The following is a 144179-nucleotide window of genomic DNA, read 5'->3' on the forward strand; positions in this document are numbered from 1 at the left end:
TGATCCTTTCGTAATATTTTGAGCTTTTGCATCTACAACCAGGTATGCAAAACACAGCAGGGTAAAAATCTATTCCTGTCAGGACAAATTTATAGCCCCCAGAACTATTGTCATTGGTCCAATGTAATCCACTTGCCAGCTATGTGCTTCTCCCTGGGTGACCTTCCCCATAGCTATCTTTGGTGTCTGTTTCTCTTGGTGGCACACAGAATAGTTCTTGCTGTCATTTTGTGCCTCAGCATGTATAAGAGTAACATGTCTAGATTCAGCCATCTCTGCATTGCTGCAGCATCCTCCACCCCCATGTTCACTCATTTCATGGACCTCAGGGGAGCACGTCAAAAGGTCCACTTGGTGGTTCCAATCACTCACCAAACCTGGAAAGGAGTTCTCTTAATGGGCATTAACAAGTCTTACTGTAATGCCCCCTTAAATTCACAGATAGACTTTAACAGGGCCGTGGCCCATACAGGCATCCCTTTAATAGTCCAATTCTCCACCACCCAGCTACCTGACCGTATCATCAGGATTTGGGCTCTGCCCACGAGTCTGTAAAAACCCAAACATAGGAACTTGTACCATTGTTAACGTCTTCCATCACTCCTAGGAAAACAGCATGCAATTCAGCCCATTGAGCTGATTTAGTCTCATCTGCAATCAGAGCCTTTCCACCCACTGGTCTTTAGGCTGCAACTTTCCAAACAGGATGTTGTCTCTTCATCATGTAACCGCCATTTTTAAACCAAGCAACAGTTTGTTAGTCAATCAAAAGCTGTTCTTCAGGTTCTGTTGATGCGGCAAGAAGTTCCAGCAGCTACTCTGAGGGTTCCGAAGTTGGTCCTGGGGGAAATGGCGTCATCTTCTTGGGAATACAGTGGTTTTCTCTTTTCATTCTGCAGTAGTATGCTTCTATTTGAGCCATTTCCTTTTTATCATGGAAATCTTCTGGACGCTGCCTTCCTTACTAGAGTGTTTCTCTGATATCACCCAAAATATGGATTTCTCAGGTTTCATGATTATTTTGTGTCCTTCAGTCATCGAGGCAGTCTCAACTAATGCCCAATAGCAAGCGAGTAATTATTTTTCAAAATAGTGTGTGCTAGGTAGCAGCATGTGGAAACTTTCTGGCCCAAAATCCCCTCATTTCTTACAGGAGGAGATCACAGGCTTTTGACATAAGCTCCAGTCTGCATGAGTGTCAGTGACAGATACTTCCAAAATCATTTCTGAGTGGATACCAAGAGCCAGTCCACCCCATAAGGACTGCACGGTTGGCCACAGTAATCCACTGTCAGTCACAACATGACTTCCTGCTCTAAACCCACCAGTTGGGACTCCCCACAGGAAACCTGCTGGGCAATGCCATGGATCCCAAGAAAGACTTTGGCTCACAGGTCATTTGCTCTTTCTGTCTCTTGCTCTCCCCACACTGGCTGAGTTCCCTGCAGCCCTGTGGTCACCCCTTACCTCTCTGGGATCTATAAGTAATAAATTACTCTATTTCATGGCTTTTGGTTTCCCTTCCTCATTATGTCTCATCTGACCCACACACCCAAACTGAACTCCACCTCTGCGCCTCGTCAGGACTTCCCTAGAGGTAACCATCTTGGCTTATTACTACTCTCAACAAAGAAACTTCAAGGTCAAGTTGGAAAGAAACCATAACAATAAAAATCGTAACAATGGGTGCAGTGGACAGGGGACGTGGTCAGGACCAGGACCACGAGAAAGGAAACAGAATGCTGGTCAGCTGCACGTGGTTCCCCAGCTGGCTCTCCTGTCTGTGTAACACCATCCAGATGGTTCTGCTGCTTGCTGACTTGCATCCGTGCTGCTGTGCACCACCCCTTGTTGCATCTGTCCAGCATGACCAAGGCTACCCACTCTAAACTGTGGCTCTTAAAAAACGGAGTCCTTTCCAAGATCTACAAACTGCCAGCCGTAGCACTGCAAGAGGGGCAACCATAGTTGCTGTCATTCCCCTAAATGTGAACTACTGGTCAGAATCAAGGTGGCTAAACTATTCAAAGGTCGCAATTTGTGTCACAAAGTTCTAGGAGAAGAAATAGGCAACCCCTACCTTGGTGCTGAGGATACTAGGCATGGACAACCAGTGCTTAGCAAAACCTAGACACGGAAACTGGGAGACTCCCATGTATTAGAGCCCAGGGTTGGCAGATGGTGTACTCACACCATCCAATAAGTGGGCCCCCCTGCACAGGAATCCAAGGACTTCCATAGGCGGTGGTGCTGCTGGGCTCTGCGAGCCTTATGTCACTGTTTTTCCTTGCTTCTGTAGCTCCTTGCAGCCTATGCCATGCAATGCAGACACCCTAGAGAGGGAGATGGCTGCCTACAAATGGGGCTGATGGAAACCACAAATGGAGACCACTCATCACAACAGGGACCACCTGGGACCCACCAGCTTGTCAGATAAACATCCAAAGAGAAAGGAAAAAAATAGCCACTTACAAATATAAGCCATTATAAGGATTTTATTTAAAAGGGGGGAAAAAAAGAAGAAAAGGGGCTGATAGCTGGGGAAAGAAGGTTGCTAAGAGACGCTGGGTCATTTTCTCTTCCCTCTTTTATCAGCCAGAGACAGAAACTAGGAATCATGGTTTCAAGTGGCTAAAAACCTAAAACAGAAAACAAAACAAACAAACAAAAAATGACTGCCACTTTATGTGATTACAAGTCAGAAAAAAAAAAATAAGAAGATGAACTTTAAGCATGGAACAAATACCAGTATGGCAAATATAATGATAGTGCTAGATCGTATCCCTGGACACAGAGGGGAAAATAAAAGATCAATGCATAAATTGTGTATATGTATATTTTAATACGACCTCCCAAAGTGCTGGGATTACAGGCTTGAGCCACCGCGCCCGGCCTATATATGTATATTTTAATACAAATATATAATAAATTAATAACTCGTATATATAAAAATATAAATTTAAACAAATTTTTATAATTTTATCCAATTGGAAATAGAATTTTCTATAAGTAATTCACATAACAAAAAGATAAAATGGGGCACCGACAGGCTTTTGTGCCTCTATGACATAGATTCTAACTCACCTTTAACAACTGCTAAAATGCACCAACTGACAAACAAAATTCACGGACTCAATACTGTGGCATAAATTAAAATCAACAGACACTTCTGTTCGTGCCTTCAAAAGAAAAAAAAACCTTTTATGGCAAAGGCTTTGACAACCTCTTCCCAGGCCTCCGGGAGTCTCGGAACCATTTATAATGGCCATTAATTGCCCCAGGCTTCTAATGGAAGAAATTGCCTCTCTCAGCCTCATGCTACACACCATTAAAACAACAAATGACTGGCTGGAAATAGAGGCTCTCACAGAACAGATCCTGAGCCTGTGACCTTCCACACCCAGCTACCCATTATCCTTTGGCTCACGGAAACAGCCCTGCACAAGCTCAGCATGGCTACAGAGGCCTCCCAAAGAGAGGGTGGAGCGAAACCTAAGCCCTCTGATATATGCAACTGCGGACAGAGACTCTTCCCTGTCCTCTATCCCTTGTCAAATGCCAGAGTGTTAGATATGGCCATCCTTTCCCCACACTTCTTGACCACCTGGGAAGCCCCTTGGGATTCACTGAGTGAATAGCAGTGGGAGTTTGTAGACTAAGCAGATGGCAATGATGAACATCCTATGCGGTGGGGCTGAGGGGACAGCTGCTGCTTCCCATCCCTTAGCCAGGATGTCTCTGATAAATGATGGGACAAAAACCAACAGACTCGGACCTTCTTCAGGCAGTCATCTTAGCACTGGATGCCCTGACAAAGCAATGACCCCATCATCATGTTTATTATAAACTATTAGGCCATTACTTAAAAACTGTTCTCTTCAAGGTAAAAAAACAAAAACAAAAACAAAAACAAAAAACTTTGGGCATCTCTGGCCTAATGGACAGCCAAAATATAAATAAAAATCACATCTCCACCTATAACAAGGCCACAATACAAAACTTTGCCAGGAAACTCCTTTTTCCCTTCCGAGTTACAGGCTTTATTGGTACTAACCAAGACACACATAACACTTCTTAGAACACGCCATGCTGGGCTCTTGAGGAAAGCACTTAATAGACCTTCCATGTCCCTGATAGGAACCAGTAACTGCTTTCATGGAGAGACAGAATGGTCTCCTCGAACAACTTCTTTTCAAATTCCAATACAACAAATAAACCTCTAAACTTCTCTATCTTATCCCTGACCTTAACCTATCATTATACATTTTTGATCTTGTCCCTATCACAGAAGGATTGGAGAAGAGATCAAGGGCACATTCTCTCCCAAGACCCATTAACCATAGACTCACAACTAGGCAGCTGTTCATCTGATATGGGATCCATTTGAACCTAAACTTCCATCAGAAACAAAAATCCTGTTGGGTGCAGCTATACACCATTCTACTAACTCCTGGCGTTATTACTGCTGATTTGAATACTTTCACTGGTTTGCAATCTGGTGACCCGACTGTGAACCAAGTAAGATTGTAAACTACTGTAAGAGAGGGGACACATTTTAAGAGGATACCCTAGTCCCACATCCCAGATGACATCTCCCTGGCCCCAAATCCCACTCCTGATGATGACATCAACCTCAGACAACATTGCTCCAACCAAAGACCCTGTCATTGCAGATGACTTCTCCCCCTGCATGGAAATAATTTCACCCTGACACGAAAAACTCTGCCCCACCAACACCTTTGGGCTGTCTCTCCCAAGGAACAAATGGACACAGGACTTACTTTTGCTTTTCTTCCTGAACTCACTGTCTGCTTAACCAATGATCCCAGTATACTCCTTTGCTGTCTGCTCACATGTCCACCCATACACTCCCATACCTAAAGGAAAATCTGTTACTAAAATCAGTGAGATTATTTCTTCCCCCTGGGTGGCACCTGCCTCATCTAAGCCAATCTCCTGGGAGAGAGAACCATCCACTCCATGACGGGTTTCCTACCACACCCTCCAGTTTCTGCCACAATCTCTCAATTTGTATATCCAAACAAATCTCTCAATTTGTATATCCAAACAAATCTCTCAATTTGCATTTCCAAACAGCTCTGCCCCTTGGTTTCAATGTAATGCCACTAATCTTTACATATACTTTTTCAGTTCAACATAGGACAAAACAACATAACTTTCCTACTAAAATGCATACATCGTTTATTAAATGATCCTGTTCCCCTTATCGTCTGTATCTCCACCACTCAAACTGTAACTGTCTTACATTCAAAAGCTGATTCCAGGGACTAAAAGAGGGATTTTCATACATTTGTTTAATATCAGTGCTGAATATTATTGAATCTGACTTCCCTTTTCAGGCCTGCCAGAAGCTGTTTGACACCCAGGCCTACTGTGTCACCTTTGGCGGAATTAAAATCTCATCCTCTTTCTGCGGCTGCTTAACCCACTTGTTCCTCACGCCACTGACCCAGCCCAAGGAATCCACAGCCGCTGACCATCAGCGAACCTACCGGCCAACACTGGAGTCATGTAAATAAGCTCCCCCCTCACACATGTTTATTTCAAACGCCCCAATCCACAACCCCAGCGGGAAAGCCTAAGGGATAACGCCCACGGAGCTTACGCCTGGCCCCACAGCCCTCCTCTCTCCCAACTCTCCACACACTGGGAGAGCTCACTGCCGCCCCGGACATTCTATCAGCGCCCCCAGAAGCACTCCTGACCTCTCAGGAACCGTGAGTAACACGTTTCTCCTGTTTCACTGTGCCTCAGCTGACCAACACATCGAAGCCTAACGTTCCCCTGGTGAGGGCTCCCCAGAGACAGTGGCTATCTTGACTTATACCCACTTCAAGACAGAGACCTCAAATTAGAAAGAAACCATAAATTATCCGGGCATGGTGGCCGGTGCCTGTAATCCCAGCTACTTGGGGGGCTGAGGCAGGAGAATCGCTTGATTGCATCTTGGCTGCAATGACCCAAGATGGCGCCACTGCACTCCAGCCTGGGCTGGAGTTATTTATCTCAAAAATAAATAAATAAATAAATAAATAATACATAGAAACAGTAACAATAAAAATCAAAACATTTGTACTTTTGGAATTTTTTTTTTTTTTTTTTTTTTTTTTTTGAGACTGAGTCTGGCTCTGTCGCCCAGGCTGGAGTGCAGTGGCCGGATCTCAGCTCACTGCAAGCTCTGCCTCCCGGGTTCACGCCATTCTCCTGCCTCAGCCTCCCGAGTAGTTGGGACTACAGGCGCCCGCCACTTCGCCCGGCTAGTTTTTTGTATTTTTTAGTAGAGACGGGGTTTCACCGTGTTAGCCAGGATGGTCTCGATCTCCTGACCTTGTGATCCGCCCGTCTCGGCCTCCCAAAGTGCTGGGATTACAGGCTTGAGCCACCGCGCCCGGCCGGAATTTTTTCAATGTAGGTTTATCATATAGGCACAATGGATTATGAACTCCCTTTCTAGCCCTCTTGCCTCCCTGGAGAATGGAGTAGAGCATGGTGCCGGGGGGTGGGTGGAACTGAAAATTCTAAGCTTCAAAGCTTCAAATGGTGGCTTGGTCTTTCTGGTGACCAGCCCCATCTAGGATCCCACCAAGGATCACCTTATTAAAACAAAAGATGCTCCTATAACCCAGAAAATTCCAAGGAATTCAGGAGCTCTGTGCCAGATACTCTAACCACTCAGGAAATTACAGAGGTTTTAGGAACACTGTGTTAGAAACTGGGGTCAAAGACCAAATATTAAACAGAAGCTTTTCGTAGCACCCTTATCACTCATCAAATTACAAGATTCTAGGGGTTCTGTGTCAGGAACTGAAAACAAACACACACACGTACACACACACATACACACACATACACACACACATACACACACACATACACACACATACACACACACATACACACACACATACACACACACATACACACACATACACACACATACACACACACATACACACACACATACACACACATACACACACACATACACACACACATACATATTATATATATACAATTTCTTATTTCACAGTACATACATTATAGATATGAAACATCAGCTGGTACAAAATTACTGAGAAATGTGCTATGTGGTTTATACTATATAAGTTAAACTGTTAACTGCAGTGGTCCTGTGAAGAATTTATATTAGAAGGAAATACTTTGGTTTAGAATTACAAATAATAATTTAAATAGTATAGTGACTAAGTAGTCATGTTGAGATATAATTCACATGCCATACAATTCACCCATTTAAAGTGTACACATCCAATGTGTTTTTTCTTTTCTTTTCTTTTTTTTTGAGACGGAGTCTCCCTCCATCGCCCAGGCTGGAGTGCAATGGCGCGATCTTCGCTCACTGCAAGCTCCGCCTCCCGGGTTCACACCATTCTCCTGCCTCAGCCTCCGGAGTAGCTGGGACTACAGGCGCCTGCCACCTCGCCCGGCTCATTTTTTTTTTTTTTTTTTTTTTTTTTTTTTTGTATTTTTAGTAGAGACGGCGTTTCACTGTGTTAGCCAGGATGGTCTCCATCTGCTGACCTCGTGATCCGCCCGTCTCGGCCTCCCAAAGTGCTGGGATTACAGGCTTGAGCCACCGCGCCCGGCCACACATCCAGTGTTTTTCAGCATATTATCATGTATGTGTCACCATTCCCATGGTCAGTTTTATAATGTTTTTATCAACTCTAAAAGAAACTCTGTATTCTTTACCTGTCATCCTCTTGTTCCCCACACCCTTCCGAGCCCTAAGCAATCACTAATCTACTTTTTGTCTTTATAGATTTCCCTACTCCGGGCATTTCTCATGACCACAATCATATAATATGTGGCTGTTTGCAATTGGCTTATTTTTTCATAATGCTTTCAAGGTTCATAGTTCATCATATATCCATCCTTCCATCCTTTTTATGGCTGAGTAATATTCTACGGTGTAGATATACCAGATTATTTGTATCCATTCATCAGTTGAGGCATGTGGGTTGTTTCTACCCTGTGGCTGTTGTGAATAATGCTGCTGTAAACATTCTTCTTTCGTTTCACTACTCCTAGGAGTAGAATTGCTGAGTAGTGAAGTAACTTTGTCATTATTTGAGGAACTGTCAGACTTTTTTCCAAGGTGGCAGTGGTATTTTACATTTCTGCCAGCAGTATATGAGGATTCTGATTTCCCCACATTCTTCTCACACTTACTATCTGGATTTTTTATTGTGGTCATTCAACTGAGTATGAAGTGATAGCTCATTGAGGTTTCCATTTGCATTTTCCTGATGATTGATGATTTCAAACATCTTTTCCAGTGCTTATTGGCCATTTGTGCATTTTACTTAGATGCCTATTCAAATCCTTTGTCCATTTTTTACGGGGTTCTTCTTCCTTTTATTGCATTATAAAAGTTACTTATATACTCTCAGTACATTCTGTTATCAATTGTATGATTTGCAAATGTTTCTGATGATCTAGATCTTGCCTTTTCACTCCTAATGGTGTCATTTAAAGAACAAATATTTTTAATTTTGATGATGCCGCACTTACTACCTTTTATTTTGTTTCTCCTGCCTTTGTTGTCAGAGTCTAAAAATCCTTTGCCAAATTCGAGGTTATAAGATATACCCTGTGTTTTCTTCTAGGAGATTTAGTTCTTTCAGGTAGGAATATTTCTGATCCATTTTAATTTTTGTATATGGCATAAGATAATAGTGCAACTTTATTTGCCCCAGCACCATTTATTGAAAGACTATTTCCCCCTTGAGTGGTTTTGGCTCTCTTGTCAAACACCAATTGACCATAGATGTTACACGGGTTTTTCTGGACTCCCAATTCTGTTACATTGCTCTATATGTCTATTTGTTGCCAGTATTATACTATCTTGATGTACCATTACTTAGTACTAAGTTTTGAAATCAGAAAGCGCAAGACCCTCGAGTCTGCTTATTTTCAAGATTGTTTTGGCTCTTTTAGGGTCCTTTGCAGTTTCATAAGACTTTTAGAATCAACTTGTACATTTCTACAAAGAAGTTGTCTGGGATTCTGATAGGGACTGTGTGGAATTAGTCCATCAGTTTGGGAAGTGTTGCCATCTTCATGTTAAGTCTTCTGATCAATTATGGAATGTATTCTTTTTTATTAATATACTATTTAATGTATTTCCACAGTGTTTTATAATTTTCAGAGTAAATGTTTTGAACATTTTTGTTAAATTTATTCCTGAGTATTTAATATAATTTTGGTCTCATTCTGTCACCCAGGCTGGAGTGCAGTGGTGCAATCTCAGCTCACCGCAGCCTCCATCTCCTGGGTTCAAGCGATTCTCCTGCCTCAGCCTCCTGAGTAGCTGGAATTACAGGCTCACACCAACATACCTGGCTACTTTTTGTATTTTTAGGAGAGATGGGTTTTCGCCATGTTGGCCAGGCTGGTCTCGAACTCCTGACCTCAAGTGATCTGCCTGCCTCAGCTTCCCAAAGTGCTGGCATTACAGGCGTGAGCCACCGTGCCCAGCTGAATTGTTTTCTTAATTTTATTTTTGGCTTGTTCATTGCAAGTGTATAGAAGTTCAATTGATTTTGCACCTGTATGTTGTATCCTGCAAACTTGCTGAGTTAGTTTATTAGTCCTACTAGTTTTTTTTGGTGGACGCCTTAGGAATTTCTATATACAAGACCAAGTTATCTGTGAAATGGGTTAATCTTACTTTTTCAAACTAGAAGCCTTTTATTTCTTTTTATTGCTTAATTGTCCTGACTAAAACATACAGTACAATGTTGAATAGAAGTAGCAAAAGCAAACATCCTCCTCTTATTGCTGATATTATGGGGAAAGCATCCATATTTTCATCACTAAATATGATGTCTTACTGTGTACTTTTCACAGATTATTTTTATCAGGTTGAGGATGTTACCTTCTATTCCTAGTAGGTTAAGTTCCTTTAACATGAAAGGATGTTGGATTTTGTCAAATGTTTTTTCTGCATCTATTGAGATGATGGTACAGGGCAGGCCAGCAGGCTAGAGACCCAAATAAGACTGGATGTTGCAGATGGAGCCTGAGGACAGTCAGAATGCAGGATTCCTGCTTCCCCAGTGTGCCTCAGTCTTTTCTCTTAAGGTCTTCAAATAATTGGATGAGGCCAACCCAATTTATGGAGAGTAATATGCTTTCTTCAAAGCCAACTGTTTTAAATGTTAATCACATGTTAAAAAATGCCTTCAGGCTGGGTGCGTTGGCTCATGCCTGTAATCCCAGCACTTTCACCATCTTGGTCAACATGGTGAAACCCTGTCTCTATTAAAACTACAAAAAAATTAGCTGGGCGTGGTGGCGGGTGCCTGTAATCCCAGCTACTTGTGAGGCTGAGGTAGGAGAATCACTTGAAACTGGGAGGTGGAGGTTGCAGTGAACTGAGATCATGCCACTGCACTCCAAGCCTGGTGAAAAAGTGAGACTCCAACTCAAAAAACAAAACAAAACAAAACCTCTATAATCTTACTTCTTCCCCCACACATTTTGTTATTGATGTCACCATCTACATGTTTTGTATCATATATCCATTAACATATTTTTGTAGTTATAGTTATTCTTTATGCTTTTGTCTTTTAACTTTTATACTAAAATTAAGCAATTTATACACTGTCAATAGAGTATATAGTATCTGTGCATTTGTATGTATATTTACCTTAACCAGTGTGTTTTATACGTTTGTGTTGCTGTTTAGCATCCTTTTGTTTCAACTCAAAGTACGCCCTTTGGCATTTTTTGTTAGGTATGTCTAGTGGTGATGAACTCCTTCAGCCTTTGTCTGGGAAAGTCTTTATCTCTCTTTTGGTTTGCAAGGACAATTTTTTCTAGGACTAGTATTCTTGGTGCTTCTTGTGGAGAGGGGAATCTCAGGGTTATGCCCTTCACCCAGTCTTTCAGAGCTACCATTCTTTTTCCTAGCATTGCACTGGGAGGTCTGCATGCTGGATGCCTGGTCCACCCCCCTCCTTTTCCCTTAGAAGGCCCTTGAATCAACCCATGCTAGTGACTGAATATTTGTGTCCCCCACCCCAAATTCATATGTGTAGTGTAGTAGCCCAATGTGATGGTATATAGAGGTGGCGCCTTTGCAGGGTAATTAGGTCAGGCAGGTAGCGCTCTCATAAATTGTATTAGTGCCCTTATAAGACAAAATGAGAGACGTGATTTATCTCTCTGCCACGTGAGGATATAGAGAGAAGATGGCCATTTGCAAACCAGGAATCAAGCCCTCACCACACACTAGATTTGCCACTTCCTTGATCATGGACTTCCTAGGTTCAGAACTGTGAGAAACAAATGGCTTTTGTTTATTTGTTGTTTATTTGTTTAAGCCACCAGTCTATGGAATTCTGTTATGGCAGACACATGAGCTATATGTAATTATTACTTTTTGGACAGGGCTGGCCTGCAGTTTTACATCTAGGTTAAGTTATCTACAGATATATTTACCTATTTTCTCTCTCTGTCTGTCTCTCTGTCTCTCTGTGTGTGATAGATATTTGTGTAAATATTCACTTTGAAAATTCTGTTCTGCTGTCAGTGTTGCTTTGAATATACAGAAATACTGAAAACATTATTTGTGCCAAATAAAATGTGCATCATATTAGTCCATTTTCATGCTGCTGATAAAGACATACCCATGACTGGGCAATTTACAAAAGAAAGAGGTTTAATAGACTAACAGTTCCACGTGGCTGGGGAAGCCTCATAATCATGGCAGTAGGCAAGGAGGAGCAAGTCATGTCTTACATGGATGGCAGCAGGCAAAGAGAGAGAGAGCTTGTGCAGGGAAACTCTGCCTTATAAAGCCATCATGTCTCATAAGACTTACTCATTATCACAAGAACAGCATGGGAAAGACCTGCCCCCATGATTCAGTTACCTCCCACCTGGTGTCTGCCACAACATGTGGGAATTCAAGATGAGATTTGGGTGAAGACACAGCCCAAACCATATCATGTACTTATAAAGGGGATGCTTTGGTTCATGGATATCAGTACTGTTTACAAAGATTTGCTATTTCTGCTTTTCAGATTTTACCTGGTGTCAAAATGAGAAATCTTTTTTTTTAATATCACCCAGCAATATGAATGTGCTTCCTGAATAATATAAAGCAGTTTCAAAGGACAATATGTAAACATGCTTAGTTATTTTAGAGCCTAAATAGCCAGAGCTATGCTAAGCAAAAAGAACAAAGCCAGAGGTATCACATTACCTGACATCAAACTATATTATAAGGCTACAGTAACCAAAACAGCATGGTACTGGTACAAAAACAGATGCATAGAGCAATGGAATAGAGCAGAGAATCCAGAAATAAAGCTGCACACCTATACTCACTTGACCTTTGAACAGAATTGACAAAAATAAGCAATGGAGGCAGGGTGCATTGGCTCATGCCTGTAATCCCAGCACCTTGGGAGGCCGAGGCAGGTGGATTACCTGAGGTCAGGAGTTTGAGACTAGCCTGACCAACGTGGAGAAACCCCATCTCTAATAAATATATAAAATTAGCTGGGCATGATGGTGCATGCCTGTAATTCCAGCTACTTGGGAGGTTGAGGCAGAAGAATCATTTGAACCCAGGAGGTGGAGGTTGTGGTGAGCTGAGATTGCACCATTTCACTCCAACCTGGGCAACAAGAGTGAAACTCCATCGCAAATAATAATAATAATAAATAAATAAAATAAGCAATGGAGAAGGGACTCCTTATTCGGTAAATAGTGCTGGGATAACTGGGTAGTCATATGCAGAAGAATGAAACTGGACTCCTACCTCTCACCATATGCAAAACTTAACTCAAGATAGATTACAGATTTAAATGTAAAACCCCATACTATAAAAATCCTAGAAGAAAACCTAAGCAATACCATTCTGGCCATTAGCCTTGGAAAAGAATGCATGACCAAGTCCTCAAAATCAATTGTAACAAAAACAAAAATTGCCAAGTGGGAACCAGTTAAACTAAAGAGCTTCCACACAGCAAAAGAAACGATTGACAGAGTAAATACACAACCTACAGAATGGGAAAAAACCATTTGCAAACTATGCATACAACAAAGGTCTAACATCCAGCATCTTAGAAGGAACTTAATAAGAAAAAAACAACCCAACTAAAAAATTAGCATGTTAGATGGGCAAAAGACATGAGCAGACACTTTTTTTTCCCTCACTCTGTCTCTCAGGCAGGAGTGCAGTGTTGTGATCTCGGCTCACTGCAACCTTTGCTTCCTGGTTCAAGTTATTCTCCTACCTCAGCTTCCCAGGTAGCTGGAGTTACAGGCATGCAGCACTATGCCCAGATAATTTTTGTATTTTTAGTAGAAATGGGGTTTCACTATGTTGGCCAGGCTGGTCTCAGACCTCTGACCTCAAGTGATCACCTTCCTCACCTCCCAAAGTGCTGGGATTACAGGTGTGAGCCACTGCACCCAGCCATGAACAGACACTTCTGAAAAGAAGACATACAATTGGCCAAAAACTGTGAATGCTCGACATTACTAATTGATATGGTTTGGCTGTATCCCCACCCAAATTCCATCTTGAATTGTAACTCCCACAATTCCCACGTGTTGTGGGAGGAACGCAGTGGAAGATGATTGAATTATGGGGACAGGTCTTTCCTGTGCTGTTCTCATGATCATGAATGTGTCTTATGAGATCTGATGGTTTTAAAAAGGGGTGTTTCCCTGCAGAAGCTCACGCTCTTGCTGCCGCCATGTGAGACGGGCCTTTCACCTCCCACCATGAATGTAAGGCCTCCCCAGCCACGTGGAACTGTAAGTCCAATAAACCTCTTTCTTTTGTAAACTGCCCAGTCTTACGTATATCTTTATCAGCAGTGTGAAAATGGACTAATGCACTAATCTTCAGAGAAATGCAAGTCAGTGCCATGAGATACCACCTCATGCCAATCAGAATGGCAATTATTAAAAAGTAACAAACAAACAAAACAACAGATACTGGTGAGGCTACAGAGCAAAGAGAATATACACTCTTAGTGGGAATATAAATTATTTCAGCCACTGTGGAAAGCAGTTTGGAGACTTCTCAAGGAACTTAGAACTACCATTTGACCAAGCAATCCCATTCCTGGTTATATATCCAAAAGAAAATAAATCATTCTATCAAAAGGACACATGTACTTGTATGTTCATCACAGCACTATTCACAATAGCAAAGATAGAGAATAATCCCAGGTGCCTTACAATGGAGGGCTGGATAAATAAAATGCGGTACATACATACCATGGGGTATTATACAGCCATGATAAAGAACAAAATTATGTCCTTCACAGCAGCATGGATGCAACTAGAGGCCATTATTTTAAGCGAATTAATGTAGGAACAGAAAACCAAATACTACATGCTCTCACTTACAACTGGGAATTAAATATTGGTTATTCATGGACATAAAGATCACAGACACTGGGGACTACTAGAGCGGGGAGGGAAGGATGGGGAAAGGATTGAAAAACTACTGGGTTCTATGCTTACTAGCTGGGTGACATAATCGATCATATCCCAAACCTCAGCATCACACAATATACCCATGTAACAAACTGGCACATGTATCCCCTGAATCTAAAATAAAAGTTGAAGTAATAATAATAATTATTATTATTATATTAATTATATTATATTATAATATTATATATATTATAATATTATATTATATATATTATATATTATATAATTTATATTATATTATAATAATAATTATATTATATTAATAATAATAATAATAATTATTATTATTATTATTTGAGACAGAGTTTCACACTTGTTGCCCAGGCTGGAGTGCAATGGTATGATCTCAGCTCACTGCAACCTCCACCTCCCGGGTTCAAGCGATTCTCCTGCCTCAGCCTTCCAAGTAGCTGAGATTACAGGCACCCACCACTATGCCCAGCTAATTTTATATTTGTAATAGAGACGGGATTTCTCCATGTTGGTCAGGCTGGTCTCGAGCTCTAGACCTCAAGTGATCTGCCTGCCTCAGCCTCCCAAAGCACTGGGATTACAGGTGTTAGCCACCGCGCCTGGCCAAAATTATTATTATTATTATTATTACTACTATTTTTTTTTTTTTTGAGACAGAGTCTCGTTCTGTTGCCCAGGCTGGAGTGCAGTGGCACGATCTCGGCTCACTGCAACCTCCACCTCCCGGGTTCAAGCGATTCTCCTGCCTCAGCCTTCCAAGTAGCTGAGATTACAGGCACCCACCACTATGCCCAGCTAATTTTGTATTTGTAATAGAGACGGGATTTCTCCATGTTGGTCAGGCTGGTCTCGAGCTCTAGACCTCAAGTGATCCGCCTGCTTCAGTCTCCCAAAGCACTGGGATTACAGGTGTTAGCCACTGTGCCTGGCCAAAATTATTATTATTATTATTATTATTATTATTATTATTACTCCTTTTTTTTTTTTTTTTTTTTGAGACAGAGTCTCACTCTGTCGCCCAGGCTGGAGTGCAGTGGCACGATCTCGGCTCACTGCAACCTCCACCTCCCGGGTTCAAGTGATTCTCCTGCCTCAGCCTTCCAAGTAGCTGAGATTACAGGCACCCACCACTATGCCCAGCTAATTTTATATTTGTAATAGAGACGGGATTTCTCCATGTTGGTCAGGCTGGTCTCGAGCTCTAGACCTCAAGTGATCTGCCTGCCTCAGCCTCCCAAAGCACTGGGATTACAGGTGTTAGCCACCGCGCCTGGCCAAAATTATTATTATTATTATTATTACTACTATTTTTTTTTTTGAGACAGAGTCTCGTTCTGTTGCCCAGGCTGGAGTGCAGTGGCACGATCTCGGCTCACTGCAACCTCCACCTCCCGGGCTCAAGCGATTCTCCTGCCTCAGCCTTCCAAGTAGCTGAGATTACAGGCACCCACCACTATGCCCAGCTAATTTTGTATTTGTAATAGAGACGGGATTTCTCCATGTTGGTCGGGCTGGTCTCGAGCTCTAGACCTCAAGTGATCCGCCTGCTTCAGTCTCCCAAAGCACTGGGATTACAGGTGTTAGCCACTGTGCCTGGCCAAAATTATTATTATTATTATTATTATTATTACTCCTTTTTTTTTTTTTTTTTTTTTTTGAGACAGAGTCTCACTCTGTCGCCCAGGCTGGAGTGCAGTGGCACGATCTCGGCTCACTGCAACCTCCACCTCCCGGGTTCAAGCGATTCTCCTGCCTCAGCCTTCCAAGTAGCTGAGATTACAGGCACCCACCACTATGCCCAGCTAATTTTGTATTTGTAATAGAGACGGGATTTCTCCATGTTGGTCGGGCTGGTCTCGAGCTCTAGACCTCAAGTGATCTGCCTGCCTCAGCCTCCCAAAGCACTGGGATTACAAGTGTTAGCCACCGCGCCTGGCCAAAATTATTATTATTATTATTATTATTATTACTACTACTTTTTTTTTTTTGAGACAGAGTCTCGTTCTGTCACCCAGGCTGGAGTGCAGTGGCACGATCTCAGCTCACTGCAAACTCTGCCTCCCGGGTTCAAGCGATTCTCCTGCCTCAGCCTTCCAAGTAGCTGAGATTACAGGCACCCACCACTATGCCCAGCTAATTTTGTATTTGTAATAGGGACAGGATTTCTCCATGTTGGTCGGGCTGGTCTCGAGCTCTAGACCTCAAGTGATCCGCCTGCCTCAGCCTCCCAAAGCACTGGGATTACAGGTGTTAGCCACCGCGCCTGGCCAAAATTATTATTATTATTATTATTATTATTACTACTATTTTTTTTTTGAGACAGAGTCTCACTCTGTCGCCCAGGCTGGAGTGCAGTGGCACAATCTCGGCTCACTGCAACCTCCACCTCCCGGGTTCAAGTGATTCTCCTGCCTCAGCCTTCCAAGTAGCTGAGATTACAGGCACCCACCACTATGCCCAGCTAATTTTGTATTTGTAATAGAGACGGGATTTCTCCATGTTGGTCAGGCTGGTCTCGAGCTCTAGACCTCAAGTGATCTGCCTGCCTCAGCCTCCCAAAGCACTGGGATTACAGGTGTTAGCCACCGTGCCTGGCCAAAATTATTATTATTATTGTTATTATTACTACTTTTTTTTTTTTTTGAGACAGAGTCTCGCTCTGTTGCCCAGGCTGGAGTGCAGTGGCACGATCTCGGCTCACTGCAAGCTCTGCCTCCCAGGTTCATGCCATTCTCCTGCCTCAGCCTCCCGAGTAGCTGGGACTACAGGTGCCTGCCACCATGCCCGGCTAATTTTTTTGTCTTTTTAGTAGAGACGGGGTTTCACCGTGTTAGCCAGGATGGTCTGATGTCCTGACCTCATGATCCGCCTGTCCTGGCCTCCCAAAGTGCTGGGATTACAGGCATGAGCCACCGTGCGCGGCCCAAAATTAGTTTTTTAAAGATGACAAGTAATAGCAAGACTGTGGATGACATGGAGCTCTTAGGTATTGCTAATTTAACTATGGAATACAGCGACCACATTAAGAAACTACTTAGTAGTTTCTCAGAATGCTATACATGTAATTCCTTGCAATTCCACTCCTGGGTATGTACCCAAAAAAGGAAAACACATGGCCACATAAAAGCTCATGTGAATGTCCACAGCAGTGCTATTCATAATAGCCAAAATGTGAGAAAAAGAACCAAATATCTAATAACTCCTGAAAGGAGAAACAATATGTAGTATATTCATACAATGAAATATTCTAAAATCAAAATAAATGATATGTACAGAATGAACCTCAAAATGTAAAGTGAAAGAATTCAGACACAAGAGATCACATATCACATGATTCTCTTTAAGTATCCATAAATGGCAGATTCATGAAGATGGAAAAAGATTAAAGTTTGGCTAAGGCTGAGGGTGAGAATATTCCAAAATTATATTGTGAATAGGGTTGCAAAAATCTATAAATCTATTAAAGTCATTGAATTATGCATCTAAAACATTTTATGATGGTATGCCAATTATATATCAAGACATTGTTTAAAAAATATTTAATGAATTTTAAAAATCATATATTGTACACCAATGATGTCTAAGGTTAAATTCATTATAATTATTTTAATTCCTAATGCTAAGGACAATTTTTTCTTAATAGTATTGATTCATATCTTAAGGTCTGTTGTGTCCTATCCTTGTGTCATTAAGAAAAAGATTGAAAAACCATAGTTTCATGTTGCTAATATCAACAAGCACTTGTTGACAAAAGGAATCACAGATCTCCTATTTTTTTCAAAATTATCCTTGATATTTTGTTCCATTTAGTTGAAAACAATCTTGAAGTTCCCAAAACTTCACTGATTATTAGAGAAAAATATTCCTTTTTTAAGAACAAGGAAATTCTATTCCTAGTATCCTAAGAGTTTTCTTATAAATAGCTATTATTTTAACAGAAAAATATGGAATTTTGAGACCTTATTACTTGACTTTTCTCATTTAATATCTTTTTTTTTTTTTTGAGACAGGGCCTAGCTCTGTCACCAAGACTGGAGTGCCGTGGTGCAATCTTGGCTCACTGCAACCTCCACCTCCTGGGTTCATGCAATTCTCCTGCCTCAGCCACCCAAGTAGCTGGAATTACAGGCACCCGGCAGCTAATTTTTGTATTTTTAGTAGAGACAGGGTTTCGCCATGTTGGCCAGGCTTGTCTTCAACTCCTGACCTCAAGTGATCCACCCGTCTTTGTATCCCAAACTGCTGGGATTACAAGCTTGAGCCACCTCTATTGACATAATATCTTAATGTGATTATTGACACTACTGATTTTCAAACATTTAAATTACCTTTAATAACTAGAATGAATCCTTCTTTGCGTTTTATATTCTTTTATAGATTTGCATCAAAGATTATGAGCAACATAGATCTGTAATGTTCTTTCTTAAAAATGTAATAGAATTTATTGTGAAACTATCTGGTCCTAGAGTTTTCATTTTAATAAAATTAATAATTGTAATTAATTTCCTTTAACAGCTAGAGGGCTATTCATTTTTACCATTTACTTTTGTCTTACTTTTGATAATTCGTGGGTTTTCTAGAAAGCTGACCATTTCAAATACATTTCCGTATTAATGATCTAAGTTGTATATATCTTTCTAGGATCTCATTAAAGTCTGTATGAATATTAAGGATGTCATCACTGTTTATTCTTCATATTGTTTAGTTGAGTAATCATCATTTTTCTTCAGTGAACCTCACCAGAGGTTTATCAGTTTTACTGTTTTCAAAAATTGATATATAATAAAAATTGATATATAATAGTTGTAAATATTTTGGGAGTACATGTGGTATTTTAATACCTGTATATGAATCCTTTTAAAGAACCAAACTCTGACTATTCTTCTTGCTATACATTTGGGCTTTAAAAACTAAATTTTGTTCTTTTTCTTATTTGCTTCATATATTTTATTTTGTTTAAATGTGTTATGTTTTTTGTAATTTCTGAATTGAATAATTAGATCAGAAGAAATCAGAATTTATCATTTTCTAATGTCTTACATATTAGAAATATGTATTATATATGCTAAGCTATAAAATTTCCCCTAAAAAGCATTGCTTTTTAACTAGCACACAACTGTTTATATATAGCACCTTAATTATTAGTCAAATTAGAATATTTTCTGAATTATTTTGTATTTTTTCTTAGACATGTGGGTCATTTAGAAATATAGTTATTAATATCCAAATATATAATCTATTTTCTATTTATATTTTGTGATTTCTGGTTCCATTTCAATCAAGAGTCAGAATATATTCTGAATTATTTCAGTCTCTGGAACATGTGGGGCCATGCTTTAAGTTCAATATGTTCAATTTTTATATATTGCACACTCTAAAAAGAGGTGTAAATACTCCTACAACCACTTTGTTTTAAGATCATAAAAGATACTGCTTATAAACATTATACTGATTTATCTATATTGTCATCAAACACTGAAATTTTCAACCAATCTTCTGGATACTTTTCTACAGATGTCAAGAATTCAACTACATTTATACTTTAATGTGGTTAACAGAATTTTGTCATATTGCTATGACAAAGTAGAGTGTTTTTACACACATCAATTATGTCAGTAGTAGTAATAGGTGAATAAATATCTTTACATTATTGTGCTCTTTTCCCTCTGCTATTCAATCAGTTCAATTGAATTGCCTATCAATTCAATTACAAATCAATTCAATTACCTATCAATTACAAATCAATTCAATTACCTATCAATTTAATTACAAATCAATTACCTATCCACCCTCTCATGGTCGTATATATTAATGCTCTTTCTAATCTTTTATGTAGGACATGAACTTCATTGGCTGGCCATGCAGGTATGATTGTTCAATTGTACGATGGTACAATTTTCTTTACGGACTGCCTGAACATTTTGGAGGAGGAAAGGAACATGTAAAATTACGAGTATTTGTTTTTTTAAAAAAAATGAAAATCGCTCATTCTCCAAGCACCAAATTCCAGTTAATTTTGTCCTTTTTCCCTGTGGCCTCAGCATGCAGATCTAAGTGTAAAAATGGCACATCGCCTATGGGGATGCACCTCACTGGACCCCTTCCTGAAGAGAAAGGAGAAAATAGGACAACATCATTTTCATTTGACATTCTGCCCATGCCCTATCTTCTTTTTGTCATTTTCTTCCCCCTTCTGGAAATGGAGCTTCTTCCTTTCTTGCGAATGCATTTAAGGCTGTTAATTTTGCCTCTAAGCATGACTTTAAGTGCAACCTAAGTGTTTTAACATGTTATACACTTATTACCGTTCTGTTGAAAATATTTTCCAGTTTTCTTTGTGATTGCTTCTACCACCCACAGGTTATTTAGGTTACTTAAGGCCATCTTTTTTTTTCCCCTGAGCACTCACCACATTAACTATTTCCTGTCTTTTAAGCATCTACTTCATGTACGTAACCAGTTTCTATCCTTGTCCCGGATAAAAATACTAGCTTAAGATAAGTTATTTCCTCTGGCTATAAATTGGACATTAAGCACGTTTTATATGTTTAAAATACAGCAATATGACAAAATTCTGTTAACCACATTAAAGTATAAATGTGGTTGAATTTTTGACATCTGTAGACAGATCTGTTGAAAATTTCAGTGTTTGATTACAATATAGATAAATCAGTATAATGTTTATAAGCAGTATCTTTTATGATCTTTAAGTGGTTGTAGGAGTACTTACAACTCTTTTTTTATATTCATATTGAAATTTAAAGGTATTTTAAAGTAACTTTCTTGTTATCCAGTTATTCACTCAGGGTAATCAGATGTCTATTCAAAACAGCCAACAATGAGCTAAAGGAGTGCTGTTCCAGCCAGAATCCTACGGCTACCACAAGTGATGAAAGCACAAGAAATCCTCCACAAAGGTATTCTACAACTTTAAGTGCAACCTAAGTCTATTCTAAACTTCTGAACTAAGGGTTGGAGAAAACTGGCTCTTTAAATTTCAAAATAAAAATCAGTTTGCCTATCAATACAAGGCAATAAATACTCATGCATCCACCTCTGGTGTGCCAGTAATTCCCAGGGACCCTATAGAAATCTTACTGCTGTGCAAATAGAGGGACTGACACAAAAACTCCAGTCACAGGATTCTCTGGGTGGTTCTAAAATAGAAGAGGCACGTATAGGTATCTTAAAGATCAGGCATCATTCCAATCACTTTATAAGAATTAATGAATTATTATAAATTATTAATACAGCAAACCTGCAAACTAGTCGCTATAATTCTTGCTGTTATTATTCCCGCTGTCAGATGGGATAAAAGAAGGTAACTAATTTGTGACAGGGGAAAGTCTCAGATAGTGAGTGGTGGATTCAGGATTTAAACCCACGATGCCTGATTCTGGACACTTGCATTTAACTTCCGCAGCCCTCGCAGCTGCCGGCGCCGGCGCTGCACACACAGCCCCGCTCCGCGCGCCCAGCCCCGCCGGGTCCGGGACCCTGCCGGCAGCCGGCAGTGCCTAAACGTTAGATCTGAAGGATAGGAGCGTGCTGAGAAGGATAATGCTTTTAGGCAATTAATTGTGTGTTCTTTAAATACGGGCATGTTAACCATACGGGGCTGGGCAGCGCATGCCTGAGCTGTTTGGAATAAAAGACTGCAGGATTTTGCAGTTTCTTTCTCTCCATCCTGCAGTCCACTTCTGAACTTGTCTCCCTCCTCTTGGGATATTCTTAGGCTGCCTGGACTTCACTTCAGCTCTGCTATCGCCCAGCCTTCCACTCATTCCACTCAGACCCCCAAATGCTGACCGGCCAGGGGATCCCATGCTACCCTGCAGACTGTTGTATGCACAAGAAATCCAGGTCCCAGCCTCTGAGGCTGTCAGTGCTTTGTTAGTAAAGAAGGCACAGCTGAGCCAAATAACCAGCCAAATGACCAGATGTGTATTTTCTGAGAATTGTAAAAACAATATTGATGCTCAAAAAAAAAATATGTATATCAGGGCAGGAATATGGACAAAGGCAGTCAGAGAAAATTATCTCTGAAGACATTTGGATAGGATGGGAACTAGTTTATTTTTCTCAAGATGCACTGCCCAATTATTTCCAGTTATTCAATTATTATTCATTTTTTATGGTATTTAAAATCATGGGATACATATTGGTTTATAACAGTTTATATGAAATATTGTTATGATAAAACTAAAAGATAAAGTCACTATCAGACTATAAGACATGAACACGAATGGCGGTTACACAGGTGGGCATTTGCAAGCACACACTGCCTGGCACCAGCTGCACAGCCTTGGGCAGGTAAGGAAACATTCTGCTTCTCAGTTCCCTTGTGTTAGATGAGATGGCCAAATACTATGTACAACTTCACTCCAATACAGTAACTACTAGCCCCATGTGGCTATTTAAATTAAATTTATAATTTTAAAAATGGACATTCATTTCCTCACTCTAGCCTCATTTCAAGTGCCCAAGAACCCCATGGAGCTAGTAGCTTTCATACTGTACAGCATGCATACATATATATATATAAATTGTTCACAGAAAGTTCTTCTGGACAATGCTGGTGTATCAAGAGAGGGTCAACTATGATTTAGATACACTGCTGGGAAAATATCACAATTAAGCAAATAATAGATGCAGTGCTAGGAAAATATCACAATTAAGCAAATAATAGTTTTATATTCAGGATTCTTTTGTTTGTGAATTTGTAGAGAGCTTGGCGTAGAAGCCTGAGAGCTGTGCTGCAAGTCTTTTTCTTGTAAAAATCACTGGGGCTGTCAAATCCTGATAAAGAGAAAGTTTATTTCAAAAAGTTCAAGTGAGGCAGACTTTGGGACAGCTTGCATGCAAAATATAAAACTCGGTAACTATCAAAAGGAGAAAAAGACAAATCCAACATTTCCTACATTCACGACGAATAATCAGCACCATTTTCAAATAATTATCAAATTAGAAAAAGACAACCTTTTAAAAACATTGAGCCTTTTATTTAGGTCTTCTGAAGCTAAAATGCTTTTCATTTTATTGTACAGCCTGAATTAGTTTAATTCCTAGGTTAGTTAACTTTTAATGTTGTTATGAATGTTATTAATTTTAAATGTTTACTTCAAATGTTATTGATAAATAAAAATGATTTTCGTATATTGCACTCCTGTCCAGTGTCTTTGCTAAATGCACCTATTAAAGCTAATAGCTTATCTGTAAATTATTCTTAATTTTCTGTTGCATTCCATCAATAATTTATTTCTAGTTATAATATCTTTTATTTCTTTGCTATTACACTAGCTAGGACTTGCAATAATAAATACAGATTTTTTTGCCTTTAGATTTATTTCAGAGGGAAAGTTTTAGAAACCTTTTAGATAATTATCTAAATTACAGATGTAACAGATCCATATTCACATTTATTTCTGCTCCTGTCATTTTTACTAATAGATGTTTCCAGCAATATGACTATTTCATGTAAATTTTCAAGTTTAATGTCCTAATTTTGTTCCTGATATTCTCTAATGATTTTTAATGCCTGTTATTAATGTAGTGATAACATATTTGAAATTACTGATGTTGGTTATTACAGCCTTCTTCATTTTTCCTTGATAAGTTTCACCAGAAATTATCTGGCTTCAATAAGCTGTTTAAAGGATTTTACTTAATTTATTTCCCTTATTTAATATTTGTTTTTCTTCATTGCTTTTCTTGGCCTTATTATTTGCTTCATTCTGCTTTCTTTGCTTTTACCTACCTAATTATAATTTAATTTGTTGACTTGGGTGATTATAAATATTCAGATATGTTTCCACTTTACAGATTTAGGCAACAAAATTTCCTCAAAGAAACTTACAGAAAAAAAAAAATCCAATAATATATAAAACGATATATCATGACACAGAAGGGCTTCTTATTAGAAACAAATTGGTCAGTTAAATATTTGAAACTCATAGCTGCAAATAATCACATTAAGAGAATAAAGGGAAAAACAAGATTATCTCAAAAAATATATAAAACTACATGACAGAATTCAGTATGCAGTCATGATACGTACTCTCAGCAAAGTAGGAATACAAAAAAATGATTAATCCACTACACGTATCTGCAAAAATGACAAAACGCTTATATATGGAAATTAAAGACCATTCCTTTGTGGATAGTATGCCACAACACAGCACAGATGGGGTTGAAAGAAAGCAAGAGAAACAAAGGGCTGCCATGAATTAAACCAGTAGAGAAAATAAAAGCCTGGGTCATGCAGGGGACAGTGCCTTATTCAGCCAGCATCAGGAATGATTGAAGTCTGGGGCTTCTACACAGTGGGAAAACGAGCATAGTAATCACAATAAAGAAAGACATCTGAAAGGTGCTAACTTAGCCTCGGATCAGAAGCGCTGTCTGCTAATGCCTTGCTGGTGAAAAGCGTATCCTGCGTAAGCCCTCAGAAATCCCAGAAAACAAAGACCAAAAGAAACGACGCTTTGTCAACAGAGCAAATCGAAAAAATCTTCCAGCAGTGACAGGGCATTAAAAAAAAAAAAACGCAGACATAAGATGGAGTGAATCAAAAAAGGATTTATCTAATTCATGTATGAAATGTTTCAGAATCTATTGGATTCTAATTTTTTTAAAGCAGACAGATACGAAAATACAACGAAGACGTGCATGACTGAAACCAAAAGAGATTAAAGTAAAACCTCATTCTCCTGAGGAAACGGTGTGAGGAGGGAATTAGGGGCTGCCGGAACACAGCGAAGCAGAGGCAGAAGGCAGACAAAAGGGGCTGGGTTGGTCCCTGCCTGTGTGAACAAAAAATATGTCAGATTGGAAAATTGCGGTAAAATCCAAGCGCGGCACGTACGTTGCCCCCACAGGAAGTGTCCGCCGCGCTGCCTGTGCCCGGAAGTAGGTAGGAACACACAGTCACAGGCAGCCAAGAACCGGGGGGGAAGAAAAAGAGATGCACACTTCCCCTAGAGAAGCCTCCGAGCGCGGCCGCGACTCCGGGCCTCAAGCCCATAAAGAAAAAATACCGGAGACGTTCTGGCACCATTTCGGGGTAAAGAATCTGCCATGGAAGAGCCTGCAGCTCCCTCAGAAGCCCAGGAGGCAGCCAGGGCCCAGGCAGGTGCTGAGGCAGCAGGGGAGGGTGTGTCCGGGCCGGACCTTCCCGTCTGTGAGCCCTCCAGGGAATCTGCTGCTCCAGATTCGGCCCTGCCACATGCGCCTGTGGGCTGGGCCCCCTTCCCTGTAGCTCCAGTCCCTGCCCACCTCCGCACAGGAGGCCTGAGGCCTGCACCAGCCTCAGGAGGAGGAGCATGGCGCAATCCGTTTCCAAGCCGAAGCAGCGGCATTTGGACAAAGCAGATCATCTGCAGGTATTATATACATGGGCAGTGCAAGGAGGGGGAGAACTGTCGCTATTCCCACGACCTTTCTGGTCGGAAGATGGCCACTGAGGGCAGCGTTTCGCCGCCTGGGGCCTCTGCAGGTGCAGGCCCTAGCACGGCTGCGCACATCGAGCCCCCGACTCAGGAAGTGGCGGAAGCCCCCCCGGCTGCATCCTCCCTTTCCTTGCCTGTGATTGGCTCGGCGGCTGAAAGGGGTTTCTTTGAAGCCGAGAGAGACAATGCAGACCGTGGAGCTGCTGGAGGAGCAGGTGTAGAAAGCTGGGCGGATGCCATTGAGTTTGTTCCAGGGCAGCCCTACCGGGGCCGCTGGGTTGCATCTGCCCCCGAGGCTCCTCCACAGAGCTCAGAGACTGAGAGGAAGCAGATGGCTGTGGGCAGGGGGTTGCGGTTTTGCTATTATGCTTCCAGGGGAGTTTGCTTTCGTGGGGAGAGCTGTATGTTCCTCCATGGAGACATATGCGACATGTGTGGGCTGCAGGCCTTGCACCCCATGGATGCTGCCCAGAGGGAAGACCATATAAGGGCCTGCATTGAAGCACACGAGAAAGATATGGAACTCTCGTTTGCTGTGCAGCGTGGTATGGACAAGGTGTGTGGCATCTGCATGGAGGTTGTCTATGAGAAAGCCAACCCCAATGACCGCCGCTTTGGCATTCTTTCCAATTGCAACCATACCTTCTGTATTAGGTGTATCCGCAGGTGGAGAAGTGCCAGACAGTTTGATAACAGGATCATCAAGTCTTGCCCGCAGTGCAGGGTCACCTCCGACTTGGTCGTTCCCAGTGAGTTCTGGGTGGAGGAGGAGGAAGAGAAGCAGAAACTTATTCAGCAATACAAGGAGGCAATGAGCAACAAGGCCTGCAGGTATTTTGCGGAAGGCAGGGGTAACTGCCCATTTGGAGACACATGCTTTTACAAGCATGAATACCCTGAGGGCTGGGGAGATGAGCCTCCTGGGCCAGGTGGTGGGTCATTCGGCGCATACTGGCATCAACTTGTGGAGCCTGTGCGAATGGGAGAGGGCGACATGCTCTATAAAAGCCGTAAGAAGGAGCTTGTCGTGCTTCGACTGGCCAGTCTGTTGTTTAAGCGGTTTCTTTTACTGAGAGATGAGTTACCCTTCTCTGAGGACCAGTGGGACTTGCTTCATTATGAGCTGGAAGAATATTTCAATTTGAATCTGTAGCATTGTGCTGTGGCATGTGGTCTAGTCTGCTGAGGTTCTGTCGTCTGCTATTGCCTGTTTTCCCTGTGTTGACACTCTTATTGCTTTCAGGGGCTGTTGAGGCAGTGCTTCTGTTTTCTTGTCTATTCTGCATATCTTTCCTCCTAGGATTATGGTGATTATCTGTGTTTAAAAAAATAAGTCCTTAAAGTTACTGTTTTGGTGAAATTAATATTAATGTCAGCTTATGGCTTTTTTTGTCATCTCTGTTTTCAACAGGATTAACTCAGTTCTAGTGTAGTGTTTACTGAATTTCCACACTTATTTTGAAGACCCTCAAGAGTAAATGTGGCAGAGTGAAAGGAGAAGTTTTAATTGAACTAGTAGCTTTGTGCTATAATAGCCTTAACAAATGGACCCTCGCAGGGTCTTGCAGCTGCTCATCTGTTTACAGTTTGTTCTTTCCCTCCTTCCCCTTCAAGTGCACTTGTTAAACTGTGATGAACTTGTGATTTTGTGTTTTACTTGACCAAAACCAAGTGTATATGTTTACATGTTTTTATCCTGTTTAGCTTGACATGAAATAATTTATATTTGGAAATATATATTTAAGAATGATATATATATAATATATATGTATAAGAGCTATGTATTTGAAAATATATATAAAAGAATATACATCACAATATTTATGTTTATGTAATAAAGTAAATACAGAGCCGAAAGCTGAAGGTCAAAGCCTAACAGGATTGGCTGTTGTGTGGATGTGAGTTGTGTGAATAATCATTCTGTCCCTTGCACAGAAGCCAGTAATTAGCATCTAATGAAAAGGACTGTTCAAGTGGGTCTGGCCAAATGTAACAGATGCAGATCTTAGAGGACTTACAAAGCACTATATTGGTAATTCTTACAATGGCATTAATAGCTCACTCTATAAAAACAGAAATTGTGTTCCTACGCAGTTTTGCCACCTTCTCAATAATTCTTTGTAACAGCAAATCCTAGGCTCAGAGGCACAGTGCTTTGTATTTGATATACAAAGTCTCTAGACTTTCCCAACAAGGGGCTTTAGACAAAAGATTTCAACATAAAAGTAACAAGATTATAAAAGGGAAAATAGAACAAAAATACTAAAACCAGTGAGAATAAAATAATGGAAAGATAATAAAATATAGAAAGCACTAAAAACTAAGTGTAAGAGTAATATAGAAAATTTACATACAACTTAGATTAAATGAAAGCAGTTTAAAGACTGAAAGTCAAAGGCTATAAGACTTCATTACAATCAAAATGAAACATCCTATTTAAAATACACACAACATAAAAATACAGAAGCATTCAAAGTAGTAAGATGGGAAAAAAAACCAAACAGGTGCTGTGACTGTCTTGATTGTAGACAATGTTTATGGTAAGGATAAACACTTTGCTGGAGATAAAAAGGAATGATACATAAACATTAAATTGTAATTCACAGGAATATATAACTGTTCAAATTTTGTATACATTTAATAACGTTGTATCAGATACACAGCTGATAAAAATAGAAAATCCTAACTCCAGACTCTTAGTGGACAATTTTAATACACCTTTTTAGTAACCAAACAAGCAAAGAAAAAATGAATGTGAAAGATAATTATGCCATTTTAATGACTTACCTGCATAACTTATGATCTGCATCAACTGCAAATGCACTTACCTTGGCTGAAGTAGCTGAAAAATATGCTAGGAGTGTGAATCTTGAGTCCCAGGTTATTCACACTTTCCTGACTGTCCAACAAATATGGCACATTTAAGAGTTTTTATACCATGTAATTTGCATGCAAAAGGATGAATTTGTCAGAACTACCTAATGTGGTACTTGCTATAATTTTTCTCATTATCCTGATGAGGTAAATAATAGAGAATTTAAAGGTTTTTCCCATAGAGTTTATGACCCATAGCTGTGAATTAGTGGAACAAAGACTGGAACTCAAACAGTGTATGTCCAGAGCAGTTGCACTTACCATGTTCACTAGGAGCAGGTGGACTAGCTGAGTGTAGCTGCTGGAGACGCAAGTACAGCCTTTAAGTATGGATGCTTCAGCCAAGTGGAGCAAAGATGGACATGAATAAGCTCCCGCAGAATATAGGAGCCATGGGGCTTTTATCTATAGGCTGCCAGCTCAGTGATTTTAGTCCACTGCTTCAGAGTGTGCCTCAGCCTCCTATAATTTTACATTGCCTCTCCCTTCTTACATGACTCCTGGTGCTAGTAAGTACCTCAGCCTATTTGCCTGGACCTTTTGCCATATTCCTTTCCTCTTGATTCCTCTTAGCGAAAGAATTCACCAATTAGGACACCCTTGATGCCTGACTATCACTGGCATGCAAGGTGAGTGACAGATTCCAAATAAATTCCAAACATCTGAGGTTCCTGCCCTGCAGTTGTGCAGGAGAAAGAGAGATTAGATGAACTAAACAACCAAAGAATGAGACCAGATGGTGTATTCTCAAAGACTGTGCCAACACCAAAGTCTCAAAAAATGAGTCCCAGTAGTGGCAAAGCTTTCAGAGAGGTGTTTTTAAGCTGAGCCCAGAAAGCTGTGGAAAGTTTCTCCAAATGTACACTTCCCTGCGTTGTGAAATACCATGTTTTTATTCAAATAGTATCTTGAGCCAGATAATCTTTAAGTTCAGGATTTATAGTAGGACAATGGTTAGTAGAAAATAAAGTGGCTTGGGAGACAAAGGATAGTTAGAATGCTGACTCTGCTTCTTACTAACCATTCAGTTTCACAGTCTAAGGAAGTTACTTAAATTTTCTGTACTTCAGTTTCTTCATATGAGAAATGGGTACAGTTCCACCTACTTTTGCAGGATTGTTGTGAGGATCAAATACAGTCTGGACAAAAAGCTCAAAACATAGTTTGTTGGTTTGTGTTTTTTTTTTAGTGATCTATATAGATGTGAGATTTGTGCATATTTTTGGACATGAAAAGGTGATTGCACAGAAATTAATCACCAAGATTTTCTTTTTGAGAATCTTTGGAACTTGTATTAATGTAACATTATCATTTAATGATTATTTTGGTAAGCAAGGGGTATATTACCCTCACATTCATAATTTCAAAAAGATGAAGTATTTTTTCAGCAAAAAATACTCAGTTGACACTAAATATGTGCTATTATCAGTTACTTAAAGTGTAACAAAAGAAATACATATTTTTGGCAGATTTCTAAGTGAGGAAAATAACAAAGGGACATTTTTAGACTATATGGGATTCCTTGTTCCGTCATCAGTTCATTCAGAAAAATGTCAAATAACAGAAGTATTACTGCCACCAAGTCTGGGTGAAGTGTTACCAAGGGCTTTCCCACGATCTGACCACTCCCCTGCTGCAGTCAGGAACAAAGAAGCCCTTGCCACACAAAGGTCTGCTCTGTGAGTGGCGCAGTGTGTGTGCAGGCCCTCGCCCCAGGAGGACTCGGATTCAGCCCTGGGGTCTACAAAAATGGTATCATTTCAGCTACAACTAAAAAAGCCTAAAACAAGTCAGGTTTGCTTAGGTTTCATGTGTCTCGATTTGATGGATATCCACACATGCAAATATGCTAAGAGAAATTTACCTAGTAATTCTTCCCCTTCGAAGATACGGAAATCACTTTGTCTCATGGCTCACATGTCACTAAATCAATTCACTGAATTTCACTGACAGGGAAACATTTTCAGTCCGTAGTCTATGTCCGTATGCTCTTCCATTTTACAGTTTTTCAAACGTCGTGGAGGCGTGGTTTCTGTTGCCACAGCTAATGCTAAACTACAACTTCAGTGTGGGATAGAGTTAGGGTAGGGCTGGGAACAGGGATGTATGGGAAGTAACCCAGTACTAGTGCATAGAAGTAAATTAATTCATGTCAGTTTTTGCCATGAAAATATATATCACATTTTCCAATATTAAGGGAACAATAACAAAAATAATTATGAAATAGAGTACAGTGAAACTGTCAATTAGATCTAGATATTAAAAGTAGTACAGGCAACATTCTCTGAGGTCAATATAAGAAAATAAGCTACTACTGTCTGGGCACAGTGGTTCACACTTGTAATCCCAGCACTCTGGGAGGCTGAGGCGGGTGGATCACGAGGTCAGGAGATCAAGACCGTCCTGGCTAACACAGTGAAACCCTGTCTCTACTAAAAATACAAAAAAAAAAAAAATTAGCTTGGCGTGGTGGCGGGCGCCTGTAGTCCCAGCTACTCTGGAGGCTGAGGCAGGAGAATGCCGTGAACCCAGGAGGAGGAGCTTGCAGTGAGCGGAGATGGCGCCACTGCACTCCAGCCTGGGCAACAGAGCAAGACTCTGTTTCAAAATAAAAAGTAAAAGAAAATAAGCTACTACCACTTTTAATTGTCTCTCATAAATAATTTGATGTAGGAGTGAATTCAAAATCATTTAGAATATAATATGACAATGGCAAATTATACATACCATAATATACAGGATACTTCTAGATCTGTACTCAGAGTATAACTCCTAATTTTAAATACTAATGTATATTGTCTTAAAAACATAAAGAGCCTAATTAACTAGGTATTCAAACCTAAATTTTAAAAAGACCACAGCATGAACACATGCACATATATACACAAACACATACAAACACAACTAAGGTAAGCAGGAGGAATTAATAAATATTAAACTAAAAATCTGTTGAACAGAGAATGAAAATGTAAAGGCCGATTTTTTTTTTTGTAAAAATAATTAGTAAACAGATAAACCACTAACTTAAAAGATAAAGGATAAAGTACAATTAACATAGGAAATGTTAATCAGAGGTAATTAGAGCTAAAAAGGCACTAAAGAAATGGGAAATAAATCCTTGTTATACCCAAGGGAAAGGTACTTGAAAATATGAAACAAAATTTAACAGTTTCAACATAAACATAAATTTCCAAACATCAATCCAGAAAGACAAATCTAAACGAAACTATTGCTAACAAAAAAATGAAGTTGTCTAAATTGCACTTACTCCCTACTCCACACAAAAAGAAACAGAAGACATTATCCCCTGAAATTTACTTACACATTTAAGTAAAATATATTGCAATGCTGTATAAACCATTTCTTAGTCCATTTGAGCAAATATCATAAACTAGGTGGCTTACCAGCAACATAAATTTATTTCTCACAGTTCTGGAGGCTGAGAGGTTTAAGAGCATGGCACCGGCAGCTTGGTGCCTGGTGAGGGTCGGTTCCTGGTTCATAGATGACCATCTTCGTAAGAAGACACTGTCAAGTGTCCTCACATAGTGGAAGGCACTACCAACGCCACTGGGACCCCTTTAATTGTGCTGTTTTAATGTACAATAAAATGTATTAAAATTAAAAACTATAAATAATTACATAAATATATTTGTTTTCTTTTTTATGGGTAGTTTGTTTTTCAGTGGAGAAGTGCTTGAAGCAATGCCATATGATAACATGTTCTAGTGAAAGTTTTATGCAAGTTAATCAAGAATACAATACATGAGGGAATCACAGTTGTGGGGGCTTAGACACAAAGCTGTGTATACCATTTGAGCTGGTAAATTGGAGCCTCTTTTATTAAGGGCATTAATCCCATGTATGAGGCCTCCACCAGCATGACTCCAACACCTTCCAAAGGTCCCATCTCCTAATACCATTACCTTAGAGATTAGATTTCACTGTAGAAATTTTGGAGATACACAAACATTCAGTATACAGAACTGCTATGGTTTGGATATGGTTTGTTGAGCCCACCAAGTCTCGTGTTGAAATTTGATCCACAGTGTTGGAGGTGGGGCCTGGCAGGAGGTGTGTGAGTAATGGGAGCAGATCCTTCATGAATGGCTTTTGCTGCTGTTCTCTCAGAAGTGAGTGAATTCTCTGAACTCCCGTTAGAACTGGTTGTTAAGAAGAACCTAGGCTGGGCACAGTGGCTCATGCCTGTAATCCTAACACTCTGGGAGACAGAGGCATAAGGATTGCTTGAGACTAGGAGTTTGGACCAGCCTGGACCAACACAGTGAGACCCAATCTCTACAAAAAAATAGAAACAATGAACCAGACATGGTGGTGTATGCTTGTAGTGCCAGTTAATCAGGATGTTGAGGAGGGGAGGATTGATTGAGCCCAGGAGGTTGCAGCTGCAGTGAGCTATGATTGTACCACTGCACTCCAGCCTGGGCTGCAGAGTGAGACCCTGTCTCTAAAAAAATAGGAAAACAGCCTGGCAACTCCTTTGCCTCCTCTTTCATGATGTGATGTCTTCTCCTATTCCTCTTTCATCATGAGTGGAAGCTTCCTGAGGGCCCTCACCAGAAGCAGATATTGGTGCCATGCTTGTGTGTGTGTGTGTGTGATGGATTTTTGCTCTTGTTTGTGGTGCCATGCTTTTGTGTGTGTGTGTGTGTGTGTGTGAGATGGATTTTTGCTCTTGTTTGTGGTGCCATGCTTTTGTGTGTGTGTGTGTGTGTGTGTGTGTGTGTGTGTGAGAGAGAGAGATGGATTTTTGCTCTTGTTTCCCAGGCTAGAGTACAAAGCCACACTCTTGGCTCACGGGAACCTCTGCCTCGGGTTCATGCGATTCTCCTGCCTCAGCCTTCCAAGTAGCTGGGATTACAGGCGCCCACCACCACGCCCAGATAATTTTTGTATTTTTAGTAGAGACAGGGTTTCACCATGTTGGTCAGGCTGGTCTCGAACTCCTGACCTCAGGTGATCCACCCGACTGGGCCTCCAAAAGTGCTGAGATTACAGGCATGAGCCACTACACCCGGCTGGAGCCATTATTCTTTTACAGACTCCAGAACCATAAGCCAAATAAGCTGCTTTTGAAAACTATATTATTCAGTTTCATATATTCCTTTATAGAAACAAAAATGGACTAAGACCAGAAAATTGGTGCTGAGGAGTGGAACGTTGCTATAAAAATACCTAAAAGTTTGGAAGCAGCTTTGGAACTGGGTAATGAGCATAGGCTGGAAGAGTCTAGAGGGCTCAGAAGAAGATAGGAAGGGAACTCCTGGAACTTCCTAGAGACTGGTTGTGACCAAAAATGCTGATAGAAATACCGACAGTAAAGGACATGCTGAGGAGGTCTCCGATGGAAACGAGGAACTTACTGGGAACTGAAGCAAAGTTATACCCTAGCAAATACTTTGGCTGCATTGTGTATACACTCTAGCACTTTGTGGAAACCTGAACTTAAGAGTGATGGCCTAAAGTATCTGGCAGAAGAAATTTCTAAGCAGCAGAGCATTCAACAAGTGGTATGGCTGCATCCAACAGTCGACAGATATGGGAGCAAAGGAAGGACTTAAAGTTGGAACTTATGGTTAAAAGGGATACAGAGCATTAAAATTTGGAAAACTCAAGCCTGGCCATGAGAAAGAAAAGGAAAGAGCATTTTTCAGGAGAAGAAATCTGAGGAGGACAGCTGAACAACCACTTGCTAGAAAGATTAGCACAGATAAAAAAAAAAAAAAGAGAGAGCCACTTGGTAATAGAACAGTGTGAAAAAAGTCCAAAGGCATTTCAGAATCTTTGAGTTTACTCCTCCCATTACAGGTCCACAGGCCTAGAAGGACAGATGGCTTCTGGGCCAGGCCCAGGGTGCTGCTGCCCTGTGCAGTCTTGGGAAGCTGCTTCCCACATCCTGGCTGCTCGGACCACAGCTAAAGCTCAAAGGGCTCAAGCTACTGCTTAGACCACTGCTTCAGAGGGTGCAAGCTGTAATGTTTGGGGCTTCCATGCGGTGCTAAGACTGCAGGCACACAGTATGAGACTGACTGAGGCTCTTTGTGGGTTGGCGCCCCCACGAAGTGTCTCCACCACGCACCACCTAGTGGAGCTGTGGGAGTAGGGTTGCCATCCGCCAGACCCCAGAATTCTAGAGTCACCAGCGCATGCACTCTCAGCATGGAAAAGCCGCAAGCACTGGACTCCAACACATGATAAGAGCCACATGGGCTTCACACAGCAACGCCATGGGGACAGGGCTGCCCAAGGCCTTGAGAGCCCACACCCCATACCGTTGTGCCCAGGATGTGGGACATGGAGTCAAAGGAGAATATTTTGGGGCTTTGAGTTTTTGTATCTGCCCTTCTGAGTTCTAGACTTAATATGGGGAGTATTACCTCTTTCTTTAGGCTGATTTCTCCCTTTTGGAATGGGAATGTCTAACCAATGCCTGTATCACATTTGTATCTTGGAAGTAAATATCTTGTTTTTTATTTTACAGGTTCACAGCTGTAAAGAACTTGCCTGGAGTCTCAGATGAGACTTTGGACTTTGGACTTTTGAGTTGATGCTGGACCAAGTTAAGACTTTGTTGATAGGATGATTTTATCTGGCAATGTGAGAAGAACATGAGTTTTAGGGGGTCAGGGGCAGAATGCCGTGGTTTGGATATGGTGTCTTTGGCCCCACCGAGTCTCATATTGAAATTTGATAACCAGTGTTGGAGGTGGGGCCTGGTGGGAGGTGTTGGGAATATTGGGGTGGATCCCTCATGAATGGCTTGGTGCCATTCTTGCAGGGATGAGTGAGTTCTTATTCTGAGTTCTCTAGAGAACTGGTTGTTGAAAAGACCTTGTCATTTCATCCTCTTCTATCTCGGTTTCTCTCTTGCCATGTGATGCCTACTCCCCTTCCCTTTCTGGCATGGGTGGAAGTTGCCCCAAGTTCTCACCAGAAGCAGGTGTTGGGGCCATGCTTCTTGTACAGTCTCCAGAACCATGAGCCAAAGAAACCTCTATTTTAAATAAATTACTCATCCTCATGCATTTCTTCATAGCAACACAAACAGACTGAGAAGCACTATTTCATAAAACAAAATAAAGGTGTACCTACATTACTTATGAATGGTATATAACATGGTATCAAAATACTGCCAGTTCTAGTTCATTTTGTGCTGCTATAACATAATACACATGCCCCTTGACTTATGGTGGGGCTCTGTCCCAAGAAACCCGCCATAAATAGAAAATATCATAGTTGAAAATGCATTTAATGTCCCTATAAACCCATTATAAAGACAAAAAATCATAAGTCAAACCATTGTTAAGTCCAGATGCTCACTGAATTACACTGGGGTTACGTCCTGATACACCTGTCGTGAAGTTGAGTAATCATATGTCGAACCATCATAAATTGGGGCCCCTCTGTGCCTGAGACTGGGTAGTTTACGATGAACAGAAGTTTATTGGCTCATTGTTATGGAGGCTGGGAAATCTAAGATTGAGGGGCCAATGTCTGGAGAAGGCCTTCTTGTTGCACTGTCCCATGGCAAAAGGGCAATGAGCGTGAGAGGGAGAGGGAGCAAGAGCCTGAACTCAAAACTTCCAGCCCTTTAATAATTGGTATTAATCCATTCATGAGGGTAGAGCTCTCATTTCCTCAGCATTTCCCATTAGGGCTTACCTTCCAACACTGTTATATTGGGGATTAAGTTTCCAACACATGCTCTTGGGAGAACACATTCAAGCCATAGTACCAACATAGTGTAATACAAAAATAACTAGAGATATGTCTCATTTATGAATATTGATGCAAAAAATAGGAAATGAAATATTAGTGAAAGAATAGCACAGTTGAAAAATAAGACATTGGCCGGGCGCAGTGGCTCAAGTTTGTAATCCCAGCACTTTGGGAGGTCGAGACGGGCGGATCACGAGGTCAGGAGATCGAGACCATCCTGGCTAACCCGATGAAACGCTGTCTCTACTAAAAAATACAAAAAACTAGCCGGGCGAGGTGGTGGGCGCCTGTAGTCCCAGCTACTCGGGAGGCTGAGGCAGGAGAATGGCGTGAACCCAGGAGGCGGAGCTTGCAGTGAGCCGAGATCCGGCCACTGCACTCCAGCCTGGGCGACAGAGCGAGACTCCGTCTCAAAAAAAAAAAAGACATCAGGAAGTAGTGGATTATATTCCAGGAAAACAAAGATGGTACAATATGAAAAAATATTTTTTCTTAATATATCAAAGGAAATAATCATATAAGCAACTTCACATCTCTCCCAATAAAAATAAATTTGTGATCCGAGGTCAGGAGATCAAGACCATCCTGGCTAACACGGTGACACCCCGTCTCTACTAAAAAGTACAAAAACAAAAAATTAGCCGGGCGTGGTGGCGGGCACCTGTAGTCCCAGTTACTCAGGAGGCTGAGGCAGGAGAATGGTGTGAACCCGAGAGGTGGAGCTTGCAGTGAGCCGAGATTGTGCCACTGCACTCCAGCCTGGGTGACAGAGTGAGACTCTGTCTCAAATAAAAAATAAAAATAAATAAATCTGTGATCAATTTGCTTTAGTGTATATAATACAGCAATTTAAGGCATATATTTATATATGTATATTACCAAATTAAATTTTTGAGAAATGAACACACAAAAACATATAACTAATGAAATCAAAAATTAACATAGGAAAATTAAAATATTAAATATAAAGGCTGAGACTTTGAAAACAATTCATAAAATCACTAAACTGATGAGGAAAATGAGAAAAAATAAAAACAAAGTCACATACACACTTACATTCAGTAGGAGGATTTCACAACAGATATTCTATTAAACAAACATAAGAAATCACTCAACCAGATGTAGATTAATTGCAAAACTGAAATTGATAATTTTCTAGGCATTTATCATTTATCAAACATTGGCTATAAAACATGACAATGTAACCTAGTTAACATAAAATTAAAATGATTATCACAATTTAAATAGGGATTCTCATAAAACCTTTAAAGAACAAATCATTAAAGTGCTATGTAACACAATCCAGAAGTTTAAAATGGAAGGAAGGGTCACTGACATGTTTAATTATGAATGACACAGAATTTTATATCAGAATATAATGAAGATAGTGAACACACACAAACACCCATTCACAAATACATGCAAACTAATGATCAAATTTATGAATAATGATGCAAAATTTAAAGAAAATATTAGAATAAAAATATTTCAGCATTGTATTTCTTTAATCAGTCAAAAAGATAATCCTATAATCATCTCTTTTGATCAAGCAAAAACAATTAGATTTTTCTCTCCTTTCTTCACTGTTAGTCATTATTTTGATGTATCAATCAATGCAATTGTATACAAGGCCAAATAATGAGACATATAAATGATACATCCTTCAAAGAAGGATTTAAATTCATCTGAGATGTTGTATGTTGAAAATCTGAAAATTTCTGTAAAACTTCAAAAAATAAAAATCAGTAAAATTCTAGGAGAATAATGTGGATAAGTTTCATATTATAGAAAATGTAATAAAACACCTATTTTTGTTATCACAACAATAAACTACACAGGAACAATGTACTTTAAATTTAGGTATAAATAAAAATGGAATAAATTTAACAGTGTGTTAAGTGTCTTCAGGAAACCATAAATACTTAAGCAAATGAAAATAATATACTATATAATTTGATAGGGAACTTTAACATTACCAAATGTGCCAATTTTTTAATGAATTTACCAAATTTCTAATAAAGTACTGCTTAGGGAAAAGTCTTATTATAACTGTGTCCTTCCTCTCTTCTCAACCACAACAATCACGAACGCAGAAAACCTCGGTAACTAAACATGGGGGCATTTCACACACACCAAGCAGCAGACACCAGCTGGGAATCCTCCAATTTAATTCCACGGCTGTCTACCTGAAGATAGTGTCAGATCCCACGGGGAGGGGGGCCAGCTGGCCCCAAGACTCCTCCCACTCCCTAGACACCGGTCACAAGTCCAGGCCTCTGGAACTTCTGACCAGTGGGCTTCAAGTTGGCGTTCCCACAACCCACTCTTTGGATTTGATTAATTTGCTGGAGCAGCTCACAGAACTCAGTGAAACATGTTTACTGATTTATTACAAAGGATGCAGATGAAGAGATGCATTTGAGGAGGCTATGGGAGAATGGGGCGGAGCTCCCGGGCCCTCCTGGAGTGCCACCCTCCAGGAACATCCAGGTGTTCAGCTATCCAGAAGCCTTTTGAGCCCAGTGCTCTGGGGTTTTTGTGGCAGCTTCATAACATCAGCATTCCTTCCCCCAGGGTATGGGGGGTATGGCCCTTTATGGAATGAGGATCTTCTGATCCACCTCAGAAAGGCTGGGTGAGATTAGAGTCCTCCTGCCTTGAGGTGGCTGAAAGGAGGTCAGGAGAAGGTAGAGAGATCCTGTTTCCTAAGTCCTGCTCCTGAAGCCTAACACCCAGTATTATTTTTTTTTAAAAGACTGTAACAAGGGCTATGGGAGTTATGAGCCAATAACTGTAAATGAAAATGTGTGTGTGTGTGTGTGTGTGTGTGTGTGTGTATCTCATAACAACACAAGTACAAACTAGTTCTTTAAACAAAAAACTATTATGAAAGTTGATAACGTGGGGGAAAAGCCAGTAGGACCAGAACATTTTAGAATTGAAAACCATCCGGTCAATGAACTTTACCAGGTCTTCAAACAGTGTCATATTGCCAGCAATATGAAGAGCAGGTAGTGGGACTTGAATTGATAAAAAATATATACTAAAAAGGTTCATAAACAGACACATGTATTGGGTTTATGATAAAGATAAAAGGATTATTCAATAAAAGTTGTTGGGTGAATTCAGGAGTCATTTAGAAAACTAATATATGGGCTCCAAATAGCATACTTTAACAGCAGTATAAATTCCACTTACATCAAAATTTCAAACAAATACAAAACCAGAAAAGGATTTCCTTTATATTTTAAAGTCTTGGAGTCAAGAATGTCTTACAATGACATATTCTATAAAACTCTTAAAAGTTTGACCATAATTGTAGCAATAACTGCATAGGGTCTCCTGTGTGCCAGGCTCTGTTCTAAGATGGTTTATCCCAATCCTTCCAACCATCCCAAGAGGTAGGCACTATTAACCCCTTGTAGTAGCTGAGAGCACTGAAGCTGAGGGAGGCTCATAGACATGTCCGTGGCACACAGTTAATAGACTTGCCCATCTGACTGCAGAGCGGGACCTCTCGTCAACTGCTCTGCCTTACAGATGTAACCAGTTTAAAATGAGCTAATGAATTCGGTATGAGCAGCTTCCCCACCCCTAAAAAAGTATCAAACTATAAGAATTTGTTTCCATAATATATAAAGGCTTCTAATAAAATACTAGTAACTTAAATCAACAAAGTAGAAATCTTGCACAGAAAGCAAAATGCATATAGTTTGAAGGTGGGGAAAAGTTGTCAAGCATCACTAATAATAATAATTATTAAAACTGATGAAATTTCCGTTTCCTCCCAATTTGTCAAAAACCTAGATGTTTAAAAATACTCTGTCGGGGGAATAGGCATACATTGCTTGCAGGAGTATAATTGGTACAATTTCCATAGAGGAACATTCGATGATAACCAAATCATGAGTTCTCATATGCATACACCTTGACCAAGCCATTCTATTTTTTTTAAATGTGACTGCAGGTTTATTCTATACATACAAAATCTTTCAAGTACAAGGATGTTAATCTCAGCCTTCATTATAAGGGGTGCAGTGGCTCACATCTGTAATTGCAACACGTTGGGAGGCCGAGACAAGGGTCTCACTTGAGGTCAGGAGTTCCAGACTAGCCTGGCCAACATGGCCAAAACATGTTGGTATTTTGTATTGTGAAAATACAATACAAAAATTAACCAGGGGTGGTGGCACATCCCTGTGTTCCCAACTGGGGAGGCTGAGGCACAAAAATTACCTTAACCTGGGCCGGGCGCGGTGGCTCAAGCCTGTAATCCCAGCACTTTGGGAGGCCGAGACGGGCAGATCACGAGGTCAGGAGATCGAGACCATCCTGGCTAACACGGTGAAACCCCGTCTCTACTAAAAAATACAAAAACCTAGCCGGGCAAGGTGGTGGGCGCCTGTAGTCCCAGCTACTCGGGAGGCTGAGGCAGGAGAATGGGTAAACCCGGGAGGTGGAGCTTGCAGTGAGCTGAGATCCGGCCACTGCACGCCAGCCTGGGCAACAGAGCAAGACTGTCTCAAAAAAAAAAAAAAAAAAAATTACCTTAACCTGGAAGGCTTAGGTTGCAGTGAGCCGAGATCATGCCATTGCATTCCAACCTGGATGACAGGGCCAGACTTTGTCTCAAAAAAAAAAAAAGAAAAAAAGACACTGGAGACAGAGACCTATACTCATAATTTTGTTTTTAAACTTTTTGATGTACATTGTTTTAGGTTTATCTTGGATCTGCATTTATATTTTTAATACATGTAAAAATATATGAGTGGAGGAGGCTGGGTGCAGTGGCTCACACCTGTAATCCCAGCACTTCAGGAGGCAGAGGCGGGCAGATCACGAGGACAGGAGATCGAGACCACGGTGAAACCCCGTCTCTACTAAAACTACAAAAAATTAGCCGGGCGAGGTGGCGGCGCCTGTAGTCCCAGCTACTCGGGAGGCTGAGGCGGGAGAATGGTGTGAACTTGGGAGGCGGAGCTTGCAGTGAGCTGAGATCGTGCCACTGCACTCCAGCCTGGGCGACAGAGCGAGACTCCGTCTCAAAAAATATATATATATACACACACACACACATATATATATTATATATAGACATATATAATACATACATATATACACATATATATATGAGCGGAAATGGTGCCACTGCACTCTAGCCAGTGTGACAGAGCCAGACTGTCAAAAAAAAAAAAAAAAAAAAAATTAGAAAAGACAAATTCAACAATAGGCAACTGGTTAAAAAATGGCATAGACATACAATGGAATATTATAAAACAAGATTTTAAACGTAAACATAAAAAGAGGAAATTTGCTTGGGCTGACTTGGAAATATTGTAAGTAGGAAATATACATGTGCTAAAGTTTATAATATTATATCATTTGTATATAAAACCAGTGATAGGCCGGGTGTGGTGGCTCACACCTGTAATCCCAGCACTTTGGGAGGTTGAGGAGGGCAGATCACCTGAGGTCAGGAGTTCGAGACCAGCCTGGCCAACATGGTGAAACCCCATTTCTACTAAAAATACAAAAATTAGCTGGGTGTGTTGGTAGGCGTGTGGAATCTCAGCTACTTGGAAGACTGAGGCAGGAGCATTGCTTGAGCCCTGGAGGCAGAGGTTGAAGTGAGCCAAGATTGAGCCACCACACTCCAGCCTGGGTGACAGAGCAAGACCCCATCTCGGGGGGGGGGGGGAAGCAGTGATAATCAGATATATCAGATATGGTGTCTATGCTTGTGTGTGCATAAGTCTCCTGAAAAATCATACGTAGGTGAAATGATATCTGTATCTATATATATCTAAATATGTACACACCCAATGTGTAGGAAATACATACTTCAATATGTACGTGTGTGTATATATCTACCTATATATAAATACAGGAGAATGTGTGTATATATATAATAGATATATGTGTGTGTGCACGTAAAATAAAGCAGAGCTTAAAACTGAATGTCAGTTGTTAAAACAGTTCCTTTGTGAGTGTGAGTTTTTGTGAAGAGGGAAAATGTGTTTGATTAGACTGCAGTGAGAAAAATTAAGTGGTTTAAGGTAAATATTGTGAGGACACAGCAATGATTTGCTGCTGCTAAATCACTATGACGCCAGAGCTGGCTCTCAGTGCTCCTACAGATGCAGACATAGGTTTACTGATCAGGCTTGGGACTGTCTGATATTGCCAAGTGATAAAATCTGTGCATCAGATACAAAGGTCTTTATACTCAATATTCTGTATTCTCCTGAGCCTCTCTAAACTAGATGTTTTTCTGAAAAATTATTGAAATAGTGACTAAAAATCTGTGAAAAAGAATAAAAATAAATTTGTAAGAAGTGAAAATTAACCTAGAGCAAGCAAGATAAATAGAAATAAAAAAGCAATATTGAAAATTAAACAAAATCCAAAAGAAAGATTTTCTAAGTTTACTTATATTTGACAAAGTGAATTTTAAGGCACAGGTATTAATAGAGAAAATGAAAAAAAATCCATGACTCAGAAATGTAAAGGAATTTTAAATTTTTATCCACATAATTACATAGCCTCAGAATATACAAAGAAAAATATGACAAAACAGCCAGGCATGGTAGCTCACGCCTGTAATCCCAGCACTTTGGGAAGCCGAGGTGGGTGGATCATCTGAGGTCAGGAGTTCAAGACCAGCCTGACCAACATGGTGAAACCCTGTCTCTACTAAATACAAAAATTAGCTGGGTGTGGTGGCACATGCCTGTAATTCCAGCTACTTGGGAGGCTGAGGCAGGAGACTCACTTGAACCCTGGAGGCAGAGATTGCAGTGAGCCAAGATTGTGCCATTGCATTCCAGCTTGGGCAACAAGAACAAAACTCCTTCCCCCCGCCCCCAAAAAAAAGGAAAAAAAGAAAAGAAAAAAAAAAAAAGAAAAAACAAATAGGGGAAATCCATGAGCCTACAAACTTAGTAGACATTTTTAACATACACAGTAGTCACTTATTTTAAAATACTGTTATATTTGGATGACACAATGAATACAGTGACCCTAATTGTCATGTTTAGACCCCTACACTCATCAAATGTAGAAAAGTCACTTCTCATGGTATGACAGCAGACAAAAAAAGGCAAGATGACCTGGCCAAAAGCTCTGAATTCCAGATGACTTCTCTGATAAAAATAGATCACATAAGTTTACTGTGTAGTAGGCAATGTGCAGATGAGTTGATAAGGATAATCTAATTCTCATAACATCACCCAGAACAATATGCTAGTTAAGAAACTGTTTTTCCTTTTTCTTTTTTTTGAGACAGAGTCTCACTATGTTGCCCAGGCTGCAGTGCAGTGGCACGATCTCAGCTCACTGCAATGTCCGCCTCCTGGGTTCAAGCGATTGTCCTGGCTCAGCCTCTTGAGTAGCTGGGATTACAGGCATGCACCATCATGCCTGGCTAATTTTTTGTATTTTTAGTAGAGATGGGGTTTCGCCACATTGGCCAGGCTGGTCTCGAACTCCTGACCTCAGGTGATCCACCCACCTTGGCCTCCCAAAGTGCTGGGATTATAGGCATGAGCCACCACACCCAGCCAAGAAACTCTTAACTTCTCAATGCTCAATGTCAAGTCCATACTGAGAAAGTTGTGGAGTCGGGATTTGAACTTGGGTTATCTATTTTCAGAATACCTAAGTTGACTTCCTCCTTCTTTCCTGCTACCCTTTTGATCTGGAGGGTGTTGGGAAGAATCTGCCTACAAAAAGCTGCTTGGAGAAAAGCGTATTTTCTTCATTGTAGGTGGGCCAGACACAAGAGAAGTGCTGAGTTGCTGGGAATAGAAGACTGCTAGATCCACCTGGTTTTGTCTATCCATCTTATCTTCCTCTAAACAACAGGTTACTTGTTCTACTGCCTGCACTATGCCTAGTTCCTCAAATTCATACAACAGCACTCTCCTTGCTCTGCTTCCTTGTTTCCAGGGCCAGTGGTTTAGTCTCTTTAACTGTGGCTTTGCTTATTTCTTTGAATATTGTCTCTTTCAACATATTGCCCAAATTCTTAACTAGGGATAATAATTTGGGTATTTTGAGAAGCAGACACCAATACAGGAGTAAATGAGCAAGGATTTTACTTGAGGGCATTCCCATGAGAGAAAATGGGGAGCACGCCAGAAAGGCTTTGATATACTTTGGACCACACTGCATGTCTGTTTCTGTGTGAAGGAGAGACAGAAGGCAGGCAGAATGGAAGCACTGCTATGTAATCTAGTAGAGGCTCAGCAAGGCCATCCCGAAGCCATAGTCTGCCATCACTGGAGTTTTATAACTCTCAGAAATAGGCCTGGTCACGTTTAGTTATTAGCTGGGAGCAGGCCATGGAAGTATGGCTTTGACAAAAATGTGGTAATGGATTTCAGAGAATACTAACTGGGCCTGCTGGGTTAATTAAAACTCCCTGTAGTTGAATGATCCGGAAGGTATTGAATGTTCATGCTGCTAGGCATAGTGATTGTATTAGGATTCTCCAGAGAACCAGAATCAGAACCTATATTCTCAGGATTCTTCAGAGAAACAGAACTTTTATCAAAATACCATGGTTCAGTCTAGGTCCCGCTGCTCACCACACAGAATGGCAATTGCTGGGACAACAAGTATTGCCACGGAAGAAGTATTTAATCAAGCGCCGTACCTGAGGAAAATGGGAGATAAAGTCAAATCCATCTCCCCAACCAAGTAAAACTGAGTTTATAGAGTGGGAAAGGTGGAAAAACAGGAATTAGAGAGGGGTAAGGAAACAATCATGATGGATGAGGGGTCTGGTGTCTCACTGGATGTGGTGGTCTGATGAGTTTCAATTCCTTGCCAGAGGGTTTGTTTCCTAAGGAAGGAAGTCAGTAAGACAAATTAAGTTTCAAATTTTAAGACTAGAGAGGGTCAATTTCTATGTTTATTCAAAAAAAAAAAAACCCATAAATATCAGTTCTATGGGATAATAGGGCCGGTTATAGTCCCCCCACCTTTCTATTTATCCGTCCCTCAACATGGGGAACCCTGTGGTCAATCCTTCTGTCTGCCTCATGCTGAGGAGGGGCATCATGGGAGAGTGACGAGGAATGAAAAGGTAGTACCTGGTTAGCATCCAGCTTGCTGGAGAACCATAATTAAACACACATACACACACACTTGGGGAACCCAAGAGAACAAACCTAAGCCTCCCAAAAAGTATTCCTGATTCATTACATCCACTTTCAAAAAAGTATGGTTTATCCTTTAGGGGAGAACAATAACGAACTGAAAGGTGTGTGGTCCCTTAATGATTTCTTATTTTAGGTCTTTGGGCTTTGAATGCTAACTTAAAGCTGTCTTTGAGGGTTCCAAAGACCATGACTGTTTCCCTTGGAGGGACCCCAGAGGGACTGGTTTTACCTGAGTATGTTGAATTTATGGCTTAACACCAGCTAACTTGAACTAGAACCTGTTGGAAGCAAACTCAGACTAGTTAATTATTTCCGAAACAAGGTTAATACCCTATCATTATAAAGCCAGTCCCAAGGACGTGCCTATGAAGCATGTCAGCTGCTTCATCTGGGCTGCTCCACTTGGCTTTCATAGGTTCCCTCCTCTCAAAGTAAACAGATTTTTCAGTGACTTTTATCCAATTCCCCAGGCTGGCTGTTCTCTCAGGAACAACCTCCTGTGTGTCTGGATTGTACATACCCATCTGCAGTTGTTCAACAGTGAGCCGTGGGTCCTGGATGAACCAAAAAAAAAAAAAAAAAAATGCTTTGCAATTCTGCAGCATTTGAAAACAAAGACATTGCTCCTAAATTAGTTACTTTCACAATCCTCTTTAGCAAAGGGTGTTCAGGAAGCTGTTGATACCAATCTATAAAATGGAACACTTCCTTCACATTATATCCTCTGGTTTCAACAGTTAATTGGTTCTGCCCTTTCCCCACACTGGAAACCATAGGTCTCAGAGATACTGATTGGAAACCACAGGTCTTAGAGATACTTTTTGGTTGCCTAGGCTAATTTTCCCTTTTTGTGGGTAGCCTTAAAGCTGGTGATCTGAGCTCAGACAGACCCATGTCTGAGTCTGGTCTAGCTTTCAGATCCAACTCAGCACTCTCTTACCTTTATTTTAGCTATTATAGATAACAATAACAAAGGGATTAAATATTTCACTTTTCCCTTTTAAGTTTGCATTTCATTATGCATCCAGTGAACCAACTCCCCAGGACTTGAATCTATCTCAGAATTCCATTCATAACTTTTACCTTTAATAACTGAATGCAGCACAGCTGCAGCTCCACACCATGGGTGACCACATTGCCACCCAGGAGTCAAAGGTTAATCCAGTAACAGGTGTACTATAGCTTTCTTCTGAAACATGATTTTTCTTTTCTTAGTCCCCCATTTTTAACAATGACAAATCATAGTGGGACCAATTTATTTACAAAAAAAGTTTTCTTATATTTGACCTGATTATTTGCACAAAGTCCCGCAAGAATTATTGTAGGCTCTTATAAATTGGCTTTGCTGGAAATTTTCCTAAGGTATCTCTAATTTGGATTTTAAAGGCTTTTTAAGCACAGCCAAGGATTTGTAAAAAGTAGAGGTTCCTCTTCAAAGACTTTCCTCCCCATCTAATTAGGAATAAACAGTAACTTCTGTTAGAAACAAAATGTATTCACAGACCTGTGCCAACATTCTTAAATATCTGCTAGCCGTAATAAAGAAATCAATGTACTTTATGTTCTTAGTGCCCACAATTTAGCCTAAATATTTGCCTTGGCTTGCTTATACTGTTCCAAGCATTAGGTCATAGCCTGTTCCTCTTCCTTATTTGAAGGTGTTTTTACCTTTCTCAGCATTCCATAAGTGGCTTCCTCCTTCCTTTGTTCTCTGCCTTTGCCTCTTTTAAAAAGTTCTAAGTTGCTAGCCAGTCAGGACAAATACAGAATGTGAGGTCCCGTTCCAGCCAATGGCAACCAGACACAGCAGTAGGGTGGACGCATCTGGTTATAAATGACGCTGTCTCCTTTATTCAGTGTACTCTCGTGGCAAAACTGCTGGCGAGTGTACCCTTTCTGCAGAAAGTAAAAATGGCCTTGCTGAGGAAATTAAATGTATGTCCAAGTGCTATTTCTTTATGGCACCAGGGAACAAGCATTTCTAACAGATTTACCTGTGCCTGCAGATACCTATATAAATTGGGTGAATTCCTCTCTTCTTGAGGTCTCAAAATAACATGAGGTCCCTGAGACAGTCAGAAGGTGGCATTCTTTGTTTACCACAGGTCAGAAGGCCTGCGAAGGAACTGTGCAGTTAAGGTACAAGGCCAGGCTTTCCAAGGAGCTGTTACCGGCTCCATAAGGCAACTTCAGTTTCTCAAGGCGTTCTGCTGGTATCTGAAAATACATTATTCCAGTCCAAGCCTTAGTGTCTCCAATTGTGACCTGTTATAAGTCAACTTCAGTTTCTCAAGACATTCTGCTCATATCTGAAAATATGTTATTCCAGTCCAAGCCTTAGTAAAACAATCAGTGCCTCCAATTGTGACCTGTTATAAAAGAAAACAGATTCTTATTCAACTTATGCAAATAACTATATTGCCATAAATTGAGAACACTTGTAAATAATTTCCAAAATCTGGAGAAATCAGCTGGAGTGAAAAAAAAATACTTCCAATTTTGTTTACAAGAGTATACTCTGTCAGTTGTTAAACACTATAAATAGCTCAAAAGAAAAAATTTTCTTTAAAAAACAGAATGAAAATAATCGGCAATCTTTCAAACAAGAAAAGCCATAAAAATTATTTCAGTCCTCTAGTAGTTCAGTCCATGCAATTAACTCTTGTTCTGCTTCGTACTGGGTTAGCAGTCTTTAAGTACACACCAGCCTTTTAATTACAGTCCTGCATGCTTTCTCTCTAGTCCAATGGCACAATCTCCAAAGTAATCGGAAACCTATATTCAAAAGTCCTTTCCATGAAGCCCCCTAAGCAGTAAGTTTTAGACTGTGGCTGATTGCAAGCTGCTTTTTGAGAAGAATCAAAGTAAAACAGTAATTGTGGATGACAGATGTCTTAAGACAGTCATAAAGACAACTTGTCACTGGTAACTTGGGATCTTTCCTTACTTTGTACCAGTTGCAAAGAAAGAACACCCAGCTGGAAGCAAAGTGGAGCATGTTTTATTCCTGGCCAGGAAGGGAGAAAGCGAACTCTTGCTCTGAAAGCACCTTCTCCCCCGAACAACAGAAGGCATGGGGTTTTAAAGGACTGCTTATGGCAAGAAAGAGAAATGTTAGCATGTGCAAGGTGGACTCCAGACCCACAGGCTCAGTTCATAAACATACATCTTCATATAACCCATGTACATAAAATAGTGGAGATTTTCTTTTTTTGTGGGGGGGGGGATTTTGGTATTATAATTAATAATTAATGATCTGAAGGCAACTAAGATCATCTGTTCCAGCTTGGGTGCTTTTGGGGGTCTTACCTTCCTCTCGTATCTGGTCAGTGGTCATGACCTTCTGGCACCATCCCGGGCCCACTGGGTTCTTAAGCTGTTGTGCTTATAAGTAAGGGACTAAAGAAAATCAATAAGAAGAAGAACTTTCCCAGTTATTTCATCAGGGTTGCCTTAGAAACAAAATCCCTCCTCTGTCTGTTTGCTCCTCATTCTTGTTGGCTGCTGAGGGGTGGGGTCCATCTTCTAGAACTGCTTTCTGCTGTGTATGGGCATTGTCATTTCATAAATTAGAGGAGAAAAATTTTTCCCTTGCTATGCTAAGGTAGGCCTGATTGTCACCAGGCTGCAGCCCTAATTGCCAAGATCCTTTCTTGATTACCATTTGTAGTTTGATTGCTTCCAGTTCCTTACTGACAAAGCTTGCTGAAAGGCTAAGAATACAGGGTCAAAAAGCAGTAAAAGTATGATCATCACCAGTGGGCAAAGGAAGGGGAGGCACAAAATCTGGTTGGGCAGGACACCTTTTACTGCATTCCAGATGTCGTTAGAGCTAATCTTGGTTACCCCAAAGGAGCAGAGCCATTCTGCTTGCTTTAACATTTCCTTTATATTAACTTCTATCTCCCCAGAGGTGTTTGCTGAGGTGCAACAGGAGGTATTGGTGATCGCACCTACTTCTTGTTTTGCTAGTAGATAGTCTAAGGCCAACTGATTGTCCGGTACTACATTGGCTAGTGAATTGAAAGAAGGCTGTATGTTTTGAAGAGCGTTCCTGGTATTACATATGAGATTTTTGACTGTCCGGGTTATATTTCTCAGGGTAGCCTCACGATAGGCAAAGCCCTTCAAGGGGCAGCCAACCATACAGCAAGTACTATACCTACCAGGATCAGCCCAAGAGCCTTCTTAGACTTATTGTAATGGCAGGTTTTGGTATGAATGGTTATTCCATTGGGTCCCATAACACCTACTATATATTGTCCTGTGTGTATTACATTATCTACACAAGGGTCAACTACCACCAGCAATGGAAAAGAAAAGGTAGCAGCAGAGGAGCCGTTAGGGAAGTGGTGGTGGGGAGAGCCACAGATGAACATATACCCTGGGGATGCACACACCCTGTGGCAATGGGGAAGTTTAGCCAATGAAGTAATTAAGAGCCCTGAAGGGGAGGGTGAGTCTTCTGACAATGAGGGGACAGGGGGCCTTTCTGAGTCCAGGTGAAATCTATCTTTATTACTGAAGCTATTGCTGGAGGTGGGTAGTAGAGTCCCCAGTATCCCTCGTTGCTTGAGGTAGGTGCTGGACTATATGAGTCATTGACTCTTGGAGTAAGATCCATGCAACCCACAGACAGGGGAATCGCTCATGTGTACAGGAACAGGTGTGGGTTGGACTTTAGATTTTCATGGCACCTGTGTAAGGTTGAAGTCACCTCCCCAAGGACACACAGTGTGCAATGTTCCTCAAGTCTGGAGGTGCCTGTGATATGTCCGGCAGATTGTTCTGGCTGGCTATAATATGGGAGAAGTTGACTATTGCCTTTGTGCCCCAGAGACCTTTGGCTGCTGATATCAAAATCACCAAACAGCATAAGAAAAAAAGAAAGAATATATTTGTATTTATCTAGGCTAAGCACTCAGAGGTGGCTAAGAGATAAGGATAGTATTAGGCAAAGGGTCACTCATTTAAGGAAACACTATGGGGCTTTCAGGGAGTGCTTGAGGGAGTGTGGTTGAGGTATATGCAGTATTTTATCAAGATGCCAGAGGGATATCAATCAGGACTAGCATGGTCAAGATGTTCCTATAGGGGCCGGGCGCAGTGGCTCACGCCTGTAATCCCAGCACTTTGGGAGGCTGAGGCAGGCGGATCACAAAGTCAGCAGATCGAGACCATCCTGGCTAACATGGTGACTAAAAAAATACAAAAAATTAGCCAGGCGTGGTGGCGGGCACCTGTAGTCCCAGCTACTTGGGAGGCTGAGGCAGGAGAATGGCGTGAACCGGGGAGGCGGAGCTTGCAGTGAGCCGAGATCGCGCCACTGCACTGGGTGACAGAGCGAGACTCCGTCTCGAACAAACAAACAAACAAAACAAAGATGTTCCAATATAAAAGGAAACAGAGCCCTAAGCCAGGGACCACCTGTGAGGACTACAGAACAAGTCCTAATGCAATCAGAAGCAGACAGCACAAGAGTGACACCAAGAACTCTCCTGGAAGGTAGAGACAAGTTTTATAGCACTGACCTCTTTAGATGGGTCTGAGTATTCTTATCTTTTGGGAGTCAGGTTGGGTTTTCAGAAGAGCAATTTTAAATCCGAGATGGGTTCAGCCTGGGACGAGGGAGTTTCCTGCACTGGTGCACCCACCTGTTTCACTCGTGTGTGATGAAGCTGCGGGGTGACGCCCTGAAGTTTTAAGGCAGAATGTGTGGTCAGTCACTAAGTATGGTCCCATCCGTTTTAGACCTAATTGCCTCTCTGGGCTTTGGACCTTCCAGGTTTTCAGATATGCCCAATCTCCATGGACGTAAGGATGCAGAACCAGATCTGTCAATGACAGAGAAGCCTGTTTTCTGTAAGCTTCAAAAACATAGGCCACCTCCCTGATATGTAATACATATTTTAGTTGTTCCTTTTCCTGTAGACTCAGCGCCTTCCCCGTGGCTGCCTCTGGGATTGGTGGCCCACACATCAGTTCGAATGCACTCAGTTTCTAAGTGCTTTACAGACAGGGTGATGATAGGCCAAAGCAAGGGAAGAGAGGCAAGTGGGCAAGGTAGAGAGCACGGCCATGTGACAGGAAGGCAGGCATGGCCGTAGTTGAAGCAGTGGGACACAGGCACCAGAAGGCAGAAGCTGCAGCAGCAGAGAGAGAAAAAGAGACGAAAGACAATTTAAGCCATGCAATTTAAGCCAAGAACGAATACCATTGAGCTCAGGCATGCCTGGCACTTTCTTCAGGACCAATCAGGCATCCCCAGTCTCCCAGTCTGGTCCATTTGTTTCCGATGGTCTCCCCGAGGTGCCTCAATTAAACCATGGGTATTTCCTTCCATTCCCAGAATGCGATCCATAAACCTCACAATGGAGATACCTTCCAATGCCCCAAAAGTGAGATACGCCCTTTCTTGATGCCTTTCTCCAATTTGATAAGTGCCCGCATTACCAGCTGTCACAGTCCTCTCAGGGTTGTGGCCACTGGCCTGATGAGGAGAGGGCTGACAGGGTGATGGGCTTGGATACAGAGTAGGATGGTCATGGGCTCAAGCTCCACCTGCAGACACGCCCAGCAGACACTCCAAGCCGTGACAATTTGACCTGGGTGTTGGCCCAAGATAAACTGCTACTGCCCACTGCTCCAGCTGCTGGGAGTCACTGGTTAGGAGGTGCCACTCTGTCCCCAGCTGAGGGAGGCCATGGCCATCCTGGACAAGCGTCCAGAAATTGTCACTGTTAACTTGAGTTCTTTCTCTACTTTGTGCCAGTCACAAAGAAAGAACACCCAATTCGAAACAAAGGCAAGCAAGTTTTATTTCTGGCCAGGAAGAGCTCAGGCTCTCACTCTACATGCCCCTTCTCCAGAATAATAGAAGACATGGGTTTTTAAAGGTCTGGGTACAGAGAAGGAGAGAAACATAAGCACGTTTTGGGGTGGGAGTCCACCCACAGGCTCCATTCATAAGTATACGTCTTCACACATCTTTTTTTTTTTTTTTTAAAGTCAGAGTCTTGCTCTGTCACCCAGACTGGAGTGCAGTGGCACAATCTCGGCTCACTGCAACTTCCGCCTTCTGGGTTCAAGTGATTCTCCTGCCTCAGCCTCCTGAGTAGCTGGGATTACAGGTACCTGCTACCACACCCTGACTAATTTTTGTACTTTTAGTAGAGATGGGGTTTCACTATGTTGGCCAGGGTGATCTCGAACTCCTGACCTCAGGTGATCCGCCTGCCTTGTCCTCCCAAAGTGCTGGGATTACAAGCGTGAGCCACTGTGCCCAGCCCATACAACTTATATATACAGTGGAGGGTTTTTTTTGCAGGAGAGAGAACTTTACCATTATAATAATATGTTAATGCTCTAAAGGCAACTAGGGGTCTTCTGTTCCAGCTTGGGCAGGTTTGGGGTCTTATCTCCCTCTGGTATCTCCCTCTGGTCAGTGGTTATGAAGCTCTGGCACCATCTCAGTTCTTGAAATAGCTGTGCCTATAAATAAGGCACTAAAGAAAAACAGTAAGAAAAAGAACTTTTCCAGCTACTTCATCAGGGTTGCACTGGTAACAACTTGACAAGGAAATGTGGTTATTTCTGCAGTATACAATAATTTATTATAGTAATCATAATTATTACTGATAACATAAACTAAGACATATCAGAATTTTAGGAATCTCATATAATTTTGAAACACATTTCTAACACATTTATATAAATATACCCCAAGGCAAGTTAAACACCATTTCCTACATGACAATGCTTGCTATATAATTTTAACATACTGAATAAACCTAATATATCACTCTTGGACTTCAGGAGGCCGTAATATCTAAAAAGTTAGTTTGAGGTCAGAAAGACTGAAGTTATAACTTGAAATTTTGCTTTTGAAAAGTTTGTCAAATATCAAATGTTTAAAACAGTTGATATCACAAAATAAGATTATAAGTCACTATCAAGTAATCATTCATTTAGCCAAAATGACAAAATATTTAAAAACACACTTTTACTCTTTGATACAGTTTCCCAAACAGTAAGCCCTAATAAAGACAGCATGAAGCCAACTCAGTCTCTCTCTCTCTCCTTTTTTACCTGATGTTTACTCAAAAGCTAAACAAAAATCTTCCATTATTTCTTAATATTACGTGAAAAATTTGTTCAAAAGAAAAAACAATTTTGTTGTTTTTTCTATACATTCTTTGTACCATGTATTATTAATGTTAAAGCTAATTTTAATACAAATTTATAAATGTATCTAATTTTAATCAGTTTGACCATAAGGTAAATTTGCCATAAACCTTTTATAGCATTTTACAGTTTTATATTAAATAGATCAGGGTCTGCTGTGGTGGCTCATGCCTTTCATCCTGATATTCTGGGAAGCCAAGGCAGGAGGATTACTTGAGCCCAGGAGTTTGAGACCAGCTTGAACAAAATTAGTTGGGCCTGGTGGTGTATGCCTGTAATCCCAGCCACCAAGAGGCTGAGGTGGGAGGATCACCTGAGCCTGGCATGTCAAGGCTGCAGTGAGCCATGATTGTGCCACTGCACTCCAGCCCGGGCAGACAGAATGTATCTCAAACTACATAAATAAATAAATAAATAAATAGCGCAGATCAATGCTCCAAGAAAACCCTATTCTTCCAATATAGGGGCCCAGATGCTGGTTTTGCATTATTGTACTTTCAACATTAATAATTTATAGAAAAACTCTGAATTATCCCTCAAAATTGGCCTTCAAAATCTCATGCACCCACATCTTCCATGACAGTCTGTGGGCCTAGAGAGACTGAATAATAATTAATTTCTGAACCTGTGTGTCACAAAAGCAGTTCATTTTGATGGTTGCTTTCTCCCTGGTCTGAAGGCAAAGCTTTGAGTTGTGTCAATGTTCAAGATTGAGAAGAAGGTGGTGCCTTTTTCAGACCCAGGAATCAAAGCCCTGTAATTTAATAGCACAAAGATTATAAAATGATAAAGAAAGTTATCTGGATGTAAAAGCCTTCTTTTATTCTCAGTTTTTGTAAGTGATTAAAAACAACTAATAGCAATGACATAGTCATTATCTTGATAAAATGTCAAACCTGTTTCTTAGGCCAGTGACCAGAAGGCAAAGAAAGACCTTCTGCAGTGTGATTGCCTCTCCTTATGGGAAGCCACTTAGACAACCTGAAAGGCAAACCTGATGAACAATTTAAACATAAAGAAAAAGGCTTTTTCAATTCTCGTGAGTACAGAATCAAGTTATACCGGAGGAAAGCACTGCTTTTCTAGACCCTCAAGATAAACATGTCAGCATCAGGCCACAACAGCCCTTAGAACCTGACAGAAAAAATTAATTACAGGAGTTGATGAAAAAGTTGAAGGAGAGAATGATCATCTCAGTCCTTTTCAAGTGGAGCATAAAAGCTGAAAGCAGCAAGACACAACACAGTTACAGTTCTGAGATATGAATCTGAGAAGTTTAAAAAAGAAGTCGATTGTAGAATCAAAATCAAAACCTCTTGCACAAAACTGTTTCCCATACAAAATTATTCTCTTTTCCTTATCACCTTTCCTACCTGGATGACCTGGGCTCAAGTGATCCTCCCATCTCAGTCTCCTGAGTAGCTGGGACTACAGGTGTGTGTCACTACACCCAGCTAATACATATTAATGTCCACAATTTTTATTTTCACATCTCTCTCCTATACTTACTGGTTCCTTTCTTCCTTGTTTCATAAATAACTTTCCAAGTACATAACTTCAGTCAACCTTTGGATAACTTCTGAATTATACAAAATTATTTTTCTCAATGAGAACACATCTTCAGCACATTTTATATGCAAAATTATATAATAACTAGAATTCTCATTCTTAGTAACCTTAAATTTTAGTGAAAACCTAGGAAGCAAGAAATCTTGAACTGTCTCTCAGATTCACTCTGTTGCTCAGGCTGGGTGCAGTAACAGAGTCATGACTCACTGCAGCCTTGAACTCCTGGGCTCAAGTGATCCTCCCATCTCAGTCTCCCGAGTAGCTGGGACTACAGGTGTGTGCCACCACGGCCAGCTAATTTTTATTTTTATTTTTTGTAGAAACAAGTTTCCTCTGTGTTGCAGGCTGGTCTCAAACTCCTAGGGGTCAAGCAATCCTTCTGCCTTAATCTCCCAAAGAGCTGGGATCACAGGTGTGAGCTACCATTCCTAGTCCATAATCCTTTTGAATGGAAAATAACACAGACATTCAACAAGCATCTAAGATAATTTCAATATTTAAAATTACACAAGGAGATCACCTACAGCATTTATCCTATTTATATTTTGTTCATTTTTAGCAGTTTATTCAGATTACTTATGAGAATATAGATATTAGAGCTAGCCATTATTTCCTTGTTAACCATTTTTATAATGTGTGAATATCAGGTGTTCACCTAAGAAAGAAACTTAAAGTGAAATATATGGATCTTTTCACCAATAACTCAGCAGATTCAGCTGTTTTCATTAAACCAACAACATTAAATTAGTCTTACTTAAAAGTCACACAGGCCAGGCACGGTGGCTCACGCCTGTAATCCCAACACTTTGGGAGGCCGAGGTGGGCGGATCACGAGGTCAGGAGATCGAGACCATCCCAGCTCACACAGTGAAACCCCGTCTCTACTAAAAATACAAAAAAACTAGCCGGGCGAGGTGGCGGGCGCCTGTAGTCCCAGCTACTCGGGAGGCTGAGGCAGGAGAATGGCGTGAACCCGGGAGGCAGAGCTTGCAGTGAGCTGAGATCGCACCACTGCACTCCAGCCTGGGCGACAGAAAAAACAAAAAATCAGACAAAAATTATTTTGTTCTTGCCTTGCCTGGGTTTACAGTCTCACACATTTTTGTGCCATACCCTGACCCATTAAAATAGCTAGCACAGACCAATATAAAATCCGGACAAAAATGTGTGCTGACAGTTTCAAAGACATTTGTATTTTTATTTTATCAATAATCTTAAAGCCAGCTTATTGATCAAATATTTACTTAAGTCACATGAATTTGAAAAATACTTGGACTTATTTAATTTATGAGCAGTCTTTTATTTATAAGCCAATTTGGTACCCAGTTAAAACAACACACAACAAAATAAACGTTCGTACACATAAACTCATCATACACACACCCATAAACAAAGGTCCAATAGCTTTTACCTCCGAACTCCAGCTATTAGATAGGAATACAAACTCACCGGTTTACATACATATTCAGGTTGCAGAACGTTCTCCTTAGTTCAGCTAAAGCCAGGTTCTTGTCACATAACCAGAAAAGATTAGCCTCACGGATACAGAGAAGGGTTAGGAGTGGAATTGACTGGGTGAAAAGGAAAAAGAAAAACAACTCAGGGTAGTGACATGGAGCCCTGCTAACTGGCCCTCCACCTCACAGACGGAATCCCAGGGCGCCCCAGGGGAAGTGAGAGGCCAGGCTCCTCCCTGCTGCAAACAGCAGGAACTTCTCCAGGCTCCACCGCGTCCTCCTAGTGCTCAGGTGGGCGTTATTCAGAGAGAATCAGTGGGGAAAGGGTGGGCTTCATCTGGGACCAGCAGTCCGGTTTTTCAGCCTTCAGGCTGTTTTCGGCTCGAAGGGAGGGTTTCGCCAGGGACCCTTGGCCACCACCTGTCTCTATTATTCACATGGATAAACTTTGCCCTGATAGGTAATTTAATGAAAGCTGTGAAACAACATTTTGGGTAAAGCAGTGGTAGCTTAATTTTAAAGGCCAAACCTTCCCCGACCCCAGGGAACACGGGAGCTAAACATACCACAGAAGAGCATCACATACTAAGCACGTCTAACTCTGCTTAGAACAGCAGTATAAAATCCAGGATACATGGGACTCTACCCTGCTTTCCTGTTCAACAGCAAAGTGAAGACAGCCCTACAATTCAAAGACTTTCTGAGATCAGACAAGGTCGCGCATGTCCAGAGTTCCCGGAAGGCCTTAGCCTTCAGCCCACAACTACATTCAGATCAACCCCAGTGAGTGCAACTACAGGGGGCTGCATCCTGGGATTGAACCTCAACCTCCCCGCAGCTACATCAACCACCACACGAACAATCAAGAAAACGCAATTCCCTGGAACCCGGGAGGCGGAGCTTGCAGTGAGCCGACCGAGATCGCACCACTGCACTCCAGCCTGGGTGACAGAGCGAGGCTCTGTGTAAAAAAAAAAAAAAAAAAAAAAAAACAGCCGGGCGCGGTAGCTCACGTCTGTAATCCCAGCACTTTGGGAGGCCGAGGCGGGCGGATCACAAGGTCAGGAGATCTAAACCACCCTGGCTAACACGGTGAAACCACGTCTCTACTAAAAATACAAAAAATTAGCCGGGCGTGGTAGTGGCGCCTGTAGTCCCAGCTACTCGGGAGGCTGAGGCAGGAGAATGGCGGGAACCCGGGAGGCGGAGCTTGCAGTGAGCTGAGATCCGGCCACTGCACTCTAACCTGGGCGACAGAGCGAGACTCTGTCTCAAAAAAAAAAAAAGAAAAAAAAGAAAAAGAAAAAACGACAAACAAAAACAAACAACAACAAAAACAAAATACAATCCAACTGCTGCAGCAATGAACAAGCCCCAAAAGTGTCCAAACTGAAACAGTATTTCCTCTCTCCATCAGATGGACTTATTCAACCTGCAAACAGAAATTATTTTGCCATTTCCCAAATTGAGAGAAGCACATCCTGCTCTCTGGTACCCACAAACGATACTTGCCCCGACACACAGTTACTAACAAGCCCCCAGGAGTGTCCAAACTGAAACAATCAGGTGCTTTCTCTCTCTGTCTGTTGGGCTTGTTAAACCTGCAAAATGCCTTTGGAATTTCCCAACTTGAGCGGAGCAGACCCCACTGTCCCGGCCCACAAAAGGCACTCACCTGTCCAGATGCGGATGTCAAATTTCAAAGGCTGTTCTTCCTAGGCAATCAGGAATGTGGTTGAGGCTGGCAGTGGCGGTGCCAAAGACAGAGAGACTGAAACTCACCTCCAGCCATAAAATGGCAGGCAGCTTCTTAGGAGGGCTTCTGAGACTCCCAGCCCTTGGCAGCAGCTGAGCCACGAGCAACAGCAATGCATTCCAGATCAGGGAACCAAAATCTGTTACCAAAATGCTAGGGGTTTGGTCTAGGTTCCACCGCTCGCCACCCAGAAACCCAATCACGGAGACAAGTATTGCCAGGGAAGAAGGCTTTAATCAGATGGTACAGTCAAGGAGAGCTAGAGATGAAATCTCAAATCCATCTCCTTGACCAACTAAAATTGAGTTTATGTAGTGAAGAAGGTGGGAAAACAGGGATTAGAGAGGGGGAAGGAAGCAATCATAATGGATGAGTAGTCTGGCATCTCATTGTCTGGATGCAGTGATCTGGTGTTTCAATTCTTTGCCTGAGGGTTGGTTTCCTGAGGAAGAAACTCAGATGAGACAGAGGTAAGTTTCAAGTTTGAAGACGAGGGAGGGTCACTTTCGATATTTATTCAAAAATCCTATAAATATCAGTTCTGTGGGACAATTGGGCTGGTTACAGAACCAGAACCTATAATAAATGATTTCTTACAATAAATTGGCTCACACAATTATAAAATCTGAGAAGTCTCATGATTTTCCTTCTGCAAACTGGAAATCCAGGAAAGCTGGTGGTGTAGTTCCATCCAAGTATGAAGGCCTAAAGCTGGGAGAGCCAGTGGTATAAATTCCAGTCTGAGTACAGGAGAAGACTGAAATCCAGGCTCGAAAATGAACTGAGCAAAGTCTCCCCTACCCTGCCTTTTGTTCTATTCAGAACTCCAGCAGACTGGATAAGACCCAGCCACAATGGAGAGTGTGCTCTGCTTTATTTTGTCGACAGACAAAATGTTAATTTCATCTAGAAACAGCCCATAAAATATTTAACCAAATACCTGGGCACTCCATGGCTGAGTCAAGTTGACACATAAAACTTAACCATCCACCTCTTGCCAACTTGCCACTCATACACATCTCCTTAAACCATATTTAATCTCCAAATGAAGGCAATAACAGGTCATACCTCCAACAAATGTGATACAACTACACTGCATACCCTGAAAATGCATTAATCCCTTCTCAGAAGTTGAGATACAATCCTTGAGTGATGTTTATTCTTCTCCATGTCATGTAACTTAAATGCTGTGATGTAAAGTTAACAATACTTAAATACTATGATAATTGGTCAATGCATCTTATGTTGCATGATAAGGGGTTAAGAAATTGAGTGCCATAGCTCGTTCATGTCAATACTGACTCAGTATCCAGCTTGTCCTGTCTCTGACTTGTCGCCCTTGAGCTACATTTTCTGTGGCAGTCTCCACACATTTCCCATTTTTGTTTTCTAGATAGATAAGGCTCCATCCCATAAAGTGTTTGAACACCTTACTTCTGCTTTGAGCCTGGTGACCCTGATAATATATCCCCCTGAGTTTCTGTACCGAGCCTGTCCACTCCCTTCAATTTAATCAGTCAACCCTTGTTGCAGGAAACCCACCTAGGTAATACCCTGGACCCCAATAAAGTCTTCCGCTTACAGGTTCCTCTTTATCTCTCTTGCTTCCCACCCGCTAGTTGAGCATGCGGGTCCAAGACAGCCCCACTTTTCCCATTGGCCCTGTGAGGCATGCTGCTCTCTTTGCTGAACTGTGAGTGATTAACTTATTCTTTTGGCCATTTCACTCTGAGTGTTCCTCACTGTGCCACACTTGACTACACCAAGGCGAGAAACACCAGATCACTGCATCCAGACAATGAGATGCCAGACCCCTCATCCATTATGATTGCTTCCTTACCCCTCTCAAACTCCTGTTTTCCCGCCTTCCTCGCTACATAATTTATTTATATATCTAACTTAAATACTTTTAAAAGTCATAACAGCTGGCCTCACTGTTGGTGAGGGACACCCTGGAAGTCCTTTTGACTGCTCTTGGCTGACAAACTGGCTGACCAGAGTGGCTATGACCATCTAAGAAGGCTCAATAACTTGCTGGCCTAGGACCACACTGCAGTGTGCTGCTGGTGCTGCTTATGTAGAGTGCTAGCAAGACTCCTATCTTAAATTGTGGAGTTTGAAAATCAGAGTCCTCACCTCCCCAGAGTATATTTGGCCAGCTATGACCCAGAAAACTGGGAGGACCTCCTCCATCACTCCTGGGAGTAAATGGTTCTGAGTCACACTGGTTGCAGAGTCAGGAAAGGTCCTTGCAAGCTAGCATGATATCTTGCCTCAGTTCTCCTGCCTCAGCCTCCTGAGTAGCTGGGACTACAGGCACCCACCCCACCACCACACCTGGCTAACTTCTGTATTTTTAGTAGAGACAGGGTTTCACCATGTTGGCCAGGCTGGTCTCGAACTACTGGCCTCAGGTAATCCACCTGCCTTGGCCTCCCAATGTGCTGAGATTACAGGCATGAGTGAGCTGAGATCACGCCACTGGACTCCAACCTGGATGACAGAGCGAGACTTTGTCTCAAAAAAAAAAAAAAAAAGAAAAAAAAAAGAAATATATGGAGAGGACAACTCCTTTACCCCCCATTCTGCTGTATCTGTGGATGGTATTGGGAACAATTTACAAAGGCCCTACTTAGAAAGAGGGGTGTCCCCACTAACTAGGGAGTCATGTTGCCTCATACAGGGTAGTGCTGTCGGGATCTGCCATCCCACTGCTACTGCCTTTTTTGTTGCTATTGTTCTTTGCTCCCTAACTCTATAGGTTACTGAGGGTCTAACTCCTGATGCTCAGTGGCAAATGACTTAATGACTCAGATTAAAGGGCTGGAACATCTCATTCCCATCCATTGCAAGATCCCTGAGGAAATCAGCAAACTATTAAAGAAATTTAAGGCCAGGCGCAGTGGCTCATGCCTGTAATCCCAGCACTTTGGGAGGCTGAGGCTGGCAGATCACGAGGTCAGGAGATCGAGACCCTCCTGGCTAACATGGTGAAACCCCGTCTCTGTTAAAAATACAAAAAATTAGCCGGGCGTGGTGGCGGGCGCCTGTAGTCCCAGCTACTCTGGAGGCTGAGGCAGGAGAATGGCGTGAACCCGGGAGGCAGAGCTTGCAGTGAGCCAAGATTGCACCACTGCACTCCAGCCTGGGCGAGAGTGAGACTCCGTCTCAAAAAAAAAAAAAAAAAAAAAAAAAAAAAGAAATTTAAAAGTGCCCATCCAATGGCACCTGGGCTCTGCTGGGGGCTACAGCCCATCAACATGCTAAAGCCTTGGTTTCAGCCTCACAGAGGTTGGGGCCTTGCCAGACGATCCTGCCACTGTTGCACTAGTGGGAACCAGTCCAAACCCAGATGAAGTCAATTAGAACATCCAAAAGAGGCAGGCAGCTACCTACAAACAGAACCAGTGAAAATCACAAATTTTCCCAGAGGCCACTGGCAAGGTCAAACTTGAGGGTGAACAATAGGACCTAGAAACCAAGACCAGAAACTTTATCCAATTAGACGTTCAAATTATTCCTTTTTTTTTTTTTTTTTTTTTTTTTTTTTTTTGAGACGGAGTCTCGCTCTGTCGTCCAGGCTGGAGTGTAGTGGCTGGATCTCGGCTCACTGCAAGCTCCGCCTCAGCCTCCCGAGTAGCTGGGACTACAGGCGCCCGCCACATCGCCCGGCTAGTTTTTTTGTATTTCTTTAGTAGAGACGGGGTTTCACTGTGTTAGCCAGGATGGTCTCGATCTCCTGATCTCGTGATCTGCCTGTCTTAAAGATTTTGTACAAAGGGATGATGAGAATGTTATAGGTGGCAAATATCAAACTCTCAAAGCACCAAATATGTTACTGGCAGAAGGTATCCAAGTTACCAGTCGGGAATCCCTACAGGTCTGCAGCAACCTCAATTCTTGCCTCCTCAGAAGAAAGAATTCGACTGAGGGGCGTAAGACAGAAAAAGAGACCGAGGCAAGTTTTAGAGCAGGAGTGGAAGTTCTTTTAAAAAGTCTCTAGAACAGGAAAGAAAGGAAAGTATGCTTGGAAGAAACCCAGGCAGGCATGTGAAAGTCAAGTGCAGTGTTTAACCTTGATCCTAGGACTTTCTAGGCTGGCCGGTTTCCCATGCTTCTTCCCTTAGGGTGCGCTGCCCATGTGTGCAGTGCCCTCCTTACGCTTGGGAGGTGAGAACACGGTGTGTTTAGGAAGTTGTATGAATGCCCATCTGAGACTTTCTTCCCTTTTCCGGTGAAGTGCCCCCAGAAGGTCATACGCCTGCCATTTTCTCTCTTAGTGCGCATGCCCAGGCTCACTCGCCCAATACCTGAGATTTTATTGGAAGCCTCTTTTGCCTCTCCCTGGCACCTGCATTCAATTAACACTTTAAAGCAACAGGTGTGGACCATCAGGATATGACCTTGCCCTGGTGCCCGCTGCCAATTTATCACTTTTCGAGAGGCAATGTGATAACTGCCTTACCATCGCCTGACATTCCTAGTGGGTGGGGGAGAGCCCTATCCTGCCCCACTCATGCCCGTCTGCCTACTGTAACAAGAATGTAGTGCTATTCATATAATTTTATATTGACCTCAACACAGTTTCCAGTGCCCTGTGTCTTCCCCATTTCCTCAGTGCGGTCAATCCAGATATCTGGATTGTACAGCCTCCCTATGGGATAGCTAGATACAACCTACTTGATTGGTCCCACTGACCTTCACAGCTCATATGGAATGCTTAGATGTGTCACAGCGACTGCCTCTCAGTCATGGCATGACTTCCTGGAACTCAAACCTACTTGCTCTACAAGTACCGGTTAAAACTTCCCACAGGAAACCTGCCTGGGTAACGCCTTGGCTCTCAATAAGCACTTTTACTTTCAGGCCTTTTGATCATTACCTCTTGTTTCACACACAAGTGTGCGTGTCCCAGATGCCCCCACCCTTCCCGTCGGCACTCAGACACGAGCTGCCCTCTTCTCAATGGGACCTGTAAGGAATTTGCTGCTTCTGGTATTTCATGTGTTTTGCTGTACTGCCTCCTCTGTGTCTTACCTGACTCACACACCCAAACCTGACTCTCCTTCTGGTCAGGAATCTCCCAGAGAGCGGCTATCTTGGTAGGAATAGAGTGGACAGTCAGGAACCTCCATGGCATTTGCCAGGACAAACAAGTTTCAGGTGAGAGGGACAGCTGGCCACTTGTCAGAGTTTCAGGGATTCGGCTGTTCACCAACATAAAGAGGTATTCCATAAAGGAATATCGTCAACATCTGCGACCACCTGCCCTGGAGCCCCAGCAGGATATGGCTAAAGTTTATACCCACTCTCCAGAGAGAGAGAGACCTCAAGACCAAATCAGAGAAAAATCACAATACAAGAGGGAGCAGGTTTGTTGTTACATATGTTTAATATAGGGTCAAGTTACTACTAAGGGACACTGGGGTGAGGGATATCCTCACAATTAGGTATAAGCAAAGACTTCCAAACCTGTCACTTATTAAAGGGTCCTGTATATTATGAGCCAGATTCTGACATGATTATCAGGGCCCTCCGAGGGGTCAAACTAAATCTAGAGAAGCTGAACTCCCAAAATAGAAGGGAGGGTTATAGAATACTCAGATGATGAGTACTGACTGACCTTCAATCCAAAGAGGAGAAGAGGAGGAATGAGCATGGCCCTTGCTTACTTGGGCTTTTAAGCCTGGCAGAGGCTCATCCCCTAATAGCAGACATTGCTGCTGAGGCACAGGGACAATGGGAAACCACCAAGGACACTTGGTCCCTTTGAGGTAAAATTGGCGTATGGTTTAGTGTGTATGTCATTTCTCTGAACACCCAAATAAAAATGATAATGAACATATTTCTTACTCAGAGGAGGCCCCTTTTGACCCCGAGTCAATAAAATACTTTTTTTCCCAAGGGGTATTGTCCAGCTACCATAAACAGTTCTCAGTTTGGTGAGGGCAGCTAACACTATCTATGAGGCTTAGATGGAATTGATTTACTGGCTGGCCATGAGGAAAGCATAAGTAGCGATTCTCAAATGTTAGTGTATTCTCAGCCAGGTGCGGTGTAATCCCAGCACTTTGGGAGGCCAAGGCTGGCAGATCACCTGAGGTCAGGAGTTCAAGGCCAGCCTGGCCAACATGGCAAAGCCCCCTCTCTACTATAGGAAAAAAAAAAAAAAGCCAAGTTTGGTGGCGTGTGCCTGTAATCCCAGCTACTCAGGAGACTGAGGCAAGAGAATTGTTTGAACCCGGGAGGCAGAGGTTGCAGGGAGCTGAGATAGCGCAACTGTACTCCAGCCTGGGCAACAGAGTGGGAACTCTGTCTCAAAAATAAATTAATTAATTAATTAATAATAATAAAATGTTAGTATATCCTCAAATAATAGTATAATAACAAGGGGGACTTGCCTTTTACAGGAGGCTTGGACAAACCACACCAGTGCCACCACCACAGTCACCTCAACTACCACACAGCCCATGAGCACCCCCGAGCTCCTAATCACCCCTTACATTGGCAGTTAAGGGAGACAGAGTGCTAAGCTAGGTAATTTCAGGACAGCTGGCATCCAAACTTCAACTAAAGATGCTCTAATACAATTACAGGCACAATTTCAACCTAGTCAGTTTGAAAATATCTGCACAAAAGCCCTCTGCTGTTCAAGACAATAGCCAATAGCCTCACTCATGCGGTGCCATTCCTGACCCGCACAAGAAGAGATGCCTCTCAACCTCTACCATAGGGGTCTGTTGGCTCTGCAGGTCTTGCCCCACCACCCGGAGACAATTGCCCTCTGGTGGTTCACTGGAATACGAAAAACTCACAGACCTTTCTGACATTATTAGATACGGGTGCCCAATTCGCAGTACTTCTGAAAAATCCTAATAATTATAATGAAGGAACACTTTGTGACTCACAGGGGATTGCCAGTAAAGCAATCTCTGGTAAACAGGTGACCTTTGATGTAAGCATTGGCTCTATTTTTATTAAGTAACTCCCAGTGCCTGTGGCCCCACTGGCTGTCACTTTCTCTATTGTAGGAATGGATACATGTTAGAATCAAGTCAAATCCTTAGTGCTACTGGTGGGAGAAATGGGAACCAGTGCACTGTCCCATACCAATAGAGATGGTACATAACCCCAATATCAAATAAAACAGGGTACTGAGGGCTACATAGTTACTGTCATTACTGACCTTCTCAAGGGGGGTGTCATTGTTTCTGCAAATTTCACCATTTAGTGGCCCCCTCAAGGCCTCTATAAGCGAATGGAGATTAGCCCCAGGCTGCCACAATTTAATCACTCAGGTCCGTCCAATAAAGGCTTTAACCACAAACATTGCAACTGATAATACCGGTGCGTTTTTCACAGCCAATGACTTGGCCAACATGTTTTACTCAATCCTATTGTAAAGAATCCTCAGAGCCAGGTTGCTTTCACTTTCTGGTTTTTTGTTTTTTGTTTTGTTTTCTTTTTTTCTTTTTTCTTTTTTTTTTTTTTGAGACGGAGTCTTGCTCTATCGCCCAGGCTGGGGTGCAGTGGCATGATCTCGGCTCACTGCAAGCTCCACCTCCCAGGTTCACGCCACTCTCCTGCCTCAGCCTCCTGAGTAGCTGGGACTACAGGCGCCCACCACCACACCCAGCTAATTTTTTTGTATTTTTAGTAGAGACAGGGTTTCACCATGTTAGCCAGGATGGTCTCGATCTCCTGACCTCGTGATCTGCCCGCCTCAGCCTCCCAAAGTGCTGGGATTACAGGCGTGAGCCACCACGCCCAGCCGCTTTCACTTTCAAAGATGCCCAATATACGTAAGTTCACATGGTTACCTCTGGGATACTTAAATAGTCCTGCCTTTGCATGTAATCTATGCCAACAGGATTTACAGAGATACTTTTTTTCATCGCCATTGCATTGATGTTAGAGCATTGATGTTATATTACTAATGGGAGCCTCCCAGGAGACAGTATGAACAGACCTTACTACTCTCAGAAGGTAGGGGGATGGGTCATAGCTCCCCATAAAAGACGAGGGCTTTTGACCACTGTTAAATTCTTGAGGATCATGTGGTCTCCAATGGTCAAGGTGTTCTCATGACAGTGAAGCACCTCATTCTCACAGGATACATCCCCAGGGCACTCAAACATGCTCAACATCTCTTGGGGCTTTTCCTGCCCTGAAGGAGATGCCCTCACCTGTCACTTGTACTAAAGCCTACATCTTCTATTTAAGTCTCTTCTACTTACGCCTATCTATGCCTCTACACGAAAGCCCACTTCCGTCCACTGGGAGGGACCCCAACAAGCAGCTTTACAATGAGCACAACAGGTTTTACCATCTGTTCTCCAGGATCAGCCTCTGGATCTAGTCCTTGGCCACCTTAGAGTATATATCATGGAGTCTCTACACTAAAAATGATTATAACTCGCTGCTCATGAACTTTTGAACCAATAAGCTACCATCAGTCACTAACCTCTGTGCAGCCTTAGAACACCGGATCCTGTGGAGACTGAGGTGCTCACACAGCCTGTGGTGCTGCAAACACAAATTCCCTTTCTGCCTTTGGTGCAGATGTTTCCCAACAGTGGCTTGGCACAGCCATTGACACCTCCTTGTTACAATAAAAATGGTCCCTGCAAGAGAGGACAAAACCTGACATTCAAGGGATTTCCAAATTACAGGAGAATGTAGCTTCCCCCACACTCAGCCCGGTGCCTACTGCAGTTGGGGAATGGGGGAGGGCACCTCCACTGCTTCCTCCTTTTGCCAAGTAGGGTGCCCCTTGGTCTGACACGGAAAGAGAGTCAGGGTACCATCATGCACTGCATGACATTTAGGCCAACAACAGACTGCATATATAACGGGGGTCCCATAAGACTAATGGAGCATATATAGAAAGCCATCTAGGTTTCTGTAAGTACACTCTAAGATGTTCAAATAATGATGAAATCACCTAACGACCCATTTCTGAGAACATACCCCATGGTTCAGTAATACATGCCTACACGTCAATGGCACTGCCACCATTGTACACAACACAGCCTCTTAAAGGGCAGCAGCAAACCACCCAGTCGTAAACACCCACTACTAGAGGACAGCATTGGCATCCTTGGATCCAACCAATCAAAAGAGCTTGTTGCAGTTCCCTTGGCTACAAGAGATGCCCAAAAGTGGGGACTACTAGAGTTTTACATTTTTACTGACTCACAAACTGTGGCCAACTGCTTGGCTATCTAGATGGGACAGTGGACATTAAATAACCTTATTATACACAATAAAACCCATTGGAGCACCTGCAATGTGGAAGGAAATGGCCACCATCACACATCTCCATTTCGTCTCACATGTGTGGGCCCAAACCAATGCCACTAACCCATAGCTCATTTCAAAAATATTGCAGACATGCTTACAAAACAGGAAGTCTGTACCATCTTTCCAGACATTCTCTATCTTCCAGCAGGATGGGCACAGGCTAAGTAGGGACACTGAGGCACCTCTACACTGGTGGACTGGACCTATCACTGGGGCATTCCATTAACTCCCTCTTCAGCCAAAATGGTCACTTACGACTGCACCATGTATGCCAACACTAAGCTTTGGATGTTTTCCTGCTGGGACTGCATTCCTGGAGTGGATTGACCTTGTTCACACTGGCACATTCACTACGTTGGTTCACTTCCTCCCAGCAGGGTAGCCACAAAGAATGCTCTCACTGTGATTGACTGGTTCACAGAGTTACTTTTAGCCTATCCCGGCAGACGCACTGCTGCTTCCACAACTGTGGCCAGACTCACCAATTCCATCTTATTGCAATTGGGTGCCTACAGGTCCTTGACTCAAACCAGGGCATTCATCTCTTAGCACCTGCTGTTCAACAATGGGCCAAAGACCAAGGCATACAGTAGAACTTTCACTTAGCCTTCAGACCTCAGGCACCAGGCCTAACTGAAAGACATCATGGCTTTTTCAAAGACCTATTACTCAAATCACAGTGAGTTCTTGAACCCTCAATGGGTGGCCACATTTATACAAGCTCTCATGCTCCTTAACTCTGGCACTACAGGTTTCCACATATCATGCACCAAGTACGTCAAACCCTTTCCCATGGCTCTGATATCATCAGGAGACTCCCCTCGCTCACTTCATTGTGGGAGAGGACTGCATCCACATTCATTCCTCAATAAAACTCACCACACACTTTTAATTTTTCAATCATCTGCCAAATTTCCTACATTGGTGGACCAATGTGGGTTGATAACAAAGTCTGACTCCCAACAAGTGAAAGAAAAACTGTGTGTCCCTCATGCTTGCTGCTTGACCATTCATACCCAGAACCAGCTAGAGCTAAGCCCAAGACTTTACTCAAGTTTTAAGGATCTGAAAACTAGTTAATAAATCTACGTTCTATGCCTCACAGAGATCATTGTTCCTGGTCCCAGCAGCAGCATGGTCTGGTCACAACTTTGGAGGCAAAAAAATTACAGCTAGTGCATGCCAGTCATTTTAGAAAATGACTACCATTTGACTTACCATGTTGGCCTGTGATCAATACAAGGCCCAACACTCCATATGGGAAGCACCTATGATCAAACAGGCCCTGGACATATGTCTAAAGAAATCCACTGGGAGAACGTGCAGATGCTTGCAGTCATAATTCAAGTTTCTCCTCCCAAACAAAAGCCAGGGAGACTTCTCCATTGCCTGTGTTCAGCTCTGTTTTGTGTCTTAGTCTTGTTTGCTTCATGGGTGCTGGGGTTACTCACCTACCCTCAGGGCTTGCTCCTGAGTACACTGGAACATGCCAACAACACACTTTTTGCAAACAGTTGAACCACTGGGTGACAAAACAAAATGTTGGAGGCCCCTCCTCATTTTATTTTATTTTTATTATTTATTTATTTATTTATTTATTTATTTATTTATTTATTTATTTTTGAGAATGAGTCTCGCTCTGTCTCCCAGGCTGGAGTGCAGTGGCGCCATCTTGGCTCACTGCAAGCTTTGCTTCCCAGGGTCATGCCATTCTCCTGCCTCCCGAGTAGCTGGGACTACAGGCACAGGCCACCATGCTTGGCTAATTTTTTTTTTTTTTTGTATTTTTAGTAGAGACAGAGTTTCACTGTGTTAACCAGGACGGTCTTGATCTCCTGACCTCGTGATCCTCCCACCTCGGCCTCCCAAAGTGCTGGGATTACAGGTGTGAGCCACCGTGCCAGGCCGGCCCCTGCTCATTTTTTTCCAGCCAGCTTGCCACCACAACTGGCTAAGTTATCTGCCTTCTATATCACATGGGACAGATGTCAACAGTGCATGATTCCATTCCATCACATAATCTACAAGCCATTTTTCTAAAATGAGAATGGCCTTCCAAATATAATCAAATTAAACTTTCTTGGCTAAACACTGTTCAAACATCCCAGCCCGGAACAAACATCCCAGCTCATTCAAACGGCAGCCATAGGACAAAACCTTTGACTGCTGAGAGGGACACCAGAAGATAGTCCTCAATTGGCATACAATTGTGGCCAAAGTGTTTATCTACTGTAGATGGACGCTACAGGCTCATCTAGGCTGAAGGCAGTAAAGAACTTTGTGCTCTCACAATGAGCTTCTGGAGGTGACAGAGATCTGTAGTCCTAGCAGCCACTATGACGCCCACACAGCTATTCTTACCCAAGCCTCCAAATTATATAAGACCTCTGGACCACCATAGCAGACACTTACCTTTCATGGATTTCCACCTGGGAGAGATTTTCTTCTCCAGGGTGACATGCATCTGCAAAGATGACATTGGCTGAGATTACAGTGCCCTAGCCAGAGAGGTCATCAAAATTGGGCACTCTGGGCAAGTCAAGTTGACACATTAACTTAGCTATCACAGTGATGGATGGATAATGAGATCTCAACCATGACCCTGCCTTTGAGATGCTCAAACTCCTAATAGAGTGTCTATCTTAGGGACTGAATTTGCTAAACAAGTAGAGAATAGGCCAGGCGTTATGTTCTCTGAGACTCTGTAATAATAAAAAAGCAGAATAAAAATGCTTCAGAAAAGTCAGGGCAATATAGCAGGCTTGGGAAGTTGGGGAAAATCTCTTAAATAAGGGGCATATTGGCTGAGCCTGGACAGTTTTCAGGTTCCCCCAGATACGTGTCATAATTTCTTTTACAAATATGTGTATGTTTATATATGTGTGTGTGTGCGAGCGTGTGTGCGTGTGTCAATGGTACATAAAATATGTATAATATAAAATATAACAGTATCATTTACACACACATATGTACATGTACTATATTTACATGCATACATACATACATTAGTCTAGGTACCTGGTAGAATTATATTTTATGTTATTCTAATATATTTAATATTACACATTCTACATAAATCCATATGAATACTAATATGCTATTTATATTGTATGTATGTATGTGTAAATCATACCAGAAAAGTGGGATAAATTATAAAAGTCTTTATTTTTGGTGTCAACAGAGAGTTTTGGAAGCAACAAAAACTGTAGGAGTTAAAATTCTGAAGACAAAAACAACTTGCAAAGACGTATTAATGACCTACTGTTGCTCTTTTTTCAGAAGTATTTGTTGAGTGATATTTCAGGCTGGAAGTGGTGAGCCACTGACAGGGATCAGAGAATTCCCCACAGAATTTGGCAGTCACGTGAATGGATTTAGAAAGATAAAGTTGGAAATGAATTGTTGCAGCTAATTTCTCCCTGAAGACATTGTCTACATTCTGAAGCTAGATCTGGTGGCAGAGGAGACGAAGGAGCTCAGTATTTCCACATAGTAACAACAAACATTCTAAAAACAAACAAGAGAACAATCTTATTTACAACAGCTTCAAAAAATAAAATATTTAGAAATAAATTTAACCAAGAAGGTGAAAGCCCCATGCACTGAAAAATGCGAATAATAGAAATTATGGAAGACACAAATAAATTGGAAGATATTCTGTGTTCATGGATTGGAAGAATAATATTGTTAAAATGTCCATACTACCCAAAATGACCTATAGACTCAATGCAATTTCTAACAAAATTGTAATGTAATTATTCATAGTAACAGAAAAAACATAGAATTAATGTGGAACCACAACAAACTCTGAATAGCCAAAGGAATCATGAGTAAGAAGATCAAAGATGTAGGCACCACGTATGTGATTTAAAACTACACTACAAAGCAATAGTAATTAAAACAGTGTGATACTGGCATGAAAATAGACTCATCAGCTGGGTGCAGTGGCTCACACCTGTAATCCCAGCACTTTGGGAGGCTGAGGCAGGAAGATCGTGAGGTTAGGAATTCAAGACCAGCCTGACCAACATGGTGAAACCCCCGTCTCTACAAAAAATACAAAAATTAGCTGGGCGTGGTGGCATGTGCCTGTAATCCCCAGCTACTCAGGCTACTGAGGCAGGAGAATTGCTTGACCCCAGGAGGTAGAGGCTGCAGTGAGTCGAGATTATACCACTGCACTCCAGCCTGGGTGACAGAGCAAGACACCATCTCAAAAAAAGAAAGAAAGAAAAGAAAAAGAAAACAGACTCACCAACCAATAGAACAGAAAATAAAACCCAGAAAAGAATACATGCATATATAGTCAATAAATTTTTAACAAAAGTGCCAAGTATACATATTGGAAAAGGAACAGTCTCTTCAATAATCAGTGTTGGGAAAAGTGTATATTCACATGCAGAAGAATGAAATTGGATCCTTATCTCATACCATGTACAAAAATATACTCAAACTGGATTAAATACTTAAGTATAAGACCTGAAACTCTAAAACTAGTAAGAGAAAACATAAGGGAAAACCTATACAACATTGGTCTGGGCAGTGAGTTTTTGGATTTGACCCCAAAATCACAGGCCACAAAAGCAAAAATAGACAAATGTCATTATATCAAAATAAAAAGATTTTGCAAAACAAAGGAAACAATTAATAGAGTGAAAAAACAACCTACTGTTTGGAAGAAAATACTTAAAAGCCATACATCTGATAAGGGGTTAATATCCAAAATATATAAGGAACTCAACTCTGCAGAGAAACAAACAAACAAATAACCCTATTAAACATAGAGAAATTACTTAAATAGACATTTCTCAAGAGAAGACATAAAAATGGTCAACAGATATATGAAAAAGTGTTTGACATCACTAATCATCAGAGAAATGCAAATACAATCTCCAACGAAGTATCACCTCACACCTGTTAAAATGGTTATTGTCAAAAACATGAACAATTCGTGTTGGGGAGGGTGTTGAGGAAAGGGAACCTGTGTGCACTACTGGTGGGAATGCAAGTTAGTGCAGCCATTATGGAAAAATGTATGGAGGTCCTCAACAAACTAAAAATAGAATTATCATAGGATCCAGCAATCTCACTTCTGGATATTTACCCCCAAAATTTAAAATCAGTGTGTTAAAGAGGTATGTGGCCGGGCGAGGTGACTCATGCCTGTAAACCCAGCACTTTGGGAGGCCGAGACAGGTGGATCAGGAGGTCAGGAGATCAAGACCATTCTGGCTAACACGGTGAAACCCCGTCTCTACTAAAAATATAAAAAATTAGCCAGGCGTGTTGGCAGGTGCCTGCAGTCCCAGCTACTCCAGAGGCTGAGACAGGAGAATGGTGTGAACCTGGGAGGCGGAGCTTGCAGTGAGCCGAGATCGCACCACTACACTCCAGTCTGGGCGACAGAGCGAGACTCCGTCTCAAGAAAAAAAAAAAAAAAAAAAGAGGTATGTGCACTTCCATGTTTGTTGCAGCACTATTTCCCAAAGCCAAGTTATGAAATCAACCTAAGGGGCCATCACCAGATGAATGAAGAAAGAAAATGTGGGAAAAAATAAAACGTGGTATATATACCCAATAGAACACTATTAAACCTTAAGAAAGAAGTTCTGTCATTTGTGACAACATAGTTGGAATTGGAGAACGTTATACTAGATGAAGTAAGCCAAGAAGAAAGACAAATACTGTGTGACCTCACTCATATGTGGAATATAAAACAATCCAACTCAAAGAAGTAGAGAGAAGAATGGTGGTAACCAGAGGATGGAGGGATAGAGTTAGTGGGGAGATAATGGTCAAAGGGTATCAAACCTCATTTAGACAGGACAAGTACATTTTATTTTCTTTGGAATGTATTGCACAGCATGGTGAATACAGCAAATGAAAATGTATTGTACATTTCAAAATCATTGAGAGTAAATTTCAAATGCTCTCCCCACAAAAAAAAAAATGGGTATGTGGGCTGATATACATGTTATTAAGTTCGATTTCACATTGTATTTAAGCATCATGGCATTGCTTTGTATTCCATGAATATATAACTATAATGTATCAATTTACAGTTAAACAATAAAAATAAATCTTTACAACAACAAGAACAATAAATAGTCAACACAGGGTGACTTATTTTCACCAGACAGATGAGGAAAGCTTCCCTGAGCAGATCACTTCAGATCTCAAGGCTATGAAGGTATTAGCCAGGATAAGAGCAGCATGTGAAAAGTGTCTGTGACTGAAGGACACATGGTGTTTTGGGGGAACCACCGTAAGGTGAGAGAGCTGGTGCACAGAGAGAGGGTGAAAGGTGATCATGGTGGAAATGATGCCACCACAGTGACGAGCGAGGATGTTTATTATAACGACATCTCATAATGGAATGGAAACTTTACAGGAAACAGATGGAGGCTGGAAGTAAATATATGCACACACACAAATAGGCCAAACAAGAGAACTGCTATGGTCAGAATCTTTGTGTTTTCCCAAAATTGATTTGTTGAAACCTAACCCCAAGGTGATGGTACTAGAAGGTGGGGGGCTTTTTGCTGGTGATTAGGTCATGAGGGTGAAGCCCCATGAATGGGATTAGTGCCCTTATAAAAGGAACCTTGGAGAGCTCTTTCACCCTTTCCTCCATGTGAGGACACGGCGTAAAAACAGCCATCGGTGAACCAGGAAGCAGGTCCTCGACAGACACCAAGTCTGTCAGCACCTTGACCTTGGATTTCCCAGAATACGAATCTATGAGAACTAAATGTCTGTTGCTTATAAACCACCCAGTCTATAGTATTCTGTTATAGCAACCTGAATGGACTAAGACAAGAACTAAAGGAGATCCCATAGAGCAAAATAAATAACTTTCAGGAACTTTATAAAGCATTACTTACACCTAAATATCAGCAGATTGATTAGAGGGAAGGGTTCACAGACTGCAGTGATACCCACACCACAGGTTGAGGACACAGATACACTGTAAAAATTTTTATTTAATGCCATTTCCTGCACTGGTCTATTCATTCCCAACCCTTCTCGCGTATCCAGTGGTATCCTTCAGTAATTCTCCCCTCTTTCTATATATTATTAATGTATCACAATTAAAATATTCTCATGAACATAAAACTCTGCTGGAATTTCTTTTTTTCTTAACTTTACTTTAGGTTCCGGGATACATGCGCAGAGCGTGCAGGTTTGTTACGTAGGTATACATGTGCCGTGGTGGTTTGCTGCACCTGTCAACCCGTCATCTAGGTTTTAAGCCCTGCATGCATTAGGTATTTGTCCTAATGCTCTCCCTCCCCTTGTCCTCCACTCCGCAACAGGCCCTGGTGTGTGATGTTCCGCTCCCTGTGTCCATGTGTTCTCATTGTTCAACTCCCGCTTATGAGTGAGAACATGCAGTGTTTGGTTTTCTGTTCCTGTGTTAATCTGCTGAGAATGATGGTTTCCAGCTTCATCCATGTCCCTGCAAAGGACATAAACTTATACTTTACTTTTCTTTTCTTTTCTTTTTTTTTGAGACAGTCTTGCTCTGCCGCCCAGGCTGGCATATAGTGGCATGATCTCTGCTCACTGCAACGTCTTCCTCATGGCTTCAAGTGATTCTTTTGCCCCAGCCTCCTGAGTAGCTGGGACTACAGGCACCCACCACGACACTCGGCTAATTTTTGTATTTTTAGTAAAGACGGGGTTTCACCATACTGACCAGGCTGGTCTCGAACTCCTGACCTCGTGATCCACCCACCTCAGCCTCTCAAAGTGCTGAGATTACAGGCATAAGCCACCGCGCCTGGTGAACTCATTCTTTGTTATGGCTGCATAGTATTCCATAGTGTATATGTGCCACATTTTCTTTATCCAATCTATCACTGACAGGCATTAAGGTTGGTTCCAATGCTTTGGTATTGTAAGTAGTGATTGTGCTGGTATTTTTTATCTCAACAGGAAAACCTCCTTACCCATAGTTCTGTATCAGTCATTGCCCCATATCTTTGATTCTCTTTAAAGTGAAACTCTCCAAAACTTTGTGTATACTCACTATCTCCAATTCAGCTTTCTGTTCTCGCTCTCTTTTTTTTTTTTTTTTTTTTTTTTTTTGAGACAGAGTCTCGCTCTGCCGCCCAGGCTGGAGTGCAATGGTGCGATCTCGGCTCACTGCAAGCTCCGCCTCCCGGGTTCACGCCATTCTCCTGCCTCAGCCTCCCGAGTACCTGGGACTAAAGGTGCCCGCCAATATGTCAGGCTATTTTTTTTTTTTTTTTTTTTTTTTGTATTTTTAGTAGAGACGGGGTTTCACCGTGTTAGCCAGGATAGTCTCGATCTCCTGACCACGTGATCCACCCACCTCGACCTCGCAAAGTACTGGGATTACAGGCGTGAGCCACCGTGCCCAGCCTCTGTTCTCTCTTAAAGTCACTCCACTCTGGCTTTCACCACTCACCTCTGTTGGAGCTTCCCTTACAAAATTCATGGATGACCTCCATGTTGCTGAATCCAATGGTCCATTCTCAGTCTTCATCTTGCTCTACTACCCACAGTATGTGACACATCTGATGGTGTCCTCTTCAATGACATACCTCTTCCTTTGGCTTCCAGAAACCCCTCATCCCCTTAGTGCTTCTCTTACCTGGTTCCTCCTTCCTCCTTTTTTCTAGATATCTCCTCTGTAAGTTAACTTCCTAATGAAAAGTGCATCCAGGGTTTCATCCCTGTTGCTCTGCTCTGCCGACACTCACTCCCTTGATGACCTCATCGAGTTATATAGTTTTAAATAGCATCTATATGTCGATGACACCAACATTTATATCTGTAGTACAAACCTTCCTCCTCTGTTTCACTTATATGCCCAACTGTCCATTCAGCATCTCTATTCACATGTCTAACGGATGTCTGATGCTTTTAAAAGTCCCAAGAAGAACATTTGGTGCCCCATGAGTCCCTCAAAAACGGTTCCATCAGCAATAACTTTCCCATCTAATTGGTGGCAAATCCAGCCTTCCCAATTGCTCAGACCCTTGCATTTGTTGTGAGGTGATTTATTTTTGTGTGCATAATCTATGGAGCCTGGCGGGAAATTTTGTAGGCTCTACATTATGTATACATATATATCTAAACACACACATATAATATATATAGCCACTTTCTCAAAACCTTCATTCCCGTCACTCTGGTAAAAAGCCACCATCATTTCTAGCCTAGATCATTGCAGTAGTTTTTAAAGAAATTTCCCTACTTCCACCATTGTGCTCTTACAGTCTATCACCAGTGGGGCAAGCATAGCGATTATTTCAAAACCCAAGTCATGGCCGGGTGCGGTGGTTCACGCCTGTAATCCCAGCACTTTGGGAGGCCGAGGCAGGTGGATCGCGAGGTCAAGGGATCGAGACCATCCTGGCTAACACGGTAAAACCCCGTCTCTACTAAAAATACAAAAAATTAGCCGGTCGTGGTGGCTCACGCCTGTAATCCCAGCACTTTGGGAGGCCGAGGCAGGTGGATCACGATGTCAGGGGATCGAGACCATCCTGGCTAACTGGGTGAAATCCCGTCTGTACTAAAAATACAAACAATTAGCTGTGCGCGGTGGCGGCGCCTGTGGTCCCAGCTACTCGCGAGGCTGAGGCAGGAGAATGGCGCGAACCCGGGAGGCAGAGCTTGCAGTGAGCTGAGATCGCGCCACTGCACTCCAGCCTGGGCGACAGAGCGACACTCCGTCTCACAAAAAAAAAAAAAAAAAAAAAAAAAAAGAAAGGAAAGCACTTCAGTCGCGCTGGCCTTCTGTTGTTCTTTGAACACCGGACATTCTTCAGCCTTCGGGCATGTACACTGGCTTTCCCTCTGCACAGCGCATATTGTTAATGACCTCACCGTCTTGGGGTCGTTGTTGAAATGATTTGATCTCATTCGAGCCTTCCCTGGCCGTTCCACATAAAATTGCAGCTCTTCCTGAAAGCTTCATCTACTTTGCCTTGATCTAGCTTTTTCTTTTTCTATAGTGCATTATTACTTTCTAAAATAGTATATAATTTGTATGTTTATCTATATTGCTGATTTTTTGGCTTTTCTAGTAGAATGTAAGCTCCATGCGGGCACTACGTTTTATATTTTGATCATTTTATATGTCAAAAGTTCCTGGAGTAGTTCCCAGAACACAGCAAAAATATACAAAAATTTACTTAATAAATGAGTACTTGAATGAATGAGTCGTGTAGGACTGCATTTTGAAGAGAATCAAGGAGAATAAAGCCCTCTTGTATGGCCCCTAACCCTTGCTTTCCTGAAATAGTTCTCAGCTATTTCAAAGAATCTTAACAAGGATCTTACCTTGAAATGGTAGAAAGTTCTTAATTTTAGCAGATCTGAAAGAACACAAAATGCAGTAGAATTTTAGAAACTCTAGGCTGTAACTCTTAAAATCATCATAGTGAGGTAACTGTCATCAGATTAATTTAATTTATGACATAATTGTAAATAAATTTAAGTCCCCAATAGAGAAAATGTGGTACATATATACCATGGAATACTACACAGCTATAAAAAAGAACAAGATCATGACCATTGCAGGAATATGGATGGAGTTGGAGACCATCATCCTTTGTGAATTAACGCAGAAACAGAAATCCAGGTACCATATGTTCTCACTTACAAGTGAGAGCTAAATGTTGATGACACATGGACAGAAAGAGGGGAACAGCAGACACTGGGGCCTACTTGAGTAGGGAAGGTGAGAGGATGGAGGGGATCAGAAAAAGTAACTTTTACTAGGCTTAGTAGCTGGACTATGAAATAATCTGTACAACAAACCCTTGTGACACAAGCTTATCTATATAACAAACCTGCACATATATTAATAACCTTGGACCTAAAATTAAAAAAAAAATAAAGTGAAAAAAAGTTTAAGTCCCCATTGCTGCAATGTCACTGATGAGTGGTAGAGCAAGATTCAAGCACGTGACCTCTACATTTACTCCAAGTGCCTGTGTGAGCACACACAGACACACACACAAAAACACACACCCACACAAACACACACTCACATGTGTGTACACACTGACACAGAAACACTTTCACACACAAACACACACACAAAACACACATAAACACAAATACAAAAAGGCACCACATACGCATTCACAAACACACACACAGATGCAGGAAAACTCTTTCACATGCACAGATACACAGTCACACACACCAACACTCATACAGTCAAACACATACATACGCCCACACAAACACAAAAGCGCACCTCACCCAAAAACATTCACACACAAACACACCATTCCATGCAGTGTACATGCACAAAACACCCTTTCACACAGTCACCCAGTCACATACACCAACATGCTAACACACATTCACACACAAGCACAAACTAACACACAAACAAGTGCACACTTTTACCCAGAAATACACACATTAACACATGTGCACTCACACACATATAGTCACACACAGTTACACACTCACATTTAATCACATAAACATACAAATACACATTGGCACACGTGTACACTCTCACACAAAACGCTCTTTCACACACACACAAAAATTCACACACAGCCACCCACATTATACAAAACACGAACACACACACAGAAACATAGACACACACAAACAGAACCACAAAGTGCTCACATTTTCACACACAACACACATTAACATGAATACATACACAAATGCATAGTCACACACAGTTACATACTTTCACATACTCACACACGTATACATATGCACACACACAAAATACATTCACTGTGCATACAAAAAACACCCTTTCAGCGGGGTGTGGTGGCTCACGCCTGTAATCCCAGCACTTTGGGAGGACGAGGCAGGCAGATCACGAGGTCAGGAGATCGAGACCATCCTGGCTAACACGGTGAAACCCCGTCTCTACTAAAAATACAAAAAATTAGCCGGGCGTGGTGGGGGGCACCTGTAGTCCCAGCTACTCGGGAGGCTGAGGCAGGAGAATGGCATGAACCTGGGAGGCGGAGCTTGCAGTGAGCTGAGATCGCGCCACTGCACTCCAGCCTGGGCAACAGAGTGAGACTGTCTCAAAAAAAAAAAAAAAGAAAGAAAAGAAAAACACCCTTTCAAACACAGAGACACACCAAAAGTCACCCTGTCACACAAACACATAAGCCACAACTCACAAACACAAAACACTCAAACACACACGAACTAACACAAGTGCACACAGTTTTGCATACAAACGCATTAACGTGTACATACACACACACAGCTATACACACACGTGTACACACAGATACACAGTCACTAGTCACACACACTTAAATACACACTCACATAAAAACACAAACACACACATTGACACATGCACACAAACACACACATTTAAACTTACACACATAAACATGTGTGAACACACTTGCACGCAAGCGAACACAATTTCGCTAGTGCAAATGCTATGCATGCAAGCCTTTGGTTACTTTCAAGGCCCCCAAATGACACTGACACTGACTGGTGACTTTTCCAAATCAATTACACTTAGACCCTAGAGTTTTTAACCAGACAGTTTTACACACACACAAACACAAACACATACAATTCTTTCTCATACACACGCACCCACTTCTGCTTGTCTTCCATCTATTTCCCACGATTATCCTCTACCAGTCCTCTATTCAGAATTAATTTCTAGACCCTCGCTTCCATTTCTTCATTTTTTCTTTTTCTTACACCATTCTTATCAAATTCCTCTTCTTAGTACCTTATTTCTGCTAAACGCGATTCATGATTTTCTGTCACCATCTAAATCTGTGTGCAGTGCTTGATCGTCTCTTTGCCTGGATTCCTTACCCTCATGTTTTCCCAGTGCCTCTGTGGTTCTTTTGAATCTTGTTTTTGAATTTTCTCTGTTGTAGGTCTTTCTTCCACTGCCTGCCTGAACTGGGATGCTTTCCAGAGTCCTCATGCCTGGCTCCTTTCTCGTCTGTCTACTCAGCCTTCAGCGTCTCAGTCCCATTCAGGGTTTCATCCACCGTCTGTGCTGACTCCCACATTTTTCTGTCCACTCATATTTGGAGCTAAACACAACCATATGTATGAATGCTTTCTGGAACATCCAAAAATACTGTCCAGAATGAAGCAATAAACAAACAAATAACAACAGCAAAGGACAACCACATCTACCTGTGTGACATTATTTCCTGGACATGCAATGCAAATGTCACTATCACAAATGGAATTTATCACTTCTGTGCCATCTCAAGATCTCCCTTTCTGTCTTCACTTTTCCGCCTAAAAACATCCATCTCTCATCCGGTTCCTCAAGCCAGAAAACTTGGCTCTATCATCATCTTCCTATGTCCCCCTTGACCTGGAGTGCAAGGTAATTAGCAAGTTCTGACTTCTTGAATCCTCCAATTCTGTCTTTTTTCTCCAACCCACTGCCACTGTCTTCATTTAGTTGGTTTCTGCTCTCTGCTGGATTGTTGCAACAGCTTGTGTCTGGCTCCCTTGCCATCTTAATTATCCCCACGCCAATTCATTCACTTTACCTAAGTCAGGATGATTTTTGTAACCTAAAGAGAAGGACTCTCTGTCCTGAGTATGTAGGATTAGAAAGTTTTGGAGTAACCGTACAGTTATCCAGGTGGAAAATTAACCAGTGTCCCTTGCCACAGTCATCTCCACTGAAATGCTGTATCCAGGGTGCCTGCCTTCTCACTGCCCAGAAGGACATGGTTTGGATGTAGCCTCCCGCCATGCAACAGCCATGGAATGGAGCTCACCTTTCCCATTACAGGTACTGATAATGTCTCACCTTCCCTCTACAAACCAAATAGCTAATAAACCACAAAGAATATTTCCACTTTGATTTTCTGTAGAGTTCTGCCAGTTACCACAGAGAGATGTAAAATTTGGAATTTGGGACAGAAACTATGGGTTGTGCGTTTCGATCTCATTAGCACACGCCCATGTCCCATATCTGAGAGGCAGTCTCATGGGAAGATTTCATCATCTCGTAACTTGCATTTTCTCTGTCCCTTGCCACAGTCATCTCCCTTGAAATGCTATATCCAGGGTGCCTGCCCTCTCCTTGTCTGCCCCCACTTCCCCTTGTTGTATAATGGGATCCTGGGCACCAAGCGGCTTTTATACCACCTCTTATGACCACGGCTTCTTAGTCACTTTTGCTTCAGCTCAGTTTAAGCTGATTTAGCAGTTGATGGAAAGAATGGTTAATTTGTTTTCCTAATTGTCTGCTAGCTCTGGAAGGGAAGGGGAGGAATGCATTTTCACCCTAAGGATAGTGAAGGAAGGGGTCTCCTTTATGAACGATAGATGGTTTTCTCTCTAAGAATCTGAACCCATACAAAGGCATCAAAGGCAACCCAGCCTAGTGCAAATGGTCTTATGATGCTATGCATGCAAGCCCTTGGTTACTTTCAAACCCCCCAGATGACACTGACACTGGTTGGTGATTTTTCCAAATAAGTTACACTTACGCCCTACAGTTTTTAACCAGAGCACTAAAAGATGGAAGGATTTAGGAGAATGAAGAGAAGGTTGTTATTTTATCTCTTCCAAAAAGTAAATTTGATTAAAACATTCAGAGACCTCCTGTTGCTATTAGAATGAATAAAGGCCAAACCTATTACTATAATGCATGTTCTCTTCCATTGTATTATTTCTTCGTGTTTCCAGATGTACTATTCTCTATTTCCAACCCCTTCTCATGAACACGTACATGTATGCACACACATGAATGCAAGCACACGTGAAGCTTTAGCAACAATGATCTTCTCTCAGTTCTTTAAATGCACCATACTTTCACCAGAATACATCATTCCTATCATTCTTGATCCTTCCCTGCCTTCTCCTCTACCCCATTTCCTCCCACCCCATGCACTATGATCTCTCACTTCTCTGGGCCTACATCCATGCTTTGCTTCTGTTTGGAACATCTCATCTCCATTATTGTAACATTCATTTGGCCAAGTTTCGATTTCAGTGACATTTCTGACAGATAACATTTCCTAACCTTCTTAAATTGATTAACTATCGCTGATTTGTGATTCTATAATCCATTGTACTTTCACTATCATTAAACTTATGTCATATTATGATTGCATTATATTGTCTACCTACCTATTACTTACTCTATCTTCCCTCCCACCCCTACTAGTCTGGGAACTCCAAAATACATAGATCAAGTCGTTTTGCTCACCATATACCTTATGCTATCCATGTCTTAGGTGACTTTTCACTTAACAGCCATCTCGCTTATCTAAGGATTGCTGCCGATACAAAGGATTAAGGCATAATACGTAAGTCTATACCATGTAATTTGCTCCCTCAAAGCTCAGTTGAGGCATAAACTTTAGGCTTTGGTTCCCCAGAATCGATACCCACCACCCTCTAACCACCAAATGGTCTATTCTAGATGGTGACATTGGGTTCATTGTTAGACACAGTGGCATCTTTGTGGTCAATTGGAAGATCTGGCGCACAAAAACTTTAACACAACTCATTGTTTCTGAAGAAGTTTCTAGGGACTTCATCTATGTTTTATAAACATTTGTCTCTGACCTGGTACAAACATAGAAAATGTACAGGCTTTGATGCCTGACTCTCATTGAGTTGAACAATAAATGGCTACTGAAAAGTTATTCATTTATTCAACACATTTTACTGAGAACTTACTATAAGTCACGCACTGCACTAAGAGCTGAGGCATAAATAATGTGGAAAGGAGACACTACTTTTGCCATCATAGAGCTTTATAGCCTAGTAGGAAAGACAACTACTTATCAGAGAACTCCAACAGTTATGGCATGTCCTATATAGCATGGACCATGTATGCACCCCTTTCCTGAATCAGAGGGTCCTTTTTTTTCTCTTTTCAACTTTTATTTTAGGTTCAAGGGTTTGTGCAGATTTGTTGAATGGGTGAATTATGTGTAACAGGGGTTTGGTGTACAGATTACTTTGACACCCAATTAATGAGCATAGTAACTGATAAGTAGTTTTTCAGTTCTCACTCTCCTCTCACCCTCCACTTTTAAGTGGGTCCTGATGTCTATTGTTCCCTTTTTAGTGTCCTTATGTACTAAATATTTAGCTACCATTTGTAAGTGAAAGCATAAGCTATTTCATTTTCTGTTCATGTGTTAGTTTGCTTAGGATAATGACCTCCAGCACCCTCCATGCAAAGGGCATTATGTTGCTCTTTTTTATGGCTGCATAGTATTCCACAGTGTATATGTACCATATTTTCTTTATCCAGTCAACAGTTGATGGGCATCTAGGTTGATTCCATGTTTTTGTATTGTGAATAGTGTTATGATGAACATACACATGCATATGCCTTTATGGTAAAATAAATTACGTTCTTTTGGGTATATACTCAGTAATGGGATTGCTGGATCCAATGGTAGCTCTGTTCGAAGTTTTTTGAGAAATCTTCAAACTGCTTTCCACAATGGCTGAACTAATTTATATTCTCAACAGCATTGCCTTTTCTCTGCAACATCACCAACATGTGTTATTATTATTATTAATTTTTACTTTTTAATAATAGCCATTCTGGCTGGTATAAGAAAGTATGTCATTGATGTTTTAATTTGTATTTCTTTGATGATTAGTGATGTTGAGCATTTTTTTCATATCCTTGCTGGCCACATGAATGTCTTATTTTGAGAAATGTCTGTTCACGTTCTCTGACCATTTTTTAATGAGATTGCTTGTTTTTTAACTTGTTGATTTGTTTAAGTTCCTTATAGACTCTGGATATTGGGCCTTTATTGGATGCATATTTTGTAAATATTTTCTCACATTTGTAAAAATAAATATGTGGCTTTATTTCTGGATTCCCTAACCTGTTCTGTTGGTCTTTGTATCTGTTTTTGTGTCAGTACCATGCTGTTTTGGTTACCGTAGCCTTGTAGTATAGTTTGAAGTTGGGTAGAGTGATGCCTCTGGCTTTGTTCTTTTTGCTTGGGATTGCCTTGGCTATTTGGGCTCTTTTCTGTTCCATATGAATTTTGGAATAGTTTTTTTTTCTAATTCTGTGAAAAATGTCCTTGGTAGTTTGATAGGAAAAGCATTGAATCTATAAATTGCTTTGGGTAGTATGGCCATTTTAACAATAATGATTCTTCCTACCATGAGCGTGAAATGTTTTTCCATTTGTGTTGTCTCTGATTTCTTTCAGCAGTGTTTTGTAATTCATGTTGTAAAGGTCCTTCACCTCCCTGGTTAGCTGGATTTCTACATATATTATGTTTTTTTGTATGTTGATTTGACTCTCAGCTTGGATGTTATTGATGTATAAAAATACTACTGATTTTTGTACATTGATTTTGTATCCTAAAACTTTAAGTTGTTTAGGAGACCTAGGAAGTTTTGGACAGATAACATGGAGTTTCCTTAGGTATAGAATCATACAGTCTGTGAAGAGAAGATAGTTTGACTTCTCTTCCTATTGGAGCCTTTTATTGCTTTCTCTTTCCTAATAGCTCTGGCTGGGACTTCCAGTACTATGTTGAATAGAAATGGTGAGAGTGGGCATCCTTGTTTTGTTACAGTTCTCAAGGGGAATGCTTCCAGCTTTTGCCCATTCAGTATGATGTTGACTGTGGGTTTGTTACAGATGGCTCTTATTATTTTGAGGTATGTTCCTTTGATACTTATTTATTGAGGGCTTTTAACATAAAGGGATGTTGAACTTTACTGAGAGTCTTTTCTGCATCTGTTGAAATAATCATGTTTTTTTTGTTTCTAGTTGGTTATGTGATTAATCACATTTTTAAAAATTTGCATCTGTTGAACCAACTTTGCATCCCAGGAATAAAGCCTACTTGAATGTGGTGGATTAGCTTTTTGATGTGCTGCTGGATTCATATTTTGCTTATATTTTGTTGAGGATTTTTACATTCATGTTTATCAGGGATATTGGCCTGAAGTTTTCTTTTTTCATTGTGTCTCTACTAGATTTTGGTATCAAAATAATGCTGGCATCACAGAGTGAATTAGGGAGGAGTCCCTCCTCCTCTATTTTTTGGAATAGTTTCAGTAGTATTGGTACTACTGAATTTCTTTATATGTCTGATAGAATTCAGCTGTGAATCTCTCTGGTCCAGGACTTTTTGGGTTGGTGTTTTTTTAAATTACTGATTCAATTTTGAAACTTATTATTGGTATGTTCAAGTTTTCAATTTCTTTCAGACTCAATTCCAGGAATTTAATCATTTCCTCTAGGTTTTCTAGTTTGTGTACATAGAGGTGTTCATAATAGTCTTTGAGGATTTTTTTGTATTTCTTTGGGATTAGTAGTAATGTCCCCTTTGTCATTTCTGATTGTGTTTATTTGAATCTTTTTACTTTCTTTGTCTAGCTAGCAGTATACCAATCTTATTTATTGTTTTAACGAACAAGCTTTTGGTATCTTTGATATTTTATATGGTTTTTCTCATCTACGTTTCATTCAGGTCAGTTCTGATTTGGGTTATTTATTTTCCTCTGTTACCTTTGTTGTCAGTTTGCCCTTGCTTTTCTGTTCCCTTAGGTGTGATTTTAGTTTGTTAATTTGAGATATTTCTAACTTTTACATGTAGTCATTTAGCACTGTAAACTTTCCTCTTAATACTGTTTAGCTGTGTCCCAGAGATTCTGGTATGTTGTATCTGTGTTTTCGTTAGTCTCAAAAAATGTCTTGATTTTTGCCTTAATTTTATTGTTTACCCAAATTCAGGAGTAGATTGTTTAATTTCCATGTAATTGTGTGGTTTTGAGAGATCTTCTTGGTATTGATTTCTATCTTTACCGCACTGTGTCTGACCATGTAGTTGGGATGATTTCATTTATTTTGAATTTGTTGAGAATTGCTTTGTGGCTTAGTGTGTGATTGATTATACAGTATATGCCATGGGCAACCGAGAAAAATGTATATTCTATTGTTGTTCTGTTAGGTCTGTTTGGCCAAGTGTCGAGTTTTAGGTCCTGAATAACTTTGTGAATTTTCTGCTTCTATAATCTATCTAATACTGTCAGTGGGGCGTTGACGTCTCCCACTGTTATTGTGTGGATATCGAATTGTCTTTTAGGTCTCTAACAAAATGTTTTTTTTTAATTGGGTGCTCCAGTGTTGGTTGCATATATATTTAAGACAGTTAAATCTTCTCGTTGAATTGAACTCTTTATTATTATGTAATGCTCTTCTTTGTGTTTCGTGATCATTGTTGGTTTAAAGACTGTTTTATCTGAAAGAATAGCAACCTCTGCCCCTTTTTTTGTTTTCATTTGCTTTATAGATTTTTCTTCATGCTGAATCAGAGGCTACTTTCTGTAAGAGTCACTCTAAACTGACTGTGACTAGGTGCTTACTCTGCTACCATTTCCCACTGTATTCAAATAACTCACCCTTGGTCCTAGAATTATCTACAAGTGTCCAGAATCACTGGATACAAAACAAGGAAGGACAGATAAGCACAAGATGCTCAATGACTGATGGGCTGACTTCTCCCAAGAGAAAGTCCCAGGAGAAACAGACCTGAGCACTGAGTCAGGATCCTGCTATAAAAATGATTTGTGTGGCCGGGCGCAGAGGCTCACGCCTGTAATCCCAGCACTTTGGGAGGCCAAGGCAGGTGGATCACGAGGTCAGGAGATTGAGATGACCCTGGCTAACATGGTGAAACCCCGTCTCTACTAAAAATACAAAAAAATTAACCGGGTGTGGTGGCAGGCACCTCTTCCCAGATACTCGGGGGGAGGCTGAGGCAGGAGAATGGCGTGAACCCGAGAGGCGGAGCTTGCAGTGAGCCCAGACTGCGCCACTGCACTCCAGCCTGGGCGACTGAGCGAGACTCTATCTCGAAAAAAAAAAAAAAAAAGAAAAAGAAAGAAAGAAAGAAAAAAAAAGGTTTGTGTTGTAAAAGAACATCCATTTGTATCCTATCATCAACCTCAGCTTTATCCTCATGTCTCAAGATCAAATTTTATCCATTCCTTTCTTTCTTCCATCAGCATGTTCTCTTCACCTCTTAGGGCCATTTTAAAACTAACTCTGTAAGTGTGAAACCGAATATTTCTTTTCATTGTCTTTTCAGATACCAAGTTTTACTCTTTGGAGTCAGAGTTCTGGTTGCTCCTTCAAAGTAGGTGACTCCTGTCTACAAGTGTGCTGATCCTCAGAGTACACATGGGAGAGAGGGGGAGGAAAAATGTGAAAAACCCAGATAAATATTTCAATGTATCATCAAGCCATGTGTCCTTTCTTGGTTCAGCATTGAAATGTACAGAAACATACTTCTTATTTCAGGGACTCCATTTCTATCCCATCTCACCTGAAAAGGTAGCAACTACAATTCTGTGCCATATATTTGCTCCCCTGGAATACTAATTCCCACTTGCTTCACAGACACATCACCAAGTACCAGCAAGATTCCATAATTCCTATGAGTCCATAACGGTAAAGTGCCTCCTTTTCCTTTCCAAATGAGAATTTTCACTATGGTTATTTCTCGCCTCCCCCCTATTGGCTGTTTGAAACATAATTTATCTTTTTAGTTCCTGGGTCCCTGACCTCGACAAACCACAGCAGGACTTGGTGGAGAAGAGCGAGTGTAATTCTGAAATCCTGAACTTTGAGCTGGATTCAATACATAGGTGAATTTTGGATTGTCTCCTCTAGGGAGAGTGTGTTCAACATTTAAAAGGAAGGGTAAAGTGGATATTTGATAAACACAAGGGCTAACGTGGCAGAGGGAAATGCTGTGATTGCATCAAACCCTGTTTTCCCTTGGGCACACAGCTGCCCTACATTTACCATCCATAGCTGCAGTTAGTTGTGGTCACGCGACTGAATTCCAGCTAATATAGGTAGAAATAAAGTACTCCACTCCCAAATACAGTTTATAAAAATCTCTGACATAATCCTCCACCCTCTTTTACTTTCTCTGACAGGTGAACGGCATGGATTCTGAGAACCAGGAGGAGAGCCAAGTCGTAAAAGGATTGGTGCCCAAGTGAGTCCTTGAATAGCTCATGGAACAGAACTTCTCAGTCTTCACTCCCCATTATCCATACTGAAGTGTACATGGTTAATTAATGTATAACTAAGCCACTGAGATTCGGGAGTTTCTTTGATTGCAGCTGGTGTTTAATTTCTGAATAACTAAGAAGGAATACATTTTTGAGGGCATGGTATTTGATCTGCAACTACCCATGGTTTTAGAGAAGAAGCAACTCATGTGGGAGTATGTGGGAACCAATTATTCCAGTTAGACAAACAACATACCCAAAGCCCAAAGTCTGGGAGAATGTGTTTAAGAAACAAACACACAACAATGACAAAAAAATAATATACTTGGTTTCTAGTGAATGGAGGGGAGAGTGGTAGGAAATGAAGTTTATAAGAGGAATGTGGAGACCAGATCCCATAGGACTGTATAGACAGTGAAGAAGAGTTCACATTTCATTAAAATTGTGATGGAACCTCATTGGAACATTTTAAGTAGAGAAAATCCATGATCTTACTATGATACACATGTTTTTTTAAAAGATTAATTGAGTTACTCTTTGGAGAAAGAATTTTAAGGATACGGAGAGGACAAGGGACCAGTTAGGAGATAATAATCTTCCAGGCAAGACATGTTAGTGACTTAAGATTATTATAATGGAAAGAGGAAAAATTGATACATCCCACTGAAACATTCAATTAATCAGGTCTAAAAATAATACGGACTATACATTCATGTAAAAATTATATTAAGATATATTGTGATTCACTTAAGATGATGGCAAAAATATTAAAGGGGAATATTAGGAAAAGTTATAGGAAATAATCACAAACCTTTTGAAAGGCCAAAAGATTACATAACTTGTCGCAATTGAACAGGCTAAAGGCAGCCTTTCTTACTTTAGAGCATTAAGTCACAGGGTAAATACTAGGAACAATAGGGGATTCCCCAGTTAAGTGTGTTTACGGTACCTCCATTAACTAATCTTTAAGCCAAATGGCCCTCTGTCGGGGGCGGGGGGTGGGGGGAGCGTGGGGGGTTGGGGTACCTGGCGGGGTGGGGGTGGGGGGAATGGGGGGGAGGTCAACCAGAGAAATTGCCCCCTAATGGTATTTACTTTAAACCATGGTACCTAAGCTCGTAAAACTACTCTCTTAACCATGTTAATTATCCTCCAGTGTGTTTACTCAAAGCTTCTGTTGTTAATTGTATACTAAATAAATGCCTGAAGTGCAAGCTGCTCCGGACCAGCAGCAGTGACAAACCTCTCTTGGTGTGCAGGCAGTTGGACACTCAGCTGGACTGGCAAAACAAAATATCTGTATGGAAATGTACATTTTATTCATCCGTCGTTTGAGTCAGTGTGTGCGGGCAAAATTCCGCAGCTAATGCCCTCTGCTAAGACGCCACAGCTCCACCGGGCCCCCGTGCAAGGCGCAGAACCACAAAGATACAGTACAATGGTTACGTTAACAAAACATATGGGTCATGAATTCTGTTATGTTCAGGACAGTTATAGACAGTCTGCAGGGAGGCCTAGTTTTAGCTTTTGTAGACTTAGTATCAATGTAGTGAAGCCTGTAAAAGTTGTTCACAGTAGTAAATACAAAAAGCTGTTGTTTGATGTAGTGGCCACTAGATGGCCCGATAAACTCTACTTCACAGACCTTGGAGCTAGAGACAAGTGACTGCAGTTTGTTGCTGAAGACTATATAGTACAAAAAGTCTTTGTTGTTGTTATTGTGAATGGAAAATAGTTATCGACATTATACAAATTAAACAGGTTCATATCGAAGAGGCTCTGCTATAGAGTCCTACAAAATGGAATTAAATAAAATTTCTCTGATCTAGAAAAACACTCGTTTTAGAATGAAAAATAGTGATATGCATGTGTGCAAAATGTGTAATCTTACTCTCGGGCTTCAGTTTCGTGATTTTAGATCACTTCCCTCTTTTTTGTGAGAAAAGACAGCTCCTAGACACTCATATTTCAAACTGTGTAAATACTGAATAATAAAATGAAGAAAAGAGTCTAAAACAAGGACTTGCTGTGCACTGTTCACAGGTTCTTGAACATGTTTTATAAGGTATTCTTTTGCTTACTTATGAACTTGGTTATTTGTGTTTATTTGTTGAATTGTAAGAGTTCTTTGTGTATTTGGGTGCAAGTCCTTTATCAGATATGTGATGTGCAAATATATACTCCAAGGCTGAAGCTTGTCTCTTCATTCCCTCAAGAGTTAATTTCACAGATGGAAAAAACAATTTTAATAAAGTCCAATTTATCAATTTTTTATGGGTTGTGTTTTTTATAGTATCTAAAAATTCATCAACAAACTCAAAGCCATGCAAATTTCTCCCGTTTTCCTCTAAGAGTTTTATACGTTTGCATTTTATATTTAGTTCTATAATCCACTTTGAGTCACTTTTTGTGTAAGATGTGAGATCTGTGTGAAAGTTCACTTTTTGAATATGGACATCCGATTTTTCCACCATCATTTGTTAAAAAAGTATTCTCTTTTTTTTCTTTTTCATACGGAGTCTTGCTCCACCGCCCAGGCTGGAGTACAGCGGCACGATCTCGGCTCACTGCAAAATCCGCCTCCCGGGTTCACGCCATTCTTCTGCCTCAGCCTCCCGAATAGCTGGGACTACAGGCACCGCCACCACGCCCGGCTAATTTTTTGTATTTTTAGTAGAGACGGGGTTTCACCATGTTAGCCAGGATGGTCTCGATCTCCTGACCTCGTGATCCACCCGCCTCTGCCTCCCAAAGTGCTGGGATTACAGGCATGAGCCACCGCGCCTGGCAAAAAAGTATTATTTCACCACTGAATTGCCTTTGCACCTTTGCCACAAATCCATTGACAGTATTTGTGTTCATTCATTTATGGGTTTTCTATTGCACTCCATTGATCTATGTGGCTACTCTTTCACCAGCGTCACGCTGTCTTGATTTTAGAGGGAAAGCATTCTTTCTCTAATCATTTAGAATAAAGTTAACCGCGCATTTTTCATATAAACACTTTATTAGGTTAAGGAAGATCCCTGCTATTTCTGGTTTTCAAGTCTGTATATCGTGAATGGGTGTTGAATTTTGTTGAGTGGAGTGTATCTTCTACATCTATTGACATGATCATATTTTTTCTTATTTATACTGTTAATAGGATGAATTATATACATCAGTATTTATAAATGTTGAATCAGCCTTGCCTTCCGGGAATGAACCCCATTTGGTCACATTATATTTTTCCTTATATGTATCGCTGGATTTGATTTGTTAAAATATGTTAAGGAGATTTGTGTCTCAATTAATCAGAGGTATTGCTCCACAGTCTCCTTTTTCGGTAATGTCTTTATATGGTTTTGGTTAATGCTAGCTTTATAAATGAATCAGGTAGTGTTCATACGAATATGCTAGCTTCATAAAATGAGTTAAGTAGTATTCCAACCTCATAATTTCCAGAAAAAAAAAAAGTGTTAATTTGTACTAGTTCTTTTTAAAAACTTGGTAGAGGCTGGGCGCAGTGGCTCATGCCTGTAATCCCAGCACTTTGGGAGGCCAAGGCAGGAGGATCACGAGGTCAGGAGATCGAGACCATCCTGGCTAACATGGTGAAACCTCGTCTCTACTAAAAATACAGAAAACGTTAGCCGGGCGTGGTGGCGGGTGCCTGCAGTCCCAGCTACTCGGGAGGCTGAGGCAGGAGAATGGCGTGAACCTGGGAGGCGGAGCTTGCAGTGAGCCGAGATCACACCACTGCACTCCAGCCTGGGCGACAGAGCGAGACTCCGTCTCAACAACAACAGCAACAAAAATATTGGTAGAATTCATCTGGGTCTGGTGTTTTAGGAAGACATTTCTCCTTGAGTGAGTTTTGGTAGTTGGTCTCTTTCAAAGAATGGCCTCATTTCATCTAGGTCACCAAGTTTATGACACAAGAAGGCTGGAGTGACGCTGGACTGGGTGCACTTCCCTCCCCCAAGATGGGATGAGATTTCGGTATTCCTGTCTAAAGCTTGCTCTCAGGGCTTCCTCTAGCCTAAGGTGCCCAGTGGCTTCTGTTCTGTATCTTACATCCTGTATCTCCCTGGAGTAACCTTCTCCCTGGATTTCAGGGTGGCAGGTTGCCCCATAACCTTAGTTCCCTGATGGGTTAAAAAAAAAACTCATTAAATTTCTATTCAACCATATTTTTCTTCATTTGAAGACAGAAATGATACTTTCATGCCCTTTGTATGTCAGATTAAATAAGTTGATTTTTTAATTAATACGATAGGGATGCATAAAACCCGAATTGAAAATGTGAGATATTGCTAAGAAGCCTTTCACGAGACCTTGGTTTCAGACAGGATATTTCACCATACCATCTTCTGAAAAGATCAGGGAGTTAGCAGCGTCACTATGTGACTATGAGTTTCCTTATAGCATTTCTTTGTACTTCCCGGTTATCAGAAGTCTCACAATCAAAGCTTGCAGACTTTAGTACAGCAGTGGAGTTGCAGAAGTGTTCTCTCAGGATTCAACATGAGCAGTGACGATGGACCATGTCTCTGACAAACTTTATCTTTCTAGGCCTCAGCACACACCCCTAGGAAGGGCACCCTGGGATCTGGTGGCTCCTACTTGCCTAGAGCCCAGGAGTTTGTTTCAGTCAGCACTATACTCTGTACACACCTTCCAGGCTTAGGAATGCAACTAGCACTAGCTACCCTTTCATAAAACATCACATAAACCTTTCAGGAAATTCTACAATCCAGATCTGATTCGTTTTGGCACCTGTTTCGTAGAATCAGTCCATACAAACTCTGTAAAGACAAGTGGCTCACCTGCTTTTTCAGAATTATTTAAATGCATCCAAAGATTCCCCCCCCCCATACCTTGAAATAGCTGTCTCCAGTATCAAACAAAATCGGGTGCTTTTAAGGTGGTACGGCCGTAGGCTAAAACAATTTTGACAAAAACAAAAATCGACAACTGGGATATAATTAAACAAAAGAGCTTCTGCATAGGAAAAGAAACTGTGAACAGAATAAACAGACAAATTACAGCCTCCAGAATGGGGGAGAATATTCACAAACTATGCATCTGACAGAGGTCTAATATTCAGAATCTATACAAATCTTGATTTTAGACAGTTTATTTCAGACAGTTTATTTCAGACAGTTGTTGTTGAATTGAGCTTAAATAACTCAAAAAGCAACAAACAATGCCATTACAAAGTGGGCAAAGGTCATGAACAGACAATTCTCAAAGGAAGACGTATGAAAAAATGCTCAACATCACTAATCATCAGAAAAATGCAACTCAAAACCACAATGAGATTCCATCTCAAAGCCGTCAGAATGGCTACTATTAGGTTGGTCCAAAAGTAATTGTGGGTTTTGTTATTACTTTCAATGGTAAAAACCATATTAAAAAGTCAAAAAATAAACGATGCTGGAGAAGTTGTGGAGAATAGGGAACACGATGGAAATTAGTTCTGTCACCGTGGAAAGCAGTTTGGAGATTTCTCAAAGAACTTAAAACAGAGTTACCATTCCATCCAGAAATCTCATTACTGTGTGTATACCCAAAGGAAAATATATCATCTACCAGAAAGACACACGTACTTGTATGTTCGTCACAGCACTATTCACAACAGCAAAGACATGGAGACAACCTAGATGCCCATTAATGGTGGACTGGATAAAGAAAATAAAGTACATATAACCATGGGATACCATGCAATTATAATAAAAAGAACAAAATCTTGTCCTTTACAACAACATGGATGGAGCTGGAGACCATTATCCTAAGCGAACTAATTCAGGAATAACCAACCAAACACCTTCTAAGTGGGAGCTAAACACTGAGTGTGCATGGACATATGATGGGAACAATGGACACTGGTGATGACTAGAGGGGGAGAGAAGGACCAAGGGTTAATACACTACCTTTTGGGTGCTGTGCTCACTACATTCATGACAGGATCATCCATACCCCAAACCTTGGTATCATGCACCTTACCCATGTAACAAACATGCACATGTACCCCCTGAACATAAAATAAAAAGTGAAACAAAATAAAATAAGATGAAATAAAACTACTACTAATTTTGAATAATGGTTTTTCTTAATGATTTTAAGGAAAATAAATCCCTTGGGTGTATCTTTTCTTATGAGGTCCAAAAACTTCTAAGAATATCACATCATCCTAGAAATGGGGTGATGGTCACTTCCTTCTCTGCTAAGGTATGGGAAAAGTGGTCAATATGGTGCTAAGGGCAGCTGGCCCCAGCAGCACTGACCAGTTGCATCAACCTGGGTTCACTCGTTGTTCAGCCTGCTCATAACCACTTGCTGAGCTTCCTGAGGGATCCTTCCTGGAAGCCATAGGCAAACATATTATATACTAACCCATAATCAGTTAAAAGGACAACAAAGCAAATTAAGTCTCCAATTCCTTGCTCTTTACTCTATTCATTTAACTCAAATTAATCTCCCCAAACAAGCCAGTCATTTATCCCAAACTTTGACAAGACTGGTTTTCCAAATCAAAGTCCAGTCGCCCCAGAAGCCTAAACAGGGAGTGGCATATCCGAGGGGAGAGAACCACAGAAAAGCAGTGACAAGAGGCAATGCCAGACTTTTGAAACCACTCTCAGAGAAGTCACAGTCACACTGGAGCAGAGGACCGGGAGACAGATCACGAGAAGCAGAGAACAGCAGCACCAGTGTTCTTAACACTGGCTCCAAAGTGGTTCCAGCTGGCTTTAGATTCCAGCATCGCCGGTTAAGTGACCTGCAGAAATGCACTCAACTCACAAGCTTCAGCATCATTTATAAAATGGGAACAAACACCTTCCAGGGTTTTTGAGAAGATTGAATGTGATACTCCATGAAATATGTCTACCATGTGTTGCCATGCAATACAAGTATGATAAACACACGCGAGAAAATGAGTCTGGGGTTCGTATGTTTGGAAGATTTGTAAACTGTTTCACGTTTATAGTGGCTGCAATTATTTTCCTTCATTCTCTACCACTTTTGGATTTTCAGAGATACTGCTTTCAGGCCGTGGGACTCTCCCAAGTTCTTGGCCTGACATGGGAAGCCCACAGCTGTGACTGACTCCACTCTCACACCCTGCACTAGGCAGATTGGAAATGTGCACCCTAAGGTGGGGATTGAACTCAGTAACTCAGTGCCAGAACTCCGAGCATGCAATTGCAGAGCATGACAGAAAGAGCCTGAGCATGGGCCGGGTGCAGTGGCTCACACCTGTAATCCCAGCACTTTGGGAGGCCAAGGCAGGTGGATCATGAGGTCAGGAGTTCGAGACAAGCCTGGCCAACATAGTGAAACCCCATCTCTACTAAATATACAAAAATTAGCCAGGCATGGTGGTGCGTGCCTGTCATCCCAGCTACTTGGGAGGCTAAGGCAGGAGAATTACTTGAACCAGGGAGGCGGCGGTTGCAGGGAGCCCACTGCAGTCCAGCCTGGGTGACAGAGCGAGACTCCATCTCTGGGGCGGGGGATGGGGGTGGGAGGGGGGCGGGGGGAGAAAGATCTCAGCACAACTGCACGGTGGGAGTAAAGAGGATGTTCCTCAGCCGTGGAGAAATGCAATGCATGCCACTATCCCCCAGTACAAAACACTGTCACACAAAATGAGGACATGCAGGCTCACAAAGGAGCATGGCTGGCGCACCCTCGGGTAAGGTACCACACCCTCACTCTCAGGGGAGGTGGAAGGAATCCTATGTGCACACTTACACCTGCTGCAACCATTAAGCCTCTGAGTCTCACATACTATGTAAAAAAACAAGGGCTGAAAGTAAACATGATTCAGAAGTGAATCAAACTTCGTTGTAATTCATGGTCGTTGGTTATGGTAATAATGTTTCTGCATGGTATTTTACCTTCAAAAAATTTCTATTCGAGTAAAATTGACTGGGGAGATGAGATATTCCAGCTCATGTTTGTCTTGGGGTTACTTAGAGCCTCCCCAGCACCCACCTGACCTAGGGACTCTACAAAAGTCAAAGAAGTGGTGCTGGTGCATGAAACCAGGAATCTACGGCTACTTGGAGGAGAAGCACATAACTTTTTGCCCAAATCAGACTGTGGAATAATTAGGATCAATTAACATGCTTGTAGCTATAAGTAAAATAAAACTCAACTAAAATTACTTTTTAAATGCCCTACAGGTAGGGCATTCCAGGATTTCTTGATACAGTGGCTCAACCAGATCACTGAAGCCATGGGCGCTCTCTGCCTTTGTTCCTGAGATCTTTGGTGATGTTTCTTTCATGACTGTGTGTTACTAGAGCAGTTCCAGGAATCCCATGCAGGTATTAGAGCATTCAGTGCTGAAGACAAACTATTTTCTTTTTTTTTTTTTTTTTTTTTTGGCAGAGTCTCGGTCTGTCACTAAGGCTGGAGTGTAGTGACTGGCACAATCTCGGCTCACTGCAACCTCCGCCTTTCAGGTTCAAGCGATTTTCCTGCCTCAGCCTCCCCAGTAGCTGGGTTTACAGGCGTCCGCCACCATGTTTGGCAAATTTTTTGTGTTTTTTTGTAGAGACGAGGTTTCACCGTGTTGGCCAGACTGGTCTCGAACTCCTGACTTCAGGTAATCCGCCTGTCTTGGCCACACAAATTGCTGGGATTACAGGCGTGAGCCACCATGCCCGGCCATCTCTTTTTAAAACAATGCTTTTATTATGGAGGAAAATATCTCCAAACCCTTCCGACTAGATTTTGCCACATGTGCGTGAATGGAGGATGATACTTGAATTTATTGTGATTAAACTGACCCTGGATGAAGGAAGGGATTAACTTTAATGAATAAATTGGACAGTAAACATCCTTACAAAATCAAGTCTCTGTCAGCAAAGAAGGAGATCGGATCGAGTGGAAAGAGTGGAAATGGGAAGCAACAGAGAATGCTACACACACTTACTTAATGCTTTTTTTTTCTTTTTTTTTTTTTGAGACAGAGTCTTGCTCTATTGCCCAGACGGGAGTACAGTGGCATGTGGTGCCATCTCAGCTCACTACAACCTCTGCTTACCAGGTTCGAGTGATTCTCCTGCCTCAGCCTCTCGAGTAGCTGGGTGTATAGGCACTTGCCGCCACACCTGGCTAATTTTTTTGTATTTTTTGTAGAAACAAGGTTTGGCCATGTTGACCAGGCTGGTCTCGAACTCCTGACCTCAAGTGATCCACCTGCCCAAAGTGCTGGGATTACAGGCGTGAGCCACCAAGCCCCATTTCTCATTAATGGGGTATCGGGGAGGATGGAGTTGGATTCTGTCTAAAAGATAAAAAAAGTTTTCTCCTAACATGAAATTGACAAGCATGAGTGTCTGAGTACCAGCAAAATAAATTTTAAGATTATTTATGCAATATCTGCATGGAATATTTTTCCCCAATACACCCTCTACAGATGATCACACTCAGTTTCCAATTCAATTGTGAATTGGAGAATAGGAGATTGGATAAAGCAGTTACCCAAAAGAGAAAAGCCTAAGTAATGACAATAGTGGTCATTGCCTACTTTACGGAAATGCGTGGGGAGGCAGACTAAGCTCAGTAGAAAAGGCATCAGGTAGATTGGACTGATTAAGGGAATTTTGTAGGCAGGCTGTGGCTTTCTGGATTTTTATACCTGCTGCCTTATCCTAGCCTATTCAACTCTGATATTCACTCTGGTCCAGGCACACTTACTCTGTTCCGGGCACACTTAAAATTGTCATCTTCCCAATCCATGAATATCCCCTCCTATGAGACCACACACAAAAAGCCGCCGAATAACCTACAATCACCAGCCAAAAGACCACAAAAGGAGAAACCGAGCAAGACAGAAAACTTTTGGAGGCTAGTTTCCCTACTTGAAGACAAACCCCCACAGGAAAACTTGTGGCCCCACCTCGACCCACTCAGCAGGCCAGAGGGGAGAGCCTAGACTTCCACCCTGTCCTGGTGAGGCCGAGGTAGCCCTCCCCTGCTGGGGTGCTGTCAGGGTGAGAATCTGGGACTTTCACCTTCACCGGGCAATAACAAGCCTCCACGGTGTGGTGTCCATGGAGACAACCTGGGGAGCTTGAACTTTGACCTTCCTGCACCTTCCCTGCTGGGGTGCTGTTAAGGGATGCCAAGTGAGAAGACTTCCCGTGCTAATGAGGCCTGCCTCCCCATTTTCTGTCCTTGGAGTTCACAGGGGAGCAATGAAAAGGGGCCTCTTCCCCTCTGAGCAGGGTGGTGTCAGCAAAGGCAGAGTGCAGAAGCTGAACTTTACCCCAGCTCTGTGCTAGAGAGCACACCCTCCGCACACTGGGTGTCCACGGAGTCCACCTAGGGGTCCTGGACTGGTGCCCCTACCAGGCACTACTGAGGCAGGGTCCTTATTTCCCACCCATACAGTCTCCTAGAAAGGAAAGTCTGTTGAAAGAGAAGATTGTAATTAGATCCAGAGTCTCATAGCACAATACCCAAAATATTTAGGATACAATAAAAAGTCACTTTTCACACCAAGAACCAGAAAAATCTCAACTTGAATGAGAAAAGAAATCATCAGAAATAAATGCTGAAATGATGCAAATGTGCTTCACTGAGAAATTATACACGTGCTTTCTGAAGAACAGAAATCTCCATGCCCAGACGGTTTCACTGGAGAATTCTACCAAATGTTTACAAAGGAATTAGCACCAACTTTACACAGTCTCTTTCAGAAAACAGAAAAGAAGGGAACAATTTATTTTATAAAATTAGTAGTGCCCAGATACCAAAATCAGACAAAAACAATGCCAAAAAAAGGCAAACTATGAACAAACACTCTTTTTGAATGTGGATATAAAAATCCTAACGAAATATTAGTAAAGAGGATTCAGCAATTACATACATATAAAATTATCAAATTGTGTTTATTCTAGAAATAAAAGGATGATTCAATGCTAAAAGATAAGTGAAAGTAATCCACCATATTGACAGGCTAAAGAGAAAAATATCACATCATCATAGCAATCAATGCAGATAATACATTTGACAAAACTTCATCCCCACTCACGATAAAAAGAAAAAAAATACCTCTAAGAAAAATAGAAATAGAAGGGAACTTTCTCAACTTGATGTAAGGTACCTACACAAAGCCTACAGCTAACATGATACTTCATAGCAAACAACTGAATGTTTTCTTCCTAACATCAGGAATTCATATCTGCTCTCACCACTCCTATTCAACATATCACAGGGAATCCAGCACTATAAGGGACTTTTTACTTTAAAATGTATACAAAGAGGAAAGGAAGAAATAAAACTGTCTCTATTTGCAGATGACACAATGGTCTGCAAAGAAAATTCCAAAGGATATATGAAAAATCCTAGAACTAATATGTGAGTTCACACAGTGAAAGCTACAAGATCAACATTCAAAACTCAACCATTTTGAGTTTTGAGTTGAATAGGTGGAAACTAAAATTTAAAATATAATATAGGGCGGGGCATGGTGGCTCACACCTGTAATCCCAGCACTTTGGGAGGCCAAGGCAGGTGGATCGCCTGAAGTCAGAGGTTCAAAACCAGCCTGTCCAATGTGGTGAAACCCCATCTCTACTGAAAATATAAAAATTAGCTGAGTTAACATGGTGAAACCTCATCTCTACTAAAAATACAAAAAATTAGCTGGGCGTGGTGGTGGGCACCTGTAGTCCCAGCTACTTGGGAGGCTGAGGCAGAAGAATGGCGTGAACCCGGGAGGCGGAGCTTGCAGTGAGCCGAGATTGTGCCACTGCACTCCAGCCTGGGCGACAGAGCGAGACTCCGTCTGAAAAAAAAAAAAAAAAAATTGGATTTCTCATACACTGCTGGTGGAAATATAAAATGTTACAGCCCCTCTGGAAAATAGTTTGAAAAGCTCTTTGAATAAGTAACCATAGATCTATCAAATGATACAGCAATTACGGCCATAGACATTTGCCACAGACAAAATGTGGATGGTTGTCAAGGGCATGATGCTCAGTGAAAGATGCCAGTCTCAAAGGCATTATTGCTTTTAGAGCACATTCTTGAAATTACAAAGTGATAGAGATGCAGATCAGAGTAGTGATCGCCAGAGGTTAAGGATGGAGGGAAAATAGATGGACACAGCTATAAAGGAGTAGCATGGGAGAAATCTTGGTGGGGGTGAAAGAGTGCTATATCTTGATTGCAGTGCTGGTTACACTATCTACACACGTGATAAGACGGCATTGAGCTGAGCTGAACGTGCAGATGGTACAATGTCCATGTCCTTGATGTACTACAGTTTTACAGGGTCTAAACAATGGGGGAAACTAGATTAAGGGTACATGAGATTACCCTGCATAGTTTTTGCAACTTCCTGTGAATCTATGATTATTTCAAAATAGAACGTTTTTGAGGCTGTCTCGCAGGAGCCAACAGGGCCAATATTTCGATTCCACATCTTTGGGGCCCCATCCAGCGGGCTGTTTCAGGGGAAGATTCTGAGCCATTGAGGAGCAGCTCCAGGAAGTCTCCTGGGTCTAGAAAATGTTCTGTAGTGATTGCTGGTGGACTGGATATCATCAGTCCTCTGTTAACAGCGGTTCACAAGCTGAATTCCCTCAGAACAAGAGGTAGCACAGAAAGCAAATCTCATTTGGAGGTGAATGGGCAGCTTGCAGAGCCAGACCATTTGCACAAAGAAGGACATGCCACTGACACAGCCAGGATGATCTATTTAGTGTCTCTAATAAGAGCAGGAGGAGGCTGATAATGAAGAAGGCTCATCATAAGTGTCATCTGTTAAACAAAAGGAGGCGGATATAACTTTCAGAATGTCGACAGATTAGAGGATTGTACTACTGCGCTAGTAGTGTTGTATATGTCCCTAGGTGGAATTCACAATGGAACCCTCTGGGAGATTTGAAAGAACAAATTTGCTTGCACACAGGAAAATGTAGCTTGGGCCCTTTGTATCAGGGACTTTTTCCCTTTAGGACCCTCCTGGTGGCCTGCTTAGGCTTTCAGTTCAGAATCCGAGGAATTCTTTGAACTGTCCAGCAGAGGGACCCCTGGCCTCGTTTGTAGATTTCTCTGTAGGTAAACCTACTCTAACCAGCTGTTCCTGGACCCCCCCACGTGTGGAAGGTGAGCTGAGGGGTGCTGCACCTTACTCTGAGGAACACTGAAGGCCTTGACATGCTTCAGGCAGGGAGAGGCATTACGAGGTGTGTACAGCTGTGTGGCGGCGGCACAGAGGCCACTGAGCAGCCAATGTGGAGATTTGATTAAGGGGCAGTGCTGAAGGCAGAGACCATGGAAAAGGAAACTGCCAAGTTCAGGCAGGATACCGTGTCCACAGGGATGGAGAGGAGAAAAACACTGACTGTACAAAGTGCAAAACTGGTAAGACCTGACAACCGATCAAATCAGGGAGAAAAAGATGCCCAGGTTTCCAGCCCGGGCAGCTAAGGGCAGGGGCGCAGGAATGATGTATCCTTTCGAGTATCAAGACCGTCGGTGTGAATTGCCGAGTTCTGGGGATGCCTGTAACTCTGAGGGCAAACCAATAATGTGGGCTACATGCCCAGTAAAATGGGTATTACTGCGGCCACAGGGCCCCGGCACCTGAATCTAGAAAGTGCTCCGTCAGTCACAGCCACAATCCTTAACTCTTGTTTGCTGACAAGTTTGATTCACTGGTGGTTTTCAAAAACCACCGGTCCTTTCCTCTGTTGCTCTCAGGAGTAATGTCTTTGAGTAAAATTATTCCAAAATTCAGATCATCTTCTTAAGACAAATATCCTAAAATATTAACTTGCTTATAGTTGAACACTCTACATAGGAGTACACTGAATTTCATCACTTTGAGAACTATTTTGCACTTTTTCTTCACTAGAAATAATATGTTTTGCTGGGATCATTTATGGCTTTGGCAAGAGTGTGCTAACACCTAGTTTTAAAATTTTCAGGCACAGATTGCACACATCTCTACAGCCCATAATAGTGGATGCTGAGCCTTCCATTTTCTGTGTGTTGAAACAACTGCAAGTTGTTTTCTGAGGAAGGCTGTGTTTTTTTCAGCAGAAACTCGCTGTACTTCCTGATACTAGGTTTATATTGCGGAGGGGGGCATGTACACACCCTGATAAATCTCCCACATGTTCATAAACAGCTTTCTCTATGAAGAAGTCTTTGCCTTCTCTGCAGATTGTTCTCATTCAACATATTCCCAAATGAAGAATTTGTAGGTAAAATAGTAGTAATTTGTTAAAGCATTTTGAAGACAGAATTGGCTGCATTGATTTCCAGGCAAATTGTAATAACTTATACTTTCATTGGTTGTGTATAACGGTTCCAGTTTCATAACAATATCATTGATGTTGGACGTTGCATGAGGTTTTAGTTTAATCTATGCCAATTTAATAAATGAAAACTAGAATATAGATTTAATATCTCTATCTTTAAATATTAGTGAGGTGTAACACTTTCAACATTTACTTGCCATTTTTTTTTTCATGTGATATGTTTTGCCTATTACTAGGTTTGGGCTTTTTGCTCAATTTTATAGTAAAAAAGATTTGTACTACATTTTCTGCATCTTAGCACTTTCAAATAAGTGGGATTTGAATTCGTTCCCACTGTTTTTTATCCCGTATTTTTCTATATTCCTGGTCTTTGTTTTCTGCTTTTCACTGTCCTTTTAGCTGCTCTTTCTTAAAATTTTCAGTTGAATAACTAGTTTACTCGTTGGTAATGAACAAATTTTTCACTGTTACAATTTGTATCTCATTACAATATAAACATATTCAGGTTTTCAGTCCTTGGCATTACTTAAAGAAGGCCATTAGATGTGTGTCACGTGTGAGAGTGAGGTTTGTAGCTGAGAAGTAAGCCTCTCTACCGTGGAGCAGAACCAGCCCCCCTTAAGTATGGCACCGAAGTCCCATGATGCTACTTCCCAAATTTGGTTCCACAAAGAGCATCTTGCTCAGGCATTCCATGAGTTTATGGTCTGGAGAAAACTTTATAAGCAATCATAAATGAACTAAACACAAACAAGAAATACTAGACCAATATGCCACTTTACTGGGCCAGCTAAACCTCCTTTGGGGACAGTTCTCAGCTGGGGCATTGCTGTCTCCTTCAACAGACATTTGCTGTTGTAAAAATAACTAAACATTGCTTATGGACACATGCGCAGGACTCTCTGACCCAAGGAGTTTGTAGGAAACTGCCTCCCAGTTTTTGGAGTACCTGACCACTTAGACAACTTGAGGAAGACCTCCTGCGGCCTGGCAGGTCCTGGGGCGGGGATCACTGTCCTGGAAGGCTCAGCTCTGCGGGTGCTAGGACTAGAGTCTGCATCTTGTGGGTTCCTCTCCTAGTCAGCTTCCTAAGGGGCAGCGCTGTAGGACCAAGGACAGAAATCGTCAAGTGAAGAGCAGATTGGACGTGAAAACAGATGCTACCGTGGCCTCTAAGAGAAAAGAAGGAATCTCTGGGCACATATACAGATAAAATCACGAGCGAAAGTGGTGAAGCAAGGAGTAGCTGCAATCCAAGTATATACATGGTGTGAAGAAGCTAAGCACCATGGGAGGGGCTGCTATTGCAGCAGCTGTGGTGGCACCTCTGATCTGCCACTAGGTGGCAAGAGAATTCCACCATGGCCACTAACCTCATCTGGGACTTCGGCTTCACCCTAGAAGCGGGATATGGGATTGGATTTCTTCCTTCTGATAAGACAGTGGCAAGCAGGGTCGATAGTCCCCCGTCCACAGGAAGAGACTATGACCACAGGAACGTCCTTTTGGGTCCGCCAACCTGGTGTGTGCTTGAATATCCTTCCTCAAAACACTCAGGCCAGTTCATTCCCTCGTCCCTTTCCTGCCTAGACCAGGTTCATAGCCAAGGGCTGACCGCGGTTGTTCAGCAACTTCAGGCGTTGCCGGCTGACTTCCCCTACATGTAAGAATTGACCCTTTCCCCCAGGACCTTCCCCTAGAACTCTGTGTTGCTAGGAATCCCCCTGCCACGCCCTCCCCTAACCCCAACACTACTGCCGGCAATCTGCAGGGTTTCTAGTTCAATGAAGCCTGTTTTTTTACTGTTCCCTGTTATAAGCCTGGATATCCTGCAGGGAGCACGTTTCCATCCCGGTAGCAGTGGGTTGATGAAACCCAAATTTGAACTGCTGGACACCCCCACACGGGACACATGATTGACAAATGCCCCTTTGGCCAATTTTTCCATGCAGCCGGACCACCTGGTTATTTGTGGTCCTGCAGGCAGATGGCCCTTCTTCCCCATATACCCTTAAGGACATTTCTGCTTCTAATAACAACGTTACTGGCTGGGCACTGACGTCTGTGCTTTAATTAATCTCCTGGAGGCTTATCTCTTCACCTACAAAATGGAGATAATAACGTCTCCTTTGAAAGAGTATTGTGAGAATTGAATGAGACCAGGTATACAACCCATTCCTGATTCAGCCTCACTGACTTGTGAAGTTTTGTTTTGGTTTAATGGAAATCTTACGTTTTACCACCCACTGAAATCACTGCATCCTTATAAAGATGAATGGAGTACTCCCCGTGGAAAACAATTCCATCACCGTGGTTTTTTCTATGACTGAGAGTAGTCTTGGTATTCATGTCTATTCAGAGAATACGGCAAAACTTGGCTTCCACCATCTAGTGTAAAAATTAGAATAAAGACAAACGCTTCTGTTATGCTGAAAGTATATTTATATATATAGATATAGATATTTACTTCTCTGTAGACAGTTTTTACTGATGAGTCATTTGAACATTCAAAGAACAACCGATTACAATGCTACATGAACTATACCAGAATGAGATGGATAGCTTCTCAATTCATTTCACAAAGCCAGCACAAAGCTGATACCAAAACATAACAATTATAACACAAAACAGAGAACCACAGATCTCACTTAAAAATACAGATGCCAAAATACAGAACAGAACAGTAGCCGATTGAAATCAACACCACATGAAAAATTTACAAAGCTTTGGCAGATACAAAACCAAGTTGAAAATCCAAACTTGCACGTGTGGAACTGGAACACAAACACCAGAAACAAAAATGTCCCCCCACCCTGTCAGTGGCCTCTGGCCAGGGAAACACAGGAGCGAGATCTCTGCTACACCTATTAGCGGGGAGGGGGCCTGCTGGTGGGGCCGCGGGCGCTGTCACTGTCACTGCTGTCAGGTTCATCCTCATCTGTGTCTTCCCACTCACACTCTGCCAGCGCTTCAAGGTAATGGAATGGCCAGCACCGTGGATCTTTCTTATGGAGCTTGGCCAAAAACCTCAGCACAAGCATCTTGCTCGTTTCCAGGAACGCTCGAGGGCCCCAGAGGAACTCATACTCTGCGGGCTCAGTGTAGGGGATTCGTCTGTGCTCTAGGTACTTCTGCCTGACAAACACTTCGGTGATGAGCTTCCTAGTATTTCCAAAGAGACCATTCGTCTCCCGGACATCCAACCCCAACCTGAACAGAAAATTAAAGATCAAATCCTCCCTGACACAATTGCCTTTCATAAAGATGAGGCTCAAGACCACCATCAGGAGGCCGAACTTGGGCCTGTCTAAATAGGATGCCACCAAATCCCCTGTAGGGCAGCCCAGCTTGTTGATGATAATGTAAGCGTGGTTTTGGGTATCAATTTCTTTCAATTGATAACCAAAGGCACACTCCAGCTTATTGTTGGCACGGTTGATGATATCTAAGCACTCATCTTTATACTCTCTGATGATGACTTTCACCATTTCCGAGCGCTGGACAGGCACCTTGGCTTGGTCCTTGACTAAGAGGAACTGCACCAATGCATTTGCTCTCTCATCCAAGGGAGACAAGGACTGCGCCTCCACCTTGGAATTATCCTGGGTGGCACTGGATCCCGGAGAGACACCTGCAACCTCAGACACAACCAAGGGCAGAGGGCTCCTTGGGCTTTCAGAGAGACCCAGAGCCCTGGAGGTGCTCGGGCCCTCCCAGGCACTCAGGGCCCAGGATGTGCTGGGCCCTTCCCAGCCACTCAGGATCCTGGAGGTGCTAGGGCCCTCCCAGCCACTCAGGCCACGGGGGGTGTTGGGGTGCTCCCAGTCACCCAAGACCTGGACAGGGCTTTGGACCTCCCAGTCACTCAGATTCAGATTCTCCCAGGGCCTTGGGCCTTGCCAGTCATGAAAGGCCAGCGTGTGGCCACGGCTGTCCTCTCGGGCTTCCAGATGCTTCTTCTTCCGGGTGGCCTTGCCGGAGCGGCGTGGCATCTCCACGGAGGTCTTGGAGGCCTCTTGAGTGGTGGCAGTTGCCTGGGGGGCAGCTGCTGTAGCCATCAGGAGGGTGGGCACTGCCTGGGATGCCTTTGAGGCATTCATGTTGGGCTGTGGGGCCCACGGAACTGCAGGCAGGGCCTCTGCACAGGCAAAGGGATCCTGCAGAGCATATGGCAGTGACTTTGGGGCCTCTGAGGCAGCAGAGGGGCCTTTAAAGGCATTCAGAGAGGCAGGCTGAAACTGGGAGGTAGCTGGGAAGACACTTGAGGAGGGAGCAAAGGTCTCCGGTGTGGCAGGCAAGTTTTTCCAGGTGCCTGGCAAGTGTGCTCGGGCAGCTGACACTGCCTTGGGAGCACAGAAGGTGGCAGCAAAGATCATGCGGTCTTTCGAAGGGGCCCTGCGCTCCTTTGAGGAGGTCCTGCGCTCTTTAGAGGAGCCCCTGCGGTCTATAGAAGAGGCCCTGGATTCTCCTGATGGAGTCATCAATGATTTAGCGGAGCCCAGGGGAAAATTTGCCGCTGCTAAGGGGGGTCCGGGCTGGGCCTGCAAGACCGCAGGCGGTGTCTGCCAGGAGGGCTGGAGCTGCAGTGTGGGCAGCTCGGCTTGCGGACCCGAGGTCTGGGGCGGCTGGGGGGGTAGCTGGATTTGCACAGCTTTTTGGCAGGGCGGGGCTCCCTGAAAGGGCTGCTCCAGCTGAACCATGGGGGGAGCCTGCCTCTGGGCCTCCTGGGCAGGCAAGGGCTGCCAGAAGTGGGTGGGGGCCTTCTGGGCCTGCCAGGCCAGAGCCTGTGTCTGCTGCACCTCCTGGAACTCCATTGATGTTGGTATCTCATGTGGCACTGGGGGCTGACCTTTGGGGGCCTGCCAGATGATGGATGGGCAGTGCACAGCCTGCGGGGCAGACAGTGGGGCAGACAGCGGGGCCGGCAGCACAGGCTGGGGCACCTGCGGGCCAGCGAGCGGCGCCGCGGGTACCTGCGTAGCAGGTGGGGCCGTAGGCACCTGCGGCGCCGCCTGCACCTGCGGGGCCGGCAGCCTAGCCTGCGGGGCCTGCCGCAGTGGAGGTGGGGGTGGCAGGGCCTGCCAGAGAGGTGGCTGGGTGGCCAGGACCTGTGGGGCAGGTCGGATGGGCGGCGGCGCCTGGCGGATCAGCGGCGGGGCCTGGCGGATCACAGGTGGGGCCTGGCGGAGCACAGGTGGAGCCTGGCGGATCACAGGTGGGGCCTGGCGGAGCACAGGTGGGGCCTGGCGGAGCACAGGTGGGGCCTGGCGGATGACCGGTGGGGCCTGACGGATCACCGGTGGCGCCTGGCGGATCACCGGTGGAGCCTGGCGGATCACCGGTGGGGCCTGGCGGATCACCGGTGGGGCCTGGCGCACTGGTGGTGGGCCAGGGCGGATGGGTGGTGGGCCAGGGCGGATGGGCGGGGGCCCCTGGCGCACAGGCGGCGGCACCTGCCAGGTAATGGCTGGTGCCTGCCAGGTGACCTGCGTGGTCTGCCAGGTCAAGGGAGTGGCCTGCCAGCCTTGCGGCGTGGCCTGCCATCCTGGCGAGGTCGCCTGCCAGCCCGGGGGTGTGGCCAGCTGCGCTGGGGGTGCCTGCGGGCCCTGGGGAACCTGCGGAGGAGCCCTTATAACTTGAGACTGGATTTGCAGGATCACAGGCTGAGCCTGCGGGGCCCAAGAAGCCATCGGCTGTGCAGGTGGGGCCATCGGCTGTGCAGGTGGGGCCGCTGGCTGTGCCATCGGTGCTCCTGAAGCTGGAGGCTGGGTCATTGGAGCTCTCGCACCTGGAGGATGAATCATCAGGACTCCTGGACCTGGAGGCTTGGCCATCGGTGCTCCTGAAGGCGGAGGCTGGGTCATCACGGCTGCAGGAGGCGGCTGGACCATCGGGGCTCCCGGAGCAGCAGGCTGGACCATCAGGACTCCCGGAGTCAGAGGCTGGGCCATCAGGACTCCCGGAGCTGGAGGCTGGGCCATCGGTGTCCCCGGAGGGGGAGGCTGGGCCATCGGTGTCCCCGGAGGGGGAGGATGAGCCATCGGTGTCCCCGGAGGGGGAGGATGAACCATCGGGGTCCCAGGAGGAGGAGGATGAACCATCGGGGTCCCAGGAGGAGGAGGATGGGCCATCGGGGTCCCAGGAGGAGCAGGATGGGCCATCGGGGTCCCCGGAGGGGGAGGATGGGCCATCGGGGTCCCCGGAGGGGGAGGGTGGGACATTGGGGTCCCCGGAGGAGGAGGATGGGCCATGGGAGCTCCGGGAGCTGAAGGATGCACCATCAGGACTCCCGGGGTCGGAGGCTGGGCCATCGGGGCTCCCGGAGGCGGAGGATGCACCATCAGGACCCCGGGAGTTGGAGGCTTACCCATCGGTCCCCCCAGCGGGGGAGCCGGGACTATCGGGCCCCCCAGGGCAGGAGGCTGGGTCATCGGAACCACCGGGGCGGGCAGCTGGCCCTGTGGGGCCTCCCAGGCAGGCTGAGGTGCCTGCCAAGCGGCCAATGAAGCCTGCAAGTCAATTGGAGGTGGATCCCAAGGGACTGGCGGAGCCCGGGAGGAAGCGGGCGGGGCCCGCATCAGAACCGTAGGGCGGCTATAGACAGGCGGCTTCGGGGCCTCCGCTGGAGGACTCGAGTCACCCAGATTCTTACTTAGCTGCGACATGTCCCTTTGCTGACAGCTGGTGGGTCTTTTCCTCGGACAGCTGCTGGGCCTTTTCCTCCAGAGAGAAGAGAATGCCTACGTGGCTGTTCGGAGGCTCCCTCCCTGCTGAATGCTGAATAGGAAGTGAGTGCTGCTCGCTCCGCAGCTTTCCGCAGTAAGGAGGAGGGGGGAAGGGGGCTCAAGCCCGCCCCTTCCCCGCCCCCGACCACCACAAGTGGATATTGCATAGGGGCGTCTACCGGAGTCCTGGCTGACACAAGATCCCTTCTCACTCTGTCCAGTCCCCAAATGCAGACCAGTCAGACTCCACATGGATGAGTTTTCACAGGGGAGTGACAGGAACCGATCCATGTTTTAGAAAAATCACGGTACTGCAGTGTGGAGTGGGAGCAGACCACTGGAAACATGGAAGGTATCCAAGACCGGGGGGAGATGGTGTGGTCTGGGCTAAGATGTGAGGCGGAGAATGAGAAAAGTGCATTTACATAAGAGAGTTTCAGGAGTTATAGCAGACAGATACCTGTATTATAACTGAATAAAGGAGTCAGAGACATGGAAAAGGCACACAAGTCCCTGTCTGGAGAAAGTGGAAAGTTGCAGGACTGTTCCTCTCTTAGGGTCCCAGGAGAGGCACACGGGAAGAGAGGCTGATGAGTATTGGCAGACACAGGGCATTTGCGGTGCTGTGGGACTGCCAAGGAGAGATGCCCTGTAGGCACTCCTGTATAATGTCTTGGGAGTCCTGCTTGGCTATTCCTCATAAAAATAGAGTTGTGGGAGGGAATGTGGTTGCACTAGATCTTGAAGAACACAGGCATGTTAGAGACACATGGAGAAAAGGGATAGCAGCAAGTAGGGAGAGAGAGGAAAAGAAGTCACGGAACTGAGACATGCCACAAATCAGCGGAAGACAGAGTTTTTCGTATGGGGAAAACTGCCTGTGGAATGGCTCGGATGCAGGAACAGAGTAGGTTTCTCAGTGTTTTTCAGTTGCAGAACAGGAAAGAAATTTTTAAAATGAAAACCAAATAATGCACCTGAAGATAACAAAATGGGTATATAAACAGATCAAAAATTGATACATTTGGACATATAGGAAAAACAGGCAAACAATAACAAAATTTCTGGGGAAACTACTTGTGACAAAAATCAGTTTAAGTATGAGACAAATCAAGTATTAACAGATAAAGCAGGCGACAATAGTATTATTGGACAATGCTATACAACTTTATGGTGAGAGGAAGTGATAATCTCAGTAGTTGAAAAGTTTTCTGGAAATATACAAACTACTAAATATCAGGGATATTTCGTTTAAATAGGCTGTTGGCAGCCTAGGGCAGGAGTCCAGAGTGACAAAATGTGCCACCAGGGGGCAGATGAGGATGATGAAGGGTACACCCCACTCCTCCCCAGGTACCCTTAGCCAGGGGTCCTCAAATTTGGTAATTTATGGATCCAAGGGAAGGTATGTACACACTCCTAATGTTATTATTGCCTTAAATAATAATAGAAGAATTTGGGGGTGAAGTTTCAGTGATTTTCTGGACATTTAAGGGATGCTGTTATTCCCAGGAAACTCTTTGCAAAACAGTCAGATTTTTAAGGGTGTTCAATGATACAGTAGCCCCCCAACTTATCTGTAGGGGATACATTCCAAAACTCTTGAAGCCCGAACCTGGAGACAGCACCAAACCTTATATATACCATCTATCCCTTTCATTCTCCTTCTTCACAATTTCACGGATAGTTTTGTTTCTGCCGTATAGCTTAGCAATCTCAGCATGCGATTTTTTTCTTTCCTTATTAAGTCAAGAACTTTCACCTTTTTCCTTCAAGGAAGCACTTCATAGCTTCTGTTTGGCATACCTAAATTGCCAGGATCACTACTCTTGCATTTTGGGGCCATTATTAAGTGAAACAAGGGTTCCTTGAACACAAACACTGGAAAACCGATGGTGGATTTGATATCTGAAGCAGCTACGAAGTGGTTAATGAGTGGGTGGTGAATACGGTAGCACTCCTGTGCCTGCAGTTTCACATTGTGTGGATTCAGTTACCTGTAATCAACTGCAGTCTGAAAAATTAAATGGAAATTTCCAGAAATAAACAATTTATAAGCTTTAGGTTGCATGCCATTCTGAGTAGTATTATGAAATTGTTCTCTTTTGTCCTGCCTGGGGCATGAATTATCTCTTTGTCTAGTGTATCCATGCTGTATACACTGTCTGCCTGTTATTCACTTAGTAGCTGTCTCGGCTGTCAGATGAAAACATCATAGTACATATAGGATTCAGTACTATTTCCAGTTTCAGGCCTCCACAGGGGGTCTCAGAGTATATCCCCCAAGGATAAGGGTGGACTATTGGACATCGCTCCTGTGTACCCCGAGAGAAGGCCGTCTACCGTAGCACACAAAAATCTTCTGCAGAATGGATACTACCATGTTTCATGGTTTTCCTTTCTCCCTTGAGTTAATGGCCCAGATCCACATAGGATTTCTCAGTTTCATGGGGGTTTGGAAACACTGTAGAGGGACCAACTCTAAATACCTAACGCTCACAATCTGCTATTCGCAACTCTTCTACATGGCCGTTACTGGCTGGGAATGGCTTTGGAAAAGTCAGTTTATTTTTTAGCCTAGGGCATTTCTATCCTCACTAAAGCACACATTTTTTCCACTCTAATTCAAATGTATAAACTACGCAGAGATTAAGTTCTCCCACTAACCGTTTCTTTTCCCGAATTATGACAGGTGTGACCTGCAGTCCACCATGCTGTTAGTCATCCCACACAATGAATGGCTTCCATTAGAATCTGGCTGTTCTCACTGATGTTGGAGGTCAGTGAATAGCACTGACACACAGTGTCAACTCCCACCAAGTCCATTCTATGAAAAGAGCTCCAATTTATGTCAACAGGCAACACCGAAGCCAGAAAGAAAAGATTAGGTATTATGCAAAGGAAAAAAAAGATGTGTAGGACTAGTTAGAAATGGAAGATTAATAACTTCTACATCAGCACCATTGCCACTCCTTGGAAATATTCTTTAACTGGCAGGGAAAAATTAGAGATTATGTATCCATTAATTCTATAGGAGCAAGTAAAGAGGGTAAACCAAATTTATTCTCCCTGGAAGAAACATCTGCTTATTTCAGAAAGTCAGTGCTCTCAGACCCAGGCTGTTCCTGGGGCTCTCCTTAGCTATTTACAAATTACTTGTGTGCAAAATGCACCTGAGGAAACAAGGGACACACGGGTCCTTTGTGAAAACTGACTGCTTTAATAACAGCAAAACATAATATTGCCCTGAGTCTAGTGAGGCATTAAACCGCAAGTCTTAGACAGGTCTTCCCAAATCACTCCTGTGAAATCTTGCAGCTTCCTGAAGCCCTCTTTCCCTTTCTGTGCATATGTTTTTCCTCCTCAACACCTTTGAACCAAGTGTTGTCAAAATTCCCTTTCCTCATTTTTATATGTGACAGCTTGAAAATTAAAGGTGAATAGAAAACAAAAGGGAAAAAGATACAAAACATCCAAGAAATGTTGGTCTTTGTTCCCCAATTCGAAAGGACTTTTAATGGCTTACATCAGTATATAACAGCAGTTTACCAAATGATTTTTAAAAATAGGGAAGGGAGAACAGGATATTGTGATGGGAGTAGGAAAATTGCAGAACTAGGAGCAGATGGGAGCCTGTTTTGCTCACCTCAGTATCCCCAGCTCACACTGAGTGGTCACTAACGAGCTACAAAATGAAATGGTAAGATTAGCACCAGAGCTGCCTTTCAGTCTTCTGTAGCTGTTAGACTTTGTGTAAATATTCATAAGTAACAAAATCAGTTATGATTTTCATAAACTCTAAAATTACTTATTTATGAAATATATTTTATTAAGTATTCACTATATGCCCATCACTGTGCTATATATATAAGAATACAGAGAAAAATCTGACGCAAGTCCTATCTATATCTATTGTTAGTCACATAGGGACATTAATCTAATCTATCGTTAGTCACATAGGGACATTACACAAATCTATTCTTGGTCACGTAGGGATATTAACATGGTTTTTTAGTACAATAAGGTGTTGTTGTTGCATTGTTTAAACCTCATATTGGTCACAGAGGATGAAAATAATCAAATACGTACTTCTGCTTGGAACATGGGGTGAGGGAAGCTGTGATGCTGATTGTAGCAGTGAAAAGAAAGAAAACAAACCTGAAGCTGTGAAAGATTCATGTGATCTGGATGGACAGTCTAAGCAGAAAAATTATTTAAAATGCATAGGGGATATCATAAGTACAAGGTTTGAATAAAAAGAATTAGAAGGATGAAAATAGTGTAACTACTAGTTATTGATGATTTGTTATTTGATAAAATACCATCCTCAGAGTATAATAGACTCTATTCATTGATTTCTCACAAAATCCATAAGTGTTTTGGCTTGATTTTACATGTCAAGAATTTGAGGCTCAGAAGATCTAGCAATACATCGCAGAATTCAGATTTAAATCCTAGTCTATTTGTGGTGAAAACTGGCATTCTTTTTTTTTCCTTTTCACCACCCCTCTACCAGGCAGGGTCTTGCTGCCTCACCCAGACTGGAGTGCAGTGGTATGGTCATAGCTGACTGCAGTTTGAAACTCCTTGGCTAAAGCGATTCTCCTGCATCAGCCTCCTGAGTAGCTGAGACTGCAGACACCACACGCAAGTGATTTTTGCTTGTTTGTTTTTCATAGCAATGGGATCTCACTATTTTGCTCAGGCTGGCCTCAAACTCCTGGGGTTAAGTGATCCTCCCACCTTGGCCTCCCAAAGTGCTGGGACTGTAGGCATCAGCCACCGTGCCCAGCCCATCACTCTTACCATTACACCAGTGCTGCCAAAACCTTTTAAAATATGTTAGATATAATTAACATGCAATAAAATGCACAGATCTAAAGTATTGAATTTAACAAGCTTTGCCACTGAGTAATCAACACTCAAAACGATATGAATAATATTTTTATTATCAGAGACAATTTCTGAGCACCCTTTTCTAGTCAATTATTCTATCTCCAAAAGCATACACTTCCTTATTTCTCTCACCCTAGATTATTTTGCCTGTTTTTAAATTTCATAAAATGCAATCAGCATAGGAGGGAGAGAGAGAGAGAGAGAGACAGACAGACAGACAGAGAGAGGTCAATATTCCTTTGTTCAACATTTTTTAATGTAAATATTGGAAGTTTGCTATTTTTTATGCCGAGAAGTATTCCATTGTATTTATAACTCCATAATTTATCTGTTACCTGTTGGCATGTGAGACATTTAAAATCTGATGCTATTATAAAAAAAGGCTGCCTTACAAATTATTTTACAAGCCTTTTTATAAACATATGCTTCCATTTATCTTGGGTAAATGCCTGGGAGTTGAATGTCTGCGTCGTAGGATGGATGGCTGTTTATAAGAAACTTAACAGTTCTCTATAGTTGGATTAAACCATTTTACACTCTAACGTAAGAATTATGTTAGGAATTAAGAATGCATAAGAATTCCAGGTACTTGACAACCTTGCAAAATTTTGTAGTGTCAGTCTTTTTTGATTTCTGTTATTCTACTGGATGTGAAATGGTGTTTGCAATTTTACACTCCAGTTAGCAAATATGAGGGTTCCAATGGAGCCACATCATTGCCAAAATTGATACAGTCAGTCAGCCATTTTTATTTTAGGCATTTCAGTAAATGAGAAATGGTATGTCATTCATTGTGAGTTTTGTTGGTGTCTTTTCTTTTTAATTAATGGATTATTTTTTAAAGCAGCTGTAGGTTTGCATAAAATATGAGATGAAAGTACAGAGACTTCTCATGTACTCCTTCTCCTCTCCCACCATTTCTGTCCCCCTCCCCCAGCAACCCCCCTATTTTTAATGTCTTGCATTAGAGTGGTATATTTGTTACAGTCAATGAGCCAATATCATTAACCGAACTCCCTAGTTTACATTAGTATTCACTCTTTATGTATACATTTTATGGGTTTTGACAATTGTGTAATAGCAGACGTCTGTGTCCACCATTGCATTATTTTACAAAATAGTTTTACTGCCCTAAAAAACCTGTGCTTTCTCCCACCGAACCCCTGGCATGTTTTGATCTTTTTACCTTCTCCATAGTTGTGCCTTTTCCAGATTATCATATGTAGTGAAAATTATAAAATGTGTAGCCTTCCAGATTGGCTTCTTTCACTTAACAATACACATTTAATATTCCTAATTTTGTGGCCTGATAACTCATGTTTTTCTTCTTATCTAATAGACCTTATTTTGTAGAGCAGTTTTCAGTTCACAGCAGAATTAAGCCAAAACTACAGCAAATTTCCATACACCCCTTGATTCCCCCAGCACACACACGATCTGCCTCAATATCAAGATCCTCCAGCAAAATTGTATGCTTCTCCCAGCTGATGAACATCAAGTGACATGTCATTATCACCCGAAGTCTGTAGTTCACATTATGTTTCCTCTTGGTATTGTACATTCCGTGTTTTGACAAATTTCTAATGTAATACATCCACCATGATAGGATAACACGGGATAGTTTCCTAGCTCCCAAATCCTCCATGCTCTACTTATTCATCCCCTCCCCTCCCCTACAAATACCTGACAACTACTGATTTTTGTGCTGTCTCCATAGTTCTACCTTTTCTGGAATGTAACCTAGTTGAACACATACAGTATGTATCCTTTTCAGACTGACTTCTTTCACTTAATAATATGCATTTTAGTTACTTCCAGATATTTTTATAGCTTAATAGCTCATTTTTTTCAATGATGAATAATATTCCACTGTCTGGATGTACCAAAATTTATTTACCCATTCACCTAATGAAGGACATCCTGGTTGCTGCCAAGATTTGTCCATTATGAACAAACCTGTTATAAACATCCATGTGCAGGTTACCTTTTTTTTTTTTTTTTTTTTTTGAGACCAAGTCTCGCTCCATCGCCCAGGCAGGAGTGCAGTGGCAGGATCTCTGCTCACTGCAAGCTCCACCTCCCGGGTTCAGGCCATTCTCCTGCCTCAGCCTCCCAAGTAGCTGGGACTACAGGCGCCCGCCACCACGCCTGGCTATTTTTTTTTTTTTTGTCTTTTTTTTAGGGACATGGTTTCACCCTGTTAGCCAGGATGGTCTCGATCTCCTGCACTCGTGATCTGCCTGCCTCAGCCTCCCAAAGTCCTGGGATTACAGGCGTGAACCACCATGCCCAGCCGCAGGTTACTAATTTCTTTTTGTCACTGAATAATCTTTTATTGTATATATGTGCCATAGTCTATTTATCTGTTTACCTCTTGGAGAACATTTTGGTTGCTTAAAAGTTTTAGCAATTATGGACAAAAAAGTATAAAAAATGTACAGATTCCTGTGTAGACAGAAGTTTTCAACCTACTTGGTTGAAAATACTAAGCAGCACAATTGCTTGCTTGTATTTTAAAAATATATTTAGTTTTACAAGAAGCTGACAAAACTGTCTTTGGAAATGACTGTGCCGTCTTGCATTCTCACCGGCAATGAACGAGACTTCCTGTTGCTGCATATTCTTGTCAGCATTTGGTGTTGTCAGCAGTTTGAATTTTAGCCATTCTCATTGGTGCATAGTGAGTGGTGCCTTGTTGCTTTAATTTGCAATTCCATTATGACACATGACATTGAGTGTGTGTCATATATATCTCTCTATATATCCTATATCATATATATATCATATATCTTATATACCTATGTATCTATATATATATCTTCTTTGGTGCAGTGTCTGTTCAGATCTTTACCTCACTTTATAATTGAGTTGTTATTTTATTGCTGATTTTGAAAAGAATTTTTATATATTTTGGGTACTAGTATTTTATCAGATACATATTTTCATTTGTGGTTTTCATATTTATCTTCATAATGGTTGGTTATGAGAACTTTTTAATGTACTTAAAGACCATTTGTATAACTTTTTTGAATATGTTATTCTGTTGCCAACTTTTTAATTGGTTGTCTTTTTGTTATTGATTTTAACAGAAATCACAGTATTCAGATTCTTTATTTCCTTAATGGATAGTTTGGATAAAGTCTGCTTTTAAGGCTTTTTTCCCAATTTCATCAAAGTTTTCAAGTTTATTAACTAAAATGTGTCAATCTCCCTTTATTAATGATTAAAAATCATTAAATCACAAAGTGAACAATTTCCCTTTATTGAAGGGAGGATAGCACAATCTCCCTTTAATAGCTGTAAAATATGTGATATTGCCCCTTGTTCATTCCTGATATGAGTGATTATTTCTTCCATCTTCGTGTTTTCTTAACTTTTTTTTTACTAGTATTACTAGGAGTTACCATGTTTTTTACTCTTTCCAGAGAATCAGCTGTTGACTTGCTTAATTTTCTCTGTTTGTTTTCTATTTCAGTTATTTCAGTTCTTTTTTTCTATTCTGTACATTTTTTGTTGTTGTTGTTGTTGTTGAGACAGTCTCACTCTGTCGCCCAGGCTGGAGTGCAGTGGCCCGATCTCGGCTCACCGCAAGCTCCGCCTCCCGAGTTCACGCCATTCTCCTGCCTCAGCCTCCTGAGTAGCTGGAGTAGCTGGGACTACAGGCACCTGCCACCACACCCGGCTAATTTTTTGTATTTTTAGTAAGACGGGATTTCACTGTGTCAGCCAGGATGGTCTCGATCTCCTGACCTCGTGATCTGCCTGCCTCGGCCTCCCAAAGTGTTGGGAATACAGATGTGAGCCACCTTGCGCCTGGCCTATTCTGTACATTTTTCTACTTTCTTTTTATTTTATTCCTGTTTTTCGCATTCTTAATGTATAAGCTTATGTCATTGATTTTAAGTATATTCTCTTCTGTGGTACAGATATTTAAAGCTATAAAGTTATCTTTCAGCCCTATCATAGCAGCATCTCATACATTTTGGGTTTCTTTTTTATAATTTATTTCTTTTTGTTCTTTCTTTCTTTCTTTCTTTCTTTCTTTCTTTCTTTCTTTCTTTCTTTCTTTCTTTCTTTCTTTCTTTTTTTGAAACGGAGTCTCACTCTGTTGCCAGGTTGGAGTGCAGTGGCGCAATCTCAGCTCACTGCAACCTCTGCTTCCCAGGTTCAAGTGATTCTCCTGCCTCAGCCTCCTGAGTAGCTGGGACTATAGGCACCCACTGCCACCCTCAGCTAATTTTTGTATTTTTAGTAGAGACGGGGTTTCACTGTGTTGGCCAGATGGTCTCGATCTCTTGACCTCATGATCCACCCACCTCCGCCTCCCAAAGTGCTGGGATTACAGGCATGAGCCACCATGCCTAGCCAGTTATTTCAAAATATAATTTGTATTGTGATTTCTTCTTTGACTCATGGGCTGTTTTTAATTTTGTGGTTTAATTTCCAAACATTAGGATATTTTACACAAATTTTACTAATATTAATTATGAATATAATACTATTGTGATAAAAGAGTATGCCCAATTTGGCTTGAGTCATTTTTACATTACAACTTGGTTTAATGACCAGCATTGAGTCTATTTAAAATATTCTGTGAGCGCTTGAAAACAAATGCATTCTGCTGTTGTGAGCTAGAACGATAAATGTCGTTCAGGTCTAGCTAGTTGAACATACTGTTCATATCTTCAGTATGTTCACTGATTTTTTAAATCTGATCACTCAAAGAAGTATGTTAACATTTCCAAATATGGTTGTAGACTTGTCTATTTTCCCCCCTTAGTTTGGCAATTTAACTTAATATAGTATTATATCTTTTATTAGGTCATACACATTACATATGTGATTATGTCTTTTTAGTGAATTAGTTCTTCATTCTCACAAAATATCTCCCTTAGTTCTGTTCATACTCCTTGTTTTGAAGTCTACTGTGTCTAATACTAGCAGAGCCACCCCAGCTTTCTTAAGCTTTGTAGTTATGTCCTCTGTTTATTTGCATCCTTTTAACTATCAACCTGCCCAAGTCTATATATATATATATGAAAGAAAGGGAGAGAAAGAAATTGTAAGGAATCGGCTCATGTGATTATGGAGGCTGGCAAGTCCCAAAATCTACAGCACGAGAGTCAGCAAGCTGGAGACTGAGGACAGCCACTGGTTTAGTTCCAGTATGTGCCCAAGAGCTAAGAACTTGGAAAGCTGAGGGTGTAGTTTAAGTCCAAAGGTTGGCAGGCTCACAACCAGAAAAAAATCAATGTGTCAGTTCAAATCCAAAGACAGGAAGAAACCTGATGTCTCAGTTAAAAGGACATTAGGCAGAAAGAATTCTCTCTTACTTGAGGAAGAATCAGCCTTCTTGTTGTATTCAAGCCTTCAACAGGTTAGATGAGGCCCGCCTACATCAATGAGGGTAATCTGTGTTACTCAGTCTACCAATTCGAATGTTAATTGCATCTGAAATATCATCACAGAAACACACAAAATCATATTTGACCAAATATCTGGACACTACATGGCCCAGTCAAATTCACACATAAATTTAATCATCACACTGAGGTTATCATTTTTAAATCTATTTTAGTAATGTCTTCCATTTTTCATGGAACATTTAATGTAATTACTGACAGGGTAGAGTATAAGTTGACTGTGTTGGTACTTCTTTTATCTGTATGCTATCATTTGTTTCACATTTATGGCTAATTAAATATTTTAGTATTCCATTTTATCTTCTGCGTTGGCTTTTGGTTTATATCTTCTTTATTTTTTCAATGGTTACTCTACACGTTATATAATATGCATCTTTAATTTAGTACTGTCTACCTCAAAAATACTATCTACTTCATTAATAAGAGCTTTACAATGTATAATTCCAGTTAAACTTCTCACAACTGTTGTGTTCTCATTGTCATTTATTTTACATCTATATTTACTTTAAAACCCCACAATATATAGCTATTCCTTTTACTTTAAATAGCCAGTTATCTTTTTTAAAAATTATATATATATACATATGAAGATATCTATGTATCTATGTGTCCATCTATGTATCTATCATCTGTCTATCTATATGAAGTTCTTGCTTTAAACAATATTTAACTGATATTTACACGCACAGGGAAAGTGCAACTTACTTTGCACAATTCTATGGTAGCTGAGATATTCTGAAAAGCAAAATACTGTTTTAATATGCATGAGTTGCAGTCAACACACTATTGTGCAAAATGAGGACTACCTGCATTATATGTATGTGTGTGTGTATGTGTGTGTGTTTAATTTTAATTACATAAATATTTGTATGTGATATATTATATGTAAAGCATATTATATCAAATATATTAAACTAATATAAACATAATTGTGTGTACATTGCATATACTTTTTCATTCAATGAAATTTATTGAGCACTTACTATATAACAAGTAGTCCTCTAGGTTCTGGAAATACATCACTGAAGCATACAGGCAAAAATCTCAGCCCTTCTAGAGCTCATATTCTAGTATGGGGAGAGAGACTATAAATATAGTAAGCACATTGTAGTACAAGCTATAAGGTAATAAAAGCTATGGAGACAAAGAAACAGGAAGTCATCGCAGAGAATATGACATTTTGCAAAGTCTTGAAGGAGAGGCAGGCTAGATGCAACATTAAGATTCATGAAGGGATATAGTTTAGCATATGGCAAAAAGTGGGTTGCCATATGGGAAAATCTGATTAAAGGCATTGGTGACTAGGAATCCATTACAGCTATCTCCAGGAGAAGCCTAGAGAACTGGAGATTCGCTGGGCAATGACTAGCACCTGGCTGCTTGATGAAAAGGGAACTCAAGTGGCAACATCCAAAGCAGAAATGAAGTAAGCAAAGTAGCCATCTTCATTAAGGCAATGGATTAAGAAATGACATATTGGGTCCCAGCACTCTGTTCACCTGGATGGTCTTGCACGGCGGATGCAGGGCAGTTGAGGATTATCTCTAGATCCTACTCGCTAGTTTGGAGGAAGTGTCCCAGTATCCTATGGAGAAGTTTTGAATAATAGACAATTAGAAAGAAAGGCTTGTGAAGTTTCTGTACTCATACCTGGGTACTCAGTTGTTTTTTGGCAGTTTCTCGTTCATTCTTTAATTTCAGATGGGTGTAATGAAGAGAAGATTCAGCTCTTTTTCATATTGTGCTTTTAAGAAGAGAATTAGACTAAGCACATAACTTGTCTTCATACACGTATAATGCATATTAAATAATTGTAAATGCCTATGAGTGGCACGTTTTATTACAGACACACACACACACACAGAAACACACATACATGCATTATATACTTTCTGGTTCCCTTCATACCTTCTGCATATCCAGGCTTCCATCTGCTATCAGTTTCTTTTTTTCTTTTTTGAGAGGAAGTCTGGCTCTTTCACCCAGGCTGGAGTGCAGTGGCGCGATCTCGGCTCACCGCAAGCTCTGCCTCCCAGGTTCACACCATTCTCCTGACTCAGCCTCCCGAGTAGCTGGGACCACAGGCTCCCACCACCACGCCCGGCTAATTTTTTGTATTTTTAGTAGAGACAGGGTTTCACCATGTTAGATAGGATGGTCTCGACCTCCTGACCTCGTGATCCGCCCACCTCGGCCTCCCAAAGTGCTGGGATTACAGGTGTGAGCCACCACGCCTGGCCTATCAGTTTCTTTCAGCCTGAAAAACATTCCTTAGCATTTCTCATAGTGTAGACCAGCATGAAACAAATCCCCTCAGTCTTTGTCTGATGATGACTTTATTTCACTTTCATTTTGTAAATAAATTTTGTTGGATATAGAATTATAAACAGACAATTTTATTTTTCCTTAAACCAGACACATAGACCAATGGAACAGCATTAATAACACACAAATTAACCCACTCATTTAGAGCCAACTGATATTCAATAAAGGTACCAAAATATACAATGAGGAATGGGCAGTCTCTTCAATAAAGGTTGTTGGAAGAACTGGATATCCTTGTGCAAAAAAATGAAATTAGACCCTTATCATTCACCAAATACAAAAATTGACTCAATATGGATGAAATATTTAAATGTAAGACCTGAAAATATAAAACTACTAGAAGAAATCATAGCAGAAAAGCTCTATGACATTGATTTGGGCACTGATTTTTTGGATAAGCCTCAAAAGCACAAGCAACAAAAGCAAAAATAGATAAATGGGATTATATCAAACTAACAAGCTTCTGCACAGCAAAGGAAAGAATCCACAAAGTGAAGAGACAACCTACAGAATAGGATAAAATATCTGCAAATTATATATCTGACAGGAGGTTAATATCCAGAACTTATAAGAACCTCAAAGAGGCTGGTGTAGTGGCTCATGCTTGTAATCCCAGCATTTTGGGAGGCCAAGGTGGGCAGATCACTTGAGGCCAGGAGTTCAAGACCAGCCTGGCCAACATGGTGAAACCCCTTCTCTACCAAAAAATACAAAAATTATCCAGGCATGGTGGCACATAGCTATAATCCCAGCTACTTGTGAGGCTGAGGCAGCAGAATCACTTGAACCCGGGAGGCGGAGGTTGCAGTGAATTGAGATTGTAGCACTGCACTCCAGCCTGGGCAACAGAGCAAGACTCCTTCTTAAAAAAAAACAAACAAACCTCAAATAATTGAATAGCAAAAATCCCAATAATCAGGTTTAAAAACGGGCAAAATACAAACATAGACATTTCTCAAAAGAAGATATACGAATGGCCAAGAAGCATATGAAAAAGTACTTGACATCACTAACCATCAGGGAAATGCAAATCAAAATTACAATGAAATATCTCACTGCAGTTTGAATGGCTATTATCAAAAAGACCATCCACCCCTGCAAAAACAAACAAACAAACAACCAACAAATGTTGGCAAGGATGTGGAGAAAAGTAAATCATTAGACGTTGATAGTGGGAATGTAAATTATTGTAGCTATAATGAAAATAGTATGAAGGTTTCTTAAAAAATTAAAAAATTGAACTGTCATATCATCTAGTAATCCCACTACTGAGCCTATGTTTAAAAATATAATCAAGATGTCAAGGTAACAGCTGCACTCCCATGTTTACTGCAGTGTATTCACAATAGCCAAGATATAGAATCAACCTAAGTGTGCATCAATGGATAAATGGAAAAATAAACTGTGTTTATATACACAACTGAATACTATTCATCCATAAAAAGAAGGAAGCCCTGTGATTTGCAACAAGACGGATGAATCTGGAGGAGACTGCGTTAAATGGGATAAGGCAGACACAGAAAGACAAATACTGTATGTTTTCACTCGTGGAATTTTAAAAAGTTGATCACATAGAAGTAGAGAGTAGAATGGTGATTATCAGAGGCTAGAGTGGCTAGAAGAAAGGGAGGGTTAGGGATATGTTGGTCAAAGGGTACGTATTTACAGTTAGATATGAGGAATAATTTCAAGAGATCTATTGTACAAAATAGTGTATATGATGATGATATATTGTCATATACACTATTGATATATTGTATATGACATATGATATAGTGTATATTGTCATATACACTATTGATATATTGTTTTCTTGAAAAATATTTAAGGGAGTGGATATTAACTGTTCTCACAAAAATGATAACTACATGAGATAATGCACTTCTTTATTAGCTAGATTTAACTATTCCACAGTGTTATCTATGTATGTAGACATACACTGCAGAACAAAGCAGTATGCTGTGTAGGATAAATATATACAATTTTATCTGTCAATTTAAAAAGTAGAATAAATGTTAAAATGAACGAGATATTTTGTCATTGTCTCATCGCAATAAGACATCATTATTCTTTGTTTCACTGTATTGTAATGTTCTCTCCCACCCAGCTACTTTTAAGATTTTATCTTTGGTTTTCAGCAGTTGGACAATAATAAACAAAGGTGTAAATTTCTATGTATTTATCCTGACTGGGATTCACTGAGCATATTAGGTAGGTAGGATAATACATTTCATCATTTTTACAAAATGCATGGCCATTATCACTGCAAAGAACTCTTCTTGTTTATTTTCTCTCCTATTGTCCTGTACCTCCGATTACAAATGTGTTATGAATATATTTTTAAATTGCCTCATGACTCTTCAATGCCTTCACTCTTTCTCTCTCTCTTCCTTTGTGCTTCAATTTGGATGCTTTTCACTCTGCCTTCACGCTCCCTGATTACCTCTCTTGCTGCTGTATTCAGTCTGCTATGAAGCGTATTGAATGAATTCATCATTTTGATGTTGTATTTTTCTTTAATAACATTCCTGTTTGTCCTTTTTGTAGTTATCTTTTTGCTGTAATCCTCATTTGCTCATGTATGTTGTCTACCTTTTGCACTAGATGCTTAAACATATTATCATAGTTCTTTTAAAGTTTTTCCTTGCCGATTCACACATTTAGATTACCTCTAAGACTTCTTTTACTGGTTGTTTCCTTGCTTGTTCATGCATCACATTTTTCTACCTCTTCCTATGTTTCTTAATTTTTTTTTTATTGGGAGATAATGTGTATGAACAAATAGAAACTGAAGAAAGTGATATTTACTCCCAGAAAAAGTGCACTCTTTCTTCTATCAGACCAATAATACGTGGGACTGAAACAATCTAATACACGGTTGAGTTAGATATGACATTTTTTTGCAACTAAGATTCACCTCCACACCGATAATTTCACATATTTTGAGGGTGAGAGGAAGACATTCCTTTAAGCAGAGCTTCAAATTTAAGACCAGTGAGACTTCAGATATTTCTGTATGCATTAGCCACAGCTGCTTGTTTTATGTTCTATGAATATAGGGAATCTCTCTGTCTCTGTCTTTTGCTGTCCTCTCCTCTCTCCTGCTTGTATTTTTTTTTCTTTAAACCCACTTGCCAGTTTTGTTGTTGTTGTTGTTGTTGTTCAATGGGGAGTTTTCTTTACTCTCCAACGCTATTTCTGGCTTTTCCTGTAGCCGTAGGATATTACTCTTCTTCTTAATTCTCTGCTTCTAGTCTTTGTCAGGCCATTGAACTCAAGGAAGATTTTGTGCACCTTGGGAGGATTGCTTCAGTTCTCTTTTTCTGCACATAATCCCTGTGGGCTGCCACCTTGCACTCAGGTAGCATCTGTGTACCCTAGAGGGTCTTTCTCAGCGTCCTGTATCATGGCAGCCTTCTCCTAGCCACTACCTTGCGTTGAGGAAACAGTCCATGACTCTTCACCTCCCCAGCCCTGCTCTCAGCCATTGGTGTGCTCCTCTTATGCAGTTAATGAAAGCCCTGAAGGAGTGATTTGGCAGGTGGATTTTGACTTCCTTCAGACTCCTTGTAATTCTAAACTGTCACGCTAAATAACACGCAGTCAATACGAATTAGTTAATAGTTTGGCCGTTTTCTCAATGCAGCCATCCATGGGGAGCAGATTCCTATTTCTGCATTATGCCCAGAGGGGATTAAAGTAGAAATGAGGCTCTTTGCTTCAAGAAAGCGCTTGTTGTTTCTGGAGTTTAATTCATTTATGTTTCTCTGTGTCTTCAGCTGTTTGATAATTTTATACTTTATCCATATTTCTCTTATGATTAGTGTGGAACTTTTAGCTTCCAGCCCAGAAGTCCTTTCCAAACCTTTTAGCCAAAGAATCCCCAAAAGGCGTAGAGGATTCATCATGGTGAAATCGAACTGGAGATACCACTGTAATGACCCCGCTTACCCCTGAAATTTCCTTGACAGCTGATGATTTGTATTAAAAGTTTACCCAAAATGGACACTCTACTTCAAAATATGACAGGGTCAAAGAAAAAAGGTTGCAGTGCCCTAACCTAAGAGTCATTAGGGCTCCATCTTCATTTTAGTGTAAAAAACACTTTTATTAACTCTACCACACTCTACTATCAGTCTGAGAACTACATATCTGTCCCCCAAGTTGTAAAACGCTTAGGGCAGCACAGAATGGGAAATGCGTGACAAAGAGCACTGTTGTTACAGCCAACACAGAAAATCACTAAGTCTATTGCGGGCTTGAGCCTACAAAGGAGAGAGGGAGCAATTGGAAAGATATTTGGATGAGCTGAAAGAAAGTTGCTGTCTTCAAGGAGATGTGGTGTGGTGGTGGAAGAGCTGTATTTTTACTTAATAAAATGCACAAATGCAGAGAGACTGTATCTAGGAACCACCTATGAACAGTAGAAGAACAAAGCATTGAAGCGGCTTCTCTCATTGTCTAGATTTCCTCATGAATGAGGACAGGGTGAGCTTGAGGACAATGAGGGTAGATTGGATTGTGCTGTTGGGAAGAGGAAGCAGATTTGACCAGGGTCTGGCAGATGCATTTCCCAATGAGTTAGGAGTACACAAATGTGCAGAAGTTTTGATCCTCAGTGGACAGATGAAGGAAAGAGATGTTGGACTCATGGGAGCTTGGGATGTGTCATATACAAGTCACAGGCAATCAAGTGGAGTTACATGATATGTTGAAAAGTTCTTTGTGGCTTCTTATCCCCACATTCTTTGGTTCTGTCATGAGCATCTCCTGAAAACTAAATTTCCATTCCAAGAGTTTCTGAAGAACCACGCATCTGATGGGAAGGGAGAAATGGAATCAGTCACAAGGTGGCAGAGTTCAGCCACACCCTTCACCAACAGCCTGGCGAGACCTCAATTTCTTCTTGAACCAGTGTGGAGGGTTTTGGGGTTGAAGTTCCTCTTGCTCTGCTGGGTATACTGAAAATGGAGAATCAGGATTGACACCAGCTCTACTGAGCTCCCTCAAGGCTGGGCAGGGCTGACGTTCCAGCAGGGGTGCCCATGAGAATGCATCTTCCAAATACACCCAAGGAAATTTGCCTGGTGGAAGGTGAAGGGGATTGGACAGAGCAGTATCACCTGCACATTTGGTTCTGCCTGGATAAGAGACTATTGAATTCCTTAGTAAACAAACAAGTAATAAAACAAACATGGAATGGAAGCGGGTGGGTGTGTAAAGAGAGTTTCTGAATGAGCCATATAGGCTGGGGAGAAGGACGTGACCCTGGGCAGCTCTCTGCTACATTCCGTCTCCCTCAATCAATTCCATCCACATGGGTCTCCTTGCAGACCTTGGATCCAGTCCCAGCACCTGGACAATTGCAGAGGCAATGCCCTCTGTTCTAAATGCTTTACCCCTTCACCAAGAAATTCCCGTAGGTCACTCCCTCGTGTCTTTCAGGGCTCCGCCCAAGAGTCATCTCCTCAGAGAGGCCTTCCCTGACAACCCTGTTAATCTTAGTCCCTTATTCTACTCGAAGAGTTATGACTTGAAGTTTTCTTGTACTTGGAAAATTTGCGTTACCTATCTTCTTCCACTAGGCTCTATGGTCCATGCTGGCAGGGACTTTGGATCCTTCATTCAGTGCTATAGCCCATGTTTCTAGGACAAATATTGGCACACATACATGTTCAGTCACTATTTTATTTATTAATTAATCAATGAATGCATGAAAGCACACACACAAAACCAACATGCTGAGAGTGGCTATTTTCTTCTCCTGCAAGTAGGTTCTCTTTACACCTTTCAGAATTTTATTTTACAGAATTTTCTAAATTCTATACAGTTTCTAGGTCCAGACCACCTCAGATGAAAAATCCCAGTGAGGTCATTAACAAGCTAGTGATCAAGAGGATATGAGTTAATATCTGTGTTTTTCAGTTCCCTCCTCTATAAAATGCTGGTAATAATAACAAGTACTTGTTGCTTATTGAAAGGATCATGTATTAAGTGTTTTGTAAGCATGAGCCATTGTGGCTCTTATCATTATTACTATGCTATCATATCATGAGGACAGTTATGATTTTACAGACTTACAGAAGTGCATCCTTTCTCTTTTTATGATATACCATTTATAATCTGCTTATTGTAAAATGTTGGATTTTAGTTTTCTCACATTATCAGGCAAATTGTGTATTCAAGAGGATGAGTGCCATACTTTTTCTTTAAAAATAATTATTAAAAAAATATAGTTCTGGCCAGGCGTCATGGCTCATGCCTGTAATCCCAGCCCTTTGGGAGGCCGAGACGGGCACGTCAGGAGGTCAGGAGGTGGAGACCATCCTGGTTAACACGGTGAAACTCCGTCTCTACCAAAAACACAGAAAATAAACTGGGTATGGTGGCGTGCACCTGTAGTCCCAGCTACTTGGGAGGCTGAAGCAGGAGAATCCCTTGAACCCTGGAGGCGGAGGTTGCAATGAGCTGGGATCAAGCCACTGCACTCCAGTCTGGGTGACAGAGCAAGGCTCCATCTCAAAAAAAAAAAAAAAAAAAAAAAAAAGATGTAGTTCTATCTCTGGCACTACTATTAGCATTCGTTTATTTAAAATTTTCATTTTGGAATAATTTTAGACGTACATGGAAGTTGCAAAAATAGTATGGGGAGTTCCTATGTCTGTTTTATCCAGCTTCCCCCAGTGATGCTAATTTACATAAGCATAGTAAAAATAATCAAAACTATGAAATTAACATTGGTATACTACTAATAAATAAACTACAGACCTTATTCAGATTTTGCCAGTTTTGAAATGCACTCATTTCTGAAGGAGTGTATTTCTATGAAATATTACATGGATAGACTTGTATAACCATCAACATAGTCAGGATACAGAACTGTTCCCTCTTCACAAAGAAATTCTCTCTTACGCCTTTTCAGTCACAGCTGCCCACTAATCTTGGAAACCACTTATCTGCTATATTCAATGCTATAAATTTGTCATTTCTAGAATGTTATTAAATTGGCATTGTAGAGTATGCAACCCTTTGATATTTCTTTTGCTCTGAATACATATAAGGCCTTTCAGATACAGTCAAGTTGCTATGTGTAACAACATTTAGTTCCTTTCTGTTGCTGAGTAATATTCTGTTGATTATATGTACCACAGTTTATCTATTTGCATCCATTTGCATTTTGAAAAATATATGGCTTGTTTCTAATTGTAGGTCATTGCAACATAGTTTTGGTATGAACATATGCCTTTATTTCTGTAGAGTAAATACCCAAGAATAGAATAATCGGGTTACATTTAAGGATATGTATCACTTTGTAAGAAACTGCCAACCCATTTTGCAGAGTGGTATATGTATGATTGTACACTCCGCTGCACTATGTGAGACTTCCAGTTACTTCATATCCTCTCTTGGATATTGACTGTATATTTTCTTTCTTTTTCTTATTTTTATTTTTATTTTTTGAGACAGAGTCTTGCTTTGTCGCCCAGGCTGGAGTGCAGTGGCACGATCTTGGCTCGCTGCAAGCTTCACCTCCCAGGTTCATGCCATTCTCCTGCCTCAGCCTCCTGAGTAGCTGGGACTACAGGCGCCCGCCACCACGTCCGGCTAATTTTTTGTATTTTTAGTAGAGACTGGGTTTCACTGTGTTAGCCAGGATGGTCTTGAACTCCTGACTTTGTGATCCGCCCGCCTCAGCCTCCCAAAGTGCTGAGATCACAGGCGTGAGCCACCGCACCTGGTCCATAGTATATTTTCTTTTGTTATAATTTACAATATATTTTATTATATTTTACATTTCTGTGTTTAGTGATACATTTTTGTGACATTAGTTTGCATTTTCCTAATGGCTAATGGTGTTGACCATCGTATTTTTTGTTTATGTGTTTCTTTGCCATCCATCTACTGGTTCAATCTTTGACTATTTTCTAATTGGATTATTTGTTTTCTTAATGTTGAGTTTAGAGAGTTGTTTATATATTCTGGATATAAATCCTTCTGTGGACTTGAGGTTTGCAAATACATTCCCCAAGTCTGTGTCTTTTTATTCTCTTAACAGTATCTTCAAGAGAATAATAGCTTTTAATTTTGTTGAGGTCAAATTGATCAGGTTCTTTCTTTGCTGGATTATGGTTTTGGTGTGTAAGATCTCTTCATCTAACACCATTTTATGACAATTTCCCACCTGTGTTTTCTTTGAAAAGTTTTATAGTTTCACATTTTCCATTTAGAACTTTGAATTTATTTTTGTATAAGGTGTGGGGCTTATGTTGAAGATTTGGGGGTTTGCTGGTGCATGCCGATACCTAATTGCTCCAACATCATTTGCTGAAAGACTATCCTTCCATTGAATTACTTTTGCGCCTTTGTCAAAAATCAGTTGACTGTACTTATGTGGTTCTAATTCTGAGTTATCTATTCTGCTCCAGTGATCTGTGTGTCTATTCCTCTGCCAAATACCACTGTCTCGATTGCTAAATTGTGCATTAAGCCTTAAAATTGGTAGAGCATACTTTTAATTCACTTTTTTTTTCTTTTCTTTTCTTTTTTTTTTTTTTAAAACGGAGTCTCACTCTGTCACCCAGGCTGGAGTGCGGTGGCGTCATCTCTGCTCACTGCAAGCTCCGCCTCCCGGGTTCACGCCATTCTCCTGCCTCAGCCTCCGGAGAAGCTGGGACTACAGGCGCCGCCACCACGCCCGGCTAATTTTTTTTTTTTTTTTTTTTTTTTTTTTTTTTTTTTAGTAGAGACGGGGTAATCGTGTTTGCCAGGATGATCTCAATCTCCTGCACTTGTGATCTGCCCGCCTCGGCCTCCCAAAGTGCTGCGATTACAGGCGTGAGCCACCGCGCCCGGCCTTAATTCGCTTTTTTCAAGTTATTTTTTCTTTAGCTGTTCTAGTTCCTTTGCTTTTCAATATAAATTTTAGAATCAGCTTGTCTATATCTAAGGTGGCCAACTTTTTAGAGTCAACCCAGACAGAATAAATCATAATAATGTAACATATGATAATTATACACATTATTACTTTAGTATATCATATAAAATAGAGGTTTCTTTGAAAGTATTATTCTATATGATTTATTTTTATGTCACACGAACCGCATTTATTTATTTATTTATTTTAGAGACAGGGTCTCACTCTGTCACTAGGTTGGAGTACAGCAGCTCCATCATAGGCCACTGCAGCCTCAATCTCCCAAGCTTACATGATCTGCCCACCTCAGCCTCTGGAGTAGCTGGGACTACAAAGATGTGCCACCACACTTAGCTAATTTTAAAATTTTTTGTAGAGATGGGGTCTCACTATGTTGCCTAGGCTGGGCTTGAACCCCCAGCCTCAAGTGATCCTCCTGCCTCAGCCTCCTGACATTTTTTATACAAAACAAAAATAAGACCAATTAACAGTGCTAAGTAGTAGTAATTAATGATAGGCTTAATAAACAAGCAATATATGTGAAAAATATAACAATGTTTTATATTTCTTGTTACAGCAATTTATTTTAATTCCTTATTGCATACTTACATATTGTAGGCTATATTCAGTCATTCTTAAAATATGTAATCATGGCCAGGCGCGGTGGCTTATGCCTGTAATCCCAGCACTTTGGGAGGCCGAGGCGAGTGGATCACGAGGTCAGGAGATCGAGACCATCCTGGCTAACACAGTGAAATCCTGTCTGTACTAAAAATACAAAAAATTAGCCGGGCGTGGTGGCAGGCGCCTGTAGTCCCAGCTGCTCTGGAGGCTGAGGCAGGAGAACGGCATGAACCCGGGAGGCGGAGCTTGCAGTGAGCCGAGATAGGGCCACTGGCTCCAGCATGGGCAACAGAGCAAGACTCTGACTCAAAAACAACAACAACAACAACAACAAAAAATATATATATAACCATATGACTTTTAGGAGGAGAATGTAAATTAAAACTGACTATAGGATCTTCTAATATTTAATTTTAAAGTAAGAATGACGTGGTTATTTCTGTCCAGTGATACAGTGGAATATATATGCTTTTTCTTCTTCTGTTTCCTTTTTGGTAGTATTTCTCTATACTGCCTACAGCCTTCATGATATCTTTCTTGTATTTTATGTGGTGATAAAATTGAGTACAGTCAAACATATCGTTCACTTTGACTTGCTGCTCTGTACTCATCAAGTCCACGTTACATTGATTCCAGTGGTAAGTGTGATGTAAAAATATAGCTAAATATGTTCAGGAAAAGAGTGTTTGGACATAAGATATTTAGGATTTTACCTACCAGCAGCAGCAGAGTTTTATATTTGACTGAATTCATGTCCAGCTTTCAAAAAAATTCCACCCACTTTGTATTTAGAGGGTTGTTTTCGTAGACTGTTTGTTAATGAGATCATTTGCATCTAGAGATCCATCATATAGGCTGCTTACACGAAAAAAGTCCATGATATATGAACATTCATAAGTGTATTGGATGCCATCATAAGTTAATCCTCTTTCTCGTGAAAATGTTTTCAAAGCACAGAGGTAATTTGCAGTTGTGAAATCAAATTTGTATTCTAAATAATTTACAATTTCTAAAAAGAAATTGAGAAAGTTCTGTTTAAAACTGGCCTGGCGTGGTGGTTCACGCCTGTAATCCCAGCACTTTGGGAGGCCACGGTAGGTGGATTGCTTGAGGTCAGGAGTTCAAGACCAGCCTGACCAACATGCTGAAACCCCATCTCTACTAAAAATGCAAAAATTAGCCAGGTGTGGTGCATGCCTGTAGTCCTAGATACTCAGGAGGCTGAGGCAGGAGGATGACTTGAAACCGGGAGGCAGAGGTTGCAGTGAGCCGAGATTGCACCACTGCACTCCAGCCTGGGTGACAGAGCACTATTCTATCTCAAAGAAAGTTCTAGGCCGGGCGCGGTGGCTCAAGCCTGTAATCCCAGCACTTTGGGAGGCCGAGGCGGGCGGATCACAAGGTCAGGAGATCGAGACCACAGTGAAACCCCGTCTCTACTAAAAATACAAAAAATTAGCCGGGCGCGGTGGCGGGCGCCTGTAGTCCCAGCTACTCAGGAGGCTGAGGCAGGAGAATGGCGGGAACCCGGGAGGCGGAGCTTGCAGTGAGCCGAGATCACGCCACTGCACTCCAGCCTGGGCAACAGCGTGAGACTCCGTCTCAAAAAAAAAAAAAAATTAAAAAATAAAAAAAAATAAAAAAAAAGAAAGTTCTATTTAACTTAGCTGATCTTTTCTGATGACCTTTTTTCGTGTTCTGAAATAGTATCATTTCCCTAAAACATGAGGGTTTTTTGTTCATCTTGTTTTTGCTATATTAGTTTTTGTTGCAACCAGAACACAACAACAAGTAACTCAAATGCAGCCAGTTTATCATTTTCTAGGCTCCATATGACCTCTTCAAAGATCACCAGCAGTTTTGGGAAGAAAGCACATACACTTCTGTTGCATTGTTCTCCCCTTCTCATTGTTCTTCCCTTCTCATTGTTCTCATCCTTAATGTGCTTTCAGATTAGAGAGCGTTCTTCTTTTTTCATACTCTGAAACCATGATTTTATGGCAGGCTAACATTTTGGTATCTTTTCTACAGCTGGACACAATGCAAGCTGTCTTGTGGGCACAGGGGTAAGGATGCTATCTCCTTCCATTTCCATAAAGCCAGAGTTATGATTCTTGTTTCTGCATGTTTTTAGACAACTGAAAAGTAGTGAAAAACTTTAATTATGAAAGCCTTAAAAACACAAGTAAGCATGCCAGTCCCCTTTTTAGCAGTTCTATATTAACTGTGTGTGAGGCATTTAGTAGGTAATATCTTTTCTTAGATAAGAAGTTCATAGACTAAATGGAATTTGGCAAATTTACATTTGTGCTGTCTGCCAGATATGCATATAGATGAGCAAATTCTAGTTCGGATTTGGAAAAGATATTAATAATCTTTTGTTTCATGATTTTTGTGGTTTAATGAAAAGTTTCATAGAAACCAAGAAGATAATTTAAAGCTCCATTTTTCAAATAAAAATGTCTAAAAGGTGGGGTGCATTTTTTTTGGTTATTATTATTTGATGTATCACTTGATGTACTGTAGGGAGCATGATTGACAGTAAGACCTGTCAGAGTCAGCTCTACACTGTAAAGAACCAATGTATCTATTATCAAAATTTCTCATTTTGTTTGTTGAAAGGACATTTTCAATGCAACTTATAAGTTAATGTAAATCAATAAAATGATATAATGAGTGTGCTGGTTTGTGTGGTACAGCAAAACAAATTCAATGTTTTAGTTTTCCAGAATATCTGCTTCTAGTTACTTTGTACTTTCTCTCTGGGTAAATGGGTTGCTCCAGTGCAGGGCTATGATTCTCTGTCTTGAGCTAGGCATCTTTATTAATTGTAAACCTCATATCTCTTTTACGATGTGTCACTGAATGTTTGAATACTTTTAAAGGTAATGTAACTTTACTCATTTTCAAAGAGAAATCAATAAAATGATATAATGATGTGTGCTGGTTTGTTTGGTATACCAAAGCTAATTCAGTGGCAGCTATTTTCCACTGAGCATCAGTGTCTGTTTAGGAGACCAAAAATCCAAAAAATAAGAGAAATAAAGAAAAGGAAAAGATAAAAGAAACTTTTGTTCCCTTTAGAATTATGTGCTTATATCATCCTTAAACGATAAAATTTAGTCTTCACACAGAGGGATGATAGTGAAAAGACACAAAAAGAAGACAGCCATCTGCACCATCCACAAGCCAAGGAAAGAGACCAGGAACAGATCATTTTCTCACTGCCCCCAGTAGGAACCAACCCACTGACACCTTGATCTGGGACTTCCAACCTCCATAACTGTGAGGAGATAGATTTTTGTTGCTTAAACCACCCAATCTATGGTACTTTGTTACCGCAGCCCTAGCAAAGTCACACAGACTTTGCCTCCTCTACCATACCCAATCCCACATTATTTTTCTGCGTATTGTGCAATGTGCTCTGTTTTGTTTACTCACCTTTGTAATCCAGTTGTCCGCGTCCTTCATGTACCATTAAAATAACACAATCATTTAGCCGTCTGGACCATGCTGCATTGGTATTGTCATGTTTGTGTTTTCACTATCTGAATTATGAGAAAATATGGTCACAAGGTTGATAAAGTTAAAAACTGAACTAGCACCAAATTGATTCAAAGTAGAACAGTTATCAAGTCAAATGCAGACAAACACTCATGATCATAACATGCTTCATTTACAGATTTAAGTCACAAGAGTTAAAGTGATTCATGATTTGCAGCTCACAGTAATTCACCGATCACTGTGAACTGCAAATCGTGGTTATCCACATCAGTGGTCAGGAAGAAAACAGCGACAGCAATTACAAAGAAACAGATAATATGTGCCGTCTCCATTTGGCAGTAAAATGCATACAGCCCTTGTTTGGGTGATGCCATATGGGTTTTCTAGTTTGTTCTCCAATCTTCTTTTCTCATAGCCAAAAATTTGGGGTTTTTCACATCCCACAGAGGGGATTCCTAGAAAGTGGGACTTCCGGTGCCAAAATCAAGACAATTTGAGATAAACTGTTGGGATTTTGATAAAAATTGCATGAATCCTACAGACGTGTTTCATCTGTTTACCATGTTAAGTCTTCTGATCTATAAACATGATATTTCTCTCCATTTATTTAGGTGTTCATTGATTTTTAAATCGGTGCTTTATAAGCTTTACAGAATAGAGATTCTATACGTTTTGATGTATGTATTCATAAGTACTTTTGAGCTATTATAAATGGTACTGAGTTTTAAATGTTTAAATTTCTATTTCCAAGAGTTATTGCTGGTATATAGAAATATAATTGATTTTGGCCAGGCGCGGTGGCTCACGCCTGTAATCCCAGCACTTTGGGAGGCTGAGGTGGGCGTATCACGGGGTCAGGAAATCCAGACCATCCTGGCTAACACAGTGAAACTCTGTCTCTACTAAAAAAACAAAACAAAACAAAACAAAAACAAAATTAGAGCGAGAGAGAGAGAGGAAGAAAGGAAGGAAGGAAGGAAGGAAGGAAGGAAGGAAGGAAGGAAGGAAGGAAGGAAGGAAGGATTGATTTTGAATGTTGACCCTGTATCTTGTGACCTTGCTAAAGTCTCTTATTAATTCAGGTATGGTTTTTGGACGTTATCTGAGATTCTCTACATAGACAATTATGCCATCTGCAAATAGAAGTAGCTTTATTTCTTCATTTTCAACCTGTAAGCATTTTACTTCCTTTGCCTATCTTGTTGTACTGGCTAGGACTTTCGTCACCAAGTGGAAAAGGAGTGATAAGAGTGGACGGCATACTCCACCCCTCCCTCCAGTCTTAGAGGGAAGCATCCAGTCTTTGGACATTAAACACACTAAGCAATGTTAACTATAGTAGTAGTTGTTGTTCTTTTATAATGTGCTTTACCAGGTTGGTGATGCTCTTTTCTGTGCCTAGTTTGCTGAGAGCTTAATAAAAGCTCATAATAAATGAATGGGAGTTGAATTTTGTCAAATGCCTTTTCTGCATGCATTGATATGATCATGTGATTTTTCTAAAGATTACAGATATGGTGAATATATTGAGACAGTCTTGCATTTGTGCAACAAATAAGAAATGTGGTGGTGGTACCTTGTTCATATCAGTAAATTAAATTTTCTAATATCTGCTGGAGTCTGCCATGATAGATTCTCCTGGGAAGACTTGCCTTACCTTCTCCATTCAATGGGACACATCTGGGACTGTCTTTCTCTCTCGTCACTTTCCTTCTCTGTCTTAAATTTTGACTTTCCCTGACACTCCTCTGGGAAAATAGAAGCACCATCAACTTCCTGCCACAAATACAACAGGTATACATCAATCAGTCATTTCATACTTCTGTCTCATTCCTATGGAAGATGCATTCCCAATCCTGTATAGTAACTCTATTTTATAATGTAGATCTTACCATATCTGTAATACTGATATCTCTCCATCAACCATTGAATATATACATCATTTATATTCACATCCTGCTCCATACTTAATTCACTGAAGTTTGGTTTCTGTTGACATCTATCCCATCAAAATTGTTCTTCATGAAATGAAAATGATCTCTTTATGAGGAATTCCAGCAAACACTTCTTAGTTATTTTATTGCTTCATGTCTCAACTAAATTTAACAACTATCCAATCCCTCCTTTGGCATTTCTAAAACTACGTTCTCTAAATCTCACTTATTCCTAATCTCTTCCCACTGTTTCTTGATATTATTTGAGAGTTATCTTTCTGCTTTTCCGTGTAATATTTGTTCTCCTCAATGCTCCATCCTGCACCTCTTCCCTCTCGCTCTCCGAGGTTCCCAAATTCATATGCCTTTAGGAACAAAAAGTAACACAAGTACCCGAGGATAGCTGGTGTAAGTGTCTGAGATGAAGCAGAAGAGTGCCTGTTCTGCCTAAACTGCTCAGGAAAAGCACAGAATACCTTTGCAAATCCATCCCTTCCCATCCATAGGTTCATGAAATGTTAAACTCCATCTTTTCTTATGCATTTATCCCTAATCAAATGGACATCTCTGTTTAGATGCCTGGCATTTACGTTAAACTCAAAATATATAAAACTGAACTCATCATCCTCCCACATAAATCTGCTCTCTCTTTTCTCACAAACTCAGTAACTGATATGACACACAAAATTGTGCATGTCAGAAACCTGACCATAAACCTGATTCCTCCATTCTTATTTCTAGCATTTCATCAATCATCCATTTTTGTCAATGTAACCCCCAATTATTTCTCAATTTTTCAATTAATCTCCATCTTCATTATTCATTCCCTAGTTAAAGCTACCATTATCTGTCACCTGAGTGAAGCCTGAACACACGGCATGCCTCTGAACATCTCCTTTATTCCCTTCTCTTTTCAGCAAAGATCCTACTAAATGCAAATAAACCTCTCAAATACTTCTGATAATTCAACAGCGTTTGACACTATTGGCCACTTCCTCTGGCTTGAAATGCTGCTATTTTGATTCCCATCTCTATCACTCTCCTGGCTTACTTTCTATCTCTTAACCAGGTACTGTTTTTACTCTCCGTGGCAGCTTTTCCTTCAATACTACATGTGGGAATGTATTAGTTTCCCAGAATATCTGCTTCTAGTTACTTTGCACTTTCTCTCTCTGGATAAATGGGTTGCTCCAGTGCAGGGCTATGATTCTCTGGCTTGAGCTAGGCATCTTTATTAATTGTGAACTTCATATTTCTTTCAGGATATGTCACTGAGTGTTTGTATAAACTCTTTACTGTTTTCACCCAAAACCTGTTCTTTACCTCCCTCCTCCATTTCATCAGATCACACTTACGTCCAGGTGCGGTGGCTCACGTCTATAATCCCAGCACTGCGGGAGGCCGAGGATCACTTGAGCCCAAGAGTTCGAGACCAGCCTGGCCAACATGGTGAGATTCCGCCTTTACAAAAAATACAAAAATTAGCCGGGTATAGTGGTGTGCTTCTATAGTCTCAACTACTTGGGAGGCTGAGATGGGATGATCACTTGAGCCTAGGAGGTCAAGGCTGCTATGAGCCGTGATTGTGCCAGTACACTCCAGCCTGGGCAACAGACCAAGACTCTATCTCAAAAAAAAAAAAAAAAAAGAAAAGAAAAGAAAAAAGAAAAAAAAAAAGAGATCACACTATTCACCGAGTGCTCAAGCCTGAAACCTGAAAGTCAGGATCTAATCTTCTATGTCCCTTACCTATCCATCCTCCATTCCTCAGTTGAGCCCCAAATATACCCTCCTTCATCATATCTACATCATCTTCATCTTTTAGCAGACTCTCAACTTTGATGCTTTCCCTTCTCAATTCATTCTGAATATACTAAGGAGGGCAATATTTTAAAAACATAATGTCAGTTAGATGCGTCTGCAAATCCTTAGTGGTTTCCATTTACTCTTTAAATACAATCTGCCTGCTTACCATCGCCTCCAGGGCTGCCCCGATACCTTCCTCTCTCTCCTGGTTCTGAGCTTTTCCTTCCCCTCACAACCCCAGAAAGCACCACTATTATTAGTATGATTTCTTGAGCAAATAACAAAACTGGCTTCTAAATAACAAGCTGACTTTTTAAAAAATTACACGTTTTTCTGAGATAACTCGAAATGCCAAAGTGGTACAAAATTCAGAGCCAAAAGCCCTAATTCTATTCTCATGACCACTGCCATGAAATGAATGGAAGTTCTAATCTACAAGACCTGATTGCTCAGAACTGATTAAGTTCTCATATCTGATCTAAGCACTGCAGCCAGGAGATAGAATTACTCTGCTTGTCATAACCTGATCAGGGCCCACCCATGGTCAGTAATACCCTCAAATGAGTACCAGACACAGAATAGGAGATGAGAAAATAATGTTTTGGAAGTTTTACAGGTTAGGGATGCTTTGAGCTGCACAAAGCAAGCAAAAAACGCACAAGACAATAGCTTAAAGAATGGGATTTTATTCTACGTGCCAAAAACTATAGATACAAGTAGGTGGCTATTGGTATTTGTCCAGCAGTTTGTAGATGTCAGGCTCAGCCTCTCTGTGATTCATTGGACTGTTTTTTTTTTTTTTTTTTTTTTTTTTTGAGACGGAGTCTACCTCTGTCGCCTAGGCTGGAGTGCAATGGTGCGATCTCGGCTCACTGCAAGCTCTGCCTCCCGGGTTCACGCCATTCTCCTGCCTCAGCCTCCCAAGTAGCTGGGACCACAGGCGCCCGCCACTGCGCCCGGGTATTTTTAGTAGAGACGGAGTTTCACCGTGTTAGCCAGGATGGTCTCGATCTCCTGACCTCGTGATCCGCCCGCCTCAGCCTCCCAAAGTGCTGGGATTACAGGCGTGAGCCACCGCGCCCAGCCCGTTTGACTGTATTTATACTGTCATCATAGGAGCAGCAATAGCTCCTGACTTTCCTTATACATTCCTGGAAAGAGAAACAGGATGTAGGAAGGCAAAGTACAGATAAACTTCTCTGTACATCTCTTGACTGGAACACAGCTGAAAGACCAAGAAGTTAAATATTTCACTTGTGCGGCCTCAACTGTGGAGACAGACAAGAAAAGACAACAGGGTGTTGCATTTTGCTCAGCCCATTTATAATGCTATTTCTTGTGGTAAAGGCTACCAGAAAATCTAGTTAATTCACTCTGGGCCTTCATATATATGTATGTATATATATTATACACACATATGTGCATATTTGTGTATATATATTATACACACATATGTGCATATATATTATACACATATATGTGTATATACACCTGTAATTTACATACACATACATACATGTGTGTATATATGAGAAAATATATACACACTATATATACATACTATATATATACATACTAGATATACATACTAGATATACATACTATATATATATGTTCTTTCTGCCTGGATTTATCTTGATCTTCCCTTTGATCTTTGCTAACTCTCTTGTTATCCTTCAATTAATTATCAGCTTAAATTTCCCCTTTTCAGAAAATTATTTCTTGGGTTTCCTGCCCTAGTTTGTCTTCTCAACCATTCTCTATCAATTTAACCAAGTCATTTATTTAAATGAAACTTTTTTTGTAGAGATGAGAGGTCTTGCTATGTTGCCCAGGTTGGGCTTGAACTCCTAGCCTCAAACAATTCTTACATGTTGGCCTCCTAAAGTGTTAGGATTACAGGTGTGAGCCACTGTGCCTGGCCCATTTTTTTCATGTATCTTATCCAATCATATAATTTGTATTTGAAGTTTCGTTTGTACCTTTTTGTTGTGCTCTATCAATGCAAAGTTTATAAATAGGCCAAGCGTGGTGGCTCACGCCCGTAATCCCAGCACTTTGGTAGGCCCAGGCGGGCGGATCACGAGGTCAGGAGATTGAGACCATCCTGGCTAACACGGTGAAACCCTGTCTCTACTAAAACTACAAAAAATTTAGCTGGGCATGGTGGTGGGCACCTGTGGTCCCAGCTACTCAGGAGACTGAGGCAGGAGAATGGCATGAACCCAGGAGGCAGAGCTTGCAGTGAGCCAAAATGGCACCACTGCATTCCAGCCTGGGTAACAGAGTGAGACTCCCTCTCAAAAAAAAAAAAAAAAAAAAAAGGTTTATAAATAAACTACTTGAGGCCAAGAGCCATCTTGTTTAATTCACCAAATTGTACCAGTCCCTAGCACAAGTCAGCCATATCGTTGAAGTTCAAGAAATCTCTATTGAATAAATACATAAACAAAATAATTTATACAGCAAACAGGAATCTGTAAGATTTTTTAGTATAAAGTTGGTGGGCTAATAGAACAGACATGAAACTGTTTAGATATGGGAAAATATGTAATATAGTTAAGAGCTCCAAACCCTGAGTAGCTGAACCAAATAATAATTGGACAAATAAAGAGATAAGGAGGGATGTTTTAGACCCCTCAACGCAGACAACAACAGCAGCAATAAAAAAACAAAGGTGTCTGTTCAAAAGAAGGCTATGCTTCAGCATGGCTTCTTCTAAATCTGTTAGCCTTTCATGCGATTCATATCAGCCCTCTTCTTTGTCACATCTTTGAGGAAATTGACTGTGTCTTCAGCCAGCATGAGTTTTTTTTTTTTTTTAACCTAGCCTCTAGTCAATTCTGAAATTTATTTCCCTTCTCCTTTTTACTCTATTTATTTTGAGAAACTCGTTGTGCAGCCCCATATGCTTGTGTGTGTGGTCACACAGCAGAGCCCAAGACACAAAGAGAGCCTCCTCCCGACTTCACCCCTCCGCACACCGCTTTCACGTTGTTAATTGCTTCTCATCCTATTGAACCAATTTATGCCTCACCTCTCTAGGGCAGTCTGAGTCGTGTGCACCTGTTTGTGCCTCTTTAGGCCCCACACTTCTCCTAGGATGGCACTCACTGCACTGGAGTGTAATTATTTTTATTCACCTGCTTCTTTCAATTCAGTGAATGCTCAGCAAGCACAGGACAATATCTATTCTGTTCACTCTTGCATCCCTACCTCCTAGCCCTGCATCTGCAGCATATTAGGCACTCAGTACGCACTCTGAATGAATGCATAAAATAGCGTGTAGTAATTTATACAACTATAGCAAGGTCCAAGGATGCCAATTTCAATTCACTCTTGCTAGTACAGGATATTCATTTTTATTATATATTTGATCAATTCATATAGACAAAGTATCTTTACTTAATTAGTGAGATTGTATTTGTTTTTCATTTTGTGTTTACTATTAAGGCACTGACCTCTCTGTGTCCTTGGCCCATTTATCTAGTAATAAGTTGTTTCTTTTTTGCTTTTTTAAAAAATATATACTTTATAGGACAAATGTGCACAACGTGCAGGTTTGTTACATAGGCATACATGTGCAATGTTGGTTTGCTGCACCTATCAACTCATCATTTACATTAGGTATTTCTCCTAATGCTATCCCGCCCCCACCCCCACCCGCCACAGGCCTCAGTGTGTGATGTTCCCCACCCTGTGTCCATGTGTTCTTGTTCTTCAACTCCCACCTGTGAGTGAGAACATGCGGTGTTTGGTTTTCTGTCCTTGTGATAGTTTGCTTAGAATGATGGCTTCCGGCCAGGTGCGGTGGCTCACGCCTGTAAACCCAGCAATTTGGGAGGCTGAGGCGGGCAGATCACGAGGTCAGGAGATCGAGACCATCCTAGCTAACACGGTGAAACCCCGTCTCTACTAAAAATACAAAAAATTAGCCAGGCATGGTGGCTGGCACCTGTTGTCCCAGCTACTCAGGAGGCTGAGGCAGGAGAATGGCGTGAACCTGGGAGGCGGAGCTTGCAATGAGCCGAGACTGTGCCACTGCACTCCAGCCTGGGCGAGAGAGTGAGACTCTGCCAAAAAAAAAAAAAAAGTAAAGCAGAGGTAATGTAGATAGGTATAAATTAGCTAAAGAAAAAAAAAAAAGAAGGCAGAAAAACAATGGAGGCAAAAACTTGTTTCAAAAATCATTGCTACAAACACTCTAACAAAATAATCCAGTACCTAGTAGTTTTTCTAAAAAAGAAAGTGATCCACTCATCTTGGCCTCCCAAAGTGGTGAGATTACAGACATGAGCCACTGCGTGCCTATCCTACATTACCTCTACTTTATTATTATTATTATTATTATTTTATTTTTATTTTTATTTTTTGAGATGGAGTCGTCCTCCATCTCATTTATTTTTTGAGATGGGGTTGTCTCGCTCTGTCGTCCAGGCTGGAGTGCAGTGGTGCGATCTCGGCTCACTGCAAGCTCCACCTCCTGGGCTCACACCATTCTCCTGCCTCAGCCTCCCGAGTAGCTGGGACTACAGGTTCCAGCCACCACGCCTGGCTAATTTTTTTGTATTTTTAGTAGAGACGGGGTTTCACCGTGTTAGCCAGGATGGTCTCATCTCCTGACCTCATGATCCACCTGCCTCGGCCTCTCAAAGTGCTGGGTTTACAGGCGTGAACCACCGCGCCCTTTATATTGGCTAATTGTTGTCGGCCACATATGGTTTTGTTTTCTCATGTGGATGGGTAGGTCTTTTCGAATATTTTGAGTTAC

The 144179-nt window shown here is 41.6% G+C and overlaps 2 protein-coding genes across 7 annotated transcripts; one reads left to right on the plus strand and one right to left on the minus strand.

Moving 5' to 3' along the window:
- Positions 1–25451: 25451 nt before the first annotated feature.
- Positions 25452–91232, plus strand: LOC105466237 (makorin ring finger protein 3). Of its 6 annotated transcripts, XR_011606271.1 has the most exons (4): positions 25452–26759; positions 88508–88606; positions 88904–88965; positions 90241–91232. XR_011606271.1 is itself a non-coding variant. In XM_071067291.1 (3 exons), exons 1-3 carry the CDS (start codon positions 25558–25560, stop codon positions 88905–88907), a joined length of 1305 nt encoding a protein of 434 aa, XP_070923392.1. In that variant the 5' UTR covers positions 25452–25557; the 3' UTR covers positions 88908–89979. The 6 variants fall into 6 exon arrangements, 3 of the variants coding, with proteins under 3 accessions (XP_070923392.1, XP_070923394.1, XP_070923393.1); XR_011606273.1 differs by lacking the exon at positions 88508–88606; XR_011606272.1 differs by lacking the exons at positions 88508–88606; positions 88904–88965; positions 90241–91232 and adding exons at positions 35305–45295; positions 47812–47950.
- Positions 91233–105692: 14460 nt separating this feature from the next.
- Positions 105693–110261, minus strand: LOC105466236 (MAGE family member L2). Its single transcript, XM_011715259.2, has one exon. The coding sequence runs from the start codon at positions 109920–109922 to the stop codon at positions 106125–106127; it is 3798 nt and encodes a 1265-aa protein (XP_011713561.1). The 5' UTR covers positions 109923–110261; the 3' UTR covers positions 105693–106124.
- Between the last annotated feature and the right edge of the window lie 33918 nt (positions 110262–144179).

Source organism: Macaca nemestrina, chromosome 7 (assembly GCF_043159975.1).
Source record: "Macaca nemestrina isolate mMacNem1 chromosome 7, mMacNem.hap1, whole genome shotgun sequence".
In the NCBI taxonomy this organism is placed as follows: Eukaryota; Metazoa; Chordata; class Mammalia; order Primates; family Cercopithecidae; genus Macaca; species Macaca nemestrina.

Excerpts from the sequence above, each read along its gene's own strand:
- LOC105466237 (XM_071067291.1), top strand. The coding sequence starts at position 25,558 with ATGGAAGAGCCTGCAGCTCCCTCAGAAGCCCAGGAGGCAGCCAGGGCC. Across the intron at positions 26,760-88,507 it reads ATGAGCAACAAGGCCTGCAG|TTCCTGGGTCCCTGACCTCG; the intron begins GTATTTTGCGGA and ends TTATCTTTTTAG.
- LOC105466236 (XM_011715259.2), bottom strand. The coding sequence starts at position 109,922 with ATGTCGCAGCTAAGTAAGAATCTGGGTGACTCGAGTCCTCCAGCGGAG.